Source organism: Numida meleagris, chromosome 5 (genome assembly GCF_002078875.1).
Source record: "Numida meleagris isolate 19003 breed g44 Domestic line chromosome 5, NumMel1.0, whole genome shotgun sequence".
NCBI lineage: Eukaryota > Metazoa > Chordata > Aves > Galliformes > Numididae > Numida > Numida meleagris.
In genome coordinates this window covers 9,301,471-9,445,649 of record NC_034413.1, presented here as the reverse complement: position 1 = coordinate 9,445,649, position 144,179 = coordinate 9,301,471, and the positions used below count along the sequence as shown (strand labels likewise).

Below are 144,179 nucleotides of genomic sequence, written 5' to 3'. Positions count from 1 at the left end.
GATATGTGATTTCTGACCTTGTTAAGATTTCGTTCTATCTGCTCTCTAATTCTTCTGTGCAAGCTATTTGTTGTCAATAATAACTCAAAATAACTGTGACTTCCTAACTGTTGAGCAGTTGGCTATGTGCAGCAAAAAAATCCATTCTGTCTGTTTTAAAGATGCACTCGACCCTTGTAGTGAGGCAGAAGGCTCTGAAATTGTAATCTTTTTGTTTCTAAAATCAGAACACTTCAAATAGTTTTATAGACAGGCTAAAAAAGTCTTTCGCTTTTTTTCCCCAGATCGGGGAACCTAGTAAGAGATCAATAATTATCCCAGCCATGGGGAATATTTGAAATTAGTTCACAGAGCTGCTGATTGCAGATAATTGCCCTTACAGACCGGCTGGCAGGCAGAGCGCCGGCGCACCAGCATTGAGCTCCATTACTGCCTGCATCCTCCTCTTCCTCACGCTTTCTGCAAGTCTTTATCCTCTTGCTGTCTGGCCCAGGGTTTATCATGTTGTGAAGGATTTCACAATTTTCAATCTGCTTAAGCATGGGCAGGCACGGAGTTAATCCGCTGGAAAACAGGTTGTATTGCAAATTGCGTTTGCCATCCGGGAGAATTGCCTACTGGGTGAGTTGGTGGTTGGAGGCACCGAAGCCTGTTTGATACTGCCCTGTACCATCTCCCTGCATTATTATTAATTTGTGAATCCTTTGATATTTTTTAATGCAGCTGAACGCTGGTTTTAAATGGCCAAGAGGAACGCTGAGTTACGTAAGTCAGGGCAAGTAGCTTGGTCCTCTTGTCACAACAGGCTTTTGAGGCTGGCCTTGTGATGGGGCTGCTGTTCTGCCTCGCTGGGTGGAAAACACCGGGCTCTCTCTTCATCAGGCTGTGTTTTTCCAGAAGGTATATTTAGCTGTGTCATGCTGTAACATTTTGTCTGTGTACCTCTCAATAGTAGTGAGGTGATTGCTCATCTCACCTTGTTTAGAGTTTTTTTTTTTTTGAGCTGCATACTTAGCTGTATTTTTAGCAGTGTTTTTAACCAGAAGTTAGTTGGGAGACTACGAAAACATTGTTCTCTTACAAGTGCATGTGAATTGTCTGCCAGTTCTATCTTATAAGATTTTAAAAACGGCAGAATATGGTGTAATTAACCATGGTGTGAAGATTATTTATGGGCAGTCTCTTTCATGTGTTTCACGTGGACATTACTTCTAATTTAAAATTTCTTATTACCAAGCCAGCTAGTACGTGCAGTTTCTCCCTGCTGTCTTGGCAGACTTTATTTTGATAGCTTTCCTTTTTCCATGTCAATTGCACCATAGTATAGTACTAAATTTAAAAAAAAAACCAACAATCCAACCCCAGCTCTATGTGACTTCCTAGCTTGTTTTCCAGTTCTACAATGCAGTTGCTAGTGGTCTGTAGAAAATCCTTTATTCACTACTCTGATGTTAAAATCCATGTATTTTGGGCATTACTTGTGGTGGGGCAGGGAATGGGTTCTCCCTTGGTGAGCTGCTGCTGGGTGAGGCTTGTTTCCAGCTGTGAGCAGTGCACTGCCAGAGTCTTTTCTTAACTGGGTTGAAATACAAACATGTTTCAGCAAAGTTTATCAATGTTATACAGTGGAAGAGAACAATTTTTGATTCTTTTAATATGATTGACATCTTGAGTGCCCCTCTTATTATCTGTGTGTGGTTTTTTTTTTTTGTGTGTTTGTGCAGTCTTTCCTTTAGGACAACTTTAGTTTTGATTTCTGATGTAGATTTCTGAGAAGGGAGGCCAAGTTCTCCTCCTTGGGTGCAGGCATGGCTGGCATTGGTTTATAAAGGAGTGGACCCTTTTTCCTTAGCCTCCTTCCTTCCCACGCTTACTCTTCCCAGACTACACTGACTCCTCCCTCTTCCCACCCCTAGAGATCCCACTGTAAGTCTTGCAGTCCCCAAGTGCTCTTCTTTGCGTCCACGGTAAGTGTCAGAGCACCTCTGGGGCTCCCTCTCCATTGCTGGACCTCTGTGTGCCTTTGTGAATGCAGGTGAGCCTCTACCACATTGCCTGAATATTTTTACCCTTGCTAAGAGAGCATATCTGATGTGAGAATTCATGTCACAGACGGCAACAGTGTAAATTCACCTTGCATGCTTTCTATTAACTTTTAGGTTATCAGCGTTGTCTCAGCGATCTCAGATAAAGCATTGTAAGAATTTCGCTTCCCCTCTGCTCTCCTGCCTGTAGGCTAAGAAGGACATTTTGGTGAGATGCTGTCAAACCACAAGTAGCACTGTGTCCAAGAGCAAGATTCCTTATGGAGCGATATGAACTAAAAGCTGAATAATACAATATCACTTGAATGTGATAGAGCCTTAACTCTTGCCTGATTTCCATTTTAAAATCTGAAATTGGTTGGGCAATCCCCCAAACTATTTTAGCATTTAATATTTTTATTAAGTATATTTACCATGCCCCCATCTTCATTGTGGAGATATTGCGTGTACCTGTCCAAATCAAACCGAAGTGTGGGCTGACCCTCAGCTGGCTAAATAAACACGGGTGTCTCTTCATTTCTTTCTCCTCCTTCCCAGCATCAGCTGTGAGATGTTTGTGGCAACGTGTATCTCGCTGTTGTCAAAGTTTTCAGCAGGTGCAAAAGGGAAGCGCAGCAAATGTTACTGCAAAAATCCAAGTCTTTCTTCAACAGATGTAGAGTGGGAAGAGTCAAGCAAATGAGAAATCAGTGTGATGAAATGAAATTTGTGCCACATCTTGAGTTTGACATCATTGCTTCAGGTCTGCAGTGAAAACAAATGAAACCAAAATCGTCAGGACTGAACTTCAACAGTCACGATGTGAAAGCTACTACCTGAAAGTGCTTTGAAAATGTTTGGGTTATCTTATTAAAGATTTTATGGAGTTCTCTTTGGTTTGTGTAAAGAGGAGTTAAAATTTTTTCTGTAGTTTTTCCTCCTCCTTCTACTGCCTTCTGCGCTTTGCCTACTTGTTTTCATGAGTATCAGCCAGATGCTGCTACCACAGAACGTTAAATCTTGCTCAGCCTTTTGCTTACATTTGCATTCTTCTGGGTACCTGCTTCATCGGTGAATGCTGACCTGAGAGGTGTCCATGGACAGTGATGGAGGTGATACTTAAGTGTCACCTTTACGTTATCACGTGCCTAATTTCTAGAAAAAACATCCCAATTTGGATCAATAAATACAGGAAATGGTGTCTGTTTTGCAAAGACTTTTTTTTTGGCTGATCTTTAACAACTGTTTTATGATGCGTAGTAAGTATTGTGGATAAATGCCACTTGCAGACCAGACGTAGAGTCTTAGTTCATAAATCTGTTACGGTTTAATAAATCACTGTTTGTGATCCCACGCTGACTTAATGGGTGAACAGTCCAAGCATCAGAACTTGCAGGCCTGTGGGAAAATCCTTAGAGGATTGTGCCAAAGATATCAAACTTAATAATAGACATTCACCCCTCAAAAGGAATTTGCTGCTCTTCCAAGTTAGTTACTGTCTGAGTGATGCTCTGATACACAGAAACAGTGACCTAATCTTTACTGAATAGAGTTGAAGTCATTCAAATCATTTGCATTAATTTCACGTCTGTCAGCTCCAAAAAATACAAATGTCTACGCCTGTGTTCAGGCATGTACACATTTTCTTCAAGCCAGCAAACTGTTGCTCAGAATGCAGTGTGTTTGTCATTAAAATTGGTGGAAATACTGTACTTGGAGAGCTGTGCCTAGTTGTACCTTTGGATTGGTATGTAAAAGTCGGAGGTGAAACAGTTCAGTGTAAAGCTGCTCTGAACTCTACGCAAGTCCAGTCCTTTTTAAGGCTTAACAGATGCCTTTTGTTTCAAACTTTCACTGGTTGTACCTATGCTTACGTATATAGTATATAATAATCTGTGTAAATATTTATACAGTTGCCTTTTTTGATGACCAAAAAATGATGAAAATGTCAGCCACATAATTTTGCTATCTTTTAAGTATTGATTTTCTGTCTGAAGGTAATATATGCTATACAAGCCGATCTTGATTTCTTGTAACTCAATACAGCCACTCACTCTGAGGTTCTAAATTTCTGGTCAGCATGAAACAGGTGTGCAGTGTGGATTTTATATTCCTATGTTCTACAGCTTGAACTGTCAAAACAAAACCAGTAAATAAGGTTTCTTCAGAGAACCTATAAAAAGTTTTATCCAAGTTTCAAAAAATTGCTGATCTCGTTTTTAAGCTGTCTGATAAAATTATGATTCCCAAAGGCCTTACTTTATATATTTAGCAATAGGTTATTTTTTTTCTTAATATAATGAAATCCTTCTGCTTCTATTAATCGTGTGGAACAAGACCTGAACGTTGTAGATCTTGATGTCTGGATTTTCCTGTGTGCTTTTAGGTGAGCTGTGTAACCTCATAACGCTGGATGTAGCGCACAATCAGCTTGAGCATCTTCCAGAAGAGATTGGAAGTTGCACGCAGATCACCAACCTCGACTTGCAGCACAATGAGCTCTTGGACCTGCCAGAAACCATAGGTATGTCAAGAGGTTGGGGAAGGGAAAATAAATGGCTTCTTCAAAATGTCTGGTAAGAGGAGCAGATCTAAAAATAAGTAGTTGATTGGTGGCTGTAGAATGACTGGTGTTCTGCTGAAGGCACCTTCACACTTGAGATTAGAAGGAAGGTGTGCATCTTTAAACAACCTTACTTTAGAACAATTAAAAACCTTCCTAGTCCATAAAGTAATCCTGCTGTAATACAATAGAGCGTTTGCAACAGAAGTTAGGAGTAACAGACTGAAGTAAATGCGTTCCTGATCATTTTCAGAATGTCATGTAGGATGAAACAACAAAATATGACTTATTTAATTTAATCTGTTTAAACAGATGGCAGAAAAAGATGCGTGCTGTGGTTTTGAAAAGACAGAAAACAAGACAGTCATGGTTTTAAGCCCTTATTTATCACCACAACATACTGAAAAGAATGTACATTATCACTTAGACAATATTTAATGTTGAACTTTGTTGAATGTTTTCTTTTTTAGATAGAAAATTTTGTGTGGAGTTGCTCTGGCTTCCGATTTAGAAAGTTTGACCTGAACAGAGTTTACATTGATGAACTATCCAATGTATCTAAATTCCCTTCCTGGTTTGATGATATTTTTAATCTCTGGAGATCTTATTCCATCTGGAATTTGCATCTAACTTACATGCTTCATAAGCACAGCCTTTATTTTTGTATCAGTTTTGTAAATCTTACTGAAAACTGTTTTAAAAACACTTGTGTGTACTATCAATTTCATATTTAGGGAGAGAGTTCTCTGGAGAAAGTGCTAATTACAGGAAAAATTCTATAAGCAAGTTGATTTCCATCGTCAGGGCTTACAGACTGCTGTTGTTGCTCCTTGCTAGGAAGTTGTACCCAGCTGCTGAGTGACTGGCAGTCACTGAGCTTCTCAGAGGACCTGAAAGATCTTGCTTATAATATGCTGTGTGGCTGTGCTTGCAGGAAGGATTCCTGGGTAAGAGAGACAGAGTTAATTAAGCAGTTGAGCCATTTGTGATACATAGGAGATTGCTGACTCTGCAATCAAGTTTGGACTCTTCTGTTTCTCTAGGAAGTTACTGTAAGCCTAGATTGTTTGCATTGAGTCGAGTTTATACCTAGCCAAACTGGATTTCTGCGTGTTTTCTTTGTTTTGTTTTCTCATCACAGTGTTTTCATAAGGTTTTGAAGTCAATTATTTTTAAGTGTATACAACTGTCTCTTTACTTTGCTTATCGGAGCTGAACATCGCTGCTGTGCAGCTCAGCAAACCACCGAAGGCAGATAACTACAGTGCACTCTCCTGTCTCTGCACACCAGCTAAATTTGTGTGCCACTGGAGAGCCCCTGTTGGTACTGAGGAACGTGTGTAGGAGCTGAACACTGAAGTGAAAACTTAAAATCAGAATTTGTGCCACAAATAGCTCCCGAACAGCCAGACTTGGAAACTTAAGGGAAAAGTGTTGAACTCCAGCGTAAATGATAATGATCAACCTACATTTCTGCCTGTTACAGAAAAGGCAGCCGTAGCCAGTTCAGCAACATTGGCTTTATTTCTTAGTCATCACAGTTTTGGTTCAACATTAAAGCAAGTTGTGGCTTGATTTTTGTATTACAGCGTACTTTGTGGTTAGGATTGTTCAGCAAGAGAATGCGAGCACTGAGAAAAACACCCAGGGCACGGCGGCTGCTGCTGCGTGGGGCTGGGCTGGCACACCTTCCAGCCTCACGCTCCCTCTCAGGTTTTGGCTTTTCCTTTTCTCACCGAGATCGGCCTGGTGCTCGGCATTGCTCACGACGCTTAGCACTGCCAGTTTTTAGCATGCTGCATGTATAAGCACTGTCAGTGTTTCACCAATTTACTCGAAGTGCTCTGGGGGTTGCACGCCTGGTACAAAAAAAGACCAAACTCTTTTGTATGTTGTAAATATTTAATACTCTGAGCCTGTGAGACTCCTGCTATGGAGAAGACTTTCCATTACCGCCAGAGCTGTCCCCTCCTCCTGCACCAGTACCTTTGCTGGAGACCAGCTTCAGCTTGTGAGGGGGGTTTTGTCAAGCTGCTGTGAAAACCCAGCGGCTCCTTCCTTCCCTACTTCTCCCTCAGCCTGACGGAATAAAAAAAAAAAAAGCACCCAAACTTGCAAAATGCTTACATTTACTGCTGTGCTGTCTAATTAAGTTCTGATTTTCCCACTGAAAGGTTTCTGAGTGCGCCAGTATTTTTTTTTTTAAAGCTTGTTTTCTAATTCCCAGTTCCGTACTGGAACGAAGCGGCGTTGGAAGGCAGGGACGTTGGAGGGTGACATGCAGGGGAGTGGCAGGGAAGGGATTATGCATCAGTAATGATTACAGAGGTAGCACAGCCAACATATCCATTCTGTAAAAATACAAAGTTCTTGTTTGATCTAATACTTTATAAGCATGCCTTCTTGCAGTAACAAATGTCAATTTTAGATATTAGTTGTCAGGAAGTGACCTCACGTCTTGCTTTATAGATATTGGCTTAATACATTCATATCTGTATTTCTGTTGATTGAAAACCGTGAAGTACTTTGTATATTAGGTCACTTCCTGTAAGAAAAATGAGCTTTGTGGAACAGCTTAGTACATTCCAAGAGTCTCAAGTCTAGAATCAAAATCATAGTGGGATCTGAGCTTCTCAGTGGTGTCGTGCAGATTGCTGCATGTGTGTGAATTATGATATGCTATTATTTTCGATATCTTATCTCAGTATGCTTACCTGGCACACTAATGAGAGGAAATATCCAAAAGATATATAAAAGGAGATAAATTATTAAAGTTAGTAATTGGACTTCTGAAAGAGAGGAAATTTAGGGTGGAGTAAAGTGTTTCTGCTAGCTGCTCATTGGATTACAAGCTAGCTTAGAAAATATTGTGCTGCGAATTCCACGTTGAGTGCTCTCTCTCTTTGAAAACTTTATTTGAGCACTCTTTATAAATGTGTTAGCAATTTCTTATTTAAAAGCTCAGCAGCGCTTGTTCGAGAGGGAAGTTCAACAAAAACAGAACTATGACTTTTAAAAAATCAGATTCTTCAACTATTTTGTAATTTTCCACTTCTGCGTGTTTACGTCTGCAGCTTGATTATAGTCAAATGTGGCATATTCATAGACATTTAAGGCAACAGACGTTTTAATAAGAAAAAGAATAGTCTGTTGTAAATGTTCCAAAATGATGCTTTAAAAGCACAAAAAATTCTGTCACTGGACACGCTTTCCAGTGTCTGACATGGCACCGTTCCTAAAAGATGGTTTGGAAAATGAGAGGCACATTCAGAGCCTACAATTCATGCCCTTCACTTCGACTGAAGAGCTCAGAAACTGAAATCACAACTCGCATGAAAGCAAATGTTCTCCGGGGAAGATTTGCCATTTGCGTTGGTCGGCATTGCACCACAAACTCTGCTGCTGGCTGTTCTAGCTTCGGTTTACCTTTCAGAGCACTGCTGCACTTCTGTGCCGTCCACTTGATAAAATGGGAACGGTTGTGAACAGAGCTGGACGTCGACAACTCGCACAGCTTAGATCATACAAATTGTTGCTGAGAGCTTAAAGTTCCCACAAGTCCTCGTAAAGATTTTTCTGTAGAAAGTGGAACTACTTCTAAATGGGTTTTTAAGTATAGCAGGCTTAGCGAAAGCTGGAGGAGTCTTGCTCTGAAGCTTCTAACAAATGTGCTGGTCTTAATGAAAACCTGATGGAGCCGTGGATAGACTCCAGCTTTGATGGCAATGTTTGTGTTCTTAAAATTTAAGCGTGTTGACCTGGTGCTTTGGTCAGGCGGGCTCTGAGCATTTGGTGCTCTGCAGGATCAAGCCCGTTTCCAGTCTCAGAATGAGAGATCTGGTCAGATTTCACTCTTCTCGGGCTGTGCTGTTAATGAGGCATTTTTAATTGGATTCTGTTACTGTTTGTCAATCACAGTAACCTTTTTGTCCCTTCTCTACCACCTTGAAAGCAATGGCTCCCACTCTTATTCTAGCTTTTGGGTTATTATAGGTCTTTTCTGGATTTCATGGCATTCTCACAAAGGGAATGGAGTTTCTGGTTCTTGTTAGCTTCACTTCTAGATTTAGTCAATAGAAAGCAGTGAAACTGCCCAGAAAATCCTGGGTGGCACCGAGGTGGTAGGTGACAGCTCATCGCATCCTCTAATGGCAGAACCGGAGGGTACGGAGCAGGGCCGGGAGTTGGCAGCCTCCAAAAGTCATTGTTTGGGCATTAAGAGCAGGCTGCCCTTAATGCGGCGCGCAGGTAACGCCCGGGCGTCAGTGTTTGCACAGCTTGGGGTGGATGCCAAAGCTCAAAGGACAGCTTGACAATTTTGCAGAAGAAAACTGTATCAGTCGCTGCTAAGTGCAGGCAGTCATTGAGCCACGTGCTGCTGAATCAGTCCATGCTCCTGCGGCAGTGTCAGGAGGTGCTTTCCCTTTCCTCAGCTGCTTCTCTTGGCGGTGGCTGCTGGGTGCTTCTTTCCCAGGGGGGAGATATTTGTGATTTGTGATTCACATTTTTTTGTGAAATTGAAGATAAGTTATAAAGATACAGTTGAATTCATATATACTCTTCTGTAAAAATAAAATAAAATTAAGCGTGCTTCTATTGGCTTATTAATTCTGAGTTGATTGATTTGATCTATATTTATGAAAATATTTCTTATATTGTGTTTCAGTCTGGTATATTTTCTGGTAGGACTAGGATGGGACTGCGTATTTTAGTGAATGCATGTGCCATCACGCAGCAGCTAGATGCAGAAACCAGTATGTAGAGATGCGTTATAACTGCAGCTCAGCATTTCCAGTGTGATTTGTATACTGTAGGAGAAAAAAGCCCATAATGTTATACGTAGGAAGCAGGCATGAGGGAATAGTACTTCAAAGGAATGTATCAGAATGAAGACAAGTGGGTCTGTTAGCTAAGTGCATTTTGAACACGTGCTAAGAAAGCTGAATTTTCAGAAACATGTCACTAAATTTGTGCTGTCCTGCCTTATACTGGTGTTGTGTGCGGTACGTGTCAGTACTTCAGCCTTTGTCACTCAGTTTTTGCCAGCATCTTCACACAAGCAGTTTGCAATGATTATGGGATTGAATCACAGTTTAAAAACATCTGGTGATGTGATCATGCTTTTGTCTTAGTTTCAAAATAATGAGGAGACTTGTCTTTGGTTGGTCCTGTCAGATTGAAAGTAGACAGGAATCTCTGCTCTCTCCAAATGGCATTTAACTCAATAACAATGGTAGAGATGCATTTTAAAGTGATATTAGATAGTTTTTTTAATAGGTGAATGTGTTTTTGGAGAGTTTCCTATAAAGAGGGTAATACACATTGGTGGTTTGAGCAGGACAAGAAACAGTGGACCTTGTTGACCTTGTTAAGTTGAAAGCCTGAATCTGCCTCCTACACTGCCCTGATGCATCAAGAGGCATTGGTGGCCAGAAAGAAAAATAACAATACATTCAAATCATGTTGCTATTATGCCAGTAAAATCCAGAGTCTGTAAGTCAAACTGTGTGTTGCTCAGCAGTCTTAAACTTGCTGTACCTTTGCATTTTGAAAAATATGGCTACATTTCATGCTTTGGCTTTGATAGTTGGTAGCAATGATTAGGAAGGATTCTCTTCTCTTCTACGCTTTTTCTGATTTGTTGACCTCCCCACCCTGTAAATCACCTTTGATTCCCCATCTGCAGTTTTCCTAAAGCATCAGTGATTAGGCAGAAGAGATCTTAAACATGAAGAACGTTCCAACCCTGCAGGTTTTAGAACGGATTTGACCTTTCTTAGATAATTGATTGGTCAAGTGAGTTTACATTCATACAAATCTATGGGCTTTGGTTTAGGAAGGAGTTGCCCACAGATCAGATGAGGACAACTGTGGGATTTTGTTCTGCGTTCCTCTGCAGTGTGCTTACTGAGCTCTCATTCAGGACGCCTTGCTTGGCCAGCTGCTTCTTACTGGAGCAGTGCTGGACATCGAGTGGCGTGGCCTTTGCTCGTGGCGTACAAGTGGAGATTGAAATGTTTTATCTGAAGCCTTTCATTTTACTCCATAGCTATCAGGAGAAATGTTTTGCTTTCTGACAAGAGATTAGATTAAACATGTCAACAGCTCCTTTCACCTGAAAGTCTGCGGAACTGTTCAACAGTTGTCGTGGAGTATGGCAGACATCTGGAAAAACTAATACATAATAAGTGCAAAGTGTGATACAGGCATCTTCCAGCCTGCCTTGCGGCTGTTTTAGGTTCCAAGCACTGCTGAAATATTTGAACGCAGTGTTTAATCTCTATCCACAGTTGGCCATCTCTATCTTGCCCAATCTCTCTGTCATGGTTTTGTGATTTTTGGTTATTGGTATTCCACATCATAACATCATGTAGTGGATATACCTGGTTCTCAGAAGGGAAGGACTACTACAGTCCCCACGGTACTTTGCTCCTCTGTTACCATTTTTCCAGCCGGAGGGAAAAGATAAAAGCTCGCAGTATAAAAACTTGCAGATCACGAGACCTCGTCCCTTTTTCCTCCCGTCTCTCGTCTTGGCAGCACCTTGCTCTCCAGCCGTCTTATCGTCGGTAGTAGAGTAAGGCCTACCTTGATTTTGGGACATTCTCTCTCTCTGTATTGGATTTATCAGCTTAAATTGTAATTATATTGTATTATAGTGTATTGTTTTGCATTCCGATATCTTATTTAGTGAATTAGTTTGTTTCTCCTCATATTGTTGCCGCTGTTCTTTGCTCTCAGGGCCATCTCCTTACCCTTTTCCCCTTTTCCCGGGGTGTGGACCCGTGGATCCCCCGTCCCCTTTGTCACGGAACCGGGCCGAACGCCCGTAAACCGTTGACACTCTCCTATAAAGTTTTCAATTTTGTTATGGCCCTTGTTCACACCTTCTTTGGGTTTTACAATAATTTTTAACATGCTCACTGAACCTCTTGTGGCTTTTTCTGCTGTATTCTCATTGTAGTTATTTTATACAAAATTAATTCAGTGTGGTGTTTTAAGGTTAATCAATGACATCTGGTACCTTTTGTATGCGAAATAATTAATCTTTCCAAGAAGAAAAATGCCTTAGGGAATCAAGTGAACTGAGCTCTATGAAATGATAGATAGTAATAGAAAGTAAGTTATTTTTCACGTGGCTACCTACAGCGTGCAGGGTTTAGTCAAAGAAAAAATCTGAGAGTATTTATCAGATCAGAAAAAGCGCTTACTAATGCCGTGTTTGTAGTATGTTCTTGTGATGATCGTTTCCATGAAGAAGTTCTTGTATACTTTTTATCATAATCTAAAGGGAAGGGTTTTTGAGGTGCAAGCTGCTGTAAGTCCAATTTGTGTGTTAATGTTATCTACAAAATAGTTTTTTCGAGTGAACAGATTTTAAATTGATCTGTATGTTTGGGCAAAAGCAACTAGGAAGTTAGCTTGATGAACTAAGCTGTATAAATCAGAGTAATGAGTCCATGTTTTACTAATGATGCAGTGGTATTTTGTGCTAAGTAATGACCCTTCATCTGAGGACAGGGAATCTGAAGGATTATTTGAACTAAGGGGAGAGGAAGAATGATGGATTTCAGAAAAAGAGAGCATGTTTCACCTCCTTTGAAGGTGGTAGTAGGACTTTGGAATAAGTATTTGGATTTCTTTATCTTATTTGGTGCATCAGAGCTCACTTCTCTTGATTCTGAAGTATTCAAGAAAGAGATGTGTTGCTCCTAATTAGAAAACTACTTCAGGTGGTCTTTCTGAAAAGTGTGTTGATAAGCATGGTGTTCTGCTTTAATTTAGTCTTCCCTTCTTTTTGGGATTGGCTTGCATTGATGTTTTTATTTTTAATTTGACTAACACTTTTGAGGTATCTTTAATAAAGAATTTAATTTAAAATTGTCTATTTAGAGTCCCATTTGTAAAAACAGGATATAATTTAATGGTTTGGGGTTTGCATACTTCCTTGTAGTTTTCAGTTCATTTCTGTCTAAATTAAACAGCTAACCCTGAGAGACCTGAGTTCTCTCCGATGAAATGAGGGAATTCTGCACTTAGGTCATTCCAGAGCTGAGCACTGGGAGGCAAGGAGCTGTGCTGGGCAATGTGAGGTCTGCTGCTGGATGTTGTATGCCTTCACTGTGATAAAGTCTGACAGAACTGCTAGAGAGGTGGCTGTGTGAAATGTGACTCCCAAGGGCAACTGTTCATACTTGCTTATGCCTGGCTTGATTTTACGGTTTCGTTAGTCTTCAGTATGATATTTTTGAAGTATCTTTTCATGGGGCAATTGAATTTACAAGTGCTTTTTTCTAAGTGGGCTTCCTAAGAAAACAAGTTGGAAGAGTTTTTAGTTGTTGCATTTTTTTTTCTGGCAGTAGCTGCTTTTCAGTTGTGGTTATCAAACTGTCACATTTGTGAACATCTAGTTCTGCCTCTTCTGAGTCACCCTGCCTGCCAGGTTGCTGCTGAAGAGGAACCACCGAGGTGTGGTTCCAACAGCAAAAGCACAACTGCAGAAGATCTTCATCATCTAACTGACCAAACAGATCACCATCAGCTGTTACCAACCCTGCAGAAGATGCAACCTGACTGCGTGTCAATGGAGAGCTTAATGTGGTGCGGTACAAGACATCTGTAACCGAACTGGAGAAGGCAGAGGAGCACGGGGGCAATGAGGTGACTGGAGGGCTGGCTGAGGGACATGGCAGTGGTCTTGAGCCCTGCAGCTCCTCTGGGGTCCCTTCTGGCATCAGTGCCATTTTGGACAGCAGAAGCGAATGCCTGGAAATGAAAGGATTGCTCACCGTGATACGTTCACAATGAGGAGTGAAGGGTCTGGCACTGCCATGGCTGCCTGGTTGCAGTTTTCTGAAATGCCACACTGCTGTAGGAACGGAGCGGAGCTGGAGCCATGCAACCTGTGCTCGCAATCTGGAGTCGGCACAACGACGTCGTATTGCTAGGCAACAGTTGGCAGCGTGCTGGCTGCTAGAGCCCTGCCCTGCTTGTACTCCTGGGGAGAAATCAATACCGGAGCCTAGCTCAAGGTTTATGTGCTGAAGAAGAATAAATTATTATCTTATTTGTGTCAAGCTTGTCACTTGTTTAGTAAGCGAGGTGTTAGATGCTAATACAGAGAATTAGAGAGTGCAGTCAGGATATGCTTTGTTCATCCCTAGATCGGCGAATCCTCGTGCTCTTGATTCCTTACGATAGAATGTGCATCTCTTGAAGTGAGGACGAGTTCTTATGCAAACAGATTGTACTGAATATGGCATAAAATACCCTACTTTACTTACAAATATGCATAGTGATATTAGTGAATTATAAGATCAAAGCAGCTCTTAATTACTCTTGTACGTATACGTACTCTAGGATTTAACATCAGAAGATGAGTATTTGTGTATTGGAGAGCAATATTGATAGCCTTGGATTTTAAATGCCTTTTTCGATTAAGGGAATACTTACTTTGCTGCTTTTGCAAAAGCAAATTGCATACTTGCTCAGAAAGAAAGCACTTAAAAATAAAAATCCCAGTGGGAGATAGAACTGGGTAAGCAGCTCATGTGGTACCTGTCGTTTGAACTTTAGTTTCACTATTGACAATACCAAGCGAAATTTGTTGCTAAGCTTGTTAGCTTGCTATCAGATATGTACTGAAAACTTATCCTCTCTTCTCTCTTGATTTGTAAGACCTGATTTTTTTTTTTTTTTTTACATGGAGCACTTTTTTGGTGTTTTTTTCCTTTTCACTGTTCTTGTGAATCTCCATTTTAGTAGCTGTGAAACCATCAAACATTCCCAAAGTTCAGTTTTTATTAGGTATGCTCCCAATCTAGCTACTTAATGATGTGGGGTCATTTTTACAGCATATTTTGACCAGTCCAGAGAAGTTCAGGAAAGAGATATTTTGCCATTTCCTTTGCTGAGATTCTTCCCTTGTCTAGTGGACCTCATTGTATCATTTGTATTAATTTTCATTCTCCATTTCCTGTATAGTTAATCTACTGCTTCTGAGTATATTTCGTACACTACGTTTGTTTCTTTCTTTGCTGTGTTCCAATAACCTTTGTAGAAGTGTGTATGTATAGATGATATAGTTAATGCGTAACTACTCAGACTATACATATAAAGCTCCCTTCATATTTTTACAAAAGATTTCTGATTATTCTTGCTGCTGTTAAATCTTCTATTACTTTCCTAATATTATCTTTCTGGTACTTCAGTGTGTGGAAGAAATACGTTGTCCCATGAGTGGCTGTAAAAATATAAAACGGGGAACGTTTTGCAAGGACTAATTGTGTGGATTTGTTTAGAAGCTTCTGCTACTCAAACATACACGTGCACAAATACTTTCTAAATATATGACTGAGCCAGAAGACTTTGCATTGTTCTTCATACTACATGCTGGTTGACATTTCAGTGAAATTCAATACCTTCTTACTTGCAGGAGAGTACCAAATGCTCCAGTACTAGCAAGGCTGAAGACATCCTTAAGTTGCAAGCTTCTTTAGTTTTTTTTTAACAGAAATACATGTCAGCTGGAACTGTAGGCCTGGCAATATTCAAAACTTAAAAAAAAAACATGTCCTACTGTCCAGATTTTCGAGGACATCCTTCGATGTCTTCGACTTTCCCTTAAGTATGACTTGAAAAACTTGGAAGAATTTTTTTCTATCACTTTTTAAAGACTCTTGCTTCTGGAGGATGGTAAAGATATTTTGGGGATATCTGGAAAATATTAAGAGTTCTTTGCTGGTGAAAAGATCGGGATAGAATACTTCTTCAATGTGATACAGGCTTTCCTTGCTTACCAGATCATGCACAAGTTGAGAATACATGGTACTTACAGTGTACTTCTACTGCATAGTTGATCTCAGCTTTGGAAAGCACTGTAAACTATGTGTCCTGTTTGGGGATGATAGCCTCATTTCACCCTTTGAAAAGTGTGAAGTAGAAGTAGAGCGTGAGGCAACAGAGGAATCAGAAATCAAACCTTGTTCTGTTCCTTGGTGTTAATATGATGATGTATTAATCACTGCTTCCTCTCTGTAGGAAATCTGTCCAGTCTAAGTCGTCTTGGCCTGAGGTACAATAGGCTGTCAGCAATTCCGAAGTCTCTAGCAAAATGCAGTGAACTTGATGAACTGAACCTGGAGAACAACAATATTTCTACTTTACCGGAGGTGAGAGATGGAGTGGATTTGAGAGGGAATGTGTTGGAAGGGGTCTCTGTTTTCAGAGGGATGGGAACATATAAAATAATTTCTTCTTGCCTTGCAGTTCTGAGGAATACCATTTGTTTTAATCTACATGTGTAATGTGAAATATTACAATGCTGTACGTATTAGATATATCTAACTTGTGTGGAAGAATGTATGTTATACAACTTCTGTCAGAAGTGGGAGTAGCACGTGTCATTGTATTTGCTGTCCTGAGCCTCTTCAGGAAACCTTAAATAAGGAGTCCAGCTTCCCATTATTCAAGCTGGATACGAGGTGTTTTGTGAAGGTGGGGAAGAAGTAGAAGTAGAGAAAAGAAAATGGGGATATCTCTATCAGCATATAGATGAGGCAAGAATGACCTTTGAAAGAGTGGATAAAGCCTGCTACAGCTACTTTGCCTTAGCATTCTCATTTTAACCTGGAAAAGGAGTGTGCTGTTGACATGCATTTCATATCATCCAGCAACTCATTGATGCTCGTTTCATCAGTTATGAAAATTAAAAATTGGTACAATTTTTCAGTTTCCTCTGACTCTGCAAAGATCTCAGGAGAAAGGGGAAGAGAATCAGTTTTCGTGCTTTTCTTTTCATGGTTGCTGCCCTTGATTGTTTTACCTGTTCTCTTGCTTTAGTGCTTGAGCAAAGAAAAAGACCGTAGAGCTAAAAGTTCTGGAGCCACGTTTTCTGTCTATTCAAGCAACACATTTACTCTGAGGTGAAGAATAGAAGCTTCTAATCTCTAGTGTGTCTTTGTTCCTCTGTATTCCTCAGGAATTCTCTGAAACACACCCCGGAGAAACAGAGAATTTAATAATTGTTTGGATAAAACTGTCATTTAGGAAAATGCTAATGAGTGAAAGCCACCAGGCTGCTTTCAGTATGAGAGCTAAGCTAGCCCATCCCACCCATACATATTATAAAAGCAACTACAGTGTAATCACAGAAAGATAATGTGGGAATGATTATTTGCTTTAAAATGTATTCAATCCTAATACAAAACTCTTAGAGGCTATGCTGCTTTCTTCACATATTTGCCAACAATATGTTAACATTTAAGCTGCTAACTTGCAGAAGTGTATAATTTATGCTGTAATCTGTTTAAAATAAAACATTGCTTTCTGTAATATAAAGAACTGCGTTTGTAAAAGAAACTTTGGAATTTCCAAACATAACTGAGGTTGCTGACACAATGCCTAATAAATATTTTTATCTTGAAAGGATGGATTGGGAGAAGGCAGCCCTGCCACAGATTTCATAGATGTAAGAGTGCTGTCTTTTTGCACTGCCAAAGCTCTCTTACTTTCCTTCGAATGTGGTTAATTACTCTAGGCTGTTAGAGTGTGTTAACTAACATATTTCTAATATTTTTTGCATGGATGCAGGCTTTAAAAAATGTCTTCTGGAAATGCCAAGATCCATCTGAAGCTGTAAAGTGTTTTTGTAACAGAGCCCAGGGACTGCTTAATCCTAGGACATAGAATATCAGTTAATTACAGAAAGTACGGCTAGAAGGAGTATTTCCTAATCAAAGATTACACTAGTTAATGATTAGATTTTAATGTCTAATACTGATTTAACAACCCTTTATTTTGTCTTTGGGGGAGAATTGCTTCATTGACACTTACTGAGATGCCCCCAGAATTATATTTCAGTGCTAAAAATTTTAGCCGTGACGTGTAGAAAATTGCTATTTAATCCCGTTTTACTTACAGTAGTGTTAATAAACTTAGAACAGAAAAATTACCCAACCTTCCCTGGTCAAAGTGACAAAACCATATTAAAGTTCTTACAGTGCACGTAGAGCAATTCAGGAATACCGATATTGGAAATAGTTGGAATCATTATCTTGTTACCGCTCTTTCCTGATTGCAGTTGTTGCATTATTTATGGTATGTAATGCCATGCATAAATCTCCAATTTCTGTGATACTTAAGCAAATGGAGCTGAATTCAAATTGGCATAGTAATAAGCCAAGGTGACACTTCAGCAGTAATTTAGCTCTCATTATTCATCCCTATGGTTCCAGCAACGTGCTTGGCACGTATCTAACATAAACTCTGCAATCCTTGCTGCTGAGATTTCAGAGTCTGCTTAGATTATGAAGAGGGGCACAGTGAGCCTGTGGATTCAATGGGCAACCATTGCTATCCAGTTTGGCTCCAGCCTTTTACTTTTTCATTTCTGAACACAAGACATGTGGAATAATAACTGTGTAGGGATAATTTGGAAACGGGAAAGGAAAAAAAAAAAGGGAATATCCAAAAGCTTCTGCCTTTTTCTCTAGTCTGTTCAGCTATCTGAAACCATTATAGCCTAAAAGGAAACTTTTTCTAATGGATATGTTTGCAATATGGGTCACTATTAAATTACAAAGATTTGAGCTTGAAGTATGAAATATACCTTTGAACAGCGGTGTCTGATGGATTTGGTGGTTCTTTGGGCCTTGCTGTTATTTGTGAGCAGACGACAAGGTTAAGGGAAGCACGGCTCAGCAGCATGGGCCATGCTCCTTCAGAGCCAGGACACAAGGATGGGTGCACGCTGCACGCCTGCCACCCTGTCTGCTTCAGAGTTGCCCAAGAGGTAGCAATGCGTTATTAGCAAAACTCCTTTTGGAGGAGAAGAAAGTTACAAAACCTCCTAAGCTTTCAGGTGTGATATGTTTGCTTTTTCTTATCTGGCAGTATGTAAGCAGAATAGGGGAAACAAGGTGAAGGCTGGCAACTACAAGGGGAGGTTGCTGCTCTTGGAAGTTTTATCAGATGTAACAGTGGTTTGAGTGTTGCAATGCTCATTTAGACTTGGGGGATAGCATTTGTAATTAGACCCATGAGGAAAAAGAGATTTATTCAAATAAATCTGTCCTAAGTTCCCGGGTGGTTTTCTTCTCTTTACAGGGTCTTTTATCCAGCCTCGTCAAGCTGACTAGTTTAACGCTGGCCAGGAACTGCTTCCAGTCCTATCCTGTGGGTGGCCCGTCTCAGTTCTCCACAATCTACTCTCTCAATATGGAGCACAACCGCATCAATAAAATCCCCTTTGGAATTTTCTCTAGAGCTAAAGTATTAAGCAAGCTGAACATGAAGGTGAGGCACAGAAACATGCTACTGTTTGTTAAATCAATGAGGAGCACTGTTTCCTATTCCGTGAATTCTGGCAAGCATAATGATTTAAGGAATGAATTTATCATGATCAAGTAGACACTGCTGCCCTTAGATACAGAAGCAATTCTGGATTAGTTTAAAAAATGTACTGTCACTCTGTTATTGATCTGCCTTCATTTGTGTTACTTATGCATTTGTTGTGTTTGCAGGATTGCAGACAGCAGCTAAGTGGGCTGCAAAGTTCTCTGATGTTCAAATTGGGCATGAGCATACAGAGTAACCCGTTTCTTTCCTCCTCTCTGTACTGTTGCAGTTTAGGCTAAAAACAAAATTATGAAAAATATCTTTGGAATATTTTATTTCAGAGTCTAAGTTTGGAGGATTTTGGCAGTAGCTGTAGAGCACATAGGAAAGAGGACCTTTATGTGTGTGCTGTGTACACAAAGAGTGAAGAGAACCAGGGAAAAGAGATGACATTTTTCAATGAATGGGCTTGTTTTCAGTTTTTAAAACAAGTTATGAAAAAAAATATGTTTGAGCAGTAGCTAAGCTCAGCAACTATTTAATAATAATTTTTGGCATGCATGGATTCTCAATTTGCTTCATTACCATTTTTTAATCATGTAGCCATCTGTAATTTCACGTTTACCAGGACTTTGTATGACATACATACTTACATATATATGTATATATAACTTCATGGTATCTGATCTAGATCAAATACAGCAGCATTTTGAGCACAAGGATGTTTAGTTTAAGGTGCTTTTATTCTCAGCCATTAAGGTATATTTCCCTTGTGTTTTTTTCTCTCTCTCTTTATTCTCCTAAGCCCCATGTATCTGTTGTTTTCAGATGCTGGCTGTTCCTTGTGTCCTAGCTCAGCCAAGTCAGAGCCTTGAGTAATGTCATTACTTATGTTGTTTATCTACTTTTTATTTTTTAAACAGGTTGGCAGAGGAGGTTTTTTTTTCCTAGTAAGCTCTGTATTCTTAGTATTTCAGCATTGCTGATAGCAGCTTGTACATTATAGTGAATTTTCTGTTCTTTTTTCTCTCCATTGTATTCCATAATGAAATGAAGAACATTTTAACTACTGGAACGTGAAATGTTTTGAATTACGTACTTCTAATTTTTCCATTCCAGTTCTTGTTAGTAACACAAAATCAATTCTGCAACTGTAAATTTGAACTGCTTATTACATTCTGAGGAATTAAAAGATTTTTGACCAATTGTCACCACTTTAATATAATTAGCTGCTATTTTGTTTAGAAGTTTAATCGCTCAAATGCCTTGTTGATCTCTTGCAAATGCAGACCCTAATTATATGATATGTTAAATCTCAGGACAATCAGCTGACCTCTCTCCCCTTGGACTTTGGGACTTGGACTAGTATGGTAGAACTGAACTTAGCGACTAACCAACTCACAAAGATCCCTGAAGATGTGTCTGGGCTTGTTTCTCTTGAGGTGAGAAGAATATAAACATCTGCTTGAATCCCTACAAGCAGACATTTTCTACTCTAGGTTAAAGTATTATTATTTTTTTTTTCAAGTAAGGCCAAATAAATATATATAGGTATGCTGTTTGAATAGATGTCTTTAATCTGTCTATGGTTGTTGTGAATGGCTTTTTGAATGTTGTTCTTTATGTCACTCTCTAATGTCTGTGCACGAAGGGTTAAGTGCAGACATATTTTCAACTGTGTAGAAAGAAAAATGTTTTCAACAGAAAAGATTGGCACTGAGCTGGGTTTGATTCCTGGAGACACCAGCATGGAAACAAAGGGGATCAGAAAAACGTAATGAAATGGTCTGCAGTCAGAGATGGCTGCACTGTGAACCCTGTAAGCAGCCAGGTGGGAAATCTCACCTCTGAAGGGAGAAGAGCTCTATAGGTGGAAATGATGAACTAAACCTGTCTCGTCCCTTAGTCCTGTTTCCCAAGGTAACACTGGCAGAGTCAGTCAAACGTAATCATCTTGGAGGAGCGTAAGGATGGAGGTGCTTGTTTGGGCAGCTCTGACATGGCATTAGGGGACTTCACAGCCTCTGTGAGTCACTGGAAAAAGTCTGTTAAAGGACAATAGAAAATATCATGTTTGAAATCGCAGGTTTCCAGTGTTTATTGATTTTTTGATTAATATTTGATTTTATGATTAATAATTCCTAGATTTTGTGGCAAAAAGATGTGACAGAGCAGTAGCTATTAAGCAGTTCAGCTTTCTTTAAGTTAAGGCTCTGGCTGATTTGATGGGGAAGGTGGTAACCTCTGACAGCTGGATTTGCGAGTGCTCTGCCAGCTGCTGAAGCTGGAGAGCTGTGCTGTCCTCAGAGCCATTAGTGCTAACTTTCTCTGTAATTAAAGAATGAAATACGTAAAGCTATTTGGGCAATGTTTACTTCTGAAGTGAAGGTTCCCACAGCGCTGCTAAGTCAGCTGTGCTGCATGTAGGTAATATTCTTTTGTTCCTGCCTTTGTTTCTTGATTTGCGATGATAGCATTATTATTCTTACCGTTATGTGTCTCAGCACATAAAGGAAAGCCACCATAATACTGCTTGTGCTAATGCTGAATTTTTTACTTATATTCACTTAGGGTTTCATTTTGATTTCAGCCTTGTTTTCTATTCTTTCCTGCTCTCATTGTTTCCATTCTCCATGAAGGTAGTGAAAACTGGGATAGTTAGGGCTGTAGGCATCTGTAACCTTGTCTGGCTTAGCCAGGATGAGTATCTGCACTGGTGCTCTTTCACACACTGGTGTCTTGGTGTGCCTTGTTAAATCACTAGATAATACATTGTTTAGACAGTGATTGATTATGTTTCTGCTTGCTGTGTTGTTATGAGGCTTGATTTTTTTTCTAAGGACTACTGGACTTCTCTGATGAAAAATGGTACAGTAATATAACTTGTGGCTTAATGAGTAACTCTGTTAACTGACATAGCAAATAAGAATATATTTCCTGAACACAGGATTTCCCAGTTTAGAAAGGAGAAACAAGAGAAGGTAATACTCTAGGAAAAGTGAGTGTGTAGTAGGGGATGATTTTAGAAAGCCAGTGAATATCTTTGCAATGTACTGCTTAAGTGCTCTGATCCATGTATTTACTTGCTGCTCTTCCAACCCAAAGAGACACAGGGAGAAAAGGAAGCATGCTACTTTTCATGGAGGACCTGGGAAGCACAACAAACAATGTAAAATATGGCTTTGAGATAGCTATGAGGAAGGATAACAAGGTGATAGAGAAGTACAGGAAAAAAGTTTTACTTTGAACAATGAGGTGTACTTTGTTTTTGGCTTACATTTATTATTATTATGTAAAATAATATTTGTAATAATTATTTTATAGAATTACACATTTGTACCAGTAAAGATAATAAAAATATGTGTAGATATATATATTTTTAGATCTTTTCCATAATTTGAATGCAGACTAGTCTTGGACTTCATTACTTGAAAATTTAAAAGATCCTGTCTTATTACACATCCTGACTTCTTGTTTACTTACTGCATTGCTGAAATTCTGTCTCTTTTTTAAGGTTCTTATATTGTCAAACAATCTCCTAAAAAAACTTCCCCATGGAATTGGAAATCTACGGAAACTCCGAGAGCTAGATCTAGAGGAAAACAAACTGGAATCCTTGCCAAATGAAATAGCTTACCTCAAGGATCTGCAGGTGAAACAATAATTGGCAGAGATAAACATCTTACGTCCTTTATTTACACCATACTAACTTAACTACAGCTAGTTTGATGAGGGAAACTATTTGAGATTGGATATAGAACCAAGAGTTAAGAACCTTGTACGACTTCCTCTACAGTCTGTCCCCACTAATTCTTTCCGCAGATTAATCTGTTAATTTTGAACAAACAAATTTTCAGGAGCTGAACCATGTTTTACTATGAGTACGCTACTACCGCAGGAATAGCTTCTGTGGTTCCGGTCATGTTCACGAAAACTTTCATATTTAAGATAGAAGACATGTTTTACTGTGCACTATCTTATTTTTATGTTTAGTGATGCTTAGTAGAGGTTTGAAGTGTTGCAGCGCAGAAGGTTTTTTTTGGTTCAAATGCAGGAGGGTAGAACTCACTACTGTATAAACTGTATATCCTGTTGTTTGGAGATGCTAGTAAAGTTAATTTAAAAAACTGTGTTTTTTTTCCCTTAGAAATTGGTTCTGACTAATAATCAGTTGACCACCCTTCCCAGAGGTATCGGTCACCTTACCAACCTGACTCACCTTGGGCTTGGAGAGAATCTTCTCACACACCTTCCTGAGGAAATTGGTAAGATTCTTTGCTTTTTTTTTTTAATGTTTCTTTTCTTTTTGTGTGGTGTGGCTGAACCAATGCAGTTACTGACACAGAAGATAGACATCTATTGTGCTCACAAGTGGAGACCACAAAATTAATGTGAAACTTCCAGATATACACAACCCAACGTGAAACGTGCGCCACTGAAACATCACTATGCGTGTGATCTTTATGTGTCTGAACTGTAGTGAAATGAATGGTGCAGCTTTTTTCAGCTGCTCTGCAAATTGCTGCCAGACACACACCTAACTTGGAATGGTGAGATGCCATTTTTCTGCATAGTATTGATGTGTCATAAGCCTATTCTTATTCCTGGAAAGAGGTCAGCGTTAGAAAGAAAATGTAAAAGTCCTATTCTAAATCCACAGTGTAGGCAAAAATCTTGTGCAAATTGTAGGCAACTGAAACAAACATTTCTGCTAATAGTCCCTCTGCACACAGTTCCGTTTGTAAAGCATCATACTGGTTTTTTTTTTTGTCTTGAAGTGTAGGAATAGAAGAGATCTAAGGAAAGAAGGGGAGGAATGGGATTATTCTATTCAGTCAGACATCGAGCCCTGGCTGCTGCCCTTTCTCTTATGGGAGATGAACTAGACTATTAGGTTACAGAAGACATTTATGGTGTGATAGATGGGAAGATGGGGAGGGTTGTGAGGAGGACTTGTATGTTTGCAGTGTATTTCAAAGTTGTATATTTATTTTTATAATTGATTGCTGTGGAGGTATTGAAATCTTAAGAAACTTTACTCCATGTTCAAACATCTGGTTGATCTGTATAACAGTATCTCTAGTAGAGACATTGTAAAATTTGAATTCAGGAGGAATTTCTCACACGGATTTATTGCATTCAGTAAATCCACTGCTGTGATCTCTCCTGCTTTCTTCCTGTGGCGTATCACAATCCTATCTTCAGGTTCTAATAAATGTGAAAGCTATCATATAGATCTTTTATTAGAGATAGTAGATAATATGTGGTATGAGTGTTTTCTAGACCTTTCTAATTTGATAGCTCTTCACTGTTGCCTGCTTTTGCAAAGTGCTGGGCTGAACAGTTAAAGTAAAATCCCTATCTGTTCTCTTACCCTGCGTATTTTCGGTTGCTATCTATAAGATGTTTTAATGGCCTTCTTCAAAGGAAAACTAAAGCAGATGTGGCTCTCGCGTGAATGCTGGCAAACAGAATACTTATGGGGCTTGAAAACAGGAGTTCAGATGAGTAACTGACTCTAGATTTTATGTTGTAAAGAGTCTCCAAGTGGGCTTAAAGTTTCTATCTAATAGTTAAAAACTGCATGAACTAAAACATACTTCTCCGTATTATTTTGTTTTAACCAGGTACACTGGAGAATCTGGAAGAACTGTATTTGAATGACAACCCCAATCTGCACAGCCTTCCCTTTGAGCTGGCTCTTTGCAGCAAACTGTCAATAATGAGTATTGAGAACTGCCCGCTCAGCCACCTTCCGCCTCAGATCGTTGCAGGAGGACCCTCTTTCATCATTCAGTTCCTAAAGATGCAGGGACCATACCGTGCCATGGTCTGATGCTAATCGGATTGTCCAATACACTGTACAAAATACAAACTGCATTAATGTTTTAATTGTCTGCGTATGTATATATAATATAATATATGTGGTTTATATTATATTATATATATATAAATATATAAATAATATAAGATGGCAAATTTAAGACTGCATTATGTGTTTCTGCTAATAGAGGAATCATAGCCATTTAGATTTTTTTTATTCTGTAAAAATGCTTGTCTAAGTTTTCTTTGCTGAATTTGATGGAAGTTGAGTAATCTGGACATGCCAGTTCATTTAAAGCAATTGCCAATGAACTCAAAGTTAAATTTAAGGGACAAAGATAGTTTTGCTTAGATTTACTTTCAGTTAAGAGAAACATATAACCTCTATATAATGAACTTTTCTGTTTTAATCCCTCTTTTTTTTTTTTGTGTCAAAACCTGGAAGGGTCACGTGTCCTGAGGTTGGGATTTTCTTTTAACTTATTTTGAGATTTGAAGCAAATGGTGTTTTTATATTGTTTACAGTCAGAGTAAATCACTGGATTTTGTTTTATTTTGATTTGCTCTGTTTTAATCAATCATATCTAGAATTTATATGCCTCTGCTGATGAATTTTTATCAACCGGTTTGTATACTAAAGACATATACTCATCAGAACAACTGGCAGGTGAAAAGGATGCAGTCAAAACGAAAGAAAAGGAAAAAAGAAAAAAAAAGAGCTTGAATTCTTTTAAGTCTTGCTTCCCTGAGTTATCAGTTGCAGGCATAACATATCTGAACTGAGCCTTTTGTGATTGGTCTTTTCTAGCACAAGTAAACCTTTTCAGATTGGTAAAGACACGGAGTATACTCAGTGAAAAGCGGTTTTCATTTTGTGAAGTAACGATTCCACGAGGTTTAACAGTACAGTTAAGTGGCAAGGAAATAATATATATGTACATTTTTATTACAATGTTGAGTCATAAACTACAACAGGCAATTTTAAGGATTCCTTATAGTCCTTGTACAATAAATGAATGTGTCTTACTTTTGAACACTGCAATATATGTAAGTTTTAAAGTTGGTAACAATGTACTATGGTTTTATATCTTGACTTGCCTTGTACCTCCTTCCATTATGGAACTTCTGTGTCCAAGCACAATATCTTCACACTGTGCTGTTTTGCTGCTGAACTAAATGCACTTTTCCCCACAGCTGGGGCACTTGCTTCAAAATATTCAGTTCAGTATCTTGATTATTCTTTTTTAACTTCATCCTCTCTGTTTCAGTATTAAACCGATCTATTCAAAAAGAGGCACCTTTTTCATTTGTGCATAGCTGTCGATAGCTCAAGAGAAACACTGTAAGGAGCGGACGTTCCGTTTTATTGCAACCTCCTTGGTTGCTCAATAAGCAGAAGATGCTTCAGGGAAACGTACGCTGTTGCTGCACTTGCAGGGCCAGTTGCCCTTTTCCAGGAGGGCAGGAGCTCGAGGCGGTTGCATTCCACGTTTACTAAAGAGCTGTCCAGTTCATACTCGTTGGAGTTGCTGCTGGGGTAGTGCGGCTTAGAGGACTGTATCTTTTGAACGAAATCAAATCAGCTGATGCTAGGAGAAATTTTTTTCACGTGCAGAAGCTTGGGGAATGTTATTTCTGGCTTTCAGGCATGCTTACTTACGTGTATTGCCTTGATCTAATTTTTTTTTTCCAGCGTTGCATTCTGTTTTGTCCTATGTCTTTTCATTAACAAGGAGTAAGTTTTAAATGGAAGGCAGGTGGAGATATAAAACCTTAGAGGGCTTAAACGTGCTGTAAAACTATTGTAGATGTCACTGGATTTTACTAAGTAATATTCTTTTCTTTCTCACACAATCACTCTCTGCCCCCATCTTTCCCCCCCACTTTTTTCTTTTTTACATCTACTGTAGCTTTTCAGTTTAGAATTTAGTTTATAAAAGGTTATTTTCTTACAGTTCTGCCTGAAGTTAATCTTTCTCAGCATTAAGGTGTTAAAATATGAAGATGCTGTAATGCATAATTTCAAGACTGTAATCTAACTTCGGAATATACTGCTAAACCCACATTTGTGCCCTCAGGTCAGTAGGGGAAACTGATTTGATTATTATGGTTCTTTGGAAAAAAAAAAGTGGCGACCCCTTGTGTTTTCAAGTATCTTGGTCTCATTCCCTGTCTGCTCCTCAGTCTCATTTTTATAAGAGTTGACAGGATTAAATTTGCTTAGTTTGTAAATACGTCCGTTATTCACCTTGTTAAGGTACATGGTTCTTGACCGTATGATTACAGCTGACCCTCTCTTGCATAAATTCTTGTGGAGGGGTTGGCTACCGAAGTAGTGCTTGTTACACCCGCTTAAAAACAAAGTATTCTTTTCATTACACTTATAGGGATAAATAAAGCCATGTTTTAATTCATTACTATATTAAAAACAGGATATTTTTTCAACCTCTCTTTGTATTAGTATGGTTGTTGCAATGCAAGATAATCCCGAGCCCTGGTGTAGAAGTTTAATTTTATACATCCTGAAGGGAACATTTGAAAGGTTCTTTAAAATTATCCCAAAGCTTAGATATTAACCGTATGGAATGGACTGGGAGTAGGTGCGTATAAATCTCCATATGTGCACACGTGGATTTACGTCCAGACCTATTCATAGAGCCATACAAATTCCAGCTGTTTTGATCCTAACAGACTTCTGCATTTGCCAGGATGCTGGGTTGTTAACTGATGCGGTTTCTAAATGGCATTTAGTGCCTGATGACATTCACTTGGACACATGCTGGTTTATTTCTCTGTGTTTAAATATTTTGCTGGGCCTAATCAACTAAGTATGAATGGAAATAACTTCATCCTGACGAGCGTATGTCTGCGTGCATACATACATATATGTATATGTGCATCTGTGTATGTGTGAAAGCATTGACAAGGTGGTGAGATTCATTCTTTAGGGCTTCTTTCAAAACAGTGCAGAAACAGGTCATTCCCAAATACTCATATGAAATATTTTGTCTCCCTTGTCCTACTGTTGTCTCCCAAGTAATTTACAGGGGTTACTGGGAAATGTGACAATCTTTACTTTGGGTGAAAATCATGACCTTTATATCTGTTATGAAAATGTCTCCACCAACGTACATAAAAATATGTGCATATACATATGCTCTATAAAGACACTGTCCTGAATCATGCCTTGACTTAGCAGAAGCTGAATTACTGTACTATAGACTACATAGTATTAGGGAAATTTAGTAAGGCATAGAACAGATTAGGGATTTGTTAAATAACTCAAAGAAGGTTTTATTGCCATTATGACTCATTTTGGCCAAGTTGCATTTAAATTTGCTAATAGAAAGTTGTTATTCCCTGCAAAAATGTTTTCTTTTAGTATAGTGTAAAGCCATTAAAGTTCTGTCTCTTCTTGTCCTGTATTTAACTTCCTAAACAAATTTTCTAGTATAAACACAGCGGAAGGGCTGCGTGTAAAGCTGGGCCATAAAGCTGTGTCATTGGCACTTTGTAGTTTGTCAGATGCTATTGGAGACTTCTAAATTCATAGATATCCTCCCCTCCCCCTCCCCTCCCACCCCCACCCCTTTTTGGAAAGGGATTTATGCTGTAAAATATTTGCTTCAGTGCCTCTTTTGGGTTTAGGTTTTCCCTGCAGTTTTGTCCATCTTTTGCTAATGTTGTGTGAGAAAGTGCATGTTCAGACTTCTTGAAGGTCGTGTTTGTACATGATTTAGTAAAGTAGTATTCAAACTGTCTGGCTGGTTAGCACTTAAACCCACTGTATCACGTGAAATTCAAGTATCATCTCGGATCCTGGGAGTTGGAAAAATGGCTTTTATTTAAAAATCACAGAGCTTTATCAGAGTGTTTTTTGTTTGTTTTGTTTTGAATTTAAATTTCTGTATCAGTACGAACTTAGCTGGAGAGTCTTCATATCTGGATTCAGCTAAAAACCTTGGTATGGTCGATATCACACCTCAGTTGTATCCAATTGGCATGACGAGGATAGCTTCTAATTAGATGTGCAGTTGGCAGTAATTTGCACAACACAAACTTCAAGGCACGGTAAGGACAATTACAAACGATAGTATCTACAAGTGGTTTTTGTTTTTACGCTGGCAAAGATCAGAAAATTATGTTTAATATTCTGATGTTTAGGTCTTAACCAGGACTGCACAGGACTTTTACTGTGGAAAAATACCAGACCACGCTAATTTTGTGGTTAAAAGCTAAACAAGAGTGTAAACAGTCTACAAAAATGTACTTTTAATCTGAATTATTGTAATGTTGATTGTTATGTCTATATAAAAGATTGCCTTGCTTTTTTATAAGAGTCATTCTGTATCAATGCATTCATTATAAATAGTATATTTGTAAATGAGCTGCCACTGAGTCTTTTGGAAGTTTTCTAGTATTTCTAGTCCTACATGAGCTGGGTGTATGTTGTGTTTTTGCAGTGCCCCAGGTGATCAAGAAATGCTTTCTCGTTATGTACTCGTAACTCCTCACAAGATGGTTTTTCAAATATAATACAGGTTTTTTGTTGGTTTTTTGTCAAGTATAGCAGTTAGAGGAAACTTAATGGATTGTTTCACAGTAACTACTTTATTCATAAGAGATACAAATTACACACCCTTATAAGGCAGATGTTGGTAAAATCTTTTACTCTTCTTTTCTACAGTACAGTAAGGCATAAAGCAAAATAACTGCAGAACTTTCTGAAAAGGGAAATAAATCTTGGGTTTTAGTGCAAAATGCACTTAAGCAATGATGGAATTGAAGTAGATATAAAATTGCTGCCTACAAGGCTGCCACCTGCATTTAAACTTCTGGCTTAATAAAAGGTGGTATGTCAAAGCTGACGTGACAGAGCTCTGAAATGCATTTTTTTGCTCTGTACAGCTCACTAAGATAGGTGCTGTTTCAAGAAGGCCGTGCTTATGTCAAGTCCTGTGAACCAAAAATGGCTGATATCCTTTGAAATCAGAATATAAAGGCTTCAGCTTTTTAGATATGGTGATGATGAGAGGAGGACACCAGAGTACTTGCTGTGGTAGCATGGAATTGGATCCAACGGCCCAACAGTCCATCTCCGAGTGGAGGACGTCCCTGTTACTGTAAGTGATTTAGGGATCTGAATGCAGCGAGTCCAGGGGGCTCTCCAGTGCATCCCAGCAGCAGCTGTCCCGTGCCATGGTGATGGCTGTATCCCCATCTCCCATCTAACAGTGCCGAGTGGTGGTTAGGGGTGTGAGGGCACTCACCTGCACCTCTGGAATATTGCTTAGAGCTCGCCAGCCTCAGCCTGAAGAGCTTGCCAAGAGAGAAGCAGCTTCAGTAGCTCTTGATAAGTTGGGCAAGTTCACAGGAGTGCTTGCTTTCTTTTTTCTTTTTTCTTTTCCCTAAATCTATTTACTTCTGGCCTCTGCAACATCCTGTGTCTAATAATCCTACAATACAATTATGTGCTGGTGAAAAAGTGCTTCCTTCTGTTTGTTTCAAACCACACCACCTGATTTCATTTGGAGAGTCCCCGGTTCTTATATTCTGAGACATTTATGGAGGATCTTTCCTGTTCATCTGCTTTCTACTATTCTTCAGAGTTTTCAGTGAAGGGGAGTGGCTTTTCCTCAAGTCATGGTTCTAGTTTTTCTGTGTTATGCTCAAACAAAATCTCTTCCATTCTGGGATAATTCTTATTGCCTATCTCCATAGTTTTCCAGCCAGGACCAACTCTTTCCCAGTTCATGGTTTTTAGCAAGCCACTTTGTTCTTTGCGTTCCAGTCTGAAACATGAAAGTGCAGCTGTTACAAAAAACTGAAATTGAGTGGGTGATAAAGTCTAGTGCGAAATTTCAGTGGGGAATAATCCTACTACAGAATGATCCGATTGGGGTTTGGATTTCAGATGCCAGCCACCCACTGCAATAATGAATGGTTTCCTCTGATTATCTGTAGCACTGATTTTCATCGTCTCTTGGAACTAGGTTTGAGAGACATAACTGATATCAAACTTTACACAGAGTATGCTCATTCAAACACTGCCAGAATTTAAAACTATATTCATAGTAGCAAGAGTGCTTGGTTTGGGAAGATGCGACTTCAGAGCATTTCAACTGGCCTTTTTAAACTGTCCAAGCTCAACGTTCTCTGAAAACACTGAGACATTTCTAGTAGTATTGTTTAATTTTTCTTTTCAGCTGTAGATCGGTGCTGCACTGGTTGGGTTCCATTTTCCCCCAGTGGGACCTTGCCAGCCGTGATCAGTCTGTATTCAGATGCATCCACAGATGAGCCTGGCCTCAGAAGTGCAGCACATTTGCGTGGCTCCAAATGAGTGAAAAGGGAAGAAAATTCCTGTTCCCGGCACGCTGCGTCCTAAGGTCTGTATTAAGGCCTCAAAAAATACACAGGTGGTCACTTGGGCGACTGTGGTGAGACAAATGGATTGCATTTGGTGTAATGAATCCAGCCTAAATGCTTGAGGGTACCAAGTGTCCCGGCACTGCTGGCCAGTGGCATGTCCTAGCTTCCACTGGGAAGATTTCTGTGCCTGAGTGTTTGACATGCGAACACAGCTAGTGCTTTTAGGTTGGATGTGGTGGCAACAGCAGGCTGTGCCAGGAAAAAAAAAAAAAAGAGGTGTTAAAGGGCTGGAGATGGTTAGCTTTGATGCAATTAGAAGAGACACGGTGCCTTGAAAGCTGATTTGTTCTGCTTTTGCAAGCCATTTCAGTCAAATAAAATATATCATCTCTTCATAGGAGCCTTGCCTCAGTCAGGATTGTAAGAGTGGGAGATAATTCGATTACCAAGATCAAATGATGATGTTTTAGAGGAGGAGCCATCTGGAGTATTTGAGCGAGCAGCTGGCAGCCTGGGCTGCACAGTTAATTATCTGACTGTATGCCTTGCAACTATTTTTCCACTGCAAAACCTTTTAAGAGTCTTTAGAGATCAATCTACCCCGCTCCCTCTGAGTAAGATGCTATCTGCAAAATTGCACACAAGTGTTCCGTTTTAAAAGCTCTTTCCGCAACACCGTCTTTTTCTTTCTGTTGGCAAAGTATTCCTTTGTTCAAGCTCGTAACGAATCCTTAATTTGCTGTCCTTTGGTAGGTTCTTCAGTTGACCCGGTGGCTGCTTTGCTTTTTGCCCTGCGTTATTACAGCTGCGCTAAGCGAAGTGATTTCCAAACTTAGGGTGTGCGATTTTAATGGAAGCGCCTTTCTTCAAGAAAATGTCAAAACGCTGTTTGAGAGCAGGCACGGTACGAGCAGCGCTGCAAAACTCTTCTCTCCTTATGACCTAAGCTTTTTTGGATGCCCTTCAATTTATTTTTTGTCCTTGCCAAGTATGTTAACTGGGTGGGAACTTACAACTGAGAAGTTTGAGTCATCTGCCCTTGCCAGCAAGCAAAGGGCGAGAAGTTCAGCTGGGCAGGGAGCTGCTGGTAAGAGGCAGCTCTGACGTCAGGCTTTTAGTCTGCAAGTAAAGCGCTCTTTGGGTCCGCTGAGCTGCGCCAGCCTGCCACGATGTGGAGTCCCACGCGGTGCTGGTGTGGGGACCAGCGCGCTTCCCAGTGGCCTCAGGCAGCTGGAAGTTTGCCTGGATAGGGGTGAGAGGAGCTGGAGGAAATCCCCTGGAAGAAAGCTGGGCCCAGTGGTGAGTGGGTCCCTGCTCCCCAGTGCCATGTGCCGGAGGGCTTTGGTGTCTGAGCACCTCCGGGATGGACGGTTTGTCCCGGGGTATCTGCTGAGCCTCGGGTAGGAGTGCATTTGGATTCAGAAATTCTGTGTCGGATCTTTGTTCAGGCCTTTTAGGAAGAATGTCTTAGTTCATGAGATGGCGCAGCGCTCCGAGTTCTGAAATGCATCCGGTATTTAGTGCTCATTGCTTTAGGAAAGCCCACGTGCTCCCACGATTAAATGGTTACTGAAATATTCATGAGAAAATGTCATTCTCGTTTCATAGAGACATTGAATTCCCCATAAATATTTTTCAAAAATTAGCTTTTCTTAAGATACGTATGAAAGCATTGCTTCTTGCCACTCCTGTCTCAGCTCTAGCTCAGCTAAAGGACAGTTTACCCCGGGTGGCACCGATGGATCAGAGCTGGTTTCCAGCTGCAGAGGCCTGGGCTGCGCTGGCCAGGTGCTTGGAGACCTCGGGGATGGCCCAGGCCCAGTTCCTGGCTGTGTGGCCAAGAAGGGTGTCCCCGCAGGTTTGCAGGGCTGTTAGTTAAAGCCAGCTGAAATGCGCAGTGAGCTGGGGTTCTGGGGGCCAGCTCTAACCTGGCTGAACTGGAAGGTTGAGGTGAAGTCCCGATTCCAGGTGCAGTTTTCCTGTCAGTGCGTTTGGGATACGCCTCCAGCAGCGCTCAGGCACTGTGTGGCAATTCCTACTTCTTTGTGGGTGTGACCCAGCAAATTGCTTGGGCTTAACTGGTGGAAACGCGTCGAGGAAGGGTTCGGTACTCCCCTTCTGTGGGGGAGATTGAGCATCTCTTCGAGCTTGCTTTCCCTTTCCATCCAGCGGTATGAAGCTGCGGCGGGGAGGGTCAGGTTGGATATCAGGAAAAGGTTCTTCACCAGACATCGGTGGGCACGGAACAGGCTCCCCAAGGAAATGGTCATGGCGCTGAGCTGCTGGAGTCCAGGAGGCATCTGGGCAACGCTCTCAGACGTATGATCTGATGTTTGGGTGCTCCTGTGTGGAGCCGGCAGTTGGATTTGATGTTCCTTGTGGCTCCCTTCCACCTCGGGATATTCTGTGTTTCTATGATCCCGCCCTCCATTCACACGTGCTGAAGGCTGGATGGCTGATTTCTCCTTTCCCTCTTCCTTGCCCTCTTCTTCCTCTGTGGAATAAGGCAAAACTGCTGGGGGGGTTACTGGCATTGCTCTGACTTCTCAGCAGAGCAGGGAAGAGTGTTTATAGCAGCAGAGATTCGTGGTTGGTTGTACGTGCTTAGTTTCCCGTGATGCTTCAGAGCAAAACGTGGATTGTGTTGCTCTTTAATTCTGTACGGCAATAATTTACCTTGCTGCCTTTGGCGTTCATGGGAGAAGGCAAACTGAAATCAAAAAGGCACAAATGCAGATGCATTACACATCTTCCCTCAGCATCTCGTGTACCAGCCTGCCTTGTCTGAGTGCTTTATCCTGGTTACACATTACTGCCCTCAGCATACGGTTCCCAGATAGGATAAATGTTTCCTGGGGAGAGAGAGTGACTTTGTGCTGCTGAAAAGCAGGTGATAGTGCTGAATAAGCAAATAAATCACACGCTGGTGGTTAAACTTAATTTGAGCCTCTCGGGAAAGAAATGTTGTACCTTGCAATCTGTGCGGGGTTAATTGTGTTGTAGCTGAGGAGGGAACAGGCTCAGTAAGGATGACGGATTCCCCTCTGCGACACGCTGCACGCAGGATCCATAAACCAAGCACGAGGGTGGCAGCCCCAGCTCCGGAGAGAAGAATCAGGGTTGGTAAAGCCCGCCACGATCATCTAGTCCAACCATCGACCCGTCACCACCGTGCCCACTGAACCGTGTTCTGGAGTGGCTGTCAGCCTGGGGGGCTTTGTGCAGGGCTGTGGTTTAGGATTGGGGGAATGGCACCGCTCTGGATGCTGCCCTGCATCCTCCTCCCCATCCGCTGCTACAGGAGGGTGGGAGCCCGGCGAGGAGATGGGGAGGGACAGAAGTTGACACAGAGAGAAGCTTCCCTGCAGGTCCAGATGCAGCTCTGGCACAGTATCTCAGCGCTGTTTGCTTTTGCCACTAGATGGTGAAATAAGTAATAAACGAAATCACCTCAACTCTCGCCGCGTTCCCTGGCGGCCTCGCTCCTTGTGGAACCGTGCCAGTGTGCTCTGCTTTCTGGGAACCCGGCAATTCCAGGCAATTATCCACTGGCTGCTCTGTGTGCCTCAGCCTTCGAGAAGTGCTGCTGCCACCCGGAGCGCTTTGATCCCTGCCCGCAGCGCTGCCATGCTGGGTTCATTTTGGCCAAGCTGGGTTAAATCGAGCAAACCTGCCTGCTGTGCGTGTGCACGGAGCGCTGGTGCTGAACACCTGCAGCTCAGCTGAGGTGCAAAGGGATGGGGTTCCCTCTCCAAAGCAACCTGAGACAGGGACCTGCCAGGCGGGCACTGCAGCCTCAGGGTGCTGCTGGCTGCAGCCAGGAGCATCGCTGTCACGGTCTTGGATGGAGATAGCGAGGAGCAGGGAGGGAAAGGGTAGGGATATGGCCGGGCCCCAGGGAGAGCAACTCGAGGGAGTGAGTTATGGCTTCTCAGCCGTAATTGTGTAAGAACCTCTCCCAGTTGTGAAACAAAAAGCTTTATAGAGAGGTAGCCTCGATGTTGCCCAAAACACGGGCTGGCTCTGCTGGTGAAAGGCGACCTGATGAGCTGCTGGGACGGGATTTCTCCCATTTAGGGAAGGTTGCAGGGAAAGCCGGCGGCACCCGGCCTGTCCTCTTCGCTCTCCCCACTCAGCATGAAGTGGCTGAATGGCTCAGCCAGGGACGTAAAGCAGTGGACAAACGTGAGGCTCACGTGAGCACTCTGCCTGTGCCCCGAGCTCCACCACGCTGCAGCTGGTAGCACGGCAATGTTTGTCTTGGCTGTCAGCCTTGGGCTGCGCAACCCAACCTGCTGCTTAGAATCCTGCCTGACAGGGCTGGCAACCCGAGCGCGGCCCATGGGGAAACCCGAGCGGGGCTTTAAAGCTGTTTGCAAAACAACATGGAAGGAGCCGGTGGTTGCACGGGGGCTGTCTCACGCTGGTTTGAGCCAACCATGGGGCGGTGAGGAGCTGCCGTGGTCGGCAACACTCAGCACGCACCCGGCAGCAGAGTGCTGTCCCTGCGGCTCCTTCATACCCATCTATTCAAATACCTTAGGGAAGCACAGCCAACAGCTGAAGCCGGGCAAACTCTGTTGCAAAGCTCTGCGGAAGGCACTGCCGTGAGGTGGAGGGAAAGAGCACAATGCACATCTGCGGCACAGCAGTGGGTGGGGAAGGGGAGGACTGTGGGGCTGTATGTGTGCGCAGGGCAAAGCGCCCGACCTCCCCGAGCATCTGGTAGGGATGGACAGGGGTGGCCAGGCCAGCCACGCTTCTGATGACTTTTTTTTTTCTTTTTTTTTTTTTTTAATTTTAAAGTGTGTTTTCTTTTTCCTTTGAAAGAAGGGGAAGATGAATCACAGCACTCGCAGCACCCTCCTGGAAACGGGCAGCGTGTTGGCTGACGGTGGTGGTGCTGGGCAGCGATGCACGCAGCAGGGCCAACTCTGCATGCTGGAGGTCTGTGCCTCTTCCACGGCACCTTCTGAGGTATCAGAGCAAAGGGAAAAAGGGAAAGTGGTGTTTGCTGTGGCACAGCTCGGCTTTGCCCCGGGTCCTGCAGCTCTTGGCACACAAACTGCTTCCTGGGCTGTCCCACCGGCTTGTGCTGACGGAGTTGAGGCTGCAGAGCCCTGGCTGCTCTCATCAGCCTTGTTAGCAGCATGCATCTGAATGCTGAGCAGCTGGATGCCAATGCCAGGGGACTGATATCAAAATTTTATTTACTATCTGTTTTTCTTTCCCCTGAAGCTTTTTCTCTACAGTCTTCCACAGACTACAAACTCACATTTCTCACCAAATCCCAGGACTCTGAGCGCTGAGGCTTCACAACAAATGCCTGTAATGCATGGGATGGGCTCCTACTGTAGCCCTCCTGCAGGAGTGGGTGTGCTGGGGGCTGTCCCGTGGGTCTGCGCCAGCCCTGGTGCTTCCCCCTGTCCTGTGGGGCAGAGCTGTGAGATGACCTGGGCAGAAGCTAGAAGGGAGATGTGACCTCAGTGAGGTGCTCTCAGGTGCTGCTGGGGCTCCAGCTCTGCTTTCTTGATGTCACAGCTCAGGGTGGATGTGGCTGGGTTAAGCTTCAGGTGGACTGAGGGTCTCCAGCTACAAAAGGAGAGAGAAAATCGAAGCAGCTGCTGTGGTTTTATCATTTGCATCTACACTCTGCCTAGGCTGGGAACGTCACTCATGAGGACGCGCTGAGTGCTCCAGAAAGGCATGAGGTCCCAGCACAGCACTCCGGGCCTCGCTGCAGCCCCAGGTGAGTCCCTGCACCCTCTGTCTCCATGTGCCCCGTGACGTGAAGTCAGATTTTATAGATTGCCCTTACTCTGATGGAGATCAGTGTGCACAGGAAAGTGTCTGTGTGTGTGTGTATCACTCTGGCCTCACTTTACAGACCTGAAGGCTCTTTCTACAGATGGCATCTGCAAAATGGGCATCTCTCCCACTGCCCTCTCACCTGTGTCAGCCCAGCAGCTCCCAGACCCCATATCCCATGCCGTGCTTCGTGTCACCACTTATAGCATGGTGTGGGGATGAGGGGACAGGGCTTCCTCCCTCTCGCACAGCAAATAACTTTATTGGCCCAAGCACCTGGCGCAGTGATTAACTGAGAGCTGCCTGAACCCTGAGCATCCTTAGAGCCATCTGAAAATGAGAGCGCAGAACCTGTGAGTGTGAAGGCCGGGGCTGTACGGGTCAGCACTCCGTGTGCACTGAGAGCTGGGGTCCCCCGGGTGTGTCACCACTGCTCTTTGCTGTTAACGAGGTTCTGCGATGCTGTTGTGACCCGGGGGGATGAAGCCAGCACGTGGGGGACTGAGGCTGCTCCTCTCCGTGGGGCTGCTGTCCGCCCCCCATCCTCCTCCGTCGGGGAGGGTGGGGGGAATTGGTGGGCTGCGAGAGCCTGCGGGGAGCCGGGGGCGGCAGGAGGAACCCCCGGGGTCGGCTGCGGCTGCCGCCGGTCGGGTGCCGTGGGCCGGGATCTCGCGTGGGCGCTGCGGCCACAAGGGCCGCTGCGTGCAGTGCAATGCGGTGCGGCGGCCAGCAGATGCCACTGCCCCCCCGCGCTGCCTGGGGCCGCCGCCGCCCGGCTGCTCCCCCCGCCTCGCGTTCCCCCCAGTCGCGACGGCTCGAAGCAGCCCCACGGCGGTGTTTGTGTGTGTGTGTGTGTGTGTGTGTGTGTGTGTGTGTGCCGGGGGGTGGGGGGGTTCCCCGAGGCACGGCCGCGCGGAGCGGGGAGCGCACGCGGGACGGGGCGTCATCGCGCCGTGGGGCTGCGATGCTCGGGGAGAGCTGAGGCTGCGGGTGCCGGGGTCAGCGTGCAGGACGCGGACGGGGCTGAGCCTGTCGGCGCTGGAGGCGAAGCTGCGGGGTGTGTGTGTGTGTGTGCGCGTGTGTGCGGCGCGTCTGCCCGCGTCCGTGTGTGTGTGTGTGCGTGTGCGCGCACCGGGGGCAGCTCCCCACGTGGGGCTGACGCGGCAGCCCCGGCCTGATCCGGGGCTATAAAGCGGCTCCGCGGCGAGCGAGGCAGAGCAGCCTCCGCCGGCTGCAGCCCCGGTCCCGCTCCGCTTCGCGCCCGGTATGAGCCGCGCCCGCCCGCGCCCCCTCGGCCGCCGCCGCGCAGCCCCCGCCCGGGCGGCGCCGCTGTAGGAGCGCGGAGCCCCGCGGAGAGCCGGGAGCGGCGCGGGTGGGGCAGGGGGCGAAGGGCGGGGGTGTCCGCGCAGCGGGGTTGATGTTTAACCCGGAGCGCCCGTTCACGGAGAGGGGCCACTTCTTCTCCTCCATGGAGTACCAGCGGCAGCTGGAGGAGGAGGAGGGCTACCCGCCTCCCGGAGCCAACGGGACCTTCAACGACAGCGGGGCCGGGCAGGGATGGGGCATGCCGTACCCCCTGCACACCACCGTCACCCTCATCAGCCTGGCGGGCTTGCTCATGCTCTTCACCGTCTTCGGCAACGTCCTGGTCATCATCGCCGTCTTCACTAGCCGGGCGCTCAAGGCCCCCCAGAACCTCTTCCTGGTGTCCTTAGCCTCGGCCGACATCCTGGTGGCCACGCTGGTCATCCCCTTCTCGCTGGCGAACGAGGTGATGGGCTACTGGTACTTCGGCAAGGTCTGGTGCGAGATCTACCTGGCCTTGGACGTGCTGTTCTGCACCTCCTCCATCGCGCATTTGTGCGCCATCAGCCTGGACCGCTACTGGTCCATCACGCAAGCCATCGAGTACAACCTCAAGCGCACCCCGCGCCGCATCAAGTGCATCATCTTCATCGTCTGGGTCATCTCGGCCGTCATCTCCTTCCCGCCGCTCATCTCCATCGAGAAGAAGAGCGGGCAGCAGGTGGACCAGTGGGCGGCGGGGTGCAAGATCAATGACGAGAAGTGGTACATCATCTCGTCGAGCATCGGCTCCTTCTTCACCCCGTGCCTCATCATGATCCTGGTCTACGTGCGCATCTATCAGATAGCCAAGAGGCGAACCAGGGTCCCGCTGAACAAGAGGGCGGAGCGCCCGGAGAAAAAGCAGAACGGCTTGGCCGACAAGGAGGACCTGCCGGCCTCAGCCCAGCTCAACGGAGAGAAAGCGGCCGGAGCTGGCGATGGGCAGGAGGGAGAGGTCAACGGCATAGACATGGAGGAGACCTCCTCCTCCGAGCACCAGGAGAACAACCAGCCCAAGAAGCCAGAGAGACCCCCGCGGGGAAAGACCAAGACTAAGCTGAGCCAGATTAAGCCTGGGGACACTTTGCCCAGGAAGACGGAGGAGGAGAGGAACACCAAAGGGTCACGGTGGAGGGGCAGGCAGAACCGGGAGAAGCGCTTCACCTTCGTACTGGCGGTGGTGATTGGGGTCTTTGTCATCTGCTGGTTCCCCTTCTTCTTCACCTACACGCTGACCGCAGTCTGCAAGAGCTGCTCTGTGCCCGCCACCCTCTTCAAGTTCTTCTTCTGGTTCGGTTACTGCAATAGCTCCTTGAACCCCGTCATCTACACCATTTTCAACCATGACTTCAGACGGGCCTTCAAAAGGATCCTCTGCAGGATAGAGAGGAAAAGGATCGTTTGAAGGACCCACTGGAAAGGGCAGGACTGATAATTCAAGACTTTGTAGGAGAGTAAGGCATGGCTCTCTTGGGCTGTGCTTGCATGGGATGGCTTCCTTCAGCTTGTGAGCAGGAAGCCTTCCAAACCCGAGATGAGCCCACTGAAATGCCCAGCAGCAGCAGCGAGGAGCGGCAGGCAAGTGGAGGTCCGAGCCTGGCACTCAGCTCCCCAGGGGAGCGTGGCTTTCGACTTGCTCCGTTTACTTTGTGAGGTTTTTTTCTTTTGCCACAGAGGCTCTCGGTGGATATTTCCATGACTGCTCAGTTGGACTCTTTAAAGACAAACGACACGCAGCTCCGTGAGATGAACAGCAAAGAGGGAGTATGCCCCTTCAGAGGTGTTGGCTTTTTATTTTGCTGTACCTTTTTTTCCTTTCCCCTATTGTATATGTAATTAATTTTAACCCCCTTGTAAAATACAGTATTGTATCTCTGAATCTGAATGTCTTAGCTTTTGTAAGGCAAGCAGCTTTGAAACTGTGAGAGCTTTAATTATGTTTGACACCTGAAAACTCCCTCTCTTCCCACTCCCTGAAAACCCCCTTACTCCAAACCGAGGAAGAGTCAGAGCAGTTTCCCCTACCTGGCAAGTTGATAATATTACCAACATTTCCAATCTCCTGTTATTGTTTTTTTTTTTTTTTTTTTGGCTATAAGGCTGAGGATCACACTCCCCGCCAGACTAGCTTTTCTTGTTCATTTTTCTTTTTTGTTTCTTTTTTTTTTCCCTCTGTGTCCTACCTGATCCTGTTTTAATTCGGTGCTGCCCGTGGGCTGTGATACGGCTGAGCTGTAACTTCCGTGTCCCCACCAGCTGGAGCAGAGCAGCACACGGTGCCATTGCCGTGCAGGTGGGCACCCAGAGGCTGCTGAGGGCTCTTTCTCACGCCGTGCAGAGCGTGGGACCCGGCCAAGCTCCCAGCGATTTCCCCTCGGCCGATATTATACCGTATCAAAGCGCCAAAGCGTGTTCAATGCTAACTCGATTCCCCCACCCCCGACTGTAAATAGATAACATTTCAAAGCAAGCGTCAGCGCTCCGTATATCACGCTGTCTCGTTTCTATTGATTTTCTGATATTTTCCCTCCTGCTGCGTTTCCTGCAGGCACTGAGGGGGGGGGGGTCTGTGCACAGAGGCGGTTCCAGCGTTTGGAGGGAGAGTTAAGTTTGCGATCTGCTGCTCACGTCTGTCCTAGGAAGTGCTGCAGCAGCCCTCCTTAGACAGGGCAAAACTCGGAAATGGGGAACGTCCCGGCACTTTCCCCGCTCCTTTATAGCGTAGGCAAGCTTTTTTTTAATTAAGTAAAAAAAAAAAAAAAAAGTGTAAATATTGTGAGGCTGGAGCGGGAGAGGGAGTTAACCCTGCTTTTACACTCGCTCCTGAAATGTCTTTCAGCTTTTTCTGCTCAAAAATAAAAATTAAGAACAGAACAAATGTCACATCCTTGTGCCATGGAGCAATCTCTGGAGAGTACTGAAAGGAAAAACGTCCTGATCGCTCTTAACAAACGAGTGGGCAAGCCTTCTAATGTCACTAATACAGCCCTTCAAGTAACGACAGATCGTAGGAATTGTTTGGAGAAAGCAAAGTTTGTGTCTCCTGTATAGGATGGATTTGCCTTCTGTAGGGTTGTGTGGTGCACAGGAAGAGGCTTGAAAGCAGCACCTTTTTACTTTTGGGAGTGTTTTGTTGATTTTGCTCTCTTTTGACTTTGTATTAACTCGGAGGGTGCCCGGCTGCACCCTGGGACCTGGAGAGCAATGTTTACATTCACTTGCGTTTTCAGAGTTGAATCCTCAAAAGGTGAGGAAAGCAAATAAACCGTGCTTTACTGTAAAAAAAAAAAAAAAAAAAAAAAAAAAAAAAAAAAAAAAAAAAAAAAAAAAAAAAAGCAGAGGTTGCTATAATGGATGATTATTTTTAATAAATAAAAGAATGTTTACAGATCAAGTGTGAAAGCCTTCTGAATAATCTGTTAGCTGTGTTTTTTTTTTTTCCAGCTGTTCACCGATTCTCGGGCAGCTTTGCTCTTGACATTGTTTCAAGAACACGTTGGGAAAAGCAGTGGTGCTTTCTGAAAGGCGTTGTTGCACCAGGTAGGGAACAATGGCTCGCTTCATCGCACAGGGGCAGAGTAACAAATGAGTCCTTGGTGTTTCTTGTTCTTTCCCCCCCTCTCATGCCACGGTAAGAGCATTCATGTGTTTCATAGAGAAAAGAGCTTAGAGGTGATTTGCTCCTCAGAAATGCAGCCTGGCCCTGTTTTTGCGTCTCGCTGGGGCTGCCTGGATGCAGCGGTTTTATAGCTGGTTGGTTGAGAAGATTTGTAATAATTAGGTCGCAGATGGGATTAGAAGTGACTGGGCTGGAAGGCGGTTTTCCTGCATCTATGCAGGAGTGCCCACCTGGCCAGAGTGGTTCACAGGCCAGGAGGGTGTGATGGAGGCAGGTGTCCCGCTGTCCCCTCCGGCTGCAGGTAGACCTGTTGGTCTTGCCAGGTTCTCCCAAGCAGACCCCAGGGGAGATGTAGGGGTTGGCGATCCAGCCGCCATCACTCACACTTCTCCATCCCTCTGGCTGTCTGCTGGCCTTGTGGCCGAGTCTCTAGAACAGCCAGAAGAGTGTTTCAGTGGGTTTGGGCCTGGATCTTTGATGGGCAGCACAATATGGCTGCTTGCTCCCAGTTCTCTATCGAAGCCAAAAGCAAGGGCGTTTATGTTCTTCCTGATCCCTTGTGGTTCACCCCAGCCAAATGAAATGCCCCAGGAGCTGCAGTGGGCATGGGCAGTGACTCCTTCATCTGCCATGCAGAGCTGCCTGCCCATCCCTGTGGCCAGTGTCTCAATTTCCACCATCCTGCTGCCTTTGCCACCACCTGACTCTCCTGTGTTTCATTTCCCTGAGTTGTTGGGCATTTTGGTTTCAGATCTGTCTTGAGCCCTTTTTGTTGGCTGGAGGGATGTGTCCAAGATGCAGGGCCCTGTGGGCTGTTTCATGGAGGTGCTGTGGTGGACAAGGAGTGGCCCTGAAGCTGGCAAGGCCCGGCTCCAAGATGTCCTCATAGGTGAGCTGCAGGCTTTCCTGGCAGAGCCAGGTGACAGCCTGCCCAAGGGTTGTCCCTGACCCCTCTCCCTGCTGGCACTCACACTTATTGCTGTGGGGTTTTGCCCCTATTTGCTGAGGCACAAGGGGCCGGTCACACTGAGGAGCCTTTCCATGGTGACCCACGGAGGGGTGGACTTGGCTCCAGTCACTCTACTCGCATACCATGCATTTTTCAGGCATGAGAGAGCTCCTGTGGATTTCAGCCCGTGTCCCTCAACCATGCTGTGCCACGAGTGACCCTCCCCACCCCGTACCTCTTGTTCCAGGGCTTGCTGGTGGTGGTGCCCCATGGTGTTCCTCTTGGGTCAGGTGGCTGGGAGGCTCTCCTCTTGGCTATTTGTGTTATTTTATTTCTGAATATTCCTTGCTCTTTTGCCACTGGAAAAGTTCAAAGTCTGCAGAGATTGCTTCTGGGTTACAGCCAGTGCCCTGGCAGACGTGGAGCTGTGGCACCGCTCCTGCTGCTGGCCTCGCTGTGCAGCTGGTTTGTGGTGATGCTCTGCAAGGTGCCAGGTCTGTGCAGCTGCTGAGCCTTACTGCCAGGTCAGTGGAGAGCCCAGCCCCGTGGCACTCAGCTCACAAATGGAGCAGATGCTGACTGCTTTGTGAACTGCAAGGGCAGCAGTGTGAGCCCCAGAGCCCAAGGTGAGATTATAGCTGTGGGGAGCACCTTCAGTCACAACTTCCTTGGGTTGGGCTGTGGCTCCTGAGTCTGGCTGGTCCCAGGGCCCCCTGGGCCTGTGCAGCGGATGGCCATGGGGCCCAGCAGAGCCCAGGTTGGGCTTCTCTGCACGAGGAGGGAGCTGGGCCCAGGCGCTTTACTTCTGCCAGCCTGTGCCCTGTTGATGCAGAGATGGCTTCTGGGTTTTCTCCCACCTCATGCCATGCCCAGCTTTTCAGATCTGCCCTGGCTTGAGCTTGAGGTTTGTTTCATGGCAGCAGGTCTCAACCTCTGGCTGGGGCAGAAGATGCTGGGAGGTGTTGAGTAGAGATGCTGGCATGTGAGCTAGTTGTTCAACATCCCTTTCTTCCAAGGGGACCTTTCTGGGCATTTGAGCAGTCCCCCAGCAGTGCTGATTTCCCAAACAGGACCACCTGTGTGTGAGGCCAACATCCCTCACCAGGAGCTGCTGAGGTGAGGGGGGTGCGGTACCCAAACTCCACAAAGCAATGTGAGGATAAACCAGAAACGGAACAAGAAGGCCTCTTCACTACTCGAGCAGAGGCACAGGTATTTGTCAGCAAAGGCATAAACAATCTGACTTTAACTGGCTTCAAACAGCTTAAGCTGGCTTTGGGCTTCTCTGCCCATTTGATCATCAACTTGATATTGATCAGGTTAGGGGGCACCACGTGCATGGGAGGGCTCTGAGGTCCTGCATGGCTTTGATTTCAGGGATCACAGAGGAACAAGGACCCTTCCCAGGAAGCCTGGAGGCCTCTGGATGTTCAGGGACTTCCTGGGGCCAGAGCTGCTTTCTGTGCTAAGGGAGAAATTCCGCCAACATGTGTTTCTCTTCAGCACTGCTCCAGTCAGGAGGTCTGAGAGGCTCTCAAAAATGTGTTTTAAGTCAAATGCGAGAGTAATGGTGCAAGCGGGGATCATCAGGAGGCGAGGTGAACTGACCTAAACATCCCTCCTTCCCCACCTGCTATTCTTGCAGCATCTGACCTGCATCGGCTCAGGCACAGCTGGGGCATGGCACTGGCAGGAGCAGCCTGGCAGTCCTCCAGAGCTGTGGGACTCGCTTGCTGTAGAGTTTGCTCCCAGAGATGAGAAACTTTTGTTTTTAATCAACTGCTACATGGAGAATTGATTGCTTCTTTGCTGATTGAAACAGTGGTGTTTTGCTGGGCCAAGGCTTCATGGCTTTTTTCCCGTTTGCTTTTCAATTACTCTTTACAGAAAAAAGAAAGAGCTTCCCACCATGGCCCTCTCTGAGACAGCAATGCCTGCTGGAGGCTGCCTTGCCTTCATCTGCATGCCTTGGGTTGCTGCAAAGCATTCAGCTACTTAAAAGCAATCCTGCACTTATTATTTTCAAAGACTGACTTTTATGCCCCAGATTTTGTGGGGCCAGAGGAGTTGAAATGGTCGGTTTAGGTGGAATAACTTGAAGGCTTTACCTCCACTGGGATCAGGGCCTTTGGCATTGCTGTCTCAGAACGATGGAGATGCATCTATTCCATTTTGAACAGCATGATAACTGCTTTCATCACCATTTCCCACTATTTGGGTGGGATAGCTTTAAAACAGTGCAGCAGAGAGGAAGCTCAAAGCTGCTCTGCTCCGCTGGACGCGCACTGAGGAAAGCAAGGTAAGCAGCGCTGTGTGCAGGGCAATCCTTCATTACTGACTGCTCTACCAGGGTTAATTAGAAAATGAATTCTGGCTGGTGCAAGTGGTGTGAAAGGAGCTTGATCCAAATAGGGTTTCCTACTGTAAAATAAGGCAGTTGTGGCTGCAGATGCAAAGGCGGCAGCTAAATTCATGGCCCATTGTTAAGTGGATTAAATCTGTTGGGGTGGAAATGATCTGTTCCTATTTTAGCCCTTCCTCACCACCCCTAGGATTCCCCTTCCTCCACTTTAGCTTCATGGATTCCTGCTGCATTGCCTGGGAATGTGCATTTGTGGGGGTACAAATGAAGTCCTTGAAAATTGAGAGGTTACGAAGCAGGGTATGGAAACGTTGGTGTAAACCAGATGATGTTACTGTACATCCAGACATAAAAGATCCTGCCTTAGAGGGCTGGAGGAGGCCAACAAGGAGGTCAGCTATCTGCCATCGCTGTTAAGATCTTAAAGGTGGAAAAAAACCCTTATTCATTGCCATCTCAGTTGGGGCGGTGTAAGCTGTCATGTTCAAGTTATCAAATGTTTGGAGGAAGAGGTGAGTTTTTAGCTGTTGTTTATTCAGACCAAGATTTAATTAATATTAAATAGATTAAATATTTGATGAAAGAGCCTGAAATTAAATATTTAGCTCCCTCTTCCCCCCAGATTGCAGCCTCAGTGGATGTTTGTGTGGGCATCTTCTGAGCATCAGGGAGTGTTAAAGACCCAAGCTGCAAGGGAGCATCACCTGCAGATGGGAATTACATTACTCTGGGATCCTTATCAGTCTGCGTGGGAATACGGCCGTCCTTCCTATGGAGCTCTGATCCAGGGGGACCTCAGGTCCCGCTTGAGTGGTTGTCACTCTGCTCTTCTGCCATGTCCCTCTTGAACCAACTGAGAGGCTTTGTAATGGGGAAAGGCTTTCTCCTAGGGAATAGGGATAGTGATAGGGGAGCCTGCAACATGCATTGTGCTTTTTTTCCCCTGCGGCTGCTGGTGATCTCAGCACAGGACTGCAAATGTGGCCACGTGAGCAGCTGCGCTGCTCTTGGCAGCACCGCCATCAGCCAGCAGGTCCCCAGGAATGGCCCTGCGTGGGTGGCTGTGGCTTAATTGGGGAAGAAAACATAATAAAACTTAATGCAGTTGGCATTTCCCTCTTTGTCAGACCTGAGAAAGGAAACCACAGCAAAACCGAGCTCTCAGCCGTTGGCTTTTTGTTTGCAGCACAGTTTGAAAAGGCCAGTGGTAAACCAGAATATCTGGAAATTCATTATGAACTGTGAGAATAGTCTCGTAAATTAGGCATGGACCCCTTGGAGTGTGCCCTCATACCTTTTGTACTGGTTAGTCGGTGCTGGTTGCATTATTTATTTATTGACTTGTGTTGTGAGTGCTTTGTAGCCTTTGGAAGAATTAGGACCACGATCTGTACCTTCACCCTGTCCAGGCCTCTGCATGTCACTGTCAGAAATCAGCTGCTAGGCCTTCGGGGTAGCTGAAATATACCTGCTGGTTAGAGGAGGCTGGTAGAGGGCCCGTGGTTTGGTCAAACCAAGGATCTGCATGGAGCTGAAGGTGCTGCCCACCTGCATGCTGACTGCTCAGTGTAGTTCTCTATGGAAGAGAGAAGGAATTCATGTCACCCTCCACGTAAACCAAATTCAAATATCTTATAAATATTGCAGCACCTTGCTTTATCTGTAAGAGCCTGGCATTGCTTTATAACCTAGAGTGACAAATCCACTCTGTTCCTGCAGGAGTAGATATGTTTCGTTTGTTAGCACAGGGGTACTTAGTTAAATTATTTAGACTTTTTCATGCAAGTTGGAGCACACTGGATAGGCAGCCATGGCCTCTCTCCAGCCACTTAGAGCACAGAGGAAGATATATAGGTTTAATATCCCACGGTCACCCTTACATTTTGCTGGATGACATCTGACCATGCTTGGTACTATGCTTAGGGTCATGCCACCTCCATGTGGTTGACACAGGGGTAGTGCCTGTGAGGTCTTGTTCCTCATGACACATCAGATGGAAGTGTCCCTTTACATGCCATAGCAGCTGATCGGTGCAGGTCGATGTTAAAAGAGTGTGCAAGGCACAGAAGTAATAGGATGTGCATAGCTTGTGGGAGCTGTCTGAGCTCCTAAGAGGACTTTGAATACCATCCTTGACATTGGGGCCAAGATGGTCCTTGCTTGGGGTGGCAGGGGTGTCCCCAAGGCTTACAACAGCACCAGAGGAGTTGATGGGCCTGTGGTTCTCCCCACACTGTAGCATGTGTGTGTGCACCTTCAGGGACGCACGGAAGGAGCCAAACTCCCTTCTTCTGCTTTCCTGTTCCCTGGCTGCGGGCTGTCCAAAGCTCAGCTCTGGGCCATCTGCAGATACAGGCTCCCCGTGCTTCCTCCCTTTCTGCTGGATGCTGCACGTTATTAAACCCAGATCCTTTTTCCAGGTATCTGATAAAAAATACCCAAACTTGTCTTTGTTTCTGTTGCTCACCTCTGTGCTGCCAGGCCCCTCCTCCAGTTCGGTTGCCAGCAGGCAGCAGAGCCCCAGCAGCCGGCAGGGTTCTCTTCTCTCTCACCCCACCAGGCTTCCAGCCAGGCAGAGAAAATGGTTCCCAAAGCAGATTTTTGAGTGACCCTGGAATGACACAGCCAGGAGGGCAGGTCAGCACCTGGCACTGTGGCTCACTTTTCCTTTTCACACCAGATCGTCGATCTGTGTTTAACTGCAAAGGACAGGTAGGGCTCCCTGCAGCACTGGGCAGTTCCTCTTGCTGCATGGACATCAGTGGCACCATGAGTGATGCCACTGTCACCCATACATGGCCCTCAGCTTGGGGCTCTACACGCTCAGTAAGAGAAGAAGGCGGCTATGGCTGAGCTGACTATGTTTTTGCCATCTGACCCCTATGCAACAGGGGCCCAAGGAGTCTGATTAATGCTCTTCCAGGATTGGATTGTCTGATGCAAACAGTTTTAGAACTATGATTAGAGTGGGAAAAGAAATTTGGAAAAGACCCCATATGGGATAAAAGCAAAGAAGGCTATTTTTTGCAAATACCAGTATAGCTTCTTCTAAAAATATTATCTTGAATGTCTGCTAGAGAATAAGAACCAAATGTGATTCCGAGCAGTCTGACACAGCTGCCACTTCAGAGGAGGAGGAGATGGGCACCTCTGTGGCAGGAGATGTGCTGGTGGGCACCCAGAGCCATGGGTGGGCACAGCCCAAAGCTGGCAGCTTTGGAGAGAAACAGGAGTGCAGGCGAGCAGGGTTTGCCCACGGGCAGCAGAATGGCAGGTTCCCACTTTGCTGAGTTGGAACCATCTGGAGTGTATATAAGAGTGTCTCAGAATCAGGGGAATGGCATGTGGATGGCTATGGGTTCCCAGAGGCGATGGTGTCTGCATACTCAAGAAGAGCAGTCACACTGTTCAATTCTGTTTTCTTTTTTTTTTTTTAAATTATTGTTATTATTTTTAAAGCAGAAGCAATATCAGTGGGTGAGGGAGAAGAAGGAATGATTCTTGCGGGAGAGGCGAGATCAGAGCTGTCCTTCTGCTCAACCACTCATCTCCTTTTTGCCATCCTTTCCTCTTGGTGCCCTGCCTGACACTCACAGAAGCAACAAGGCGGGTTTTTCCTGCTTTTCACGTATTTCTTTGCCTCAGCTTCCTGAGCAATTTTCTTCCTAAGCCGGTAGCCGAGGCAGTGCTGCCAACACTGTGTTCAAAGTGAATTCAGGTTGCAAACACAGATGCTGGTGTTAAAGCCCTGCGAATGATTGAAACCTGCAGGGTACCCTTTGGTATTAACTCAGAGAGCATACAAGTGGGCTTGGAGTGTCTTCCGTCTGAAGTTCTCACTAATACAATATTAATCTCTGCTACAGTTTTGCCCTTTCCAAGCAGTGATCCAGAAGTCCTGTGGGTCTCCTAAAATCTTACGGGGGATTTTCTTTTCCTTTGGAGGTGACAAATGTGAGTGTGTTGAAACACACTGAGCACTCTAAGCAGTGCAGAAAAATATGCCTTACAAAGTGCACACTTCTCCACCCCTGCCTGATGGCTCCACTTCATCTTCTGTGTGTCAGGGGAAGTCCTGCCTGCTGCCTTTACAGCTAGAGACCATAGTGACAAGGAGGAACTGAGGCCACAAGCCCACAGAGCACACGCATTGTGGCACTGGGGGCTTTCCCAAGTGACTTGGAGCAGAGTATGGCTCCACAGGGGAAATGTTCTCTTAGTCCTGCTTGATGGAATTCAATTCATCTGCTTCTACCTGTGTGAAAACATAGATGATGTCACGATGGGACCGAGAAGTCCGGATCGCATCAAGAGTCAGTAATACATGATCTAATGGAGGAGGTTGGTAGGTGTCAGCTGCGTTTCTCAAGGGGCTTTCTCGGGGTCTCACTGTGCTTAGACCATTACACAAATCCTTTGGTATCATGCATCAGAGCAAGAGAGATGTAAGGTGATATGGGGTGGACCGAGCTGCCATATCTACCCAGTTCTTTGGGCTGAGGATGATGAGCAAGGCGTGTTCTCACTTGGCAGCTCAGAGCACGCTCAGTGCCATTGCCTGGCAGGCTGGTCCCCAGGTGACCAGCCCAGGAGCATCCTCATGGGACTTAAGTAGACCCTGGAACATTTTGCATTCTGTGAGCTGGATGTCCTCAGAGAAATTCTCATTCCTGAGGAGAAGAGTCATTTCAGCCAAAAACCATGCCTGATCATAGGGAGAAAACTGCAATATTCCTTTAAGCTGTTTCAAACAGATCGAATAACTGATGGGAGTGCTGGGAGACTCTCGGAGCCCAGCTGGGCTGCCCCTCACTAAACCAACAAAACAGTGCCAGAAGGCGTTTTTCTTGTGACTTGTTTTGGTCCTGTCACTGGGTGTAATTTTTGTGATCGCTTTGTTGTGCCTGAGTGCCTTGTTTGGGGCATGACGGAGAGGAAAATCCATCTTTCAGTAAATACTCTTCGAGCTACCTGCTGTCACAGCAGATTGCTGTGTGCTTCTGTTTTCCCAGAAAACCAAAGCTGCACGTCTGAGATGTCACATCATGTTGCTTACCTGATGCTGGCCTGATCCTTATGAGATATGGATTTCCAGGCGGGAGGAAGAGAAACATCCTTCAGCAAAAGCATCCCCAAAGCCTGGTCTTTCTCAGACTCTGTCTGCAGGAGGAGAGGCTTCTGTGTTTACCTGGGAAGAACCCAGGTGCTGTGTACTCAGTTCTCCTCATGCACTGACATCTTAACCCTTTTGCCCTTTAATATGAAATGCATGTGCTCAGCTGCATTAGGAGCCTTGGAGGGTTTCTTATTTAAGCTGTGGATTTACTCCCTTCTGGTTCTGTTCTGCAAGAGCAGGGGCTAGAAACGTGCTCCTGAGGTTCTCAGTGGCTGTATCTATGCATGAAGCAGCTGGCTTTGGAGGCAAACATTCGCCCATCTTTATGCATGTCACAGATTATTAATGTATGGCATGGCCACAGTGCATCTGGAAACAGCCCCGCTCTAACTGCTTGCTTCCTGGCCTTGTCACCAAATCCTTTCTGCCAGGTTATTTCTGCTTCGTATCTGCTTTCTTCCGGAGGAAATATTTTTTTAAAGTGACAGTGCCCTCATGGATTTTGGCAAAAAGAAAAAAAAGAAAAAGAAAAATCTTCCTGGCAGAACCCATTCTTGTGATGTAGCAGCTGCTAGGGAGGAGAGCTCGCAGCGGGGCTCCTCTCTGGAGGAGTCTGTAGGCTGAGGATCAGAGCTCGTGCTTCTACCCATGCTTGGTAGCACAAACTGCCTCCCTATGGCGATGGCCAAATCAAGCCTGAAATGTGACATTCACAGCTCTAAATTAGACACATGCAGTTTCACTTTGCCTCCAGAATCCAGGCCAGGCGGATGATGCTCTTGCAAGAAACCTCCTTGGTGACGTGGTGGGTTGATCCAGGGCTTGAGGGATTCAGCCTTAGCTGCCAGCAGGAAGGCAAGCTGAATCACTTGGAGCAGTCACTGTTGGCAGGTGGTGAAGGGAACCTCCTCGCCAGCTGAGTGAGGAGCAGTCAGGAGTGGAGCTCTGGCTGGGGACTAGACTAAGACCACAGAAGATGACAGTAGCTGCTCATCGGTTGTCTAGATTTTCATGAGCTCAAGGCTGCAAGTATGGCTTGCTCTTAAGTTTTTGCTTGCTTGCCCTGATAAGCCAAAAGCCATGTCTAAGTTCTGAGAAAAGTTCCTTTTCCTGCATCTTGCCATCTCCTTCTCTTCCCCATTTCACGTTGCTAATTGCACCGGCAGGATGCCCTCCAGGCTGAAGGCTATTCTGGGAGCAGGGTGAGAGGAGGGTGCTGAGAGGGAACAGCAGGCTGTGCATTTTCCTTCTCTAACATGATTTACCCATGATTAATGCACGTGGAAAATAATCAGCACATTCAGCTTAATTCTGTCAAATTATCAAAGGGATGAGAGCAAGGGGAAAAGAAGAGATTTTTCTTATTTTATCCCTTTTTGGGAAGGAGGTCAGACATTGTGTGACGTTAGGCATCTCATATTTAAAGCAGAGAGTAAAATTTGTCACTGATTTTTTTTTTCTTCTTTTTTTTTCTGGAAAAGGTGATGTTTGTGGTGATGCCAATCTCAGACACTATGGGGAAGGCACAGAGGGATCCCTGGCCATGTCAGACCTGCCCCTGAGGGGCTGAGAGGTTTGGGAGGAAAAGAACCAAGCTCTTTGCTCCCATTATCTACCACAGAAGCCTTACCCTTGGCATGTACTTTGCTCACTCAGTGCTGCTTTACTTTGGGCTGAAGTACTGCGGTCAGCTGAGCAACCTTGAGTGCCCCTCCTCCTTACACCCATCCCCAAATTTGTTTTGTGTGAACCTAGTTCAGATATATCATTAAATCATAGAATGCTTTGATTTGGAAGGGGCCTTCAGAGCCCATCGGGTCCAGGCCCCCTGCACTGAACAGGGACACTACATCTCCATCAGGTGTCAGAGCCCCATCCAGCCTGACCTTGGGTGTCTCCAGGGATGGGGCAACACCACCTCTCTGGACAACCTGTGCCCGTGCTTCACCACCCTTTAAGCTAAATAATAAAACTTTGGCTTACTGGAGAGGTTGTCTTGTTTCTCCAAATTTTGTAATGCGCTAAATAAAACACAGAAATGACTGATATGAAAAATATTAGAAAATCCTATTCTGTGATTATAATTGCATTCCCTTCCGATAAAGCAAAGTATGTTGGCTGCTTTTTTTTTTTTTAATTGTACTTTTTTTTAACTTTCAATTTGCATTTTTATTTTCCATTTCTGATAATTCCCATTTACCAACACAAAATTAACACTGCTTGTCCCTGCTGAGCTTACCGCTGTTGATTTTTTCTTTCCTTCAGTTTTCTAATTTCAGAAACAGTGGCTGGAGTTTTAGCACAGTGCGTTCCTACAGGCGCCCATGTCTGATTAGAGGAATTATTGCCCATAACTGCTTAGTACCAGAGTCCACAATCTCACTGAAAATAGAGACATGGATCTTTTGATCTCTGAATTGAGCTATCAAGAGTAATTGGGTGCTATAGCATTTTGCAGTCAGACTTTTGGATATTGCTCTGCCACAGCAGAGTGCGAGGTCTGGGATGCTCTTGCTTTGCTGGAGAGCTGGTGGTAGCGTGGGTGTCAGCTGCCTTTTGGGGCATGGCAAAGCCTTGGGAGTGGTGCATCAAGGGAGCAACCCCTCCACCACTGCGGCTGCTGTGGTGCTGGTGGGGCTCCAGGTGGGATTTGCAATGTGTAGCTGGGAATGCTGATGCTGCCTGGAGAGATAGCCGCCCCCAAGTGCCTGAGGCCTGGCACAGAATGTGCTAGGGCTGGGTTTCTGGGGACATCATGGTTAGGTTCCTTCTTTCAGATGCTCTGCAATGATCTGTTTAGACTACAGAATGGAAATTAGCCTTTGCTGTTGACCCATCCTTGTCAGGGTGATAGACCTGGCTTCTAGAGGCTCCCGAGCAGGGTGAGAGGCTGTGAAGGACCTGGGAAGGACCTTCCTCAGCTGCTCTGGGACAGCTAGGACTGAAGCTTTGCCAAGACAGCTACAGCAAAGCCAAGCTCCAGGACCTTTGGAGAGGTGTCAGGGCAGGAATTGCATTCTGCTGAGAGCTTGGAAATAGGCTGAATATTTTTCTCCTGTCAGGTCAACTTCAGGAATGTGCAGTAGATATGGGAATTGAGATGGAGATAATGCCTCATCGTTTTAAAGGTTAGGGCATAGGAACTAAACCTCTGCCAGGCAGATCTGAAGAGCTTGCTCCACAGCTCTGCAGTGGAGACCCCACAGGAGAAGCCACAGGCTCTGCCACATGATGAGACTTTCTCAGGAGGTCAGGTTGGGATTGAGGAGAAACGCTTTAAAGAACTCTGCCCTGGGGTGGTTTTGCCAGTGTGACAGCAGTGAGCTAGCAGGTACCCTTGGATGGCCAAGGGACAGCTCAGAGCACCTTGCTGGAGTGGCATCTAGCTGCAGTGAGAGCATCCATATGATCCCCTCATAGAGACCACGTGGAGAGGGACGTGGGATCCTCCTGCAGACTTCAGACCTCTGGCCACAAGAACGAGTAAAGGGGTTGTCTGTGCAGCTGTTTTCCAAATGGGTCCATTGTCACTGTAAGGCACGTTGGTCCAGTACTTGCTAAATGTATCTGAAGGGAGAGTTGTTTTTTATTGGAGAAACCTGCCCCCACAAGATACACCCTGCTGACTTTTTTCTTCTCTTTCATGACAAGCACAAGAGCCTGCGGTGGTCACAAGATCACTTCAGCAACTCAAGCAGCTTGTTGCGTTGTTTGTAAAGGTCCAATTTTCTGTTTGAGGAAAATCAATACAGCTCATTACTTACCTGAGAAAAGATCCCTATGTCAAGCAGCTCCTCGTTCCACTGGAAGGCAGCCCCTGAGCGGGCTCAGACACTTTTCCTAGGACAGACAACAGGCTGATTGCCTTTGTCTTAAATTGTCCCTTCTGAACTAAAACTGCCCCACTGAGAAGACCGATCAGCTTCCCACAGGCCGCTGAAGAGCTGCAAAACAAGTGAACACCACCCACATCGAGCAAAATACATCCTGGAAAAAAAAACAAAACACAAGACTTTTTTTACAGCTGACATAATGACTGTAAGTTCTCATGCTGCTTCTGTGTTAAATCCTTTCTTCTGGGCTCCGGCCACGTCATTTTTGGCTTCAATGCTAGGAGGTGGGACTTAGTGCTATGAGGCTGAGAGCCAAATGCTCTTTGTATAGCCGGTCTCGAGTGTGAGATCAAACTCAAAGGCTTGATTAAACTTACAGCGAGTATAAGATCCTTCCACAAGTGCACAGAGTGTTTTAAAGGCTGCCCAGGGATGGGGGGGAGTCACCGTCCCTGGAGATGTTCAACCATGGAGATGTGGCACTGAGGACAGGGTTAGTGGGCATGCTGGGGGTGGGTTGGGGTTGGACTTGGTGATCTTAGGGGTCTCTTCCAGTCTTCATGACTCTGTGAATGCAGCTTTGGAGACTGAGAGGTTTTGAGGCTATTCAGTAGACGGTGCCTTAGCCTATTATGTATATGCAAAGCAAACCAGGTAAATTCTGTTAAATAAAGCAGGATGCACCTCATGAGCTGTCCTTAAGGCCTTGTTCCAGATAGCAGATCATTTCTGGTTGTATGGGCTGTGAAGAGACCAAGTTGCTTGTATTACTAGACTCCTCTGGTGTTTGATGGTGGTTATGATTACAGTGTGTATAACATTATTATTTGACTGCAATCACAATAGCATGGGTGGTGTTATGCCTGACTAGCTGATTAATCATCTGGAGCAATGAGCAAATCTTCCACTTCTTTTATGATAATTAATTTGTAGAGCCAGATCACAGTTGGCTGAGTGTGGAAACGATCAAGGCAAACTGAGGGCTGTTTGGCACTTTAAGGCTGCAGGAGGAAAAACACATGGAGCTGTTGGGACAATTTTTCCCTCCTTGCTATGAGGTCTGGATTGAGGAGGGTGTCTGAGCTGCCAGAGACAAGTTGGTCCGGTCCCTGTTATAAGGGGATGCTGTGGTGTGTAGTAAAGCTCAGTAAAGCCTCGGCCAGAGCCTCTGGACCATCTTTTCCTTTCAACATTAAATTTTTTTTTAGCAACCTCTTCATATAGGTGCGCGTACCTCAATTACACCGATCATTACCAAAAACCATGCTGTGCTTTTTAAAAGGTCTGGCTTTGAGGAAAGAGCTATTTAAGACTGTGGGATAGAAAGCTCTTTCCTCCTTGCAGTGGTTAGCCAAAGAGCCTTATGCCAGCATGTCTGTAGCTACCCAGGAGTGAGGGGAGGAGGGAAATTCATTAGTATGATTGGATTAAATACCTGCTGTGCTGGGGACCTGCCATCATGGCTTAGTGCCACCGTTGTCTCCAGGCAGGTGGAGTAGCTTTCTGATTCTCCCTGCAATCTGGGTCACATACATTCTGTTCAGATTGTCTGAAAGTAACTCCTGGGTTTGCTTGTGGGAATTTACAATTCAAATGAAGAGAAGTTGCAGCCTCTCTCTCCCTCATATTGTGATTTTCTTTCCTCTCCTGATACAGCAGTGATCAAGATGAAACATTAAATGTCCTCCACAATGTAATTACATCTGGTTGGTGGCAATCAATTCTCTGCCTCGTGCAGTTTACTTCTCCTTTCCTTTCCCTTCCTGTAAAAGACATGGGGCTGATTCTCATCTCCCCTGTGGGCTGGAAAAGAGACACAGCCAGCTCCCAAGTGAACCCACCCGCTTAACAGGAACAACTTATGGAAATGAACACACATAAAAAGCCCCAAGCAGTGAACAGAGAGTACAGAGAATGCAACTAAGCTCAGATTAAGGAAGAGGGAGATCAAGGAACTTCCTTATTTTTCTGCTATACACTCTTCATGTGCCCACATCAACATATTTGGGTCAGAGAAAGCAATAATGATTCTATTTGCCAAAGATAACCCGGAAAGTTTGTTGCAGAGAGACTGGGCTCTAGTTTTCCTAATGCATAAAGCAATGCTTTAGCTAGCAGGCCGCAATTAAACAATGGTTTTCAAATCTCAGTCTCTTCCAGGCAAGTGTCTGTTTAAGAATACTGTATATTTAAAAATAGTCTTGTCCCGAGCACAGGTCTGGAAAGACTTTGTGAGTCAGAAAGTCAGATATGGTTGAACCCAGCAGGACACAGCTGTGTTCCCATTTGTATTAATGTAACTCTGGTTACATTGCACTTGGAATTTTATCGCCATAGGCTGAACACAAGATCATGTTCACATAGCATCAGGCAGGAGAGAGAAAACCCTGAGCCCTGCAGCCCTGTCCTTCAGTGCCTCTGTCCTAGGGACCTTCAGCACCTCCTGTAAAAGAGGTGTATTAAGACTACAACACACTTCTTTAAAAATTAATCAGATCCTTCACGATCCTTTACCTACTGGAGCCTTACAGATTGCTATGTTTACAGCTGCTCCCACTGCTAACGTTGCTTTGTTTATGACACAGAAGAAAAACATGTCATTTTTTATTTTCTGACTGCTAGTATTACTTCACTTGTTTTATATTTTTTTTCCACATCCATCTAGTAGACTGGAGATAACTCAGATGAAAAGAAGTCAATTATGTGGTGCCTGGGATACTAGAAGTCTGGACTTTATGACCCAGGAAGTTTCTCTCTGCACCATGCTCCCTATTTGTTGTTGTTGTTTTTTTCTTTAACATCAACATATAAAACAACATATCCTGGATACTCTGCAGGCAATCACACTTGGCTTGTTTGCAGTGGCTGGCTTGGAGGCTACTATATCTTCTGAATTTTAAGTATATTTACATTTTACATGTAGTTTTTAAATTAGGCTATTTTTTAACTTGTTTTTTTGTTTTGCCTTACATCAGAATTTGAAATCCTGCTTACACCAGATTTTTGCACAAATTCTGAAATGAATCCAAGCCAGGAATTTTCCATGTTTCCGCTTGAGGAGAGCGTGGTATTTTACAAAGCTTTCTTACCCACTTCATGCTTGGTGAGCCTACTGCCACTCATACCAAGAGGAGAAAAATTAGGTCAGCGCTGAGTCCTTGGGAGCTCCCTGCCAGAGCCTGCTAGGACTGTCAAACTCTTTGTCCAACAGATGAAATTTATCCCTGATGTATTGCTGTTGGCTTCAGGAAGGTCTACACCTTGGACAAAAGTCTCCTGCCAGTGTGATTGCAATGCTTAAGTCTTCCTTCCTGAGCAGCTTTCTGCCTAGAGTGGCGAGTGGCCAAGCAGTAACGGCTGTGCTTATGAGACTTCCACATTTTTATTAGATTTTTTAAAAGTTGAAGAGAAACTCACAAACTTTGATATTAGAAGGTATTGAGAAGCAGGCTCGGAGTAAAGTCACCATTCTTTTCGACCAAGTTTTAAGACTCTAGGTCTGGGAGAAATTGTCAGGGCCTGTGGGAGGCACCTTGCCCTCTTCCTCAGGACTGCAGTCATCAGCAGCTGCCTTCCTGCAGGGACACTTACTTTCTGAGAGGTAAGTGAGCGAGAGCTGGTCTGCAGACATCAGCCTGCAGGCTCCAGAGCTGCTACCCAGCAGACTTCTTCAGAAAGATATATTGCTGAGGGGAAAAAATGACAAGAAAACAAGCAAGCAAATGCAGAATATGATGGGAGTAGCCTTAAGTAGGTTATCTAAAGTGAACTGAAAGTCCTCTTGCTGTACCACCCCATTTTAAACAGTCATTATTATCAATCTTCTTTTAACATATAATAAAAGTGAAAGAAAACACAACACAACCCGCACTTCTCTTGCTGACACGTATCTGGGAAGTAGCGTGGATTGAAAGTTTAAAAAAAAATGTAAATAAAAATGTATTTATAAAGATAAAGTAAATAAAATCCTGAGGGTAGGAATTGATCAGTGTGGAGAGTGGCAGGTAAAAGTAGTGCAAACACTTGCTCTAAAAGCACTGGATACAGTAATTCCCACAGGCACCAAAGCTGTTAGCTAATCAGATGGCGATGCACCATATGGTTTGCTGCTTAGTTAAAAAGAAAAGAAAAAAAGACTGACAAAGGGAGAAAATCTCCAAGAATCCAGACAGCAAGCATCAAACTTCCACACTGGGGCTTTCCAGAAGAGGGGGAAGCCATGGCCGAGGCTGTGACTCACTCCTCAATTAGAAGGGCTAATGGCACCGTGGGGGCTGCTGGCTGGGCTTCGTGATGTGACCAGCCATGTGGCCACGAGCTGCTTCACACACACACATACATAATATACAATTAGATTATATATATATACAATATGCATGCTCCTATATGTAGAGAGTGTATTGTACATCTCATAGATTATAATTTATTACGGCTGATTTATAAATTCTGTTTGCTATATATGCAGGTTCAAATCAAGAAGTGCACAGAAGTGCTGAAGTACTGCCGCTGTCTCACCAGGTTTACAGGCTAAAGGTACTACAAAATGAGGTAAGATTGTCTCCTTGCTGACTACTGCTCACTGATCCTTCATCTTTAAACCAGCTGTTAAGATGCTGCCAGTTATCTTTGCGAGTTCTGGCACCTGTAGGATTCCCTTTATACTGATTCGACTCACTAATCTGCTTAAAAAATCTCCTATAGCAGGAGAAAAAGGTGGTTAGTTTTGAGCTGACTTCATGAGCAGAACTCACTCCTGGTTTTGTTTGCACAGGACTGAATATTTCCTTCCCAGCATGATGTGGAGCAGGGCTGCAGGCTCCTTAGGGAGTGGATGAAATGCACAGCTATAATTATTGGGGGAGTGCAAAACAGTGGTCAAATAAAGGAATTGATTTTTTTTTTTGTGCGTCTGATAGCATCTGACTCTGTCATGTTGGGCATCAAGGAGCTGTTTGTTTTTCCTTAGATTTGTTTGTTATGTTTTTTTTTTCCTTAAGCAATTATTTGTCAGTGCTTAGCGTTTTAAATACACCTGCTGCATGACTGCTGGTCTGGTCTTGTGGTGCAGGGGCTCTGGGCTGCCCCAGCCTTGTTGTGGGGCTTAGGCCCCACAGAGGAGCCAGGGCTGGGCATATCCCAGCAGGACTCCAGCAAGGAAGCGTCTCTGTAGGTGCACATGTACAGCTGCTTCTCTCAGGTGTGTCTTGTGATCAGGTTGTCCCCTGGGCAACATTATGTAGTGCCTGAACTAGTGGTTGGCAACACTGCCTGTGGCGGGGGGGTTGGAACTAAATGGTCTTTGACGTCCCTCAATGGTTGGCCCAAACCATTCCATGATTTTATGAGTCTATGAAAGTGTAGCGTAAGGTACTGGGGCTTGATGCAAGAAGGATGTCTGACTTCTGGGCCATGAGAGTGATGCTGACAGTGGTTGTTTTCCTCTGTTCAGCCCTCAGCTGTTTCTCTTCTCTGCTACCAAACCTCTTCCTTTGTTCTGCTTGAAGCCCCTCTGAGAACCCTCCCAGAATGATGTGTCCCTATTGCCCTATCCAGCTGCCTGCTTCATCTTTCTGCAGAGATACCTGGAGCAAACTGCTTCTCCTGGACTTCAGTCCACAAATCCACCTACGATCTGATTCAAGCGCAATCATTAAAGGCTAATGATGCTCCATTGTCTTGAATTATATCTACATTGCACAATGTAGCGGAGACCTATCAAACTAGCCATAAGTGAATTTAGTCAGCATAATAAGCAGTTTAGCTAAGCTACCATGGGGCTGCTAAAGGGTAATTTACCCCTTCTAGAAACAGATCAGCAGAGACAAATCTTAAGGAAAAAAAAAAAAGGAAAGAGTGGAGAGAAGGCTCTTGTTTTATAATTGCAATTTTTGTAGTCCTAGAGCAAAAAGGATACTTTACATCTGTATTTAATCAGCAGGTAGTATTCACAGTAGTTATACAGATGTGGTAGTTCAATCCATGGGCAATGAGTATGTCCAGTCTGATAATGGAAATAGGAGTATTATTTTTTTAGGAGCAGGAAGACTTAGAGCAACTTTGTCCAAGGAAATCTGCATGTGTGAGATGTGCTGAGCTGGATAGGAGCCAGCATGCAACCAGTTTGTGGGAGGAGCTGATTGAGATCATGGCTGCAAAAGCAGATCCTCCTAGAAGACACGTTAAGGCACATACGTGACAAGGAGGTGTTCCGAGACAGCCAGCATGGCTTCACCAAGGGCAGATCTTGCCTGACCAATCTGGTGGCCTTCTACGATGAAGTGACAGCATCGGTGGATGGGAGGAGGGCGATGGATGTCATCTACTTGGACTTCTCCAAAGCCTTTGACAGGGTCCCTCATCACATCCTTCTCTCCAAATTGGAGAGGTATGGATTTGAAGGATGGACTGTTCAGTGGGTTAAGAACTGGTTGGCTGGTCGCAGCCAAAGGGTTGTGATAAATGGTTCTATGTCAGGGTGGAGGCCGGTCACGAGTGGTGTCCCCCAAGGCTCAGTCCTGGGACCGGTGCTTTTCAATGTCTTTATCAATGACATAGACGATGGAATCGAGTGTACCCTCAGCAAGTTTGCAGATGACACCAAGCTGAGCGGTGCAGTCGATACATTGGAAGGAAGGGAAGCCATCCAGAGGGACCTGGACAGGCTGGACAAGTGGGCCCACGAGAACCTAATGAGGTTCAACAAGGCCAAGTGCAGGGTGCTGCACTTGGGCCAGGGCAATCCCAGGTATTTATACAACCTGGGGGAAGAAGTACTTGAAAGCAGCCCTGCGGAGAGGGACTTGGGGGTCCTGGTGGACGATAAGCTGGACATGAGCCAGCAGTGTGCGCTGGCAGCCCGGAGGGCCAACTATGTTCTGGGCTGCATTAAAAGAGGAGTGGTCAGCAGGGAGAGGGAGGTGGTGGTCCCCCTCTACTCGGCTCTTGTGAGGCTCCATCTGGAGTACTGCGTCCAGGCCTGGGGGCCCCAGCACAAGAAGGACATGGAGCTCTTGGAACGAGTGCAGAGGAGGGCGACCAAGATGATCAGAGGGCTGGAGCACCTCTCCTATGAGGAAAGGTTGAGGGAACTGGGCTTGTTTAGTTTGCAGAAGAGAAGGCTCCGGGGAGACCTCATTGTGGCCTTCCAATACTTGAAGGGAGCATATAAACAGGAGGGGGATCGATTGTTTGTGAGGGTGGATAGCGATAGGACAAGGGGGAATGGTTTTAAGCTGAGACAGGGGAGATTTAGGTTAGATATTAGGAGGAAGTTTTTCACACAGAGGGTGGTGACGCACTGGAACAGGTTGCCCAGGGAGGTTGTGGATGCCCCATCCCTGGAGGCATTCAAGGCCAGACTGGACGTGGCTCTGGGCAGCCTGGTCTAGTGGTTGGTGACCCTGCACTTGGCAGGGGGGTTGAGACTCGATGATCTTTGAGGTCCTTTTCAACCCAAGCCATTCTATGATTCTATGATTCTATGAAAAGCAAGTGAGCGAGGTTAAACAGCCCAAGAGCTGCTTGGGGTGAAGGATAACCAAGTGGTCAGGAATACTGGGCAGTGAAGGAACTGATCTCTTCCTTTCCCATTTCATTAGTATTCCCCATGATTCCTCCATCTGTCATAGTCTGCATTTGACATGGAGAGATGAAATCACCCTCATCATTTCCCCTCCTACTCTGAGAACTGCTTGTGCTTTGTTTAGTTAAAATACACTGCGGTTGATTTCAGGATTAATTAATACTAGGATTAATCCAAAGGTACTGTTCAAAGGGCATATTCTGGCACTTTTGACAAGGTACTTAAGGTGGCACAGGTCTCAGGTGTGACATCTGGGCTTGAAGACTATGTGGCAGAACTGTCTCCATGTGCATTATGCTGTCATTGGACAAGTCAGTGGCTTGTCTTCATTTAAATCGTCCTTGGAAGAAAGCAAAGCTGAAGGACTGAGCACCTTATGGATCGGTGTGCAATGAACATCTCTGGATTTTAGGAAACTCTTCTCCAAGAGTAAAAAGGCTGGGAAGCTGAGAACCAAAGAGCAAAAGACTGACTCACTGCTGCCTAAATCATAAGCTAAAAGACAAAGGGCAGAAATGCCACAAATACAACAAAACTCTTCTGCCAGGCAACTTGGCATCATGAGAAGCAGACAACACAACTTTTCTCCAGATACATACAAACAGAGAGCTTGATGAAAGCAATAGATAAGGGACCATAGTTTAATGCTGTTAGAGTCTACTCTATCCTTCAGCAATGGCAAAGGCTATGTTTGGTCATGAAATGTGGGTTTGTCACCACATTCCAAGTGCTGACTGCAATTATGGATGCAGTAGATCTCTTGCTACGACATGTGGTGAGAGACTTCCATGTAAAGATTCCTTCTTGTCTTATGCCCTGAGCCAAGGAAAATAGAGTGCTTGGGCAAGGAAATCTCACAGCAGAAAGAAATGAGTCTGTGAATGAGTGGTCATGAATGTATGCTGGCCCTTCACATGAGTGGGGGAACTGGAACTGGGCACTGGACATAGCCCTGCCCTTCAAGTGGCTATTTTTGATCTTGTCTCTAAGTAGAAGATGAAGGAAACTGTAACAACCTCCCTGCGAGTACAGGAATAAAGAAGGGAAAGGGAGAGAGGATAGAAAGACAGAAAGAAACAAGGAAGGGCAGAAGGAGAGCACTCTTTAGAGAAAGGTTTACATCAATCCCTGTATTACTGGAACAAGACAGTCAAGTGCAAAAGTCATGATGAGAATTCATTGCTCCTAGCAACCTATGGGAATTCATTCCCTCTGCCACCAATACCTTATGGCAATGTCCGGCTTGTGGCTAGAGCTCTGCATGCTGGAATATAGAGAAGAGACGTAATAGGGTACAAACCCTTATAGATGTTAAGGAAATTGAAAAAGATGAAAACAGTGTCATGGGAAACAAAACAGTTAAGTGGGAAAGGGGAAACAACAAATTGTTGGCAAAGATTAATCCTCCTGGCACCAAAGCTCAGTGCTGCATTCACAGGAGAAAACACCTCTTCCAAGGATGACAGATACTCTCCATCTCTTGTTTCATAGCTCATCCTCCCTGTGTTGCCACAGGAACTCTCAGTCATAAAGCACTTTATTAGCTCAGTCCTTAAATGCTCCAGGAAGGAAACAACCTGGCTGAGCAATCCCTACTATACTGAAATAGCCCAAGAAATGCTGAGTCTGGTTTAGACCAATAACTCTGTAAGCTTTTTCTTGCTGCTACAAAGAAGGATGCTGGTATTTATGTAACAACCTAAGAAAGTGGATTTTCTCACCACGCTTTTTTATCCTTTGCATTCAGGGCCATTCCAACTGTTTTCCTAGGGAAAAAAAAAAAAAAAAAGAAAATACCCAACCACCCACAGACAGCAAACCTAGTCTCTCAAATCCCTCCACACTCTAGGAGACCCTACTGTGAGCCTTGTGGCTCAGGGTCTTCAGACCAAATCAAGGATCAGAATCTAGATTTCAATAACAAAGGAGCTTCAAAGGGAATGCCTGATCTTTCACTCTGATGCTCAGGGAAATCCACTTAAGGGCCCTGCTACTCTCAGCTCTGGCTATTGAGGCTGAGAGAGGACGGCTCTCTCACAGAGTGCACCCTTTAGCCACTCTCAGTCAAAGCCTGGATCAAAGCCCAGCAGCTGGTATCCATCCAGAAGCAAACAAACAAATGCAGGTGAAGAAATGAGGTTCTGAAATTTGCCCTTGGGTAGCCAACATCCTATATCAACACTGTGATTATTCCCATCCATTAAATAAAAACTGAGAGGATAAATCCCAAATATAAGAAATTAAAATCAATAAACTCACCGAGTTCTCCATGTCACAGTTCAGTCTCATAAAGAGATACAACCACTAAATCCCTCCAGTGCTGCTCTTTCACAATTGCACACATTAAGAAAGGGGAGGAAAGAGTTATTTGAAACATTTGGCTGGGTATAGGAATCAGTTATCTTAATGATGCAATATCAAAAGGAAATATTGTCTCATTTAGAGATCTACCAGCTACCGTCACTACAATACTCCCCAAAGGCTGGTAACTATTCTCATAGATGCCTAGAAATTAAGAATTATACTCTCACTACATTTAATATCCTAGCTGCACTTTCAAGGATCATCTATCTTAGTAAAGCTTTGGGGATCTAATTCAATTGCTTTCTATCTGCCATTGCTGATTTACAAAACATGCATCCTTCTAACGATACTGTGTTCCAGTGGATCTCCCAGAAGCTGGAAGAAGAATTGAGGTTATTCTCTCTCCTGAGCGATGGACAAGACTGAGCTGATCTGCTCACCATGCCTCTATGACTGCATCCTGTCCTTAGCTGTCTTGTTTTCCAAAGAAAGGCATACCGAAAAGATGCACCTGCCTCATGCTGATCTAGCCATGCAGTAGGACAGAAATGTACTTGCCTTTGATACTTCGAGCTGATTGTTCTGCTCAAATGGACAGCTAGCACAGCTAGCAACAGCTGCCATGTGTGATACCAGTGTGCAAACAAAGACTAATTTATACTAGATTAATAACAATTAACATCGATGGGGCAACTTTACCAGGAATCTCAGAGTAACATCAGATAGATAAGCTATGCAAAGACAGCTGAAATGCAGCCTTTCCTCAGCTGAGACATTGTAGTGCTTGGGGACATCATGTGCATGTGCTTACGATAAAGATAAAATATCCGCATTTGAGGTTAGGGAAAAAAATTGCCAATGCAAAACTTCTCAGCACAATTCCTGAGGCATTCCAAGGTGCTCATGCATGATCTCAGAAAGTACTGTGAAGTTGGTGGGAGCAGCACAGGAGCCCAAGGAGGGAGGGGATGGTGGTGGTCTCAGGGTGGGCTGGGTGGGGTGCAGAGCAAGGACGTGGTGGTGAGAGGGGAGGCACTGAGCCTCCTTTGTCTGCTAAGCCTGTAAGCACGTTGTTACTTACCTAAGATGGGTTTCCACAAAGCAATTAAAAATATTAAAAGTATTACAAACGCACTCAACCTGAAGGCCAGATGTATTCATCTCAACTTTAGCGCTCACGTACTTAAAATTAAGTGTATACTTAAGGACCTTTCTGGATGAGAATATTGATAGGCAGCGTGAAATGTCAGGCTGACAAGTGCTTGTAAGTCTTATCAGCTTCCTATGGAAAGCAATTGGCAGTGCCTTTCAGCTTTGAAAGCTACTTCCCTCAATAGTCTGGAGAGTATTGTTCTTCCGATTCACAAACCACAAGATATAGATTTCTTTCCAGACATCTGATGCCTTCTGAATAATTTTCTTAATCAAAATGAAGAAGCAGGAAGCACATATTTTACCATTGTTGCTATGATACTGTGAATTATTGCCTTTTTTACTCAACTATTCTTTGTGGTTTTGTTCAGCACTAGGAAATACATGAAGAAATCATTCTGGAGAAGGGTTTAAAGTGATACTATAGGAGCTTGGATTCAGCTGTCTACCAGATGCTGAGTCATAAAGAAGGAGAGGGATGTTTCAGAGGTAATGGATTATGGATAAAGTTTGTAAGATTCAGTAGTTATTTTTATTAAAAATAGGTGATTTATGTCAGCGACCGTTCTTGTTTGCCTAAGATTGCTGTCAGCTAAAATTTCTGGTCAATGTGGGAGAGCTTTTGGCCCTAGCACTGTACCAGCTGTGCAGCTGCTGATGTACATCTTAGGGTAAGAGGGAGATAGGCTGCAACACGCACCGGTACGTGTAGTGGGGAGAGATGTGCTGTGAGTCTGGAGAGGGAATAAGGGCAAAAGTGGAAAAATTTCAACATTTCTTGATTAAATCCACTGTAAAGGTGAAAAAGCAGCACAGATCAACAGCAGAGTCATGCAGGGAGAAGTGCAGATGTATGGCATCACTAATTCCAGGGTGAGTTGTGTGTCACAGCACAGCTCGGGGCTCTCCCAGGTGCTCCCAGGACTGTGACCCTGCTCACTGCCATCGGCCCTTAGGGAAGCAGCTGCTGCAAGGGGAGATGGAGTGTTTCATCCTGCCTCCGGTTACTGTCAGATTCAAGCCATGTCGCTGGATTTCTCTCTCACACTTGCGTGCACACAAACAAAATGACAATGACAGCAAAACACAAGATGGGAAGAGCATCTGTCAGGAACTTCTTGGCTAGCATGTGGAAGACAGGGAAGAAAACTGATAGGAGGAGGGCAAATCCTTTGTAAAGTATAACAAACAAGAAAGAAAAACAAAACAGGATCTCTCCTAAGGCTAGAGACAGTGGAAGGAAAGCAGTGTTGAGGGGGAGGAAGAGAGAAAAAAGAAACCAAAGGAAAGCTGGGGAGATATTGATGCTGCAGGATCACAGATATGACTGCTGTGTGCTAATTGCACTAGGTTTATAATAAGCATGAAACTTCAGCCCTGATTGCATTCAGGGGCTGAGAGCACGTTCCAGAGCACTTGCTGGGGAAGGCTGTTTTCCTACCGAGATGCTTAGTGATTGATGGGAAATGAGCTGGTGGCCACCGTGTCCATTTTCTAACAGCAGCAGCCACCACAAAACCTGGAGTATTTCCCAGCTGAACAGCTCCGTGTAAGCCCAGTTTTAATTTCTGCTGAAGAACTGTGAAGCTGAGCCCTCACACTGACGAAGGATGGGAGTGGAGGTGGGTGAGGCAGCTATCTGGAGGGAACTGGGAAGAGGAAAAGGAATAGGAAAATGGATGGGGAGAGTAACTCTGGCTGCTAGCTGTCCCTATGCCTGCAGAGAGTATCATTTACAAATGCATTGCAGTGACCCCTAAAATACGTATCTGACAAGAAAGTTTTTTAAAATAAAAGGCATTTTCTTATTCTGCAACAAAGCAGCAACATAAGTTCAAAGTCGACCCTGGGGAATGCGTGAAGTTTCCCTTGCTACTCTTACATTTGCAGCACAGAGAAAAGAGAACTGAGGGAGCTGCAATCACCAGTGCCAGGGTTGCTGAAGAAGTAGTCAGGACTGAGAGAGCAAAGGCAGTCTGTCCTGAGCAAGAAGCTGACTCAGAGGGAGCTTCACAGGACTTGGAGTGGGGCTGGCCTACCTGGGAAAAAAAGGTAGATTTTGAAATGGGACACAACTCCAGCCCAGTTTTGAAGGGTGAAATATGTCCAACCATGTTTTCTTCAAGGTGAGCCTCTTCTGTTCCTACTGTTTGTGTATGACAGCTGCAGCTTCTTATCTGCACTGAAACTCAGCCTCCCGCCCTCCTGTTCTCCCCCCCTTGCTCTCCTGCCACCCTGTTCTCTGATGAGGTGTTCCTTCAGTCACTTAACCTGGCAGGTACCTCTGAAATGTGGTGTTCAAGGACGTGTACTAATAGACGTATCACAAAAGGCACCACCTGGTCAATATGTTTAACATTCTGTGCCGCAGATAACACCAGAAGGAGCTGATAAGGCAACAACAACGTTTATGGAGTAGTTACACGTTACTGAGCAACACAGATGAACAGAATCCATCCCTGGTCAGTCCTCCCTTGCTGTTTTATTACTCCAGGGAAGTGTGTTTTATTCATCTGCCTGTGGAGTCCGGCTATTAATAGGGGTCTAAAGTGCACCAAATTGGCCACTGGCAGTCCCATTAAGATGCATAAGTGCATATTACTCATTTTATAGTTTGTGTGTAATCTGAGCCTTTCAGATTTCCCTTGGAAGTATTAGTTACTTACCATCACCTTAACCAAAGGTCATGAAGTTCAGGGCATGTTTGCTGTCAGACCCTGTGCTGCACAGGGGTGAAGTCGATGTGCATACAGGACACAAACAGCTGGAGGCTGTGAATGTGTGCAGTTGTTGGTGACAGGCAGCATGTTTTATAGGCTGCTTGTCCAGCCCAGTTCGCCTGTGCTCATTTTCTATGCTATATCACAGTCCAGGCGACAGGATACAGCAGTTTTGGTTTGTACTTTCCATGGTGTAGTTGGAAAGAACTCCAGGCTAATGTGGAGTTACACTGAGGGCTTACTTTGAGGGCTTGCTGACAAACCTGCACCCCATGCTAGAAAATATACGCGTGGTTCCACCTCATCAGACATCGTTGGTTTCAGAAGAGACCACCAAAAGTTGTTCTACTTCATATCCTCTTCAATGGGATTACAATGGCATTGTCTAGAGCCCTGGCATTTGGTCCTACTCTGCCTGAACACTTCCCCAAGTGGAGGATCTGGGTAAGCCTGTGCTGGCAATGTGAGAATCACTCTTCAGAAGAAAGCTATGCCTTCAGGAAGGGAAAAGCGTGGTCTTTTATGGGGACATTAAGTGTCCAATATACATAAACTTGCATCGTGCTGCTAAGATTGTACATACCACAGTTTTTCTGCCTTCTGGCTGTGCAAATTCTGAAGACCCTGATCACCTTGGCATGAATTATTAAGAGGAACAGAACGAATGCTTAAAAACAAGAAAATGTGTCTGGGATGCAAGATGCTTTTTAAGCATCTCTTTGATTTCTTCACCTAAACACTGCGGATGGATGTTCTTGTCCTTACTTCCATTAGCTCTGTACATGAATGATTAAGCTGACTACTAACATCCTGTAACTAGGAACAGACTTCCCTTAAGGGGAATTATTACACAATTATGGCAATTTTGTAACCTTTTCTGAGACTTTCAGTGTTGGCCACTCAGCGCGGACTGGACTTTGGCTGATAGCAACTATTGGCATGGCAATGTGAAGAAGGATCTTCTCTTGGAGCTGCAGTAGTATTAAGTAGAGCGAGTCCAGGAACAAAGCCAGAGGTTTTTCTTTCTTTCTTTCTTTCCTTCTTTTTTTTATTTTTTCCTTTTTTTTCTCTCTTTTCTCCTTCTTGCAGGAGCTGCAGTTCCATTTCATTTGGAATGTTTCATGGGAAAGCACGGAATAAATAATGAGCAATTATCAGAGCAATGCAAACTGACCTAGGCTGGAGGAAAGAGGAACTGGAAAAATGATCTTTCCTATTTTCTGGTGAGTGTCATGTCAAAGACTTGCTTTATGCTTCATAGCAATGCTATAATCAATATCGCTGATACTTTTACAATATATGCAAGGTTTGGAACCAGTAGAAAGGAAAAGGATTTCCTGTGATAATGATTATATTTCCAAGCTGAAAACCTTATGGACCAACACCAGTAAACATTTTGACTCTTATTGCTTATCCTTTTGATCCCATTAGTACCTAGTATTAGAATGTGTCATGGTTCTGCTGTGCAGAGTGCTGTGCAAACATACCAGAGCAGACCTTCAGCTAAGTTGTCATGGAGCCGTTGCTTTAATTGGAAAACCAATTTCATGCCTCTCTGGCAGCTCTGTGATCCTTTTCCTGGGACAGGCTTTTCAAATAACTTGAAGGAACGGTTTGGTAGGATGTGGGAAGAGGTGACGTGCAGCAGATGAGTCATGGACCTTTTACCTTGTCAAGAACAAATCATAGGATTCACTTCATTAAGAGATAGCATTCGTCCTTGGATTTTGAGTGAGATAAGAGATTTTGGGATGTTTTTGGGAAGCTATGATAGTGGCTGATAGTGATTTTTCTACAGAAAAATAAGGTCTTCATGGATGTTTAAAGATTTAGGATAGGAGTGACTCACAAACAAGAGAGAAAGTTGGAGATCATGAAGACCTGCTATATTATTGGAGGACATACTCATATCTCTGTAGCATCTTGCTTTCTCAAAGGACTTCACAAACTGCAGCTTATCAATGGGGATCACTTTATTCACTGAATACAGCAGGTTCTGAGGTGGAAGACTGCACCTGTTTAATGGAGCACAGTAAATGAAGCAACTCTTTGGAGCTAGAGGAGTGCAACATCTGTTGGATGCCAGTGGCAAGGGGAGATGTTAGCAGAGATCATATAATGGGAGTACAGCCACTCCCCAGGGCTTAGTAATCTCCTGCAAAAGGGCTGTCAGACACCCAGTGACCATGGAATTTGGAGGACTTCATTTTCAGTTTGGGCTCTGGCATACAAGTTCTCTGAGTGTGGGGCCTGGGGAAAAAATGGCATATTGTTTAATATTTTCTTTTTCTCTTTAAATCTCTGTCAATTAAGAGTGCAAAATCTTGACGGATCCTGGTAACAGTCCAGTGGGCAGTATCCAGACTTGCAATTGAAGCAATGCATGTACAAAAGAGAAGGAATTAAGCATCAGTCAAACATTCCTTCTGCTTTAATTTAACTTGTGTTTCAGTGCATCATATTCTCCTGTGTATAGGTAATGCAGAAAATAACGTAGCCTCTATTTCTTTTGGATAGCAGCAAAATAACTGAAAGGGAATTAAGAGTCTGATCTACAGCAGAAACAAAGGACTGCAAATGCAAATTCTGACTAATTTAGAGCTATGCAGATCTGAGTTTGATTTCACTTCTGCCATTCCCAAAACAATATTTTAAGTTCAGTGTGTGAAAAGAATGTTGGTTCTGAACAGAAATGTTCATTCAAGTTGTTAGTATGGTTTCACTAATCCATTAAAAAAAAAAAGCCTAATTAATGTTTTTGGGTATTTACATGAGCCCCAAGGAAGTGTGAAAGCATGGCTTTTGGATTTCTAAACCTGTTGGTTTAGTGTGGCATATAGATCAGCTTGGGTGTATTGACTTCAGCAGAGAGGAGATATCAATAGATCACTGCCAGGCAGGTCCCTGGCAACACAGGGAGTGCTCAGCTGAGAGAATAGAGGAAAACCAAGGAGAGAATACTGATGAAACAAAAGTCCATGGAAATATAACAGGTATAGTTTGATAAGAACCTGTGAGGCCAGATTTCTACACTGGACAAAATACAGTTTTAATTTTTATTTCGGACTACTGAGGTGCTGTCCCTGCAGCTACTAGCAAACTTCCAGTGCATGAGATGTAGGTCATCCCCCATTATCAAGCTGGTAATGGAGAAGAAATCTGCATGGGGGGACTTCATGGAAGACAGCCAGTCAGATCTAGTTTGCATTTGTCCAGAGCAAGAATTTCTTTTGCTACATATTGGCGTCTGCCTAACATGAATGAGATGAGGGAGGAAAGCTGTCTGCAGTAAACCAGACTCACTCTGGGCCGATAAAATAGAAAGACAACAGCAGGGAATTTAGTATTGCAATCTGGAAAACAAAATAATGATAATAAAAAAGGGATTAAAGTGATAATTTTTAGTTGACAGCCTTTGTTTGTAAAGCTACAGCCACCTAATGGGGAAACTGAATTTCCTGGATAGCATATATGTGCTGCCCTGAAGTCCTTGATTAAATAATGGATGGGAAATGAAAATACAGCTGCATGTAGGATGAGAAAGCACACGGTCTTTCTCTGGCATCCTCCATTTTTGTGTGTGTGAATTACTTCTGTTGCCCCAACACAATTCTGAGGGGAACTTCGTCTTCATTCCTCACTCCTCCAGGAGATCAGGCTGGTACATAATGCTGCTTTACAGCTACTGCGTAGCAAGGACAGCTCTTGTGGAGATGCTTCCTCAGCTTTAGTTATGGGTTCTAGAAAGGCCTGACCGTCACTAATCTACATGGTTGGTGCTGTGCCACAGAGGTGGCCTGGGGAAGTACAAGAGGAGGACTGAAAGCTAGTGGTCACCCTTTTGTAATGTAAGATGTGAGCCATAGAAGTGATGAGATCAAGCGACTTCTTCAAGAAGAGAGAGAAGTGGGTAGGAGAGGGCTGCAGATGGAAATCTTTAGTGCCTTGTACACCTTCAAGGACATAAACAGGAATGAGAGCTAGTGTCTTTATTGGACACTGTCAGTGTTCTTCATGGCAACAATAATCTGGATCATGACTTGGTTTATATAATAGTAAGCAGAAGGGTCTTCTAGTTGTCCACTGCATGTGGAAGAGTTCTTGCCAAAATTTGTCAATGCACATTAGTGGAAGTTGGGCTGTCTTTCTATTGGATACAGTGAGAAGTGAGTGGGATCTTCCAAAGGGTATCATTTTCTGAGTGTGAATTTGATTTATTTCTTACCTAGCAAGTCAGTCTGGATCAGGGATGGGGCAGAATAAAATCCCCACAGACCACAGCATTGTCTACTGTGTTACAGCTAGACAAAAGAGATATAGCCATTTTGGTCAAGAGATTATTAATTCTTCATCTTTCTAGGCTTCAGCTCATGGAGCTTGCATGTGCGTTGCGTGGACTCCACAAGCAAGCCTGCTCGTGAAGGAACTCAAGGAGACAGGGAACTTATTTCCTCTGCTGAGGAAGAAAATGCCCCCGGTGATTTTTATAGCTTGGGTTAGCCCGAGAGGCAGCAAATACCGAAATGTTCTGTGGGGCTTTTCACTGCCCAGATGTGGAGACCTACTTATGGTACATTAAGATGACTGTGGGCAAAAGGGGAGACCTTGGTGTCCCCTTGAATCTGAGTCAGAAACTACATCAGCGTGCAGAGCTTCCCTCTCACCTGCATCCCCATTTCTCCTAGCCAGGAGTGCTCTGCACTGTGGAAGAAGCTCAGAATTTTTTGGCATTTGTGATATCCCATAAGCAATACTGAAAGAAAATGGTTACAAGGGTTTAACACTGAAAAAGCTTCTGCACGGCAGCAGAATTCATCAGTTCTTATGTTCTCTGCTCTCATTTTGTAATCAGATCTTCAAAGTCAGCTTTGGTTTATTTGACATAATTATTATAATAGCACTCATTTAGGGTGCAGCTTGTTAAAGCAGGAGGCTCAGATATTTGGCATTCAAGTCAATATTGCATACATAGATATTCCCTATCTGAGCATGATGCTTGTTAGTATCATGCTCAGGAATGGACCAATGTTGTGTGAATAATTTCAGCAGGGCAAGATTATTTAGATCTACTCGCCCCCAAACTCACATTATTTTTAAGAGCCATGTTTAAATTCATAGGAAGCAGAGAAGACTGCTTTATGAAAGGCTGCCTCTCAGCAATCTGCAGTTTAAAAGAAATTAACCCTTTGGGAGGTATAACTTGTTTTTCATTTCTTTGCCTCCCGCTCAGTGGAGCACAAAGGAGACTCACTCCTTCTCTGAAACTCAACTCAAGTACTTTGTGAAAACTAAGAGAAAAGCAGCACATAAAAGTCTCACAACTTGAATGTATGTTTTTATCTCTGCGCCCACATTAATAATCCAATCTCTTCCAAGAATTTCATGTATTTGTACATGCTCATCATAGTTAAGTTTATAGAGCCGTGGGGACTTATAACAGATCCATAGATATCTTCCTTCAGTAACTGTTGCTAAAACTGTTAACGCTCTAATCAGTTAGGAAATGGCTAGCTTGCTGTTTCAGGCCTCAGTGCTAGGCTCATGTAATTTTGGTTGCCTTGATAGATGAAATGTGTTCGACGTGATCACCATTGATAAGCTTACAGAAGGGAAGGTCCTTCTCTCTAAAATAGTTTCCATTTTTAACACAAAAGGCCTTTCTTTTTGTGCATAAACATTTGAATAGAAGATTTTTCATTATTTTAGAAGAGATTCCGAGGCCATTGCTTTTTTAACAGGAAGGAAAATCAGACAAGGAAGAGATTAAATCATATGTTTCTGGTAGGGTAGTAATGAGAGAGATGTGTATGCTGGCAGATATGACCTTGGATGCTGATGTTCTGGGCACCCTGGAGTTCCCTGGCTGCAGAGGAGTAGGACCAAGCATGAGAGAACAGGCTGCTTTACACAGCTTTGAAATGTCTCGGGTCACAGGTTCCCAAACCCCTGTCATGTACTGTGCATGCTAAAACATGCTTCAGTATCCAGCATGTCTCAGATTGCAGGGAAATGGAACTTAGCGCTGTGGTTTCTTCTGTATGAGTTATGATCCCTCTCCAGAAAAATGCCATGAAATTGAATTAACTTACAGTGGAAGGAGACGAGAAGTTGTAGCAGCATTGTCACCTATGTATATCTCACTAAAATATACGTACAAGATATAATAAAGGAATACACAAACTTGTGCCTAGACACAATTAGAAGTCACGTTGCTGTTACTATTATTATGATTATTATTGCTATCACCATCATCTAACAATTTGTTTTGCTTGGGAATTTTGTAGCTGAATTTTTCAATGAGTATTTAGGACTGTCTCTGTCCCCATGGAGGGAACATCGTATCAGGGTAAGGGTAAAGGACTGGGGGGTTGGACTCAATGATCTCTGGAGTTCTCTTCCAACCCCTACAGCTCTGTGATTCTGTGATTGCTGCTTGATAGTCCATGTGTGTGAAGAGTTCAGAAGCCTGGAGATTGGTAGGCAAGCAATGAGAAATCCAGGTAAACACTTTACTGCCTTTTGAAGGGTCTTTACTGAAAACTTACTGAAGGCAATGCAAATCTTCCTGTTGCATAGGGTGACGAGTTTCTCAAAGAACAGATAGTCACTGTTACACTTGAATTCAAAACACATTAGCACATAAGGTGTTCAGTTTCTATTTGCTGAACATGGGATGAGATGATAGCTGATTATTTAAAGTGAATTCAGTAAGTTTTTTTAGATATTTGGGATGGAAAAATTTGCCACTGTTCTTACTGATATGGGATACAGCATCATTTTATTATTAGTCTAATACTCTATTATGTACTATAAAGTAGAAGATGCTGAGACTGTGCATGATCCTGGATGAGAGTCTGACTTAGCATCATTCCAAGTCTACCTTCATTTGATTGCATTTTCAATATGGAACATAGGTGGTTCTGTGTTTTTATTTTTTAATAGATACAATTTTATTAGGTGAGGGGAAGTTTTTTGATGTGGATGTATTATATTACCATTTGTATAGCAATAGCATGGTAGGATTCTAGAGCTATTAACAAGGATTGCCCGAACACAGTAAACTATGGGTAGAAACGGGGAAGGAGCTGGCACAGTCTGGGTTGTCCATTCTGTTTCAGCCCCTCTGTCCTTTCAAAAAAAAAAAAAAAAAAATCACATTCACTCTGATTTTATACAGATTAAATTCACTTAGGTGCCCAACAGATTGTAGCAGCTTATGCATCTCCACTGCAACAGGAAACTTTCATGTGGTGTCCAAGGAACTTGAGTTTTGATTCCTGCTAAATTAAGTTGTTAAAGTGTTAGTGCCTCTGAAAACCATTACTGAACTCTTCCGTCCTTCTCCATTCAACTTCATGTTTCTAATTTCTCTGCTTCTGATGAAAGGGATGCTTACCACCAGACATCTAACTTGAACTGATCTGGCAAGTTGCTGAGAAGTGTAGTTGCAAAAACATTTGATATGAATGAAGTTTTCTCCATCAAAAGGACTTATGTCAAAAGTGAAGACAAGTCTCTGCTTTTGCTCTTCTTAAGTGCTGGATGTTAGACATCAATCACTGAACTGGAAATCTAATTACATGATTATTTATCAGATGCATTTTTTTTCAACTTGGAAAAAGAAAAGGCCAAATGAAACATCAGTCCACTGGGAAACACTGTCAATTAAAGCAATTAAAAGAGGATGTGGAACTCTTAATTCTCACACTTGGCTTGAAAGGTGATTGACTCTTCTTAACTCTCCTGGGTGTGGGTGTACTGGGCAGTTTTTTATTTGCTTCTTAAGATCAAATGCTTCTGTTTCTTTTATGAGCCATAAATAATTTTTTTTTGCATTGAACTTGGCCTATTATGATATGGGTAACTGATCAAGTTTAAAATGTTTGATCAGGTTAAGTGACGCCTGTCATTTAGCATTCCCACTTGTGGACAGAAGCACTTATTCCTTCCACTCTCATAATATTCTGCAGACAGACTTTCTGACAGTTGAAGTGTAGCCAGTAAATTTATTTTCCATTAGTTGCAAATTGTACAATAATATACTAAGGTAATTACACCATAAATCTTCTTGCCACGAAGTTAGGCTCTGCGGTACACACTCATAAAATTGTGCAGCAGCAAATAAAATCCTTGAATCTGTATATATTAGTCTTGCAGTAACTTTTTTGAGGATGGTCTGAAATACTTCCAAGGGCAAATTGTTCTTCATGAGAGAGGAGCTATAATAATCAGAGACTTCAGAAATCAGGGTTACCATGTAGCCATGTACAGGTCAGAGCGAAGACTATTGTTGACAATCTCCTCAGCTGTGCAGTGTGATCTGGAGTATAATACTCTCTGGATCATCCAGGATATGAGGAATCTTAGCTGAAGATTTGAGTCCAATATAAGCAGTGTTGAAGCACCTAAGCAGTCTACCCAATCCAGACATAATACTTCTGATTTTTGTATGCCTATAAAATGCTTTTGAGGGAAATGCAAGCAAGAATATTTGCACTGAACGGAACAGCCACTGGTACATCTATTTTTCTTACTTCCTTCTTAGGTTTCTAGATAAGGACAGTAAGCTAAGATGTCTCTCAGCACCTGAGAGCACTTGAGACTTCATCATTTAGCATTTACCACCGTGTGCTGCAAACTGCGGCAAAAAATCCTGGTTTCTAGGCAGTTTTGTTCCTAAACCCAAGAGCCACTCTGGAGACAAAGTTGAATGTAACCCCGCAGACACATGAATTTTACAACAGAGAGGAGGGCAGCAGCCATCCCATCCCATCCCATCCCATCCCATCCCATCCCATCCCATCCCATCCCATCCCATCCCATCCCTTTTATTTTTCTTTATAAGCCAAAAACTGTTGAGATTACATTATTTTCAGAGACCAGCTGCTGATACAGCTTTCTTCAAACAGGTATTTGAACCCACATAGGCGTCTTATGCTGAACAAAGAGAATGTGCTGAAAACTTCTGTACTGACCCAAGGCCATGGAGATTGCACATGCACTTTGTACAGCACATGCTCTGCCATTCTACTTCTCCAGCTGAGCTACCAGGTCCCTAGAAAGCTGAAGATCAGCTCTGTGTTTAGCTATTGCATTGCCTAGCTGGATGTGCTAAGAACTTCAGGTTGGATTTACAGGAGCCCATGTCAAGTTCAATTTGCTACAGTGTATAGGGCTTAGCAGTAAGAATGTGTGAGATTTGCTCCCTCCCCAGAGAAATGTCAGTGCTACCATTCCTTCTTGCAGTGGCAGAGCAGGAAAAACTTTTATCAGCATGCCATCATTGCAGCTTCCCATTCTACCTAACACCGAGGCCATAGGCCTCTGCCAGGAATCAGACAAAGAGCACAGTACAGGAACATTTTAGGGGAACAGACTTTGCTATTCTGTGAATAATTACCCTCACACAGGCAGCAACTTTGAATGGATCTGGAGCGACAGTAGTGTGAAATGGGCATTTGACTTGCATTCATCTGGGATCAGGGCATGCTGAGGAGCACTGGAGAAAGATTTTTTTCCTGCACATCAGGAAGTATTATTTTCACTGTATTTGGTGTGATCTTCTGTACTCAGCTATTCAGCTGCAGCTGGGTGGTTAAAGACTCATCGCTTATCTTTGGCTCTCCGCTGCCTATCATTCTGTTCCCTCATATGTCTTAGCTTATGGTATCATTCTGAACATTTTGATTAGGAAATATCCCTGACTAGGAGCTGTTTCTTGTAGCAGGATTTTTATGTGCGTCTCCTGACAGTACCTAAACCTCTTCTGTTCAGGACTCTTTAGGGCACCTGTCTTTCAGATGGCAATTACTATGTCTTGAATGATTTGGAGATCTCTCAAAACCCTGATTTTGCTTTAGATCCTACGAAACTGCTTGTTCCCTGATGCCTGAGCATATTCTTTCAAGAATGTCTTAATTTTCATTTTCTCCCTACCAGGGAATTAATCCTGAATAGACCACAGGTAAAGCTAATCATCCATATAGAGCACCATGGACATCACTGATCACCCGGGATAGGTTTATAGGGAATTTTTAGATATGTCTGATCCCCCTGTTGCATTCTATATCACAGCTGCCATTGCCTATGAAATCTCTAGGATGGTTTCAGATAGCTATGAATGTGAGCTTTGTTTTCAAGTACTAGTAAGAATAAATGCATCCAGGCTCTAACCTAAGCCTTATGCTTGTACTATGCTGAAGAACACCACAAAAGACATCGGGGAAGTGATGGACAGAATCTAAGCAGTTTGCGTACTTCTGTCTGTACATAAGCAACAAATAAATCTCAGTCTTAAGCAGCTTTTCATCCGCAACTTATTCTTCTCCATCTCTAGAGTCAGCACGTGTTTTGCCTGGTTACAGATCTAACCCCATCACTGGAGATACAATGTCACTTTGAATCTTCCAAGATTACTGACTTTCCTTAAAAATTAAAAAAAAAAAAGAAAAAAAAGAAGGAAATTATTCAGTCAGACTATTGGATTTGCTGAGGAAATTGTAATGTGGATGGAGCTATGGGGAGGTTAAACTTGACAATTGTAGTGCTTTTGTGATCTGTGAATCTACCTCTCAAATATATCCTCCTGCTGATGGAAGAGTGAAGCTGGGCATTTTGTGGAGTTTAGCAGAAGCGAACATTAGTTCCTCTTTCCCTGTGATATCTTCTTTCAAATTCAGACTTTTCTTTTTTGTTTCTTTCTTTAGGCAAGCATGTGTGATTGTGCTCTATTGAGTTTGTACTCAACAGAGTACACTGCAGATAGAGTACACTGCAGATATAGCAGTGGAGGGAAACTGAGCTGAATTTTGAATATTTTTCTTTGATGCGATATTTTATCAGATGGCTTCTACTTGTCCCCTAGATATTAAGGATGCAAAATGCTCATTTTAATAGCTCAAATCACCTGCAAAAAATTCCCCACAACTCTTAAACCAGCAAGCCAAATCCTGAGGATAAGGGTGGTATAAAGAATAAAAGCAAGAAAAACCTCTTGACAATTGTCAAACAAGTAAATGCGTATGAATTTCCTCTGATAAATATCTGCAGGTCCTTTTGGAATAGCCAGACATATTATAAATACTATAAAGATACTACCAAAATTAAGTGGTAGGAAGAGAGCAACAAAAACATAGCTATTAAACTTTGTGCATCCGAAGATATGAAGAAAAAGGTTTTGGGAAAGAAATAGTATTGTCTTTTTTTTTTTTTTCAGAGATGGGTCAAGGCCTCCTCACGGTCTGAAGTCCATAGGCTGCTTTATTTTCCAAATCTGTATCCAGAGAAGCCAAACCAAACCATTCACTGCACACCTTGCCTTGCTGTAATTTACATTTGGCATCAGGATGCAGCTGTACTGACTCTTCTAATGTAAGACAAGATCATACTCATCATCCCATTTTTAAATATTCCTTGCGTTTTTGGTTTCTTGTAGTACACATCCTACCAGACCATTAAACTATCAGCACTGTTGTGTTTCTATGAAATTTTCCTTTTTCCTGCAGCTGTTGAAATGAATGATGATGATGTACTTCTTACAAAAAAGCATCTAACTCCCACACCTCCCCTGAGCCTTCGGAGCTGTTAAAAGTAAATTTAAGGCCTTTATCCTACCATCAATTCACAAAGACTGACAGTAGATTTGATGTGGAGTCCACAACATGCCACCAGGCATGCGTTATTGGGGTTAAAATCTGAACTCATTTCTCACCAGCCCAATTTGCTCTAGTGTCCAGGCTTTATGCTAATCCAGATCAGTTGTGTGCAATGAGTGGAGATCAAATAAAAGTTTTTTTTTCTATTAGCTTGGAGGAAAAAATGCTTAGTGGGCAAGGAAGCTGGGAAATTTTGCTTTATGAAATAAGAGTTTTCTCTGTCTTCCTCTCTTTCTTAGAATTTTACAGGTATTAAGCATGAGACAATTTGTATTCGAGTTCCATAATGGAATTCAGCTGAATGAATGAGTACTAAACAAACTGAGATTGGCCATTTCTTAAAAAAACACAAAGAGTGAGATGCCTGCAGATGAACCAAAGCTGGTTCAGACATATTTTGTAATATCCTGGTGATTACCAGAGCTGGGAGAAGTAAGGGAAAAGATTGTCTGGGAAAGGTGGAACTTCATTTTGGTGGTAGAGCTTTTTCCAACAACCCCAAGCATTTCCCAGCCTCATCAGAAACTCTCAGAAGGTTGTTCCATTTTGTGTGTGTATTGTTTTTGTTGTGGTTGTTTCTACAGGGATAATACAAGGACCTTCCAATGAGAAGTGACACATTGGCAAGGGTTGAGATGGATGAAGATGATTCACGCTAATAATCTCTAATAATCAACAGCATTAAGAGCTGGTATAAACACATTCAGGCTGTATTGCACCCTGATCCAAAGGATGGGCTTGTTTACCCTTCATGTCAGTGAGAACCACTCAGGAAGCACAGAGGGAGTGGCTGTTCCTCTACAACACACTTCCCTAGCCTTAGATCTGAGTCACAAAAAGGAATTCCAGGAAGACGTAAGGCATTCTGGAGAAAATATAAGAAAAAATGAAAGGGAAAAGGAAATAAAAATGAAAAAGGGTTATGGCACTGAGACAATCTGTACAGGGGACCTGCAGAAAACTATCACAGCTAGTGCTGGGAATTCATGCTAATATAAATATCAATTTGCGTGCTTGAATTTGAAAACTTACATCTGCTTGGTTCGGTATAGTTTGTAGTCACATTCTGTGTGTGTGTGTGTGTGTGTGTGTGTGTGTGTCTTAAACTTCTGAGTGTATTAGCCAATAGCTAAATCAGATGAAGGGGTCCAGGACAGTAAGACTTGGGATAATTCAATTCCCTTGAGGATTTTGGAACACAAACACTACAGATTGTGCCAAAGTGAAAACTAAGCACTCTGAGAAATTGTATTTGTTCCCTGGTTGTACATCACTTAAAGGATATTCTCAAAAGAAATGAGGAGACCACAGGAAATGCTTTTAAGCTGATATGCCGGAGGCTTAGAGCCATGTTAGTTTTCTGATATGGGCTAAAGTTGCTTTAGAGTGCTTTGATGGTGAAGAAGTGCTACTTCTGAGATGACTTAATCCAAACTTTTCTACACTGGCTATATTCTGCCTGGTAAAATATCACAAATACAGAATAAAGCAAGAGAACAGCCTCTACTGGAGATACGTATGTAACATCAGAGACCAAGAACAGGTAGAACAAAACCCACTGTGCAGCATTAAAATTAAATGGAGCACAGCCTTAACAGAGAGAGTCATATCCTCAGTCCCTAAACTGCAGCCGGGGAGATGGGTTGGTCAGTGAGCAGCTACGGTCTTTCTGCATTCATTATTATTTATTTAGTCTGTGCATATAGGAGCTCAGTCATAGCTGAAGATCATTGCTGCCTGCACTGTGCAAACCTGAAAAAAACAGATTCCACCTCGTGGAGGTAAGTACATTCTGCTGTTTGTTCAGTTGTTTTTTTTATTTTATTGCACCTGTCACCGTTTCCTCGTCTTTTAGTCTGCTGCCTCCAGGGAGAAAAGGAAAATATTAAATATCTCATCTTAGGCAAGAGAGAATAATTCAGAGGTATTTTCACCTCAGTACAAGACATCAGAGTTGGTTCTTTCTTGGTAAATATTATCTGAGCCCTCAGGGTATGGGGAAGGACACAAGGGAATTTCAACTGTTGATTGAAAATCGAGCTGAGAGCTCTTCTCTGGCATAGATTGATTTCAGAGGATCCAAGGGGTTAACAGAAACCAAAGAGTGAAGCCGGGAAGCTCATCCAATCTCCATGTGCGTAGAGAGCAGAAATAAGGGGAGCCCTGGGGCTGAGCTTTCCTCTGACTCTCCTAGAACCTGTGAAAATCTGATCTCCAGAAATGGACAAACCAACCAGCACTGGAATAGCAGCAAACCTGTAATAAATGGCTGCATGCTGAAGTTTTCTCATAGTGAATGATGCCTTTATTTTGCTACAGAAAATGCTTTAGGAAGGCTGTGAAGTGGAGCTGAGAGCCAGCTTGGCCCTCTAACAGATCTGCAGACTCAGGCTATTTAAGGGACACAAGGGGGGACTAGTCAGCAGAAAGCCTTGAGGTAGCAAAATCTGCTTGTTCTACTTCATGATACAAGAACTCCTAACTGAGAAAAGCTTTGGAGAAGACTAATTCATTCATTTGGACCTTTCACATAATTAGCTCAGTTGTTGCCTGCTAGGACCTGGAACGCTGTTGCTGAAAATGTTGAGGTATTTCTTATGTTCTTCATTACATGAAACCACAAGCGATGACAGATCCAGCTATCAACCAGACTTTTATCATTATGCAGCATTATGAAAATCTCCTCTCCATTTGGATAGGCCAATAGTGCCATTGATTGTACTGATCTCTTATGGTTGGCGCCAGACTTACGATTCTTTAAACCACAGGAAGATTATCTTGGTTTCCCTTCAGCTGCATAATTTGTTTCTTCCCACTCAGAACACCTGGCTTTCTACCTTCGAGTATCACATCAGGCTTGCTTACTTGTAGGAACTCAAGATATTTTAGTTTTAAGATCTAAGGAAGATGAAACTGTGTCTCTCAATGTGCAGGTGGTCCGTGTCTCCCTAACACGGTGGTAGGAACAGGTTGCTTATACCTGTTGCTTCAGAGACAAGGACAGAGAAGTATTAAGGCATCTAAATTGCTTGGTGCTGTAGTGCATTGCGGAGGGGTCAAAATCACTGACAACATCTATTCCCTTTGTATTTAACACCACGTAAGGACAGGCAGTATCAAAGTCTGAGTTAAAAAATGGTAATAACAGACAGTCAATCAGAGAGACAACCTGAGAGGAGATCAGGCCTGTCCTGATTTAAATAGATAAACTGTTGAATATCTTAGGGTCTGTTCTGGTTTTGCAAAAATAAGCAACAGCTCAACAAAACAAAAGAAAAAAACCCAGAACCCAAACCTTTACAAAAACGATGAGAAGGCTTTAGTTTGAACTCTTTGTGCTGCTTTTCTCTGTGTATTGGAATGTGGACTTTTTGTGCAATGGGGTATTTAAATATTTGGCCACCATGCTGATCCATCTGGATCTTGCAGTGGCCTGCACTAGCCAACCAATCAGCAAGGGAAGATCACTGTGGCATGAATGGGCTGCAAGCAAGCAGCATAATGGAGAGGAAAAATGAACTAATGTACACCCTAAGGCTTTGAGAACTCCTAATACTCAGTGTGTTTTCGTATTCATCACATGGGAAAATTATAGAGGTTCCGCTGGAGGTATTCTCTCATCATCAAGATGTAGTCCTGAGCTGGTGTCATGTTCTAGTGGCTATGTCTGGCTGTGCAATGAGGTGTGCCTCATGAGCTGGATGTCTGCAGTCTTCCAGTGATGCATGTTCACTGGTCCATCAGCAGAGGTGGCTGCAACAATGCTGAGGGCTATCTCTGCTCGGCAGGGATGTGGACACACCCTTCACCTGGAGGCATTTGCTTGGAGCAGGTGATGGAGACAGAACTGGGCTTTCTGCTGTTTGCTGCTGCTCTACCGTCTGGACTGCCTTAGAGCATCAGAAGGTGATACTTCCTCATGGTAATATTATCCAGTATTAAGAACCTGGGAGACTTCATGTAATGATGTCATCTCACATATTCTGGCAGAATATTATATGAGTAAAATAATTGAAGTATATTTTGTGGCACACCAATATGAAATGCAATGACAAGATCTATACCAATATGATGACTAATTCGGGGTGAAACTTTCAAGAAACCAGCAATGGCTGGAACCACCTTGCAATGGTAACATGACTGTTTCCTTAGGGCCTTCCTTTGTCCAGTGAACTCGATTTCCTTTAGGGTTGTTTATGTCTTTAGGTCTTTGAAAAACTTCTGGCAACTTTCTTTTCTGTTGTGGTTAAGCAGATGCATTAACTGCCAGAAGGCAATAAAATTCAAGAAGTCAATAGTGAATAAAGACAACCATTAATCTTATTTGGCATCTACAAACCAACTAAAACTGAAATGGACTTTACGCAGACATAAAATGCAGTTTATGTGATAAAGCTCCTTGTAGATCCCAAATCAACCTAGCATCTTTTCCTACTTGGAATATCAAGAATCTGGATTTCACTTGATAATGTGGTGTAATATACTAGATTACAACTGTGTAACCCTGGAAAGCACTTAAAAAATAGCTTATTCCAAGGATTTCAAACCTGTGTTTAAAATTAAGCACCTTGTAAAATTGTAAGGAATTGGTAGTTCTGTTTTTCTAGCTGCTGGGTGCTGAAAACTTCTGAATATCTGGCAATGGCAAAAAGTGAATAAGACAATTTTCTTGAATTGGTGCCTGAACCTACTAAGTTTGTGAGCACTCCCAGGAAACACATCCAAGGATTTATCTGAGAATCAGCACATCACAAGACCCTTAGGGAGGCTTCTTTCAGTCCTTCGTAGATTGTATGGCTCCAGCCAGCTGGATGTAAGTCATTAAAGCTCCTTATTCTATCCATTAGTAGATTCATTAATATTTCTCTGTAACTTGGGACACAACATTTCTCATGCCAAGCTTAGGAAAGTTTTCTCTTCATCTAATTTTGACTTAGAGACAGTTATAAGGACCAAAAGTTCACCACTGAGAGGAGGAAAAACATTTTGTAAAATTTAAGTCTGCAGAGTCTGTAATTCTGCGCAAAGCAGTAGAAGAATTTCACTTCAGAGGTTAAAGTCTTCCACAGAATTGTTGACTGTAGGGGTATTTAACTCTTGTCATTGGGCTCAGTATTCCTCTCTGAACCTTATTAACCTATTAGAAGCAAGGCAACGAGCTTTTCAAGGCAGGCCTCAAGAAGAAAAACAAGAAAATACAAAGTATGTCTCCTTCTAGGAGCTGAGAAACTGGATAATCATGGTGCTAAATTGTTCATATGCTCCAGAGATGGTTATCACTAGAAAGCAGCCAACTTAAGCACAAATAATTGTTTTTGGGTAGAAAAACACAATCCATGTATTCTTTCATATACACGTAGACTTAGATATACATTTATTCTTTTATATATATATGTATACATATATTAAATCTATCTATATATATATAAAATGCTAACTATCATATAAGTATATATGACCATATATTTTAACAGCAACATCTGGGTTCTCAGTGGAATTTATGGACTTGCATTTGAAGAATTTTTCTGTAAACTTGAGGGGAAAAATAGAACAACCTTAACTATTCGATTCCTCCAAGAAAAAATTCTTCAGTGCTGAAACCAGCTGGAGCACTAATTGTTCTCTGAAATGTTTACTTGGTTACTTTTCCAAAAGCAAACAGTAAGCAGTAGCTCCTCATCTCTTACCATGTTGTAATTCAACCTTAATGTCAGAGGTTAAGCATTTACTTTTTGCTCTTGGACATACGTGAGAAAACTCATTAAGTAGATTTTTTTTTTTTAATAAAGGTCCGTCATTGCTAAGAGGAATTTATGGAAGAAGCAAACTAGGGGCAGCAGGAATAGGCTCAGAGCCCTGCAGGGTGTACATTGTATTGCCAAAGTCAATATTGCCTTTCTGTACACAAAACAAGGAGCCCTCAGGCTCCAAAAACAAGTACAAAAACTCCGTTTCTGCAGGTTTTTGTTTTAGCTTTCCATCTGGGCTATAGTGTTCTGATTCTTGCATGAACAGCAGTACTACTTGAATTTGACTTTCTCTTCAGCATTTTCTATCTACTTGGATATTTGTAGCATTTCTCCACTGACGAGAGGTTAACTTCTTGTCCTCTGGTTCTCTTGTGTTTACACTCACTGAAAGATCGGTACAACTCTCGATAAAGTCTGTGTAGACAAAGCAGGACTGGAGCTGTGGTGTAGGATAGCTGCTAAGTCAAACATTCTAATTGAGAAAGACAGAGCTTCATGGCCAGGGGGGCTAATGTAAGGATAGGATGGACAGTGGCCCATGGAGACAGTTGAAGAATTGACACAGTGCGTTGAATCCCATGTATTTTGAGCTTTGTCGTTCGGAGATCTTTTTGGGGCACCATGAGGTCCAGCTGCTGAAGGTGTGGATTTATGGGAGGATTGCTAGGCCTCTGGCACCTTGACCAGCAAGAACTTCTGCGGAGAGTGACAGGTACCTTCAGCTGAGCAACTTCTACCACTGGCTCTTAGATTGCAGCCATGTTTCCTCTGGTGAGTGGCAGCATTGGTTATGATGAGCAGAGGCTCTTGTCTCCCTGCTTGCCACGTCTACCCTCAGCCTTTCATCTCTGGTTCCCAACAAGTGGGCTTGATCTGAGCATGAGGTAAACAGAGGCTATCAGAGAGACTGGTGACACACTGCCAAGGCAGGACAGGGACTTTTCTGGCCTTCCATGCCAAATTCCTCAATACATTAGACATGGATCCTCATAGAAAGAAAATTCAAAGGGCCAAAATACACATCTGTCTGTGTCTCCTTGCTTCTTGTAATCCTTCTCCAACATCGTATGCACCTTTCTTCCTCTGCCTCAGCTCAGAACTCTTTGTTCTGTTGAGGCTTCTGCATGGCTGAGGACTTCAAAGCCTCTGCTTAATTTGTGTTTGTACTTCTAAGTACTGAATGAAGGTGTTTGGCGGAGGCAGGTTCTTTCAGAGTGTTTGTGCATAAACATGAAAGTTACAACCTTCTGCTCCTTGCTGCTTTCATCTTTTCAGGCTCAGAGATAAAAATGTAGTTGAGTTTTTGGACTTTACAGAAAGTTTTATTAAAAGAATGACTCAGGCTCAGAAGTTCTGCTGAGCTCCTTTTCTCTTTCTCCATCTCTTTCCTTTTTAATTTTTTTTAATTTTCCTTGTTACTTTCTCCTACTTTATCCTTTTCAATCGAGCACTGGTATCAGGCTGTTTTGGTTGATGTCTTGTTGCATTATTGCTTTGTGGGGCACCAGGGCTGTGTATCTGGCAGCTTCCTTTGTTACAGACCCTCAATCTGTCTACTGCACAGCTCCTGTCACCACTGATGAGGGTGAAAATATGTGAAAAACTGAGTGTTTCAGCATCATGTTGCTAGTTTGTATCCAGACTGCCATGGGGAGATGTACTAAGGATACCTTTCCATTGACAACAGAGGGAGCACAGATGACTAACTTCAATATCTACTTTTCAGATTTTTTTCCCTGTATTTTGGGAGGTAGTCAAGCTCAAGAAATCTTTCAACACAAAGGTGAGAATTGGAGCAGGAAAAGCAATGATCTTTTTGTACACAGAAACATCATCCACCAACACAGAAATAACTTCTCTCTCAGGTTTCCAGCAGGTTCCCAGCTTCCTTTTCTTTGTCACTTTTCGGGTGGTTTGGTCTACTTATATCTATCAAGTTGCATTTCTTATATTGATACCAACTGTAAAGTAGCACTGGCATGTAAAACAGCACAATATTTCAACTCTTGGTACTTACATGCCTAGGTTATGGTGGCTGGTAACTGTAAAGATGTTAATGATAAAAGCAGAGGTAGGATCAGGGACTCATGAGTCTATGCGTTTTAATCACTACATCACAGAAGTAGAGCAGTGTTATATATGCAGGTCAGTGACATACGATACTTATTTTGCTGAACCTTCCATTAGTCCCAATTTTCTTTTCATCTTCCAACCAAAATCTCAGCAATGAGTGTCCTAGTTACAAATACCAACTCTTTGGAGAAATTATCAGGCATCAGGACATTAGTGAGCGAATCACGCTAGTTACTTGTAGGATGAGCTTCATGTACATAAGGCTCCTCTTGGAAGCTTACTTTACTTGCTTGACTTGACTTTTGTGTCAGCTGCAATCTGATAATTTAACTGTTAATGACTTGTACCAGCACAATTGTTGGACTTCCATCACTCATTCTTTATGAAATACTGTAAAAAATTTACTGCCCCAAAGGTTATATAGAGCTTAGGTCCAAGAGGTATACTTTTATTTTTTTTCTAATGCTGAGCACAGTAGCTATAATATAACCTTTCTGTGCTTGAAATAAACCTTGCTGAACTCCATTACAACAAATTTCAGTGCTTCACTTCAAGCACTTAATTTGTATCTAGAGAAACAAAAAAACCCAACTAATATCCTGCAAACTCTTTTATGTTATTGCCAATGTGACATTCATCCACAGACACCCCATATTTCCTGGGATTAAGATACTGGCCATGCTGATTAGACTGGGCCAAGGATATAGGATATCGAGTAGAATTTGAAGCACTTTCTTTTTAATGAATATTTTAATGAGGATTTTCTATGTTCAAGTTCTATCACCTGCATTGACATAAAAGTGCAATGCAAGCTTTCTTTTGAAGTCCACTAGGATTTCCTTAAAGTTATGGTCAGATAATTTCATTGCTTGCAACTATCATCTCCCAGGTGAGAGGAGTCAATTTCCTGCATACATTTGTGCAAACCATTTCCAGCAAATGTTGTTTAAGATATCCCTTTTTATTTTGCATTACAAGATGCTGGAAGCACAGCAGCTTTCAATTTCTGCAGATCAGCTAAGGGTAGGTAAGTTCTTTAAATATGTATTAGTATAAATTCAATATATATTGATGTAAAAAATGCTTGTTGGTTACTTGGGACCTGCGACCCTCCCTTTGCTAACTAGCGTTACAAAATCCTTAGAAATCTTGAGTTGTTGCTGAGAGAAATGCCATTGAGATTTTTTTCCCCATTCATTTTTCTAAATTCCTCACATTGCACTTGGTTGAAAATCTCTGTGGTCTCTGGGGTTTGGGGCAGGAAGAATTTGTAAGCCAGTAAACCAAAGTGATGCCCAGCTGAGGTACTGCCATCCCTCTCTGAAGCCCACGTCCTCTCAGACCTCAGTGAGCATCTGGACAGCAGTCACCCACATAGGGCACATTAAAGGATTAAGGCCTTAATGACAATTTCAAAATGTCATTATTAAATGGGGACTTCCATCCTGCAGAACACTTGAAAAATAACATTTGTAAATGTTTCCTGAGCAGCATATTCCCTTTTACATTATCTCATCTATTTGTATGTTAATAAGAATTCATCTTTCTTTCTATTCAGTCTCTGCTTGAGCAGTTCAACACTGAATTCACGATTCCGTGTTTTGTGCTGTCAAGATTTTACTTATATTTTTAAAAAATAGTACCTCAATAATTAATTACAGATAAATTATTGACAAAGCAGCAGCAGATGCAAAGGATGAGTGCTCTGTATCTGAGAAGCTTTTCAAACAGTTATCTTTGCAATAGCACTGATCCATATACTTTTTATATTCTCTTCTCAGAAATAAATCCATGCTCGTTTAGCATTTGTTGCTTCATGTGATACTACAAACTACTGAGAAAAATTAGCATTTCATCTCAAAGTATTTCCTTAGCCAATATACATGTCTGTTAAAAATATCTCCCAAGAGAAAAATCTACGAGTGTATCTACACTTCACTTCTGTGAAGAAAGCCCTGCATATTTAGGAAGCATAGCTTTGCTATCAGAGAAGCTGTCAAGTTAACTACAGATATATAATTCTGAAATGTTCTGCTTGTTTAAAAACGCTCACAGTCTGAATGTTCATATATCATTAGGAAGAATACTGCAGTTAATTAGTTACATAGTTAGTTCAAAAATGTTGTTGAAACTTCAATGCCAGCTAAAAGAATGTTTTCAGTCTCTTTTTCTGAGCTTTGTGAGTTTCTGTGAATCTCTAAGCCTCAGTAACTTTTTGGCTACACAGTGTTAGTCTGAAGTAACACGAGTTATGCTGACTCCCTTTGGAGCTACTGACCCAAAGCCGGAAGGCACCTCTGGAGTTATTCATTCCAGCCTCCCTCCTGAAGTGGGATCAATGCCAAGTGCAGGTCAGGTTGCTCAGGGCTTTGGGCTGAGTATGCAGAGTCCTCAGACTTTCTGGTTCCTTGTTTCAGTGCTTAGTCCTGGTGAAGTGCATTTTTTCTCATGTCCTTGTGATTATTGTCCCTCAACCTTTAATTGTGCTTCTACAGGAGGAGTATGTCTGCTTTTCTGTAACCTCCTTTCAGGTAGCAGAAGACAACAACCAAATTCCTCATCACCTTTCTCAGCTCTAGTCTGAACATCTCTAATACTTTCAGCCTCCCTGCATGCAGAATGTGCTCCAGTCCGTGCTGGTGAACTTTGGCGGGGCTCTCCCCCAGGATGTCAGCAAACCATGTTGCATCTGGTCGGTCCCATCAGGTGTGTGTGTGCACATTCGCTGTGATTCAAGTGGCACACACACCAGCCTGCTAATCTGTGATAACCTGTGGTGTATCTGAGCAATGGTAGCCAGATCTAGAAACATGCAGCTTTCTTCCAGATCTCCAAATCAGACTATATCAATACACTCTGATATTTCACATCTCTGCAGAGAAATGGCTTTGAAGGGCTAACTGTGGCAGACAGAGTCCTCCTCTTTAATGTGACTGTAAAATATTTAAGAGTTTAGACTAAGGAAGTAATTTCAGGGCCTAGTTCAACATTACAGCTCTCCTCATGAAGAATCCATCTTCGAAGAGCTGCTCCAAGGCCAGGGATGCCAAAAAGAATATTTCCATTGACTTTCGTACACTTTGCTTTCTGTTCTAAAGACAATCCAATTTTCAACTAAGCTATCAATTCCATTTGGTGTAAAACATGGGCCAATTTCACATTTCAGCTACCTCAAGGAGAGAGGACTGCACAGCTGGACTTCTGTTTTCATGAAGCACAGCATAAAAACCATGCTTCTTGTTAACAACACCAAGAGCTCTGCATGGGGAAATGAGCTGCCTTTGGAAAGCCACAACTCATATTTTAGCCTCAGAATCCTTTTCTCTTCTAAAGGTCACAGTGCAATTTTAAACTCAGAATATTGCAATGCATTTAAATGTCTGAAATCTAGGGTAAAGAAGATTTACTAATATGAAATAGAAATGAAGAAATCGCATTTACCTTCCTTCTGCCTGAACTGACTCATCCCAGGAATAACAATTTCAAGCACTGGGAAAATAAAACTGGCCTTTTGGTGCCATAACCTTAAACTTGAGACCTTGCTGCTCGTCATTGCACAGAGGGGTGATAGCCTCTGCAGTAAGAGGGTGTCTTGGTGCATCAGGAGAGTGCCGTGGGTCTTGTTCACTGTGACTTTAGCAGGTGACTTTCGACACTGTCCACAGTTACCTCCTCATAGGCAAATTGACGAAGGATGAGGCAGGTAAATGGAAAGTGATATGGAGAGAAACTGGCTGAACAGAAGGCCTAGAAGTACATTATGTAATATTGGGTATTCTATCGAGGTCATTAGGAACTGATAAATCCTGAATACTGTTTGGAGAGAAATTCAGAGCAAGACTTTATAGTAACTGAGAACATTTATTTATAACACAAAATTATGATAGGCATATGTTAATTTTTCTCCACTAAAATTCAGGCTTTTCTACAAAGAGTATTTTCCGAGGAAGTGCCCTGTTAAAGTATTTGAATCTTCAAAACATACTGGTTGTTCTATCTATAAGACAGTAAAAAACAGCAAAATACTCTCGTGATTATATTTCCTTACTAAAAAAAATTGATTAAATAGTAACTACATCAGTATGTGTGTATTGACTTTTATTCCTAACACTGATTTAACTGCAAAGGCCTGGTGAAATAGAGATCAAAGCATCTACCAAGCTGCTCACTTAGCTCTTTAAAAGCATATGGTACTTAGGAAAGAATATAAGAAAATGATGGTAAATAGAGATTTACAATGTAATTTGTAATGGAAGTGTAATTGGGGGCTCATTGTACTAAACCCTGTTGAGGAGAAAAAGCATTGGACTCTGCCTGGAGAGAGAACAGGATGAAAGACAAAGTTTTATTGCATTTTTGCCTAAAGAGAAGATGAATAACTGAGTCACACCAGAAACCTGAATCAGTACTGAATATGAAGGCTGGATCTGAGTCCTAATCTGATGTCCTCATGCTAAAACAGTCTTTCCTTGTTTTACAAGGGGAAGAGGAAAAGCTGTATTCCAAATTACCTCCTCACTATGCACTTGAATTAAGGAACATAAAGGAGTGGACTGCACTGTGCAAGCAGCAGTGGACTGGCATGAAGACAGATGGTGTCTGGGATGAGACGGGGTGAAGAGAAGAAGCAAAAGGGTTTTTTCCATTGTGGTGAGTCATGTAAGGCAAGAAAACACACAGAAGCTGAGGATTTTTTCCCTTTCTTTTTCAGCAGCCACACAATTGAAGCAACTCCTTCTGTGCACAGGGAGTGACTGTTTCTTGCTTGCAGAGGGAAATGCACACACATGTGCAGGCACACGCTTAAGAATGGTTTAAAAATGTCATATTTGACTTCCTGGCCTGTTTGACAGTTCTCTTCAAAAATAGCCCTCATGGCTGCAGGCTGGCAGAGACGCTTCTGCCCTGATTTAAATGATAAAACTCAATTAGAGTTTGAATCTGTTGCACTGAAATGGAATTGTCTCTTGCAGGCAGAGCTCGGTCATGGATGTGGCGTCGGGAGCTGTGGAGGCCGTGCCCGTGGGGAGAGCAGGCTGGGGGGCCTCTGAGCTCCTTGGAGCACAGACTTCCCATCTGCTGTCCCTCTGGAAAGGGAATTCCATTGCTGTTCTTCACATGTGTACGAGCACCTGCTGCTTCTTGCCAGCCTTTTCTGTCTGGCCATCTCCATGCCTGAGGAGGTCTACTAGGCCCAGGGGTGGCAGGGACCTACACTCAACTCTGTTCATGAGGAAAATCTCCCTTAGCTTTGCCCCTCTGGCTTTTAACAAGCGTCTTTCCTCTCCCAGGCACGTGTTAGGATTTTGGCTGAGCTGGAGCTAAGGCAATGGCAAAACGTTTGACTTTCTGGTAACAGGTTCCCTACAGGAGATTCCCCAGACCCTCACTGCGGTCCCATATCTCTCCTTGTTGTCCCACAGCAGGTTGTTTCCAGACATGGAGGGAGACACCTCAATACTGCCTCTGCTCCTTGTAGATCTGAGCTGATCTCAGCATTTTCTTATCAGCATGCGCTGAGATGTATGTCTAGAAATCAGTGAGTACCCCATGCCTCTCTTATCTGGGATCTCAGCCTGACCTTGGTCTGTAAGCGTGTTAAATAGCAGCTTCCAGCATGTCTTCTTTCATCTGTGGCTTGTATTTGTGAAAAGCAGAAAACATGTCTAATTTACATCAGTGCAGCTGGCTCCTCTGATCTGCCACCTGGAGACTCGGCCGACCGGGAATGGGTGTCTGTAAAGGCTTCTGCTTCCTCTGTTGGTGCCTGTCTCTGCACTGGCCATGGGGCAAAAGTACCCCTGACCCATCTCTCAGGAACCTGGTGGACCCACTTGCAGTGGGTGTTGTGTACTGCAAGAAGGATGCACTTGTCCAAGCAGTGCAGCAGACTCCAGTGGTCCTCTTCCAAGACCGCCAGTGCAGAGATTTAAGTGAATTTATGGAGACAGACCAGGAAAATGGTTCATGCATGTGTGTGATGGAGTGGCAGGCAGGCAGGTCTCAGGCCTGCTCAGATTCGCTAGCCACTTAGAAGCTGGACTAATAGTATCCAGTTGGAGAAGTAGTGTATTGCCCTTCATACAGGGCAAAAGGTAAGTGCAAGGCCAATTAACAAGGCAGGAGATGTGGCTGTGCAGCAGGAGGGGTTTTCTGAGGGGAGAGTTCACAACAAGATTATTGGGTGTCTGTGACACTTTTGATGTTACTGGGAGGAACCCATCAATGACAAAACTGTGATGCTGCCAGTAGGTGCCTGACATACCTGGGGCTCTGTATGTCCCTTGATGAAAGTCGGAGCTCCTCAATGAGGAGGGAAGATTGTTCTCACTAAAACAAAACCCAATGAGATAGGCAGAGGAGATTTACGCTGGACGACTCCTTTTTCTAGAAATAAAATCACCTCAAGCACAGCACAGTAGGGGTCAATGTGAAAATGAACCAACTGAATCCTGTGCTGTCCCAGGAGTGGACAAACTTTTTTTTTTTCACCCGTGAGGATGTGCCCTGGGACCTCCCTGCTGCTGTCTGACCTTCCAGCCAGTCAAAAATCAACTCAAACCTCAGGACATGGCTGGCTCTCCTAGAGGCTCCGGATGAGAGAGACTGGGTAGATGAACTCAGTGTGGTAGTTTCTCTCTTTGCATACTCCTGGAGGCGCAAAACTGGTTAAAAGGAGGAGGGTGGACTGGCCAAGAAACGGAGTGAAACAAAGCCCTGGCTGATGTCCAGTTCCACGTGACAGATAGGGCAAGTTGTGTGCCCAGCCCCCTTCAAGGAAGTGCTTGGATCCCAGACATAGCACCTCTCCTTGGCCAGGACATGGTGTGAGTGATCCTACTATAAGCTTCTCCCTGGGAACCAAGATCTATGAAAAGATATGAGAAAAATCACCTAAACCTTGATGGCAGAAAGGCAAAGATTGAGAACACCCCATCCCTGCTCAGGCTGCAGCTCCTGCAGCAGAAGTGGTGATTACAGCACCTGGGTGTGTGATGGGATGGGAACTGCAGTGGCAAGTGGGGACAAGGATCAGGCCCAGAAGGGAACTGTTCCTAGTCATGCACTGCAGACTCCATATGTAGCGAGCTGTGATTGCAGCTGAAGCTTTAATGAACTTAGAAAATAAAATGAAACCGAGAGCTTTGCCTGCTCTGAAGTTCTTTAGACAAAAGTAAGCAGGACTCAGAAGGCAAGGCAAGCACTTCAAACATGGCATGTCTCCACCTGTGAGGCATGTCAGCCCCCTGGGCAGGTCTGCAGTTCCACACCAGCTCATTTGCCCCACTACTGCAGTAGAGGTGCACCCCAGACCCCCAGACAAGCTGCATGGAGAAGAACAGCCGGTGGCATCAGAAGATGGGCGATCTCATTGCCAGGCTGGGCCCAGGGACAAGGAGTGCCACGAGCAAGTGGGTTCAGAAGAAGCAGATCAGGAGCAATCCATTGCTGAGCGCAGCGCCATGTGGCGGGGCTGCCTGAATGCAGCCACAGAGCCCTCTGGTGTTGTCTGCGGGGCTGCAGACCAGCCACGAGAGCAGTCTTTCATGAGACCAAGGAGAGTAAAACATTACTTAGCTTTTACTTTTTTTTTTTTTTTTTAATGCATTTCTTTCTTTTCCTGTGCAGTTTTTAGCCTGTGGGTGTTACTAGAAGGCAAGAATGGGAGGAATGGAATGATCTGAGTTCCCCTTCTGCAGGTCTTCCAGAGAGCTGTACATGAGGAGATTTGCACTGGAGCTATGCCCCCGGTGTTACCTTTATTCATTTGTTGATTTCCACAAAAATATTTTCCCTTCTTGCCAGAAGAAGTCCAAACCTCAGTAACTTAGTGCTTCAGCCAACAGAAGTCTATAAAGAGTTGGTTTACTTTTATAACTCCTGTTGATATATTTTTTTTCCCTATGGAAAACAAGCGCTTTTTTTTTTCTGAAAGGAAAGGAAAAAACACCCTTTGGCTGAGCTGTCAGATCTCTGCAGTCCGAAAGTTCAGGCAGCTTTTCTTTGGGTGATATTTGAGCCACAATGGGCTGTTCCATCCAACGCTTCATACACCAACCTTTACAATCTTTGTTACAAAAAGAAAAATGGCGAGTAGAGAAGAAAGGAGGGAAGGTTTTACCAACCACCTTCTTCTTTCATAAAGTAGGAGTTATATTTATCCCTTTCTGTAGTGCTCTAAGGTTTTCTCCTTCACCTTTAAAACACCTAAATTGCCAAATAACCCCTTTCACTGCAGTATCTCCTTAAGGGAAGCTGCCTCAGACAGGAGGACTTTTGAAGAGCCAGGAGTCTTGCTCCAGGGGAATCCCCAGACACACAGTACTGTTTTCTCCTAACATTCATCAACTGTTGTATGAGTGTCCGGGAATCCTGGTCAGTGTAAAAGATTACAGGACTTCTTTATTTACGATGTCACAGGTATATGTCTCCCTCTTTTTAATGGTTTCAGAAAATGTGAAGCCAGAAAGGACTATTAAATCATTATAATTTGCTCTCTGATGTGTAATATCTTCTATTACATAGGTATTAATCTCCAGCAGATACCGCCCACAAGGTAAAAAGATGTCATCAAAGCTAAGAATGCTTTAAATCTACAGTAGAGGAAAAATGGGTAGAAGATACTTGTGAAAAGATGTCCTGCACTGATAAAAAAGGTAAGCGTTATCCTTCTCTTTGTCTGCACTAAATTATAATTAATCTGTCTTAACAGGGGTAAAATTCTTTCCTTCATTCAGATCCTGTGGTCTCCAAGACCCTGAGAATCCAGACAAGGGGAATATGGCTCAATCATCTAACTAAACTGTTAGGGAGCTCTTGTTTTCAGTTATGTCCATAAGCATCAGCTACGTGTCAGAATCTGTTCTTTTCCTATTTAATGTAATGTGTGCATGAGGCTAGGAGGAGGTTAGGAGGCTGATGTGTGTTTTGGAACTTCCTATCCAACAAACTAGCCTGCTCTAATAATTCAAGATGTCAAAAGAAATAAAATGATGCCCATGATGATGCTGTGTATGTGTCAGGTTCTATTGGAACAATGTATTCTGTATTTTGGCTGCTTAGGATTGGATTTTTGTAATGTTCCCCCCCCACCCCACTCCGATATTGCAGTCAGTATGATCTTATTTGATCTGTGTTGGCAAAAGAAATGTAAGAATGAAGACCTGTTTTAGCAGCCCCTTTATTTTATTATTGATGACACTTTTAACCTGAGCTTTTGCATTAGCACCCTACCAAAATATTTGGATTGGAATTATTATTATTTTTCAGGATCTTCCCTTCAGAATCAAACTTAATTCATGAATATATTTTTACTTATTGCAAATTTGGGAAATATGGCTCAGAAATTTGTTCTGATTTCAGAACAAAGCTCTTGCATCTCTTTCTTCCTCGTTCTCAGAATGCTTGCTCATGAAAGCTGGAACGCTTACAGGTTTGAAAAACAATCAGAATAGCAATGTGTTACAGTGTGACCTTTTTGGCGTTGCATTGCTGAGCCAAGACAAGCAAGGTGCAGCCCAGAGCAGTCCCTGGTGTAGATCTAGTTATGCCTTTTGGTAAGAGACAGGTCCTTGGTCTGGCCCACAGTAGCTACAGTTAATATCTCATTGTTTACTGATTACCTCTCTGTCTTGTAAAGCCACCCGTTCTACTGACTGTAATTGAATTAGCTGTCTGTATTTGGTTCTTAGATTCACCATATGCTCTCAGTCTAATATTATTTATTCAAAATTAGTGGAAACAACACCAAGAAAGAGCAAACGAAAATCTAACAGAAGAGGTCACAGAACATCTTGTGGCAGATGGTGTTTTAGCCATCGTGGAAGCTCTCCTGTGGGTGTTTCAGACACTTACATATTCTTTACCTTTTGAATTTGAGGTGAATTTAAGGAACATGTAGAAAAAGACAAATGTCATTCAAATGGACGGGGAAAGAATCTGAACTGCCCACTTAGTGATTTTCAGAGGAAAGTTAGGTCTGTAAAAATGGCACAGATTTTCAGGATTTCTGTCTGAACGTGAATTTTGCATCTGTGATGGCACTCATCTTTGTATCGAGTATGTTTTCATGGATTACACAAAAAAAACTGTTATTTGTGAGCTGTCTCTCTGTTCCATGTTACCCTTGCCAGAAGGTGTCTCACTTGCATGGTCATTGCAAAAAATTGTAGGTCCATTTGTTTGCTATGAGATATCCTTAGGTGCATTACATGTTGCTAGTTTGGTTTAAAATGATGTATTGCAGCCCGTCAGCAATGTGGTTAAGAGAATGTATTAACCTGAACTAGCTGATGTGTGTGCAAGGCTTGAGTGAGCATGGTATATCTCATAAATGCTAGTTAGCAGCAGAAATATTTTTCAAGATGGTTTATGTTGAAAAGAGAAAAAGCCAATAAAGCAAAGGGAAAAAGAAAGAAGGAGGAAGTATGAAAGAACTGACTAGTGATGAGGGAGAAGGTTCACAAGTACTGCAGTGATCAGCAGAGCAGAAGGAGATGGGAGGAGGTGAGAGATTCTGTGTCAGAGAGAAATGGGGAGTGCAGCCTGGGTGAGAGAGGAGATGCCTGGAGTGGGAGGAGATCTCTGGTCAGAGGAGCAGGTGTAACCAGAAAGAGGGAACAAGTGTTGACAGCTCTGCTGCTGTGCCAGTGGTCACATCCCTGTGCCATGCTGGACCCTTACCCGGCTGGATCTCATCTATGTGGGATGTTCTCCCAGGGTTGTGCCTGGTCCTGCCACAGCGTTCTGTAGCTCTGGTGGTCTTTCAGAATAATTAACTCAGTGAAGAACAGGAGATATGAAGGAATGATGGGGAGAGGAAAAAAGCACAGCTAAGAAGTTCTTTTATTGAATTTGGCTTTCCTTGTTGAAGGTTTGAAGCCGTGAAAGATGTTTTCAAGGAAGCAGGAGAGCTTGCCGAAGGAATGGATTATTCAGAATTTGAGAAGTGCTGATTACAAATTACTCTGTGTATGCTTTAAGTCGCTAAGTGGAAAGAGATCTTAATAACTATGCTGATAAACTCGGTATTTTACCTTGATGTTTTTATTTATGTCTTTAGAATTGTGCTAGTTTGCTGCATAAGTAGGAAGGCATGTTTAATCTTGGAGCAAACAACAAACGCACTCAAAGATTTCCCCAAGAAAGATGAGGGGATTTTTTCATTTATTTTATTAGCATTTGGTATCTTTTTTTACTTCAAATGGTCCACTAGTGAAGTGTTCACAAGTTTTTCCTGCAAGAGAAACTTTGGGGAGTATCTGGCAGATTTCTTAATCCTAGTGACACATGAACCTCACCAAGAATGATGGAGTGGGGTGTTTTTAAATATGGATAATTCTCAAATGCTTTAAGATTTAGAACATTAAAAGAAAAAATACTGCCAGGTAAACGCAGTTCCTTAATTCCAGGTGAAAACTCTTGCCATCTTCTGCTTAAAAAAGAGTTCAGAGACTGAGCTGCAAATCGAGACTTTTTCCCAAGGAGAGCTTAAAGCAAGTTCCTTTTGTTTGCTGGGCAGAAAGATCTCTTGAAATAGCTGTTACCCAGTCACTCCTAATGGCTGTCCCCTGAGGCAGGCAGGGCCTGTTTTGACTGTACTTATTGATCTGTGTTATGAAAACAATTACAATAGCTTTCATGAGCCTTGAAAACCGTAAGTAAATATAGCACGCATACTTTACTTAAATCAATAAGTTTGGTGGGGGGTATAATTTGCATCTTGAAGCATAGCTCGAGGAGATTATCATGCTTTACAGTGCTGGAGAGGGCTCTGGTAATGTACTTAATAATGACAGTGATAAAAATAAGGCTCAGCAAATTACCTGCTTCATGTGGTATTGCAAAACCTCTGCTCTCAGCTGGCCCCAAACCTCTTCCAGCCCCAGGGTCCTTTCTGCTGGAACGACAAATACTTCAGGCAGGAACTTTGCGCAGCACAAGGGGGAATGGCTTTAAACTAAAAAAGGAGAGATTTAGATTAGGTATTAGGAAGACATTTTTTAGTCAGATGGTGGTAAGGTGCATTCTTGGCATTCAAGACCAGCTTGGATGGAGCCCTGGGCTGCCTGATCTGGTGGCTGGCAACCCTGCCCATGGCAGGGGGTTGGAACTCAATGATCTTCAAGGTCCCCTCCAACCTGAGCCATTCTGTGAAATCAGCTGGGGATCTCAAGCACTATAGCAGTACAAATAATTTTGTGTAATGATTTCATTTTATTTACTGTCCCAGGCTTTGTCCAGAGACTTGCAGAGGAACCATTACACATGTCCAGGATTGTTATGGAACTCCTCCCCCAAAAGTGATTTATCTGACTGAGGGTGGTATCACACAGTTGCACAGCAGCCTCTGACTATTCTTCAAAGACGTCTCACCTCCTGTCTCTCTGAAAGTCAGTTCAAGATGAATAAAAACTGGGCAGATCTGAAAAGAGCCTAACATGAACCAGCACATCAGGCCTATTTTCTGCCATTCAGGTGGTCTGCCCACAGAAAAGGATAGAGCCATCCCTGCCAGGGCCTAGCTCTTCCCAGCTGGAGCTATCACCACTGCTGCACTGCTCTGTGGCCATACTCCATGCTGGGAGCGATCAATAGTTGAACGATGGGACAAAGTGGTGGGTGCTGGAATTCAGCATTGTGTCCTGCCTCCTGGGTTTGCTGCCTAGCTTTGTAGGTTCTGAATGCCAACTGGTGATAGCAAAAGTGAAGTAAATTTAGACACTGAAAATGAGCAATTGCAAATTCATATTCTCTGCATACTACTCTGAGCACTAAACAGTCATTCCACTGTACCTGGCTCCAGCCAGAAACAATGAGAACAAGCATGACAATGGTCAGAAATGCATTTGTGGACAGAAGCCTGGTAACTAGATGAACTCCCACTGTAACGAGCAGTATTGAAATTCAATAACTCCAGTGAATTTTAAATCAGGCCTTTTTAGGACATCTTCAAAATAACAGCCTCTGGTGAGAATGCATCTAATTTACTGAAATTCCCAGAGCTTGACATATGACAGCCTCAGCAATGTAGAACTCTCCCTGCTTGATGTGCAGCAGGAATGTCTTTCTCCCTTACAGGACCAGCGATGTGGCCCGCCTGATCTGGTCAGCCCCCCTGTGTCTGTGCTACCAGAACATGTGAATACATGTGATAAAAATGAAAATTTGAGCAGGGCTCGAGAGTACACAGAAAACATACATTTATTCTTCTTGAGTCTTTTTGAAACCCTTCACCTACAGAGTTTTTTCCCAGTTCTGAGCAAGGGGAGGTCTGGCAGATGTGCATTGTGCTCCCCCATCACTGAGAGAGAGAGCGTGGGTGGTTCAGGGTTGTGTGGATAAAAGCAAGCGAGACAATATGAAGAATGTCCATAAAAGGACATTTGTACTGGAAAACACTGAGAGTATCCTTTCTTCCTTTGCCCCAGCCCTATGCTGAATGAAATGGTTGCCCTGCAAAATGCCCTGGTATTTTTTTGGGTTTCATTTCATTCAAGAAGCAAACAATGAGCTAGTCCCACAATGAATCATTGCTGGAAATGCCATGGTATCTCTCTTTTCCATTCCTTTTCCTCATCCTGCTATTTATTTTGTTGCTCTTGTTGTTTGTCTGTTTGTCGTATTTGTGGTATAGATTTCTGGGACCATTAAAAGCAGAAGAAAACTTCAAAAATGTGACTTGAGGCTCAAAATTCGAAATGTTCAAGGAAGCAAGTCTGGGCAATAAGTGATATGGTCTTTAGAAATTAAAAGCTATCCTGGTGGTAAAGACTTTGCTTTAAGGAAGGTAAAGTGTACCACCACACAATGCTTCACGCTGGCAGATGTGAGCTCTTTGCAAATTGCTGAAGTTTGTCCATGCTTTCCCCTATGTTTTTGTTTTGGTTTTGCTTTAATTAGTCCCTCATAGTGCCACTCTGACAGATTAAATTAGATGTCACTAACAATATGCCTTGTGAATGCAATCATTTTTTCTGTCCACAAATTCTCTGTGCTCCGGCTGTTGTTTTCCATGTCTGTTGGGTGCACATAATGGTATAATTATCTCCTAGAAAGAAACATAAAATAGGCGCTAATCTTTTAACTGCTCCCATTTCTCAGCTGTTATTCTTGATGTGAGACAGGTCACCTAGTCTACAGGACAGTAAATGTGCTCCTGTCAAACAACAGAAATGTTAGCTGTAAGGGATAAGGAATATCAACTAATAATACAGTCTGTTTGGAGCAGAGCTGATGATAAAGTGCAGGCAAACCTTTTTCTGTCTTCCTTTTCTTAAACTGTGAACTTCACCATAATGTCCAAATCTTCTGTACTGTACATGCATCCCAGCTAGCGGGCAAATTCAGTTCAGTCCAATCCCTTTTGTGCAGATGTGTGACCATCAGGTGAGATACGTGGTGTGTGTCAGACTGGGGCCATCATGTGAACCAAAGGATTAGAGTTTGAGCTAACACAACAGTGTAGGCATTGAGTGCAGATTTTAAGGTCAAAATGAATCTTTAAGATCTTTACAGCATTAACCACAGAATTTCTTCTTATTGCTCTGTTTGGAGTCCAGCAGCTCATGTCTTTATTGAAACAGAGCTTCAGGACGGACTCCTGGCTTTACCAGAAAATGCCAACAGGCAGCCCACCAATTCCCTTTGCTCATTATTATTATCACTAGTTTTTGTTTTGTTTTTCATTTCAATCCTTGTGGGAATCAGAGCTATGTCTTTTTCGTGTGTGTGCGCATATTTTTTTTTCTTGAAAAACTTAATACTGCAGGGAAATAAGACAGGAGTGACAATTTATTTCTTGTATATTGTAATGCTTTGTTCAAAAATTTGGTGCTTATGCGGCCATTTGAAAATTTTCCATGAGAATAGGAACTATGTAGAAATAACAGACTTAGATTTGTGACATAGGCTGTTGCTTGAAGAGAGAGAAATCTTATTGTGGCTTCTCAGTGGGGAAATAATGAAACATGAAGAACAGCTTTCTTACCTTATATTTATACAAAGCTTAACAGTAGAAAAATATGAAACTTAAGAAGACAAGAAAGCTTCAAACCGTTCTTCAAACATCCCAGGCATCTGATTTACAATACCGCTATTATGTGACAGGGGACTTCAGAAAGCCATCAGATATGAGTAGGAGGTCTATGATTTGTGACAGATCCTTTTGGAAATGAACGTCCCTTGTCCCTGTGTGACTTCCCATGCTTTCCCAAGGATGTACCTTGAGAGGTGCTTGGGATTCAGCATTTATGATGGAGTCTGTAACAAAAACCAGCATGGGAACTGCAAGCAGGTATTTAAGTAGTTTGAGTGAGAGTACGAAACTGGCTTAAAAAGCATTTCCTGAAGGTACAATCACTTCTGGCACCAGAGTAGAAACACTTACGCATATTTCTGCACCCTGGGGCAGTTTTCAAGAATGTTGCTAATGTTAAATTTGAACTAAAAGGGCTTTAATTTTTCTTTTTGATGGGGAGCACTCATTATGCAAATAAGATAGCCTTTGGGCAGCTGTCTATTTTTCCATGTTTCTTTCTTTTTTTTGGAAGGATGCTAGTTTAAAATGGAAATTTCCACACTGAAGTTACCTATTTAGTCATGTATTTTTAGCATGCCTGGGAACGTGAAGTGAAACACAATCAGAAACAAGCATGATAAGTTAAGCACTATCCTGGCTTGAAAGGATCCTTGTTGCACTTTGGCACTGTCTATGTTGTAACTCCTCCTGGACAGGGACACTGCAGCAACTTCCATTTGTCCTTCACCTCATGGCACAGGTAAAACATCTTTGGTTATCTCTGTAGCTTACCTTTGTTGGACAGGCTATGAAACCAACTAAATCCTACCATTCTTCCTGATCTACCTCCACACTGTCAATTTTTGGGTCAGGGACAGTTTGGATGAGGGCATCCTCAGCATTATAAGGGAAGCTGACCTCTGTACTCTGCCTTCCAGTAGTCTTACTCCCCTTCAGTTTTTTTTCAAGTAGTGGGTCCCTAGATTTGCCTGAATGAAGACCTGCATCCAGGCAGGCTTTGTCCGTGTGATTATATTGGGTAACAGCAGTGTTTGATAAGCATGGGTCTTATTCACCACCAGCAGAGTCAAAGAATTAGTCAGAAGAGAATCTAAGGACATATTCTGTTTTATAACTCCCATGCCATGAGAAAAGCCAATAGAGCAAGAATGCTTTATATTTGCAAATATTTTTTTCCTCTGCTGGTACTTTCATTTTTCAGTCTCAAAGTCTTGTGTAGGATTTAGAGGTTTTGGCCCCCATCAATGCCTGAAAATCTAGAGGTGGGAACCTTCAAGAAGCAACCTTTAATCTATGGGGAAAAGACCGAGTGCAAGGAACATTAAAAACTGGAAAACAAGAAAGCCATTTTAGTAACATATTTTGATTTATGCCCTGTTGGCTATTATGTCTCAACAGCAGTTCACAAGAGATGTACCACTGTGGTGTGAGGTTGATCTCATGTGGTAGCAAGCAGATGGAAGCAAGAACCTGGTCATTCATTTGGGAATAGTGGAGGACGAGAACTGGCCTGCCTTGTAAGGCGCTTGTTGTTTAGATGGAATCATAAAGCACCTGACTTGGTATCTGTGGGACACTCAGATATTTCCTTCCCACTCTGAGTTTCCTTACTAAAAGTTCTCATTTCTCATGCTGGGCTGATGGTAAAACATCTGCTTGTCAACATCCAAATGGAATTTGCTGTACAGTGCTGAGGAGAGCTTTCCCTGCTAAGTTTGGTTTGCTTAATTACATAATTATTTACAAAATGCTTTGGATCTTTCTGGAGGGAAGATCGTCATGAAATGTAGCTCATTGTCCTAACAATGCAAACCGACATGGGTGAGCAAGGGCTGGGGGACCAAACCTCCTCTGTAAGGGAAATGTATTACAGAAGATGGGCAGCTTGCTGAGGGGAGAGCAGGTGGCTCCAGTAGGTTAAGTGGGAGCTCTGCTCTCCTGGGGAGGGGAGCAGCAGCAGTCTAAGTGCTGAGGCTGACAGGAAAAGTTAGTGGAAGTGCTTTTCTGCATTGCTGGGCACAGCTGCAGCACAGAGCTCTGTTGAGCTTGAAGACTTGGTGTTGCTGAGCTTGCAGCTGGAGGCAGGGAGCTGCAGAGCCAAGCAGGGAAGGCTCTACACAATGAACTTCACTTTTCATCCCTCCATCTCAGTAAAATAAGCAGAGTGGATGCTATCGAGACCTCAGCTATCTGGAAGCATGGGATGATGCAAAACAACCCCAGAACATTTCTAGATGAAGGATGCACAATAACCTGCTGTGGGGATGTTGCTTAGTCTCCTTCCCAAGTGCTCTGCTTGTCAGATGTTCTTGTGGTTCTGCTTAAAGGTGATGGAATTCATGACCTCTTTTTAATCACTATGCAGAGAAACACTGGGGCAGGACCTTCAGCAGTATGCCATGCAGCTCCCAGGGTAATGCCCCACAGTGTTCCTTTCACCATTGCTGCTGCTTTCTGCTTGTAGTGAGCACTGTGCCAGTTCCTGCTTAAAGGTTCCTGCTTCTAACTATTTTTTAATGACAAGGGGCAACCTGAGTACAGTGGTCAGAATAGCTTTCTATGTTGCCAAACATATTTCGGAAAGAAGAATTACTATTACTTTATCAGCAAATCATTTCCCACAGGCATTTTATTCATCTGTGACAGAGGACAAAGGGAGACACTGAAAAGGCTGATGGGGCAGTTGTGGCTGGTTGAACCATAGCTGGATCATATTGCAAATGTTTTCTTCACTCCTGCATCTGGATCGTGTTTGGTACAGTTGCAGGACTCTTTGAAACTCATAATTTTAGTTTTCTGCTGCTTGGAAAAAAAAATAGACCCTAAAAGAGAAACAACAAGCAAACTAAATTAAAACACATTTTCCCAAAATACACATAAACTTCCCTTTCCAGTAAGCAAGAAAATGCCCCAAGGACACTGGATCTCAGCACTAAATCCAAACCTCTGGAAACAGCCTCCATAAGACAAACAAGGAAAGAAATAAACCCCGCTGTCCTGCCAAGAGCAGCCACATGCTTCCAGTATCTTCATTCTCAGAAGGCATGCTGCTGTCATCAGGATGATCCATGCATGGAGGAGAGCAATGAGGCATGTTTGGACCCAACATCTCTGCAGCTGAACAGGTACAAATCCTGGGTCTTCTCTGCTTTTATGTAAATTAAGGTGGGGAGTGTTTACTGAGCTGGGGTGAATTATTATAGCAGCTAAAATAAAAACAAAGCTGTGATTTCCCTTTTCAAAGCATGCTGCAGGCTTTGTTCACTCTACCTGATAATTTTACTCCAAGGCAATACTGGTGACCTTAGGGAAATCCCTGTTATCATTGCAGAGTCAGACAGTAACACTGCCATTTTACACATAAAAGGGACAAGTACTGGCCAAGGTGTCATATACAGAATTGGTTTCAGCTGTGTTCTTTCACTTGCTTTTCAAAAGTGAGTTGACATTGGTGATCAGACATCATACAAACATTCCCCAAGTTTCACTCTGCATCCATGGCCTGCTCAGGGGAGCTCCCTTCTGCATGGATGCAAAAAGCCCTGAAAGAGTATTCAAAGACATAAAGAATCATTTTTTTAAGAGGCAGAAGAGAGACCCAAGAACTGTTTTTATGATTTTCAGTTTGAACAGAGCCAGGTGCTTGATTAAAGGCCCAGCGGTTGGCATTTCAAAAGCCACAGAATGGTCATGACCTATCCACAAATACAGTGAAAGAGAGAAGAAAGAGCAATTCCCAGGCAAGGGCTTTGTTTATGCAGAGAAAATAGGCAGATGTGATGGCTTCCACAATGCCATGGGTAAAGGTCCTCTGAAGAGACAAGGTGGCAACTGGTACAACAGGAGGAGACACCAACCTTGTGTCCCATTCCTGAGACTTGACAGGATGCAGGAACATTTGCAGTCAGTGCATTTGACGGGAGTTCTCGCAGATGTGCCTGGTGTACCTGGGGTCACTTTTCTCTGTGGTGGATGAAATAAACCTATGACAGCTGGAGAGGGATTGCACAGCTTTAGTTTCCTAGGTAAATCATTATCAGCACTCATGGTGCTGAGACTTTATGGAGTACTTCCTGAATGATAACAAGACACAGGTTTTATTTTATATCACTCTCTGTACAGCATTGCCAGCACTGTGCGCAAGATCTACGGGCAGTTATCCTAGCTGAAAATCAGTGCCAAGCTGTGGAATGAAAACAGGAAAGCCCACTTCACAGAGGACAGGGATGAAACCTCATAACTCAGCTGTCAAGGGGAGCTGAGCCCCAGCACGATGTGATGCAGAGGTGTGGTACACGACATCTGGGCACTCCTGGTGCGCTGCTGGCCACAGCCATCTGGTGGGTATTTTCCTGTCTTTCATTTGGCTGCTCTTCCAAATGTCCTCATACAACTTTTTAAAGTTACTAATCTGGCAAATCTGTTTCCTTGGGTATTTCTGACTGTCTCTGTAGCCATAAATGTGAGAAGCCTGTAAGTGCCATAGGATGGGCCCATATGCTACCAAGCAGATATCATCACTCCAAGGCAGCTGGGGTGGGTTTCTTATACGCTGTGATGGTTTCTATCCTTTGCCAGGAAATGTCAATTGGTGCTTGATGTGTTAAACTGAAACTCAGAACAAAATTCAGCAAAGAAAATAAAATTCGATTTGGTGAGTAATTTGAACATCAGCTACAATGAAATATACTACTTTTAGAAAGAAAAGTAATCTCAATTTGTCTATTTGCTATCAGTCTCTATTTCCTGTAGACTAAAAAAAAAAAAACCATAAAAAAACCACCAAACAAACAAACAAACAAACAGCTTTGCTTTTAATACATTGGAAAGTCCAGCAAAGGACTTTGAACTGAAACTTTAAAATGATTTCATTGGTATTACTCAAGATTTACAATGGAATACACAATCCAACCTAAATTTTTATTTTCTTTTAAGGCATATTTGCTATACACCATTCCAAGAGGCTTTTTACAATATGCAATTTTTTTTCAACTTTTTAATTGCAACTGAGTTTAGTATTTATGCTGAATTGTTGACGGTTTGGGTAGGCTAGGTATGAGTTAAATTGTCATCAGATTTCAAAATCCAGACAATATTTGTGTAAATGAAATCATTTAAATATGTTAAAATCCCTGTCAGTGGTTTACGGGCGTTAGGCCCGATTCCGTGACGAAGGGGACGGGGAATCCACGGGTCCACGCCCTGGGAAAAGGGAAAAGGGGAAAAGGGTAAGGAGATGGCCCTGAGAGCAAAGAACAGCGGCAACAATCTGAGGAGAAACAAACTAATTTACTAAACAAGATATCGGAATGCAAAACAACACACTATAATACAATATAATTACAATTTAAGCTGATAAATCCAATACAGAGAGAGAGAATGTCCCAAAATCAAGGTAGGCCTTACTCTACTACCGACGATAAGACGGCTGGAGAGCGAGGTGCTGCCAAGACGAGAGACGGGCAGAAAAGGGACGAGGTCTCGTGATCTGCAAGTTTTTATACTGCGAGCTTTTATCTTTTCCCTCCGGCTGGAAATGGTAACAGAGGAGCAAAGTACCGTGGGGAATGTAGTAGTCCTCTTCTGAGAACCAGGTATATCCACTACATGATGTTATGATGTGGAATACCAATAACTGAAAATCACAAAACCATGACAATCCCATTGCTGTTCATAGGTTGAACACTCAGTGGACAGGCTAAAACTGTTATAATTTCACTGATGTCAGTTGAACTTGGGTCAATTTACCCATTTTTTTCCTTTAACACAGTGTTGTCCTGCTTTCTTTTCCATGAAACTTCTCATGCTGGCCTTCAAATTTCTTGGCAGATTTTTTTTTTTATCCGCATTCTACAGATCCTCTCCCTCTCCTTTTTCTCTTTCATTTTCAGGGAGTTAAACACAAACTATAGCAAACTCTACATTGGGCAAATACTAAACAATATGCAACAGAAAAACGCAGTGGTATGGGTGGTGTTTGGGGTTCAAGAGTTGAAAAAATGCGTTTATGCTTTGCATAAAAGATTAAGAGCTTGATCCTGTTTTCATGGTGTCAATGGGAGTTCTGCCACCATTCAGCAAGGGAGGGATTAGATCCTTAAGATATTTGATGAAATGGCTCAGCCAAGGATTATAACCTTGAATACACAAAAGCACACAAAAACTGCAGCCAAAATAGACTCAAAATATAGTACCTGTCTCTGGTGGCTGAACAGTATGTGAGATCCTGCTTTGAAACCTGGGCTGCTCTCTGTAATTTACTGAGCAGGTTTGGTAGAGAGGGCACAGAACATTTTTTTCCATAGGAGTATTCGATGAAAGGTTCAAATTTTGCTACACAGAATAGGTTGATCTGCAAAGATACTGATAAGAAATGGAATTACACAAGGCCAAGGAACGTGAAACGGATCTCAAGTCACGTCCTAGCAACTAGGCTCCACTTGCACAGGAAAGCCTCGATTCTCCCCCCTTCTTAGCAGGCTCCTTCACTGTTGATCTCTTAAATTCTTCTTGTAGGACAGGTGAAATAAACCTCAGAGACAACACAGTCATGCACATTTTAATATGCAGAAATTTATAAAGCGTGAAGAAAATTATACTTTGAAGATCTTTGCTGAGTTGCGATTGTATGATCTACCAAGAGATATATGCAATGTGTCCCTACGGTTTGTATTTCTTAGGGGCAAACCCCCAGACTTGCATGAGAAAACAGCAGCACATACTTTCACATGCAAATTAATACTCAAGCAGCATTTGTGGAAGAAAGAAGGATGAAGATGCTAGAAAAAACTTGAGGTATGTTGGGGAGTAGCCAGATGGGCAGCTGCTGCTTGGGGACTGGCTGGGCATTGGTTGATGGGTGGTGAGCAATTGCTTGCGCATCACTAGTTTTGTATATATATTTTATATATTATTATTACTATTATCTTTTTTTCCTCTGTCTTTTCTGTTGTGGTAAATAGTTTTTATCTCAGCCCATGAGTTCTACTTTGTTTTTTTCTTACTTTCTCCCCCATCCCACTGGGAGGGGTGGTGGTGAGCGAATGACTGTGTGGTTCTGAGCTACCTGCTGGGTGAAACCACAACACAGGGGCATGAGTTGTTTTCCTTGTATATCCTTGCCTGACTACAGAACTGAAAGAAAAGAATATTCAGCTTTCTGCAGCTCCATGAGCAAATCCCCACTAGCAATACCATCACCACAGCCTTAGGCTTTTTCTGTCTGCTGCTGAACTGTCTGTTATGTGGGTAGAAAGGTTCTGAGGGGCAACTTTATCAGCATTAGGCAGCATTGCCCTCAAATACAAAAGATCAGACAGGGCTGGACTATTAAAGGATATTGAGAGGTCCCTGAGTGCAGACTCTCTTACAGAACAGGGTTAGTTGTACCCAAACCTTCCCAACAAATGGCTGTAGGGGCATACATGAGCAGCTGCTGGAGGTCATCTCCTCTTAAGCAAGATGAAGTGGAACTGAAGCCACATCCCAGTAGCTCAGGGATGACTGTTTGCATGGAGAGGCCAAGAGCCTCTGGCGATAACACCTCAAAGGCTAGAGAGAAAAGCTGCTATTCACCTCTCTGACAGACTATATTGCATATTGAGGTATGACAGCTCAGGAACCTACTGCATTTTTATCTACAGTAGACTTTGAAAACGAGCATTTGAAAGTCCCTTTCTGCTACTCATAATCTGTCCCTTACCTCTTTATGACCCATAGAGGCTGTATGATGAAGGACTTTGCCACTGTCACCAACAAATCCAAAGTAGAAAACTGTAAAATTAAGGGGAAGGATTAAAAAGTTAACAATCAGACTCTTTTATTGCTGTTTTCTGGCTAGTAAGATTTTTGGTGTATTATTCCCCAAACAACTAGAATGCACAAACAATGGAAAAGCAATGGGCAGTTTTTTCCAGAAACATTTTCTGTCTTATATTTTCCATCCTATGTTCAGCTTCCCCATGTGATGTACAGTTGTCTCCCTGCTGAAAGTCTGCAAAGTTAACAGCTGAGCTGTATGTCCCTCTGTCTGGATGGGTGGGCAGTTGGATCCCAGATGGATGAAAACTCTCATTTCTACGTTGAAACAGGAAAGGGTCAAGGCTGCTTCAGTCCCACCCGTCCTTTCCTGTTGGCTTTTCTCATTCAAAACAGGGAAACTCAGATCCTTCTGGGGGATGACTTTTAGCAAATAGTAGTATTTGTAAGGTAATGTCTGCTATCTATTGTGACAGCTGATGGTTCTGTATTTCCTCAAGGTGTTTGATTGTTTTCAAGTCATTGTTATGAGGAAGAATATGTTTGCAGAAAAACCTTGGCACCTCGTCTGAGTTCTCACATTTCCCTCTCTGAACTCCACCCCTCTGATGAAGAACCAAACAGGAATGGGAGCAGCTGCTCTGTACAGAAGAGGTACATCACAGGAGTGTTTTATGTTGCTTTTAACAACAGTCATCCATCTCAAAAGATGGCTGTGTATTAGTATTCAATATTCAAACTCTGTTGGAGATTACCTTGGTCCATAGCATGTCAGCTATAGCTGTGAGAGTCCATAGCGTATTACTTAACCTCTGGGTTCACTCTTCTCAGTAGTTGTAGGCCAAGGTCAACAAGGCCAAATGTGCACCAGAGCTAGAGCTGCTTTGTATGGAAGAGGTAAAAAGAGCATAGCTTCTGGCTGGCACAAGAGCCATAAGGTTGGCTTATCTGTAACAGGCTCCTGTGCCCTTAGGTTAGCTGGCAGTGAAAAGACGTTGCTCCTAGGAAAATCCCCAGTGCCTAGGGGACAGATCAGAGCTGCAACCTGTCCTCTTCTAACTCTGCACATTTATATTCTGTATGTGGTTATGCTAAAAGTTCAGGTTTCGCAATATTTTGTTGCACTTGGGGCAGTATGTACTAAATAGTTTTAGCAATGCAAAAATACAACAGCAGCCCATCAATTGCAGGTAGATCTTTCCGCTTGTACTTAACTTTAAGTGGAAGAAGTAACATAAATGGAAATTTAGTTGTTGTGCAGACTACTACACGCCCTGAAAGCCAGCTCCTGCTTCTCCTAAATGTATGAAGGCCTAACTGATTTCTGTGGGAAGAAGCTATCAAGCTGAGTAGAGTATAGTAGAAAATACTGCATAGATGTTATTAATGAAGTTAAAGATGCAGAAATTATACAATCGGATCACAAAAAAAATCCCAGAATCCTAAAATTTGTAGATAAAAATAGACAAAAGACATGATTCCAGTAAAAAACAACTTTCTTATGAGTTGGAGAAGTGCTGCTTACATTTTTGTTTCTTATTAAGCACCCGTACTTGTTTTCATAACTTTTACCATTTCCTTCATCTTGAATTGGAAGCAGAACTGCTGCGTGGCCAAATCAGAGTCACGGTTAGGATGACTTGTGCCATTGTGGCCTTTTCATTAAGCACAGGGGGAAGAATTGCCAAATATTTTGAGCGATCAAAGATATAGGACATGGCTTGCTCAAGAGTTTGCACAAGCGATGGATATTCCCAGTTCTGTCTCATGTGAATTCAGTTCCTCTGCAGCAATGTGCATGGGTTGTGGAAGATACTGAATGCTCTCTTGAGATGCTGCCTTTAACAGCAGAAATCCTTTGAACTCACTGACCAGGACTAGATCATTAAAAAGGACTGTCTGTTTGCTGAGTGCTTTTGGAACAAGATTAGCAAAGTTCTGGTTACTTGTGAACAAAAATCTGCCCAGGTGGCAGAAGGACCAGATAGAAGTGGAAAATGTATTGTTGGTCACTCTTTTCAGGGCAGTCAGGAATGGAAAATCTCTAAAGGTTCACCCTGTCTTGGGCTGGTTAGGCCATAATGGCTAGCAGCACATTGCTAGCTCATGCAAATATCTAAAACTTGTAACACCACTGACCTTGTCCTTTGAACAGAGTGTTTTCATTTTCCATATTTGCCAGTTGGGTACATTCCTTGAAAATAGCATTTGCTTGGAAATAAACTATAGTAAAAGCTGGCTAAAAATTGACAGCAGTGTAATAGGGTTATGAGAAAGAGAATGTAAAGAATTTCAAATAGCTGTCTTTTGCAGATCTGAGCCTTTTCCTTCCCTGTAGCTGTCAGGAGCTTAGCACAGAGAGAGTGACTACAGGAACAAAACTTAGGCAGTAAAGCTGTCACAGGGAGGACTTTGGATAGGGAGAAATGATTCCTGTTTAATCCAAGGTTAGTGGAAAATACAGAATCTAAAATAACAGCTCAAGCCCTGAAGAACACAGAAAACTGTATCTGCATTTCTGTCTTCACAAAGGAGTGTTACAGGGTTAAAAAAAATCCCAGTGCAGAGATTCTGTGAGCAAATCATACCGTATCACCTGTAGTTCTTCCCTCCCACTGAGATGGGAACTTGGATATTCTGGGAACTCTATAAATACACTGTAAAACAACCACTTAGTCAAAACTTTCTGTGTTAATTAGGTAAATGTATGCATTGCTTTGAGCCCATGAGTGGATGTTTGCACTATTACTTGTGCTTAAGTAAAGTAGATGCTTAAATATTTATTAAACATGGATCTAAATCTCAAAATGGACCAAAGGTGGTATAACTGCAGAGATGCTGCAGAGATATTTTACATAATTCAGTCTATTTCCCATATGTCTGACTTGAAGCTAAATGATTTCTGAGAGTCCAATGCATTTATGTGGCTCACTCCATGCTATCAGTCTTTTTTCTGTGGTAGGTCTTCTTACCCTGCAGCCCCAAGCAGGGTGAAGATGGAGCTGAATGCAGAACTTTACTGTCATTGACACTTGATAGACTCTACAGACGAGAGCTAAAAAAACAGAATAACCTACTTTATGAATAGTTCTGAAATATTGGCATCTTTTTATTCTTGAATCACAGCAGACTTTCAGATTTCAAGATTTCATCAAGAACGGCATTTTTAAAAATCTGTTACTTTAGGTCTCAGCTTTTCCAGTACTATCTTTAAACGTACATTTTGCATCATTTGGTTTATTCCTATAGAAAATTTCCCTTGCTCCATTTCCATTTCTGATGCTCATTTTACTGAAAACAATGTGTTCCCATGAAAGAAATGTAATTTGGCACATTTTCTGACAGAAGGATGCGTTTTCTTAGAAGATCTTTAACAAGCTTTAGATTTCAGCATAAATGTAATTAATCAAAAAAGCAATTCAAAGGATGGCTCTTTCTTTGTAATGCCAGTAAGGCTACTAAATGGCATGTCTGTTGCAGTTATGATCAAGCAGAACAATAACAATAAATCTATGACTCTATGAATAACACTGCAAAATAATAAGGGCAGTTAATTGTACAAAATTGAAATCCTTGGATTTTCCGCGTTTCTTCAGACAAGATCCAGAGCACATTGGGTTCAGAGAATTCAGTTCACGTGCATTACATTTTTACAAAATATTTCAAAGGAGAGGAATTCCTATCTCTTTGTTGTCTTATAGCTCAGGAATACAGCTCTGCCAGGTGTGGTTTGGCAAATAGGCAATCAGAAGTTTTCTGGGAAGTGCTTCTAATTTGCATTGGCCTGGCAAGGAAAGGTATGCCAAATCCAGAATCTCAGATAAACCTTGAAGAACTATAAGCTGCTTGACCCAGAATTGGCTTTGACATGAAAACACTGCTTGTAGAAAGCTTTTATCAGGTTTAATGCTTGTTGGGTGCACAGCTTCCTAGCTGCATCTTTCAACAGAGGTGCACACTAATGAAGCCTGTATTTTTCTGCTCATAAATCAGTAAGAGTGGAAAATGAACAGATGGATTGACTTTTCACAGGCATCCCCAGACAAGATGCAGGAGTGCACCAATTCTCTTCTTTCTGCCCAGAAAAATCCCTTATGCAAAGACTTTGGCATCTAAACATCATTACGTGCTCTTGTTAATTTCGGAGCCCCTCTGCTGTATTTTTGCTATTTTTTTTCTTCTCTTACGCACTGCTAACTAATTAGAGTAGGGACCTTTTACCATGTGTAGCACTGAACAATTTCCTCATTTATCTTCAGCAATGATTGTAATTTATATCATGTTTATAACAAGTTTAGTTTATTTTCTGTTGCTGAGGTTGAGCATCAGGGAAGATAACGATGGTATGATGACAGACATTCATAGGAAATACACCTTGTATTTTGAAAATATGTAAAGCTAGAGAAATAATACTGAAAATGCTTAAATAAAGAACACAACATCTTTTTCCCATTGATCTTAAAAATTTATTACAAACCAGTTGAGAAGCTTGCTCCAAAGCAGAAAATTTCTTGGGTAATTCCTGGGTCAGTGTAGAAGCCTTTTCTGCTCTTTTTCTAGGGCTACAGAACAGTCTGTGAGATGGTTGGTATCACCATTTGCTGTATTGAAGGCACAAGAGAGTCCATTAAACTCAGTGAAAAGAAACTGGTAACTTCATTGAGTCACTGGATCCACTTTGCATAATGGAATAAAATTGAAAGGTATAGCTGATTTTCAGAAAGATGATTAGGTCTAATCAGTTAGATAGGCAGTCCTACTAAATCAACAAACTATGACATATCTCCAAGTGCCCTATGAATCAAAACCCATGTGTATATAATTTAAAAGCTTATTCTTAAATTTATGGTTTATTTAGGATCAAAGATATACATGATGAGTAATGACTAACTGTTCAAGTTCCCATAAAATGCATTAATTCCCCAGAGAACGATACGTCTTCTTTAAATGAATAGAGGCTGACAATCAAGGATCACATGTTCCCCCAGCATTCTGATAAATGTTCTTTCTATTACTTCCAATAGGCTTTGATACATTAAACTGGATAATTTATTCTCAGTAATTTATCTTTGTTCTCATGGGTATCAGCTAATCTCTTCCTGTATCTTCCTCCTACAGAAATGCAGCGCATCAGCATCAGGAACAATAAACACAAATCAGGTAAGTTCAAATTAATATTATGGTGTCTTCTTGTTTAGACTAGAAAATGAGTAGTGAAGAACTATGCATTATATCTTCTAAACAGTGGGAATTCTGTACATCTACACTACTGATAATTTCACTTTGTCCTTAATTCAGTTGATAACTCAGTCCTATAGAGTATTGCTATGGATAGTTCCCTACTGACTAAGAACAAAAGAGCAAGTACTGGCTGCATGGATTTTACTTTGTACTTCTGCTGCATTGAACATGGATTAGAAAGCTATGATATAAGAGAGAAGTCTGCCTTTTTTTAGGCAGTTTCAGAAACTCATAGCATTTGCATGATATTATTCAAACAACCATCTAGCCATCCATCCACTTGCTAAATAAAAGAAATTCTGGCTACAGCCATCCTCAAGTCAGAGCTTTAAGTATTTCTCATTTCCACATCATTCTGCAGTTTGTATAAAGTTAATTGGGTCTAGTTCAGTCCCAATAAATAAGGCCTAAAATCCAGAACTGTACTTTATTTTTTTCTTTGATTTTGCAAGTGATTAGGAATCTACACAAGGCATCTTAGATATTTTATTTATATAGAGATATATTATTTATTGTACATACATAAAATATATATAAAATATATATAAAATAAATAATATATATATATAAAATATTTTCCTGATGTTCTTTTCTGTAGCGGAACCTTCTCCTTCACAAAACATGGCTTATGAGGAAAATAAAAAAGGTGCACTGCCTCACTAAAGCAAATAGTGAGATAGAAGGAGAAATGGCTCTGATGCCAAGTGCTGCAGTCATAACCATAAATAGAGAAATGGGGCATTTCCAGATGCCACCCCTAAATAGATGTAGTCATGAAAAGGTGAACTCTTTCATCTGTTTCACTTCTCAGAAAGGAGAAGTGACTTCACTGGAGAGCTAGAGGAGAGTTAGAAGGATTGATTAATATAAACATGATCTATTTGGGTTAGAATATCAAAATACATAGGATATGAAGTGGGGAAGATGGATTAATCTTCTATGTAAATTGAAACAAAAGTCAGTTCTTTTCTTATGTGTCATTTCAGATGGAAGAAGCTTGCAGTGCAGTATTCTCAGTTTATTCACCACTGTATTGTGGAGAGGGGGGAAATGCCTCAGAGATATTCAAACTGCAGAAACCAATGTTGATTCCCAGTTTTCACTCAAGCTGTTTCAACCAAATATACCACAAGAGTAAGAAAGTCTGTGATAACAATATAAACTGCCTTCTTTTTTTTAAAACAAAGATAGTGGGATTTCAAGTAAATTTTCCATCTAGGTAGCACATTTCTTTAGGGATTAACAACGTTTTTGCTTAGGTAGAACATTCATTCCCCAGTGATGGACTGCTTTGATCATTAGAATAAGCTGCCACTAAGGTGTTATCTTGTTCTCTATCAGTTATTCAAGGTTGTTGAAAGAGGACTAAACCTCTTTTGAATATTAAGTATTCAGACGTTCTTTTTTACTACGTTCAAACTAGGAAAAGCAAAAGTGTGGAAACAGTGATCCTCTTTTGTCTAACTAATGGTTTCCAGTCAACTGGGAGTAGGAAGTACTGCCCCATATATTGACAAGTACTCCAAAGAGTTTTTCAGATGGAGGTATATCTGCATAGTGCTGTAGAGGCATTGTGACTATTGTGCAGATGCAGAAGGGGCATGGCTTGGCCCATATCTGAGCTATATCCTAAGGGCATTGGAACCCTTTGAGACAGCATGTGTTTATTATTATACAAGTTAAATTTCCATGCAGTATCATCTTCACTGTGAATAGGACCTGGGAGAATAAAACAATCTTTGGCTGCTGTAGTCTCTCCTTGCTATAGTGAATAATTAATCCTTGAAAAAAGGTGACTCCAGCGTTCTTTTATCATCTGTCAAAGTAGCTCTGGTACCATTCCATCTCTCACTCTACAAAAATTTAAGAAAATGAGATCTGGGGATGAGAATGTATGTTATTTCATATTGATATTACAATGTTGGTTTGGCAGGTTTGACTAAATTTCTTAATGGGAATGTGTGGATTGTTTTTTTTTATAATACTATGTTCTTGGACACCTAATAGTTCTTTTGGAACACTGATTTTAAAAATCTGTATTATTTCCCATCTCTGGCTTGCATCATATCCCCCAGCAGCAAACTGAAGGTAAACCACTAATGCTGCATGCCTTGTTCTCGTTTCTCCAAAAAGAAGCATCTGCTCTTTTGGAGCAGCAGAAGCTCAGGGAGGAGATCACAGTCTACCAGAATGTGTTAGCTTGGTGCAGCACTGACCCAAAGCTGTCCCCATCTCTCCCACTCCTCCCAAATCATACAATCATGGAATCATAAAGGTTGGGAAAGGCCACTAAGATCACCAAGTCCAGCCATCAGCCCATCCCCACCATGCTCAGTAAACCACGTCCCTCAGTGCTACATCTACCCTTTTCTTGAAAACCCCCTGGACTGGTGACTCCACCACTTCCCTGGGCAGCCTGTACCACTACTACTATGTCACTGCAAACATCCATGTGCCCCATCAGAGGGGTTTCAGTTGGCAGCCCTCTCTTCCTCCTCTCTGCAGAAATGGTGCCATCGCTGCCACCTGGCTTCACTCCACAACTCCAGGGCTGGGAAATGTCAGAAGTGATTTCTCCAGGGACCCATTCCAGAGCTCAAATTAGCAATGAACCATAAACTGATCAAACATAGGATTTTGGACTGAATTTATGATGGATTGCCCCAAATTTAATTTCTAGTTCTGTTTTGTTGCTACAAAGTTTCACCTCTAGATTTTCACCCAGGTAATTAACATAATGTTATTGCTTTAAAGCATGTCATTTGCTCAGTAACAGTCCCAATTACTCAGGGGTTACTGACTTTGGACTTCAAAATGCACTCGCTACAGGAAGTACGATGACCCTAGTTACTACAGAAGCATTCATGGATCAAAGACCTTGCAGTCAGCCTTCTCGTCCCGACCAATCATTAACCAGGGGGAACATTGTGGAGCTGCCACTGATTTTTCCTGAGTTACTTTAACAGTCTGACCACACAGCATGTTCCTTTGTCCTTAGAAGAATTCCAGAAGATTAGTCAGCTAAACCTGATAGGACTTGCTGGAGAGGACTTGGCTCAGCCTAGTAGGATCTAAGGTTGGAAATACTTTTAAGTGCTGCAATATCTGCCATATGTTCCCCATTCTTACTGTTTTTTTTCCATTAGCCCAAACATAGCAATAAACATTTTTTCCATATCTACTTCACTGAAAGTTTTATTGACCTGACATTGCAGCTGTGTAAGAGAAAAGAACCACAAATCAGTTTTTGTTTCAGCTATTGTCTTCGCAACAGGTTTTTGGATACTTTTCAATATAGATAGGGAGAGAAAGAAACGATGTGTAATTTTTCAGGCCAAAGAACTGGAAAGAAGTACAAAAAGATAGAATGATAAGGTGAAGCTAGATCAGGATTTAGCTGCATGCGAGTGAATAAGATGAGTGGCAGTTAGTTATAAAGATTGTAGTGAATAAGTAGAGATGGCAGAATGGTGGGGTGAGCTGGAGAGTGAGGTGTGGGCAAGTTTAAAGTTGAGAGAAACTGAGATCATTTCCTGCATCTGAGAGGCCTTCCTACCCTTCAGTCTGCTGAGGGGACAAGCTCAATGGGAATCTGAACTCCAGAGGCCATTTACATGGGCTCTCCCTAAGAGCTCGAACTGAATCTAGGCTACTTTATTGGGTGCTGACTTGGTATATCCACAGATGCAATATTCAAGGCAAAAGATTCTCAGCTGTGCTTCTGGTGGGACAAATCATTCCCAGAGTATTTCTCTAAATGGGGGAGCTCTGATGTGATGATCACCTAATGCTTTTCACCTGAGCAGATAGCCCTGGTTTCATTTGTAGTCAGATCTTATTTTGTATCACTAGGAAATGCATTTCTTCACCCACACAATAAATTAAAAAAACATACGCATATCTACAGATTCATTTATATAAGCACTACAAAATTGAGATTGTCAGGAAGCATTGCATTAAAACATTCATTCCTGATTAGAAGATGGCATGCTGAGTACTTCAACTCATTTCTCTCTTCAAAACAAGCTATTATTAGGGTATCTGGCCCTTCATACTTAATGAGAACTCTTCTATTGAGATGCAACAATGATGCATCCAATATAAAATTTTGAAAAAATTTTTTTTAAGCATTTCCTTGCAAAATAAAAGGCTGAATCCTGCTTTTTTTCAAGGCTCAAATAACACTGAATACATTGGTTTGAATCTGGATAATGCCATTTTCCCTTCGGGATCTCTTTAACTCCCATATGGAATCCAGTCCATTTTGCCACCCTTTCAGGTTAATGTCATGCGTCAAGGAGCATGGACTAAATCTTGCTTAGACCAGAAGACCGAGCCTTTTGGATACCAGAAGGAGCATATCCTATGGTTTAGAGGGAAGAACCAGGAAATATGAGGTCCTAGGGCTGGAATGCCTGAAGGATTAGAAAACAAATTTTCTTCTATGGAGCTACAATTAAATCCACCTTCCAACATGGGCAGAGGCAGCTGGATTTCAAGAAGACAGTGCTAATGGCCAGTTACAGATACTCGACTTCTTCCAGTGGATGGGTTAGCGAAAGCAGGAAAGAGGAGTAGAAATCACTTGCACATGGCTGCATGGGAGCCAGCAGCCAAGCTGGACTGAGCTTTCCCCACAGTAACCCTGAGAATGATCAGGCCTTGGTTTGGTGCATGCAATAGGTACTGATTTCAAAGGGATCTTTTTCAGTGAGCTTCAAAGCCTTGTGCTGCTCTTCCTGAGATCACCCAGTGGTCCTAGTGATCTCAGCCCATTTTAGCAGCATTTACTGCAGGTGGGTCTGCTCTCCCCTCCTCCTCCCCCAAATCAGAACGCAGCCACCATCTGTGATGTTACATCCCTCTGCAAAGAAAATCTGCTCTGCTTGTTCATGGTAACATTCCCTCTTTGTGCACTCTGCTTGGTTGATCATTTTGCCTACCTCAGCTTCATCAAATACTGCTTACATGATAGCTAGCGAAATCACAGGGATTGAATGAGCAAGAAAGTGTTAAAGGAAGAGGACTTTTGTTTCCTTTGTTCTTGAATTTGAAGTGGTTTTAAATTTAGAAAAACGCAGGATCCAAAAATGCATGAACTGAATCTACAGCCTATTATGACTAATGTGTTATAAGTACTCTGATGGAGGCAGACATTGAAAAATTGCTGCAGTCAAACCTGTGAGTATTAAATATGTTCTCTTACATGGTCTTGGATATTTCTTGAGCATGACATTGATAAGGGAAAACCACATCATGTCTTCATTGCGGATATAAAAGATAGTGCAGTATATATAGGTAAGAAATGGTTAAATAATATTTACTTTAAATGTGTATCTACAGAATTTCATGCAGATAATGCTCGTAAAAAAAAATGAGCAGGAAGTATTTTTGGTGTCGCGTGCTCTTCAGCCACGCCTTATTCAATGTTGTGTCACTCGTATTTCAAAGGTGATTTGTTCTGCGTATTTTGCAACACCTTTTGCCTTACATTTGAAATGCAGACTTCGGTGTCCTCTGTAAAATGTCCATACAATGAAATCAGGGCAAGAAAAAGAGGACCTGATCCTGTAGTGAGACTGCACTGTTGGAATGGTGTATTTTGCTGTAGCACCTGATATGCCTGAGAATAGTGTTCTGGGTTCGGGGACCACTTCATTATTGATGCAGACACTACTTGTTTGCACAGCCCCTTCTGTTGCTCAAGGAGGGCTAATGTGGAGAACACTGACCTCAGCCTGCCTCCTCGTTCCAGGTAAAACTGTGTTTGCATATTACAGAACTCAGCAGCCCAAAGATGCAAACTGTCACTGTGCAAAATTGCATTAACTTGTAAAGCAGTAAGGCAGTGTCCCTCAGGCCAAACTGCAGAGCTTCAAATCAGGGAGTAAAGTAGAGGTGAATAATAACATAGTAGCAAAGTAGAACAGAGGGAACAGTACTGTTAGTTCCTAGTACTCTTGCAGAGGCTGCTTCAGATGGCCACTGAAACAGCCAGCAACACAGCCTTGGTCTTTGGAGAACAGGGTCACGCTGCTGATAGCTGCTCCAGGTCTTCCCTCTGTACAGGAGATGTGTTGGCATTGTCATGACCACAGCCTAAAGGAGTGCAACTAGAAAGAAAATTTTCTTCTCCTGGGAGTATAAATGCTACTAAGAGTTGCAGTGCGTAACAGCTACCTAGCCTGCTGTGTACATTGCTGCTCTGATGTTTGAGAAAAGCAGGATTGGAAAAGCAGTTTGTGTTTCAGTGTTATGGCACATTGAATATATTAACTAATGAACCAACTGTGCCATTTTCCTACAGTTATGTTGCTGATTACCTCCATTTTAATATTAACGACTCATTCTGTTAGAGGATTCTCTGCTTTAAGAGAGGAAGAGAAATGCAAATAGTCTTCTGTGGTTGCATGCTCTCAGCCTCCTTCTGTGAATGTCCTATGGAAGTACAAGGATCAGAAATTCCACATACTAAATGATAATGGTGCAAGTCACTAAGAGATAACGTAGCTTGCCAGGAGTGTGCTGACAAAACCAAAGTAAGATACTGTACACCCTTAAGATTTCAGGCTACCTCGGCAACACTAAGAAACTTCAGTGATTGAAAATCATAGAATATCCAAGTTGGAAATGACTCATAAGGATCATTGAATCCTACTCCTAAGTAGGAAGCCTAGAGTCTAAACCAGAATTACTCTTTTCTTAAAACAAAAAAACAACACACCAAAATTTAAGCAACATTTCCTCAAACTAAATACAGTCCCCACCTCTTCCTACTTTTGCATTAGATTTCTTTTTTTTCTCAGAATGGACACAGCAGTGAATTACTTCCTCTGATTCATGGGTTGAAAATACTTCAAGTCTCTTTTTCAGTTTGAAAATGAACCTACAGAGTGGAAATCCAGGCTGAGTCAGCCTTTATGTCAGTTTTCTGTGAAAGAATCATCCTTATTTCCAATTATCTAACCCAGTGGCTGCTAAAGCATTGGTGCTTCTAAGTTACGAACATGAGAAATTAGTTCCTAAGGTAAATGGTCTTGCTGTGCTTCCATTTTCAAATATAATTCCACTGAAGGACACTTGATTTTGAAAGTGCAAATCAACATGGAGAACCTTCTTTGACATGAAGTGCTGTTGAGCACTGCTGTTTTATGAAGGACAAATTAAAGATCTCAAAACGTGATTCCTTCTGAGGCCACTGCTTGACCTCTCTCTGAATAGGTCTTGCAAAGATCTTGGCTTATCAAGGCAGCCTGGGGACCTTGACAAGCACAGATTTTTGGCTCCAGCAATGAGTTCAGAATCAGTACAGGGAAGTGCTGTGATTAGAAGCAGTGTGTTTGGATGAAATTCAGAGCTCTCGTTCCAACGCCATCCCAGGCAGATAATTTCTGGTACTTCTAAAACACTGAAAGAGTGAAATCTGAAAGTGAAGGATCTGTAGGTAGCGACTCCTTTGAGCACATAGGAAAAAGAGACCTTTAGGTTAGACAGCATCTCAGAGATGTCTTGAGAGTCCTGAGTGCTTATGTCTCTGTACATCTAGCCTGACATCATGCACTTCATTCAAAAGCTGTTCTCAAACGCAGTAATTTCATCAGTGTAACAAGATCGCGTCTCTGGTGCTGCATCTGCTTCACGCACATAAAAGGCACTTGCACTTCCTCATCACACTTACCCAAATGAGTAACATCCTCATTCTCACATGACATTGAGAGTTGCCCAGATGACGACTTGCTCGCAGTTACTGTGCCTATTTCCTGCACGTGCAGGGTTTGTATGTGCTATTGGGCTTTTCCAGATGTAGCTCATGAAGTAGAAGACCTACAGTCCCATTAGAATAGATGGAGACACAGGGAACTGGATGTATCGAAGGCTCTAGCTAGTCATCTGTGCTCTCAGCAACGACAACACCATGGATTTGCTCATTCCATCCAAAAGTGGACTTCCCATCAAAATACTTTGTGCATAGATTTAGCAAAATTTGTATGGGAAGTGCTAAAAATAATAATAGTGAAGCTGACAAAGTAAGAAGGATTTTGTGTTAATCTCAGGACAGATAATTATTCAACATTTCCTTCTTAGGCACTTTTCTTGATTTACTTTCTCATTTTCTATTTAATGCCAGACATTTTCTTTCACTGCCTTAATTAGTCCATCCGTAAGTACAGATTGGCTCAAAATATGCCACTTTATACCAAAGAAATATCACAGTAATCCTTACTGTATTACCTTTTACCTTAAGAGCAGCTGTTACTCTATTTTGAATTAATTTTTTGTTTACTAATGTTTTGCTTTGAACTCTCATTATAATACATATTTTTAAAGTGTGGCTTCTTTCTGTTTTTTGCTCTTCCTTCTTCAATAGTATTTTTGAAATTCTTGTAAAGTTTTGAAACACTTGCACTTGAATTTGTGCTTTATGCTTAAAAGAAAATCAATTTTGCTGTAAACCAAGCACATCTACATTTTCTTTTAAAAATGTCCTGTGTTAAAAAGAAACAATAGTATCATAGTCTTCACGAGACTGGGGCAAAACCTCTCTACTTGACAGAAGGTTGATGAAGTTGCAAAAAATCCAAAAAATCCTATGATTCATTAGTGTGATGAAACCTGCAATCTACTGGTATCACCAGGTATAGCTGTTCATTATGGCTAACATGTTATGTATATACAACCAGCACTTCCTTCTGAAAATACGATTCTGGATGTTCCATAAGGTGACAACTCAAGGAGGAAAGCTGGGACTATGCAAACCATGCTGGATGAGAGGTGGGTGACTAGTGTTTAGAAACAGAATGCCTATAATATGTGTGTCTTACATTTAATATCTAAGAGAGACCTAGTAATACCAATTCAAACGTAAGATAGTATGCAGATCCTGGTGTGATGAAGTAACTATGCCTTGCCTTTGAGAACATCCCTCCAAGGATGTTGCCTTCCTTTCAGTTCTCTGAACCCTTCAGAGAATTTAAATTAATGAAAAGCATTCCCAATGGATCACATCAGAGATCACATCTCTCTCGCATGTATTCCCACAGGGAGCTGCGATCCAAACTCTGGGGATGAAATGCCAGAGACAGAATCACAGTAGGTATATCTATTTTCTTATGCCCTTTCACTGAGGATGTTTCATATTCACATATAAAATAGCAGGTAAAATAAGTTTGGGTTCACTAAAGTTAGTTTGTTTTTATGTTCTACCTCCATAGAACTAAAGTATACCTATATGACTATTAATAACTGTTCTAAAAAAATGTTTTTTAAATTTTAAACAACAAAACAAAAAGAATACAGTTAAATCTATAGGAGGGATCACTTAGCTGTTACATCCCGAAAGCTTTTTTCATATGTTTTGAAGGAGAAAATGAAATTTGTTTCAAGACATTTCTTTGAAAAGTACTTTGAAAGCTTTTAAGAAACAAGATACAAAAGTACTGCGAAGAAGCCTCTAAGCAACCATATTCTTGGATTTGAAGTCAATGCCTTCCAGCAAATATCCCTAAATCTTACATTAATAATAAATTCAAAATTGATACCATCCATTGAAATAAAAGGGAAAATGTTGGGTTGTATATGTATATATAAATGATGTTTATCAGCTGAACTTGTGTGTTGCAATACACCAGCCAAAGTACTGAAAAAAACTCCCTTGCATTTGTACTGCCTGACACTTCCTACACTTGCTACATCTGAGCAAAAGTGCACTGAAAAGGTCTAGGGCTAGTGGGAGCCAGTGGACCTCTTGGTATTTAGGAAAATATCAGATATATATATAACAAAGAAAACACTTTAATTGAATCCAGCTATAACCCCATCAAAATCACCATTCCTTCAGGGCCCAAACCAGCTGCTGCTGATTTGCAGCTCCCTCTGGAAATGTTCTCTATACAGACTCCCAATTCATTGCTTTAGTTGGCATCTTCCATGGGAAAAGTTGTCTATTGATGTAACTACTCTGAATGGCGCAGGAAACTGGCAGCAAAACAGTATTGTTTTACTTGTATGTTTTCTGCTTTTCACCAGCAGATGAAGCTCTGCATTGCTCGAGCATTTCCTGTAGGTTCAGTGCAAGGCTTGGGTCAGTCTGCATAGTCTTAACTTAGGCCTAAGTTAAGGCGTCGTTCTGAATCAAATCAGGTCCATTTGTGGATGTTGGATGCAGAGTAAGATTTAAGAATACCTCCTTCAGACACCACATCTTTCCCTGTACTTGGCTTCCAAGTACTGGATTTTGGCAGTGGTGTTACAAAGAACTACAGGACTGAAGCAGCAAAGATTCTGGTAATCAGAATTCAGTCAACCTAGCATCTCTAGCCAGGAAATTCCATCCTAAACCTTTCATCCTGGGCAGAACTGTTCAGGCTGAGGTTAGACTGAACCAATCACACTGAAATGATGAACAGGCCCTTTCTAGCCTCTAAGTGTTTGACACAACGCACCAACATGTCAAAGTATTATGCTAGTTATTTTGAGATGTGAAGGTGAGAAGCTTTGAGGGCACAGATGGAGGAGACCTCTTTGGAGGACCTACTTTGTTTGAGAATGGAGTCGCACTGCCTACATTGGCTATGTGAAAGCAGGAGTTGGTACTTGCTGCCCCACACCTCAGCTTCACTGCAGTTGCAGTGGGGGAGGAGGAGAGCCCAGCAGGGTCCCCTGAATTCTCTTCTATTTGCCTTACCATGCTCTGCAGTCAGTGTGCAAGTTTCCCTCCAGGCACCACAGAGAAAGACGGCTTGCAGGGTCAGAATAATAACTCCTGTTTCTTTCATTCTGTTTGGCCTTGGTGGAAAAGGAAGTCTGAGATAGCAAGAAAAAAATCGTAACATCTATTTATTCAAAAATGTTGTTGCTGGAGATCCTGTCATTCTCTTCATTGTACAATGTACTCCTTTTTGGGGAAAAGGATTTGCTATATTATTTGTAAAAACAGAGTTGGAGACCTTCAGGGTCAAAAGAATTTGCAATTGCACATTTCATATCTTTTTTTCCCCCCATTCTCGTTAGTTTAAAAGAATATAAAAACATTTTTTGTTGTTTAGATATAATTAACTAAGAAATCCAAGTGACCCTGGGTTGGAATTTGAAAGCCTGCATTCAACTCAAACTTTTAAAGATCAGTTCATAATGCCTTAAACATTTGTGCATGAGGAATGATTTTATTTTTTTCCAGTCCTTCCAAGTGCGTAAGCATCCCTTTTCTTTATACTCAGGGCCTGTTTTCTCCTTGATATATCTTCTCATCTAGAATTTTAAAATTAATTATTTTTGTCTCATGCTAACAAAGAGAGTAAAGAGCTCTACACTGTTTGCTTTAATATTTTAAAATCTCAAGCAAACCACAAAACTGCAAGAAGCCACTTTAAAAGAGTTATATTAAACAAATGCTGCAGCAGGATTAAGTCCTTCTCCTTAAAGAAAAGCAAAATAAAAATGAAAAGGACTTTTCAAGTAACTATTGAACTTCCCCATGTAGAGATGAAACAGACTCTTCTCACCAAGACTGTTTGCATTAGTCCAAGTGTTGATCCAAAATAGTTGACCCAAAGAACCTGAACATCTTGGCATTTTGAGATCATATGTGAGGCCTTAATTTTGTCTCATGTCTAAGCAATGGTATTATGAGTCACCCAGTGTTCTAGCAGCTGCCTATTCAAGCAAGATATAGCACTGAAGAATTCTCTCTTGCCACTGACTTCAGTTCCTCCTCTTACCAGCTAGCCATTACCTGTACATACGTATTTTCTTCACATCCATTCACAATGTTTCCCTGTAGTCTAACAAGCCTATGCTCCTTGCTATGGAAACCACAAACTCACAAAAAAGCCATGTGAATGACATCCTTGTTATGTTCTGGTTTCAAACCTGCAAGTATCCCCTTCCACTCATTCCTTGGTTTTGTCTTTGCAACAGTTGCTAACAGAAACCACTACAGCGTGGGTTTATAAGATCTTGAGTTATGCCCTCATGTATTTTTGTTTCATGCACATTCAACTTTCCCAAACTTTACATTATAAAGAAAATCTCCCAGGACTGGCTACATTCAAAAGTAAAATTATTTGGAAAGTTTGAATAAAGTCTCATAAGCAGCTCTTAAGTGAGTCGAGAGAATGAGGAGCAAAGGAAACTTGGTAAGGTCAGAAGACACGATCCCGCTCCCACAGACGTCAACAGCATTGTTTCCAAAGTCCTCCCAGAGGATCTAGAACCAGGGACAGGGGCTGCTGTGCTTTACATTCCTTCTATAGACTTAGTTGCCAATGAATCTCGGTAGATTTACCAAGGCCAGATTCCAAACCCAGCAAGACAACAGACCGTTGGGTTCTGCATGAACCACATAACTAACCAGAGGACCCGTTAGTTTAGGTTTTTTAGTTGGTTCTCACTCAGCAAAGCACTACACAAAAAACTTGCATGGTGAAAATAGAGAGAAAGCTGGACACTCACCAAACCCTTATTTTGTGGCTGTCAAAGGCTTTGCTCTTTTCAGATTGTACTTTCATTTAAGAAAAAGCAAACAAACTATAACACCTAAAAACCCCTTGTGTTTCTTGTGCAGAGATCAGCACTCTTTGTCTTGGTGCTGGAAGCAGACTGCTAGCAATCAAGGAGGTAAGCTTATTTTTGCCTATATCTGTGCTGTAACAAGACCACTGCAAAGCTAGCTTCATGGTCTTTGCAAGACATGTCGGGGGTTTGTACTGGACTGTATCAATAGTCAAAAGCTGAAAGACTTTGTAAATTTCAGATAAAACTCTTGGTAATGCAGTTGTATCCTTCTCTATTTTTTTTTTCCAGCATAGCCCCCAGAAGAGAGAGCTGCTTCTGCCACATTGTGTGTTGTATTCCGTGACAGGCTTATCCAGCAGAACCAGGGAATAACCTAACTGGACTGAGACTGCAAAGGTATCAATGTATATTTGTGAGATATACAGCTAAGTACCCAAGATACATTTCATGCAAGCAAGTATGCCTGATAAGAATTTTGAATGCCTAATTTTTTTCAGACCTGTGAAAATCCTTATCTACAAAAATGAAAAGTGTGTTGAGCACAAAACTGACTGTAAGTATCAGGACAGTCAAGTTACCCTAGCACCTAGAAGCGTTGCTGGAGGGTAGGACAAGGACAATGTCACTCTTATTTTGAGAGGAATTACTCTAAGTTCCCTAAAGGTAGCTAATTCAATGCTACTGGTCCAGACTAACAGGGACAATGCTGACAAAGAGAGAAGGGACTGTGTGAAAGTCTGTGTCTTTTGATTCACTTTGTTTGAAAGGGTGGGCAGTCTGTAACTAGTGATCTACTATCTCTGAACTCTGGTAACTGCTACTTCAACCCACAGCAAGGAGCATTTGCATCAGTGTTGCAGAAAAAACCCTTCGCTCTCATCACAGAGACTTGAGCGTATGACGTAGAGCGAATCCAGAATGTCTTAGTCTGTAAAATATGTGATGTTTGTATTTGTAACATTTCATTGTTTAAACATCATGAAGAAACCATTCTTGCTTACAAAACATGCATTTTTTTTTTCGTAAGCAAGACTTCCTGTATCGGGCTCCGGTATCTTTTTCTCTGTGCAAATGTTTTGAGCAACTGTGATGTAAAGAGCTGCTAGCAGGCCTCCAGGAGGAGTTCAGAATGGAAGTTAAACAGCCTGAGCTGTTATGGTTCAGCAAACAACATCTCTTTTGTCTGGTAGCAGTTTCTTAATAATTTTGGAACACAGATGTCTCACAGCTAGGTGCCCCCGGTTTGCTGTAACATCAACATGGGGGATTAAGACCATGGACTCCAGCTTGGAAATCCCATGTCCAGACAGAAGAGAGCTGAAACAGATACATGTCTAGCTACTACTAGAAAATATATAGTCTGTGATGGTCATTGAATTACATAATCTTCCTAGTTTTTTTCTTTTTATTTTTCTCTTCTGATTTTTTGCTTCCTACAAAAGGCAAAACCAAGAAGAGAACTGATTGTGCCTCTCCCGAGTCATGTAAGGTGAGAAATTAAGCGATGACCCTTGAGGATGACAAAGTTAGGAAGGAATCTTTCTGTTCTGTCATGATTTTGGACATTTTTCTGGTATAGGATCTATCAGATATATAGGAGTCTGTTTAGGTTCAGGAAATGTCAGTGGAGAACAGTTTGCAGAGACATATTTGGACTCCCCCTCTTCCCTGGAGCGTAAGTGTTTGAGTGGCTAATGCCAATTAAGTCACAAACACTTGCTAATTAGTAAATTTCCTCTGATGGATCAGCTCAGTTCCCAAGTCTGAATTATTATGTGACAGTATACCCTCTATTTCTCCAGTTTTCATCATGGCTAATAGTTTTTCTTGCTTTCAGTCCTGAAGCCTTATTTGCAGTAGAAGAATGCAATTAAACTTCTGTGTTTGGTTGGCAGGTGAAAGGACCCTTGTTCACAGAGGATAGTTAAACTTTTAAAGAGATTAGCAGTTCTTCAAAATAAAAGGCACTAATGAACCAAGTGCTTTCATCAAAACCAACCAGTATTCCTTCAGAATAATACAGCACTTTCAGTCTTGGTTTTTCTTTGCAGCTTCTTCCTTTAAGTGACTTAGGAGAAAAAAAAAAAAAAGCAACTTCTGAGGGTGTTTTTGTCCCTGCAAGTGGTTCAGATGGAGTGCATTTCCAAAGAAGGAGTTAATGAGGTTCTCAATCTGTTTGCCAGTCTCCTCTCCCACCCCTGCTTCTCAACAAGAACATAGCTTGGGTTAGTGTCCTATTTCATTACTCTCCCTAGGAGCAGGGAAAACAGGACAGGCCATCCCTTCTGAGTGCAGGATGGGTGATGTGATACAGTTACATTATCTAAGATTGTGTCCAGAGTGCAGGTGATGTGGAGATAGAAAGCAGCATATCTCTGTTAAATGTGCGCAAAGCACATGCACTCTTTATGATTTCTGCTGTCACGAGCAGCCCTTGGAAGCAATGGCATAACGCTGTTCTAACTTTGCATATCCTCCTGAAGGTGAATCTAGCTGACTCCAATTTTGATCATGGGACATGACAATGGGTGGGAAAGATAAAGTTTCTTATGCTGGCTGCTCTCCAAAATTGTGTTAAAAATGTCTGTAAACAAGCCAGCCTACCCCTCAACTCTCTCCCTGACATTTCAGAGGCTAAAAAATGACAACTTCAGTTTGTCAGAAAACAGTGTCTAGAAGAGTTGGCAGTCTTCCCTCTGAAAGGGATTTAAATGAAAGAAAATTCAAATCCCTGCTATCTCCAGTGGTGTGATGTTGAAGCAGTAGGTGTCCTCTGCAGAGGAATCTTCAGAGCTGCACTGATTCGTGAGATGTCCTCCAGAGTTGGTTCTTGCTGGTATGCAAGATCAGACCTCAAGATTTGGGGCACGGATATTCACATCACTCCCTGCCTCTGCTACCTTCAGCAGGTAGGTAGCACCTTTCACCTTTGCCTTATCTAGTGATCAATGATGCACATAATCCAGAAGGATGCACCTTACTTTTGGTGGCAGTGTGCACATGGGAACATCCATGCTCTCTGTCCTCCTGTCCTTGCTTCCCCATTGCACTTCTCGAAGGCCAGAAAGAGATCTAACACTTTTAATTCCACAAAGCAATTTCTTCTCTCAGTGGTGGTTCAGATTTCTGTCTTGGCTTATGTTCAGGGAAACTAACCACATCATGCTTTTGGGAACCAGACCTGAAGATTTTGAGAGCTGTCTCTGCTTAAGAAAGCATGTGACAGTGTCTGCAGTCTCTATAGTCTTTGGTTACAGGAAATAAATATAGATCACAACTCCATTTTTAAAAGAAGCTCTAATTCAGTCTGAAGTCCTGTCAAGATAAGTTCTGACCTATGGTTTCTACACAAGGCCACATTTTAAGTGAGCAATAATTTGGATGTGGGTTGCCTTGGGGCTGGTCTCCTCACTACCATTTTACCCCATGATGTCACCACTTATTTCCCTAGCTTGGCTTTCAGTTTACATATGGGAAGGTGTGAGAATCTGTGTCAGATGCGCTAACATGACTCTGCAGATTAGTGCTTATATCGCAGAGTTTTCACTGATGTTAAGTGACTAAATAACTGCAGGTCTGGGTCTATACACTTAATCACTTAATAAAGATTGCAGCTGTTGTTGACTTCCAGCCTCCCCATTCTCCTTTGCTGTTGTTGATCCAAGGGAGCACATTACTGAAGTGTTTAATGCATTGTTTCAGACCCAGTGAACAGGGGTCATGTCAGCTTCTTGTAATGATTTACCACTGATCGGTGGCAGTGTTAATGTTCTGCATATCAGACTTTTTTCCCCCTTGCCTGCACTCAGAAATGCAGTGCTGAAATCAGCAAGAACTGGATTTAACACACAAGTTTTCCTAGTGAGAAGAGTACCTCCAAAAGTTAAACCAAAGGTGACCTGTGTGCCTCGTGTGAGGAGGATCAGCTCTGCTCCAGAACCCATTGCTGTTTCACTGACTGTGTCAGGCAGAAAACTAAACAGCTGGCATCTCAGCCCATCGACAGACAGATCACATGCCTTCCACTGATGACTTGTTCCTTCTGATGCTAGCCTTGCTGCAGCTCAGAGTCCCTGCTGCTCTCCCTTCCTTCAGAAAAGACTCCTGCTGGGCTGGTGAGGTTTGCTCGCTCACCAAAAATCACAAAGCTGATCCGTGGATGTGCAAGTCCTGCTGCTGAGAGGCTGCCTTCTGCTAGTGGAGTGCCACAGGGTATGTTGCAGTCTTTCCATATTAATGGCCTGGCATGGGGCTAAGCAGCTGGGGCTTCTACCTGGAGACCCCTTCAAGACACCAACACTTATTTATTTTTCACATGCTTTTGTTATAAGATCACCACAGAGATTTTCACAGGTCTCAAGAGAGCTTTGCTTTACTTCTTGAAGGAGGAGTCAACACCTCCTTCACCCCATATTGCAGTCACATTTCAGAAGGCCAAGTCTTCCCTTCAGGCACTTTTTTTCACTACCTGTGGAGTACAGAGAAGGGACACAAATTCAATGTGTCCTTCTCCCTGCCCTGTCAGAACCAAACTGCCACTGAGCTGAGACACCATTTCTCCCAACTCGGAGATAAAGGGAAACCTGTAACCAAAGCAGTGGGAACCCAACGTGCTATTCCCTCTATTGCCTTCTGTAAGGGCAGAATCAGCCCTAAATCTATTCTCCAAAGCAGAAGTATAAATACATTTGAGAACACACCTAATGTATTTAGAATTGAAAAGGTAAATCTACTGTAAACACCTCTTCATCTTGCTAAGTGAAGGTAACCCTGAAAAATGTTTGCTTGTGTATTTGTGTGCCTATTACCTATGTAAATGTGTCCAGCAAGTAATGGAGAGTTAAACTTGCACAAAGGAATTGGACCTTCTATTCCATTTTCTGCTGGGGTTTTTGGCTGGCTAAGCACTGCCTCTGGCAGTGGGTGGCAATAGCTGCCACCTGAGGAAACATGCATTTCTGTTGGTAACATTGATTGTAGAGTTTGCTGCCTAATTGGCTTCAACACTAGGGTCAGACTGAACTGTTCTGTTCAGCCAAGCAAGAAAAGTTGGTCATACTTGACTCACGTATAAGGAAATTGGAGCAAAACGTAAGGAACGAAGCTGTTACCCCTCCTTGAGCCATGTGCAGTACCTACAACTATGGTGGATCATCATTGCTGCACAGAGCTTTCTTAGTGAGGAGCCCAACTGATTATCATGGTGTCCCATCAGAGGCCCATCATGGTGGTTGCTTTACAAATAAGTAATTTTAAAACAGCGCTTGCTCCACAGAACTCATAGTCTGCATTTAACACAAGGTGCTGGAAAGGTTAAGAGGCTGATGCATTTCTATATTATGTTTCAGCTGAATATGAAACTGATCTGCTCTCCAAGCTTCTGTGCCTGGACTTGAACCCTGCTCTCTTTCTACTTTTGGGAGTCACCAAATTCAAAGCCAAGATCCAAGCACTGATCAAGCACTTGCCACTCAGAAGGGAGGAATGCTCACACTGGTGTCATTTTAAGTCAACAGCAATTTAAGTAGAGACTGTAGTTGAGGAGAAAGTGAAGATTCAGATATTTCATAGAAACAGAAGAGAACATTTAGTTACAAGCTATGAATTGCACTCAGTGGAGCAGACCTTGTTTACACACACAAAGTGTCAAGCAGAATTCTACATTCAACTCTGTTTTCTTCACAGAAAGATCAAGTGGAGAAGAGCTGGAATAATCAGAAGACACGCTGTCTGGGAAGCGCACCCATTCTGTTCTTACAGGATACCTTCCACTGCAAGTACCAGACCTCAAAACAGCCCAGAGAAAAAGCTTCTCAGATCCAAGCAATTTAATGTGATTTGGCTTGTAGTTAGTTCCCATGGAAGTAATGAAAGAGGTAATTAAAGACTGGACAACTATCTTAAGTAAAACATTATTCATTAGAGCAAAAGCATTTCAGAGAAACTGTTTTGAGGCTGTGAAAGCCAACTCCATGCCTGTCTGTGCATCACTGTGGCTGCCCATTTCCTGAGTGGGGAACGTAGCATCTTTCTGTAGGTCCCACCACAGCCTGCTTGGTCCAGCAGGCATAAAGTGTGCACGAGCACATGCTGTGGAAAGATCAGGTAAGCAGTAGGATTTTCCTGCACTCTGTCTTCTTTAACAACACTACTCCTGATTGCAAGCTGCAGTTTTTCCTCACCCAGTTCTCCTATACTGTCCTGAAACACCTGCCCTGAAGTTTCTTCTAGCAGAACAGTGGGGAAAAAAAGCTGAAACTATGTTTTACAGATAATGACGCTTGTCTGAAGAAAGTGGATCACCTTGGTTAAAAGGTCTGATACAGAGAGAGTGAAAAGGGGTCATCCAGGAGCATCTTTGACACTTTGAATTTGATTGGTACCCTGCTTTTGAGAAAGCAAAAATATTACCAGCCTTAAAGATGTCCAAAGAATTTAATGGAGAGTGATTCTAAAATAACAACAGAGCAGGTAGTAAGTTTCTTCTCTGAAAAGGAGTGGAACATTTGCTATTCAGTCGAGGATCTGTGCCTTTTATAAGGTCCTAAAGGTGGTTTTTCAGAAAAAAAACCCACCAATTTAAAGTATTGAAAACCACTTCAAGTAAATGTATCAAGGTGAAGATAAATAGCAGCATATCTGTATCTGTGTGCACATCACAGCAACAACCCAACCACCACCATAGTATTATTAAAGATGTATGGAGTGTCTAACTACAGCTCTCTATAGTTATTCTGAGAATGTGTTTGCCTACCCAACATTTGTCCATAAACAATTGCTTCTAGTCTCAGTTGAAGTGAGCTGTACTGGTACTAGCTTCATTTACAGCATTCAGCTTTAACCCTTGCAGTTAATTTTACACTGCAGCCTGCTTTACCATCCCATAGCACATCTTAACTAGAACAATAACTTGGAAATTCACTGTGTTTCACTCTACCACCAATAATTATTTCTGTCCTTACTATGTGTCTTGTTATCTGCATATGAAGCCTATGGAACCCATGAAATCTCAGAAGAAAAAAACATCACAGGAGATCTTTCTAAGCAAGTGTAATGCGATGGAAAGTACAGCAATAATAGTGGGGTGATACAATCCTAGGCTGTAGCAAATGAGAACAAGCCCAAAAGCAGCAGCCACAGATGCAGAAACAAAGGAAGGAAAACTACTTACCTTTGGAAGGCTTCCATTAGGTAGAGATCTCTAGCAAGATACCCTTGCCTCCACTGCCAACCCTTAAATGAGGTCTGGAAAGGGGTGGATCCTGGCTCCGCCCCTTCTGGTCACTCAGGTGCACTACATGCACCTGAGCTCCCCTGGGTTGGCCCTGTCTTCCCACCGGGTGCTCAATCACTTAACATTTCCACTACAGCAAGTCTGTGTAACTATCAACTAAATCAGGACAACCATCTTCCATGTCAATCTTTTTCAATCCTCCATTCTTACTAGTTGATGCTAAATCATACCCTTTTTACCTGAAAATACTGACTCTTACTTGAGATAAAATAACCCAGACATGGAAAGTTCACATGTTCAATGCCTCATTGATCCACATGAATGAAAATACTTGCTGTATTACCCCGTGGAATGAGGGAAGGGTCAACAATGTTCCTTCGATGAGAGGATACCTCAAAAACTATTTTGTAGTGGCATTGATACTGTACTTGAATGGGACTGCCAATGTGTAAAAGGGATACTGGATCAACACAGGCTTTGCAGGGAGGAATTGGTGTTACTGTCTTTTGTAGCATTTGTGGGATGCAGCTGTCATGGTTACAGGTTCTTATGTCTCAAGCTTTTGTGGCTGATTGTGGTACCTCTGTCTCTACGTTGAATTCAGGCTAATTGCAAGAGTGACTGTTCCTTGGTCAACCACCATGCTGTGCTTTTAATATCACCAGGAGGATCATGAGTAACGAGGAAATAGATCAGGTTTTCAGTGCTGTAACTGTGGGACTGCAGGCCAGTGCAACAGTGCAATGAAAACACAGTTAATGTCCTCTAGAAATTCTCCAGGTGCATCTTTTTCTTCACAATTATAGGTTGTTAACTTGTTGACAAAGTGCTGTGTGTGTAGACTGAGAAAAAGGAGGAAAAGACAAGAAAATTGTTAACATTTCAAAACAATTAAGTTATCATGAAAATTGTTAACATTTCTGTATTCTTTTGCCATTATGGCTGGCTGACTCACTTACTGCAATATTATTAAGAACCTTTTTTAAATAGGACCAACACCAGCAAGAAGCAATTCCATTAGAGTTGATCTTGTCTTAGGGTAGAAAGAAAGACCAGGTGACATCTTGAGATCCCTTCCAAAATAGTTTTCCTCCTAAAACACTCTGAAAAACTGTTCTTTTGGATCAGTGGTAATTTGCATTCATTTTACATGAGTGGAAATGAATACACCATCTTCTTGCAATAGAGGTCAGTTTATGTTGCATTCAGAACAGGCTCATTTTTAGCTACTAGTACTCAAGATATTCTAACACCTGAAATCATCTGACTTTGATGTTATGCATGCTACTTTACAGATTTTTAATGAGAAAACCTCGTATTTAATATATTTTGGATGTAGAAACTAGTTGATGAGTAAGCTTAAAACATTCACTAAAATGTCCTTCATATAGCTCAATGTTATCTTTATTCTGCCCATTTAAATTCTTTCTTCTTCCATTTTTTCTTTGTGTTTCAATTAAAGTTAAAATTGAATGACTAAGAAGAAAATACTTTTGCAGAACAGTAAATCATCAGTTCCTTTGTGTAAAGTGATTTTTCTTTTCTTAAACAAACACAAGCCCAGCAAAATCCACTGAAGATCTTTGTTATTTTTCCCATATTATGTCTGACAAAATGATGTTTATAATTAACTTCCATTAACCTTTTACATAAACAGAAAATAAAATCAAATTGTATACAAATTCTTCATAATTTACAAGTTAACCTTAAAAGTTCTTTAAAAAATTTCTACTTGTGAGCAGTAGAAAAAAATAGTGTACAGTATGATCTCAAACAGTAGTAATGACTCAGAACATACTATCTATCTACTTTTTGTTTTTCTTTGTATGGCATTTTTCTTCTTTGTTTGCAGGCTCTTGGTATTTCCATCTTGAGCCTTGACTACAAAAATTCTTAATACAGCCAAGATGGGACCCTAGAACTGTTCATAACACTCATGTGGAGTGAGAAGTATTATTCAAATTTGTTAGAAAGTGTTTTTGTAAACAGAATGAGTGACATGAAGACAACCTGCTAGATTTTCAGAGAGGAATTAGATAACAGGAAAGGGTTTCCCAAGAATGGATTAATTGAGTTGTGGGTCTGTGTCTGTGTATATGAAACTCTGATGCTGAGTATGGAGGCTGGTGCAACTGTATGGAGACATATGGGCTTCTTATCTGAGGTGTGAAGGTGCAAGTTCAGGTAGCTGAAACCACTGTTTGGGACTGTACTCCAAGGATCAACTGGGTAACACTCTGGATATGTATAATTTCCTCTTACCTGTAGGTACAAGACTTTTGGAGAACTATCATTTGCAGAATGCAGCTGCCTTTCAGTGGTTGGTGTGTACATGTGTAAGGAGTTCTGTGCAGTGCTTGAATGTGCAGCACTCCAGGATGTCTTGGTACATGGGTAGATTAAGGAACCACAAAGCTTGAGGGAGGGGAGTTTGCATCCTTCGGGGAAATTCTGATATCCCTCTGTAAATGTGTGTTGATATTCTCTCTCCTGCGTGTTGACCTCTTTACGTTGGATGGAGCCTAGAGGTGTAGGTAGATAAAATATTTTTCACTCATTTATTTGAAACCAAAAATTACTAAGGACCATAACCTGTAAAGTGCACCAGCATCCATTTGACATGTTCATAGGTGAAATAAATTGACATGGTGCCTTTGAACCCAGCAGGCTTGTTTATGGACCCACAGCAGAGAGCAGACTATCATGGAGCACATGTGATTTCTTCATGTCCAGCTGGTACCATCAGATATTTCTTTGCGCTGTTGCCATGTTATGTCCTATGAGAAACTCAAGAGTTGAATGATTGAGATTATTACCTGCTCTTTTGTTTTCCTCGTGGCCGCTGTGCAGAATAACTGAATGAACTCTGCTAAAAACAGACAGAAACATACCCTTTCTTTTCAGGCTTCCTGCAAACCCACCCCTCCTTTACAAAGCCATTTTGAAGGGTGGTGGTATGTCTAACTAAAACAAAAGAGAAGTGCTTTGCTTTTATAGCTAGACGACCAATCCTGGCAATCAAAGAAATCTTTTATTTATCTTGATGTTAAACTGGATTGCTGTAGAAAAAACCACTGGCTTTGAACATCTTATTTATGAACAGATCCTTACCCAGCTTAGGAAATGTTTGTCAAATGAGACTGTGTTTACCAGTGTGGGGCAAAGCGTGTGAGGGAGGTCTTATACAGAGAATGACAGAGTTTTCTGGAAGTTTATGAAAATGCAGATACTGAACTATCAGCATGCCTGATTAATTAACACTTGTTTATATGCTGGTTCTTTCAGGCTTGTTTCAACAACCCAGAACTGATTCTAAAAAAATCCCTTTGCGGCTTCTTTTCCCTTCCACACACTTAACTCGTGATTGCAAAAATCATTACCACTTTTGATTATAATCTTTAATTAGCTGTAAAATGTATGCGTTGAATTATTTAGTTAGTGTTCATTTCCATCATCATGTTTTGACAGCTCTAGCATTAATAAATCTTTTGTAGACCTGAAGACCCTGGGTAGCCTCGGACTGACTTGCTTAAGGACACGTTGCTTTCCAAAGACCTTGAAGAATGGTGTGCTACCAAGGATTTTTCAGTCCCAGCTGAGCTTCCTGATCATTAGCCTGTCTCTTCTGCGTACCTGGTAGCTTAATGAATCTTTAAGAGTTTTTCTTCTGAGTGGATCTAGTTCAAAAGGAAAGGAGGAGATAACATTTCTGCACAGCCTGTCATGCAAGGGTGGTTGTGTGGCTTGAGGCCAGTTTCATCACTTGTTTGTTGCATAGCCTTCTGGGTTGGTTCTGGAGCTGCTCAATTGGTTTTCCACAGATAAATACTTTGAATATATTTTATTCTTTATGAGATTCTCAGAGGAGCCTTTATCTCTCTCGTGGAAGTGACCCAGCAGCTCTATGCTTGACCCAGTGTTCCTTGTGTCTTAAATCTACATGTCTGGTGAGTGGATAGAATGGCTCAAAGTGTTCTCAGAAGGGCCCCAGCATCCTCACCAAGGCCTTTAGGGCTGGAGATAGCAGAAATTATGAGTGTCCTGTGGGTTTATGTAAAATGAAAATCATATCCAACAATGAGCTTCACTGGGAGGTGGGAGGACACCTGGTTTTCTGCCCATAACCATGTTAGACCCAGTGGAGTTCCCTGCAATCACTAGCAAGTTGTAGTGTAAGAAAAAGCCTCTGTGACTGGACCTCTTCTTGTTATTTAAGGCACTGAAACTAAGACCTGTTCAGCTCCAAGGCTGGTAGCTGAGTACAGCTTCCATTGAACTGAGGTCACTGAAGTTCTCTGCCACTGTCTGAGGCCATCAGGGTTTTAAGCTGTGGATAAGACACTGAGGTTTAGGTTTTGTCTGATTATTGCCTTTCTGCGCTTTTCTATCCAATTTGATGAAATTACAGTGTTCCTAATTGTGATCATTGTGGGTAGGTATTCCTGTGTGCATGTAATTTTCCAGCTTTAATGAGTAAATAAGCAACTAGCTGCTGTAGCAAGAGATACTCCGCAAATCTTGAAATAATAATAAATAATAGTGCCACAGTGTGCACTCAGTCTGGAACTACTGCCCCATGTGCAATCACACCCATGCAGTAAACAATTTAAAACAGTTTTAAATGCTTTCTGTCATCACTGATGGTAGTACAATAATTTTGCATGGTTCATTTGCTGCAGTACTTAATTTTCTTTAGTGCATCTGGAAGGAGTGATTGTTATGAGAACAAAAAATGACTATAGCGAGACTGTTATTACACATTCAGTTTTTGTCAGGAATTTCTAAATCCAAATAAAACTATAAGGGCTGCTCTAAAAGTAATGTCTCCTATTTTATTATGTTTACTGACAACAACAGAGGCAGGTCTTGGTGGTATGGCAGCAGAGAGAGGTTGAACCTCCCCACCAATATTCCATTACATTTTGTTGTTGTGTGACAGATGGCAGAAGAGGGGTGCTCTGACAGAATGGCATCTGACATGGAAGTGTGGGTGAAGCAAAGGTGTGGAATTGAATTCCTCCATTCAGAAAAAATTGCATCCACTGACATCCATCAATGCTTGCTGAACATATCTGGAGACCAGACGGTGGCTGTGAGCACAGTGAGGCAATGAATGGTGCGTTTCAGCAGTGGTGGCAGTGACAGTGGGTCACCTCCTCTGGTGCTGATTTTTATGAGTGAGGCATGTGGGCTCTTGTTCATTGCTGGTGAAAACGCATAGATAATGGTGGTGACTGTTGAAAAATAGTGTTTTGTAGCTGAGAAATTGTTCTTTCAAATGCGGTTATTGTGCTCTTTGTATCTGTTGTAGTTTCCATGGAAATTAATAGGAGGCATTACTTTCGGAGCAACCTACATAGAATCAGTGTTGAAGAGTGTTTGCAATGGAGTATTGTAGTTTGTTCAAAGCAGGCTGGTTCTGACTAGTTATCTGGAAAGTGGTGAACTTCAACAACTCGTTACATTTTTCTGTCAAAAACGTTGCAGTTAGGTTCTGTCCATCATTGGTTTGTCTACTGTACGTCGTGCAGAAATGTCCTGTAGACAAGAAGTGTGAATTCATGGAGTATATTCTGTGATACAGCTGATATCTGGTGTTAGCCGTACGTCTGCATTTGCCATATCCAGGGCTCCTGTTCCCTTGACATCAGCAGTGAGACCTCTTGGTGTGTCTCTGTTCACTGTCACCCTCTGGGCCATGCAGCAGTGAACTCCTGTTTCTCTCTTGCCACTCAGTAACAAGCAGGTTAAATTGATCTATCCTAGAGGGATTTGAGGAGAAAACCTGTCACTGAGGACAAGAAGTCCCTGTAAGATTGCCTGGCAGGACAAGTGTGAGCCCACATCTTTTGTGCTGGCCACAGGAACAGGCCATCACCTCTCTCTTTCCCAGACTAGGCTCCAATTAACTTCCATGCTCAGAGGTAAACTCTGATACCTAGATACAGTGAACAAATCCAAGTGTTAAGACTGTAGCTCCTTTTAGGAGTATGTACAGTAAAACAGCCCCGCTCCCCCAAACAATATACTTTTTATGTAAAGTAGGCTAAAATGAAATTCAACTACTGTTTCTTAGTAACAGTATCCAGTTGGCGTTGTACTAAAGTATAACAACATCACTTTAAATGCTTATTCAGATTGGTGCTTCTGACTGTCTGTACATTGCAATGTCTGCGACTAACATACAAAAGTATGAGTATTGATTGCGAAAGTAACATGTAGATAGAATCGAATTTGTGTAATTTGGAAAATACTTAAGGTTTCTAGAGCCATGTGACATTTTGAGGCATCTATGGTTAGTGGGCAGTATTGGTGGCAGGTGGACTGCTGGACTAGATAGTCTTGAGGTTTTTTCCAACCTTAATGATTCTATGATTTGACGATCCTTGAATACAAGATGTTGCATCTCAAGGACTCATCTTCAGAGTTGCTTCCTAGCAAATCAATCTTTTCAACTGCTTTTTCTTGCTTGTCAAGCTTTTATGCTGGTCTTTTCGCACAGAAACCAGCCAGGAGTCTGGGGAGTGAGGGCAACATCCTTTCAGAGCACAGATTTCATGGACGAGTGCAATACTTTGTTTTGAAAAAGCAAAAATCAGTGAGTGTGACAAAGAGCCATTCCCAAAGCTGCAGCTGCCTCCTGAGCAGCAGGTAAGTTCTGTGGCTGATGAGCAGAGAAGCAACAGGAAAGCAGTTAGCACAGCATCAGTGTGAGAATCAGAGTGCCTTCAGCTCGAGGCGCTGAGAGAAAGCAAAGAGGGGAGGAGAGGTTTTGCTTTGGCTATGCCAATCTGAGCCTTGTTTGCTCTGCATTTGAGAGGTCTGAGAGGGAGAATTTGCATTTCTGAGTGCATTTTTTAGTAGCATTTCTTCTACTCCAAAGTTGGCCATGAGTAGACTGGGCCCATCACCTCTGTCCTCTCCCCACCCCAAGGGAAGCACGAGATCCTTGTCTGCTCCATGCTGGGTGGAGGAGCTGAGGAGAGGTGGAAAAGTAGTTAATGTTAATGGAAAATTAATGGCAAGCAGGGCAGAAAAAATGAGATTGGAGGAGGGTGATAAGTAGGGATCTCCTGGGTCATGGAGTACACTGCTGAGATACACAAACAAAGTACAGATCGATTAATTAAAATGGGAGTACTTAAAAACAAGTTAATTAAAGATTAATTTATTAATAAGTGGTTACATAATTTGTAATCACTATAATTACATTAATTGATTAATTAGAAGTAACATCTATTAAAATGTATCAAATTTTAGGTCTGGTTGGCGAGTTCACTCTCACTGATTTATTTATTTTTTTGGTTCCTCTCTCTTGCCTGAAAGCTGCAAGCTTTCCTGAAATTCTGGCTAAATTGATTCATGGCCACATTTAGCTGGTTTGTTCTTGTTCCCATTTAGAGAGGAGCATGTGCTTAGCCTGACTCAGTGTGACGGCTCTGCCAGCTGTGCTGTGTGACCTCCAGTGGCAGAGGTGACCACAGCCATCTGCCTGCCCCTGCCCTCATGGGGTGCTGGGGTCAGAATGAAACCAGAAGCACTGTACTGCTACCTCTTGTCAGGGAGGTCACTATTGCCCCATTTCCCCCAACCTGTTTTGTCAGTGACAAATTAGCCATAGACTCTTTAATTTGTGCATTCCAATTCCATGTCCTGTGTAGAGCTAGGAGCTGGACTTGATGTTCCTTATGGGACTCTTCCAACTTGGGACATTCTATGATTCCATCATAAAATGGACAGAGGTTTTGAACCCTATGGTAGAGACCAATTTCCATCCACAAAACCTGACTTTCCCTGTTCCTCCTGTAACATGGACAGGTTACAACTCCAGGTTGGACATTAGGAAAAGCTTCTTCTCTGAAAGAGTGGTCAGGCACTGGAATGGGCTGCTGTCCCTGGAGGTGTTCAATAAATGTGGAGATGTGGTACTTAGGGACATGGTTTAGTGGGCAATATTAGTGGAAGGTGGACAGTTGGACTAGATGATCTTAGAGATCTTTTTGAACTTTAATCATTCTATAATTCTATGATTCTGGCCCTGTAGAGTGGTGACACTACAGAGAAGTAGCAGGATGTGGCCACCGTAATTGTGGCCAGTATCTTGGTAGGTATCTCCAGGCTGAGAATGCCTGCCCTGAAACACTTTGCATCATTTGACCTGACAGCCTGCAAGTAGCAAGATCTCATTTATTCAGCTGGCATGTGGGGCTCTAAGCCTATCTGCCAACATTTACAAGATGTTTCATGGTGATAGTAATTATTGTAATCAGTCCCTTCAGTAACAGGCTTGAAGCCTACTCTTTCCATTGGCATGGTTGATCTGACTGCAGAATAAATCACGTGTTAACAGCTGGACTGAAAATCCACCCACAGATGTTGCTTAATAGGAGCCTGAGTAAATCCACCCACTGCTGGTACATTTAGTACTCCTAGAACAGGCAGGTGTATAATCTAGGAAATTTTCCAGTTCAGCCCTTGGAGACATGAATCATTAATGTTTAGCGTGAAGAAATAAGGTCCTTTTTACCCATAGGGGGAAAAATGAAAGACCACAAACACAGAAAAATGGGGTAGGACATCTGGGAGGAAGCAGCCACTTTTTCTTTATGCCGGAGCTAGCTATGGGCTTTCAGTATAAGAAATAACACAGTGGTCTCTCCCTGTACTCTGATAATTTTTCATGTGTTACCTGAAGCACTTACAGTGCTTGCAAGCTGGGGTCAGAGGCATCAGGTTGTGAATCAACTGAAATAGTTAGGGACTGCTGCTGGTGGAAGTATGCTCACAGAGCTCACTGCTGCAGCTGAACCGTGCTAGTTCTCCTTGAGGGAAACGCTCATGGACTCACTTGGGGGCTGGTGTGGCCTGGTCACAATCCTCCCTATGCAGTGCGAAGCAGAAAGAGGCCCATCGGCCCATTTTCAGGAAAGAAGAGGCTTCTAGGACAGAGCCCACAAAAGGCATTCACACAAGGAGCCCTGTGTAATCCCATTACCCTGACACAG

The 144,179-nt window shown here is 42.6% G+C and overlaps 2 protein-coding genes and 3 long non-coding RNA genes across 8 annotated transcripts in view; 3 read left to right on the top strand and 2 right to left on the bottom strand.

Moving 5' to 3' along the window:
- The window catches only part of SHOC2 (SHOC2, leucine rich repeat scaffold protein), a 59,457-nt gene extending 30,323 nt beyond the window's left edge, over window positions 1–29,134 (top strand). For all 4 annotated transcript variants that reach the window (XM_021399607.1, XM_021399608.1, XM_021399609.1 and 1 more), the window contains exons 3-9: window positions 4,411–4,548; window positions 15,628–15,758; window positions 18,694–18,882; window positions 20,244–20,366; window positions 22,439–22,576; window positions 23,072–23,189; window positions 24,552–29,134. In XM_021399607.1, coding sequence (XP_021255282.1) covers window positions 4,411–4,548; window positions 15,628–15,758; window positions 18,694–18,882; window positions 20,244–20,366; window positions 22,439–22,576; window positions 23,072–23,189; window positions 24,552–24,760 — 1,046 coding nt within the window. In that variant the 3' untranslated portion in view covers window positions 24,761–29,134. The remainder of the gene's footprint in view (window positions 1–4,410; window positions 4,549–15,627; window positions 15,759–18,693; window positions 18,883–20,243; window positions 20,367–22,438; window positions 22,577–23,071; window positions 23,190–24,551) is intronic.
- On the bottom strand, window positions 6,779–15,621 carry LOC110400032. Its single transcript, XR_002439547.1, has 2 exons — window positions 13,377–15,621; window positions 6,779–9,395 (listed from the first exon to the last, which is right to left on the bottom strand). It is a non-coding gene; the product is annotated as an uncharacterized LOC110400032 (long non-coding RNA).
- Window positions 38,309–41,038, top strand: ADRA2A (adrenoceptor alpha 2A). The gene has a single exon (XM_021399617.1). The coding sequence runs from the start codon at window positions 38,345–38,347 to the stop codon at window positions 39,677–39,679; it is 1,335 nt and encodes a 444-aa protein (XP_021255292.1). The 5' UTR covers window positions 38,309–38,344; the 3' UTR covers window positions 39,680–41,038.
- Window positions 46,522–54,217, bottom strand: LOC110400031. The gene is made up of 3 exons (XR_002439546.1): window positions 54,085–54,217; window positions 47,672–47,815; window positions 46,522–46,780 (listed from the first exon to the last, which is right to left on the bottom strand). It is a non-coding gene; the product is annotated as an uncharacterized LOC110400031 (long non-coding RNA).
- LOC110400029 lies at window positions 58,564–138,328 on the top strand. Its single transcript, XR_002439545.1, has 17 exons — window positions 58,564–58,701; window positions 69,001–69,134; window positions 74,322–74,411; window positions 79,127–81,346; window positions 83,354–92,038; window positions 92,362–96,045; window positions 105,323–105,553; window positions 106,551–106,768; window positions 109,109–109,223; window positions 110,687–110,840; window positions 115,305–115,346; window positions 116,414–124,199; window positions 124,469–124,517; window positions 127,990–128,042; window positions 128,229–128,336; window positions 128,438–132,152; window positions 133,289–138,328. It is a non-coding gene; the product is annotated as an uncharacterized LOC110400029 (long non-coding RNA).

Bases quoted from the DNA above. Each gene is read 5' to 3' on its own strand.
- ADRA2A (XM_021399617.1), top strand. From the start codon at position 38,345: ATGTTTAACCCGGAGCGCCCGTTCACGGAGAGGGGCCACTTCTTCTCC.